The sequence below is a fragment of the Calonectris borealis genome, unplaced genomic scaffold (genome assembly GCF_964195595.1).
Source record: "Calonectris borealis unplaced genomic scaffold, bCalBor7.hap1.2 HAP1_SCAFFOLD_66, whole genome shotgun sequence".
NCBI lineage: Eukaryota > Metazoa > Chordata > Aves > Procellariiformes > Procellariidae > Calonectris > Calonectris borealis.
In genome coordinates, this window is record NW_027441471.1 from 156,786 (window position 1) to 282,767 (window position 125,982).

Below are 125,982 nucleotides of genomic sequence, written 5' to 3' on the forward strand. Positions count from 1 at the left end.
GTACTCTCTGGACACCTCTCCAATTAGCTGTGTAAGTCTTGAAGACTTGCAAAAACTAATGGGAAGAGGCATGTCTTTTTCCATTTTAATGAGTCCCATGGTGTATTCGATGCTGAGACCATGAACTAAGACACTGAGCGGAGCCTGAAGAAACCACTGAAGAAGTCAGTGCCAGAAGCAAGCCCTACAGTTTCAGGGAGTGTTAATGGGTCCCACTGGGGGCCGTTACTAACAAAGCCTCCCGAGGGGCTGGTTAGAGCAGAAAACGAGAGGCAGTGACGACAGGTAGGCAAAGGCAATCATAGAATCATAGAATCATAGAATCATTTAGGTTGGAAAAGCCCTTTAAGATCATTGAGTCCAACCGCAATGTAAAGGTGGCTCTGATGCTGAGTAACCCGTGGTATGTCACATCTACTGCGCTTTGCAGAGGAGCTGCTCCTGGGCAGAGCTGTCTCTCTGCAGTGCTGCCCGCTCGCCACGAGCTCCCTCCGTCCCAGGAGCCCGGCCCAGCTCAGCAGCAGAGGCCCAGCCCAAGGCATTTTAATGACCCCTCTGGTGGGTTTGGTGTCGAGTCCATGAAACTCAGGCACTGAGAGGAGGCTGACGAAACCTCTCAAGAAGTCAAAGTCAGCTGCAAACTCCAAAGTTGCTTGGAGCCTTAATGGGTCCCACTGAGAGACATTACTGACAAAGCAACCCTGGGCACTGGTTCGTGCAGAAAACTGCTCAGTAAACCTGGATGCGTTACATTAAGCCAGAGGGCCAAGCCCTGTCCGCCATTCCTTGGGAAGGGAGATGATGTCCCTCACACCTTGCTCACGGCTCTTGCTAGGGCCAGCGTGTTGTGGGGATGTGCGATGCCAAGTGCAGGACAGCTCCCAGGCTCCTGGGTGGGGATGAGAAGGCCATGAGGCTCTTGTGCTCTAAGGAGAAGGTGTCTCCTTAGGGTCCTCAGGTGCAGAGAGAACAGCCATAGCCCAGGAGACAAAGACCTCGGCTATGGTGGGGGCTTTCAGCCTTGCCAGAGACCTCAGCTCTCTCCACCACAGGATGTCCTCCATTTGGGAGCTTGAAAAGGAGATCCTTCAACATCAAGGCTCTCTGCCTTGTTCCCTTCTCTCAGGATCCTAAACTCTACCTTCTCACTCTTGCCTTTTACATCCCTGACCAGTTCTTCCATTTTGAAAGTATGAAGTCCCGCAGGGCACCTCACCTCATTGCCTCCTCTGTCACCCCAGTCAGGAGGATGGTGTCAATGAGCTCCAAAACCCTCCTGGATGGCTTGCACCTCGCTATGTTGTCTCTTCAGCAGAGGCGGTTGGGATAGTTCAAGTCCCCCATGTGGACCAGAGCCTGCAAACATGAGGCTTCTTCCAGTTGTTTGAAGAAGGCCTCATTTACTTCCTCTTCCATAGCAGGCTGTCCATAGCAGACATCCACCCACCACAGCGTTGCCCATCTTGTTCTGCCCTCTCATGCTGACCCTTCAGCTCTCAGCTGACTCATTGTTTGTCCCCAGGCAGAGCTCCACGCATTCCTGCTGCTCTCACATAAAGGACAACTTCCCCTCCAAGTCCAGACCGTTTCCCCGGGAGGTGGTTTGGGCCACCTTCTCACTCCAGTAGCCAACTTGCAGATCCTCTGGGCTCTCCAGTGTCCAGCCCAGACTTAGGGTCTCTAAATACGGGGCTCCCAGGCTGCTGCTTCTACTCACTGGCTGCTCTGGTTTGATGTTCGCTAGTGGTTACACCCAATGACATACACACCAACATTATATGCACGCTCTCCAATCTCTCCAGTTTCTGGGGCCCTGAAGAACATGAACTTGTATGACTTGTGGTTGCCGCTCCAGTGGCTGGCAATTGGGCCTCCATCCGTACACAAAACCAGAGATTCTCCTCAGCCCAGAAAGCTGTGGGAAATTGGAGTTTAATAAGAAGACGCAACAGTCTGGGGCAATCAGTTGCTGGGCATGGCCAGACAAGTGTACTGACCAATCACCTGTTTACACATGATCAGCCTCTCTTATCCCTTTTCCCTCCGTTCTCCCACGCTTGTTGCTCCCCAAATCACCATGAGCCCTTCCTCTTGTTGCCTTTGGTTCTTTCCTAGACATTCCACAGGAAGTCTTGCACAATCCCCAAATGCTCTTTCTTGCATCCCATCAGGAGTCTCAGACACCCAGAGGCAGAAACCCCCATCCTCAGTATGCAAGGTCATCCTGCAAGGCTCCCCTTTGACCCACATCCACATATCTTGGACCTGTCTGGGAAAGACAGGTTTTTCCATTAGGGTGTTTAATTGTTTCTCTGAGAACAGGCTGATTCATGTTGTAGAAATGGCAATTCTTTATGTTCATGGAAGTGTGGGGGACTTGGTCAGATCCAAATGCCTACATCGGGCATGTGTGAAACAGAGCAGACTGTTTGCCTCCCCCCGGCCATGACCAAGTCCTGAGGATATTGACTCTAGGAGGCATTTACTAGCACTGACCACAGACGATAAGGACCATAACAGCCACCTATCTGGATGGCCCAATAAGTCCTCTTCATTCCTCTCTGCCCATGTTTATGTGTTTCCCCCTTCAAAGGCTGTGTCATACACACAAGCTCCAAGACTTCAAAGAAATTCAAGGGACAGAAATGCAAGCCAGGCCAACAATAACTCTCTATCAAAGCTTAAGCCACAATGAACAAGCAGCAGTCGATTAAAGACATCCTAGAGCATTTGAGTGTACATCACCTTTAGCACGCCTAGGGAATTTTTCAAGGCACCCAGTCATTTGGAGGTTGTTTCCGATCCTCTCCAGTGTGTCCAGTCAACCCTAGGTATATATAAAGAGGGCTTATGAGAAAGACGGAGAGAGACTTTTGACCACGGTCTGTAGTGACAGGACAAGGGGTAATGGTTTTAAACAGAAAGAGGGTAGGTTTTGATCGAACATAGGGAAGAAATGCTGTACGGTGAGGCTGGCGAGACACTGGAACAGGTTGCCCAGAGAAGTTGTAGATGGAAGCGTTCAAAGTCAGGCTGGATGGGGTGTTGAGCAACCTGATCTAGTGAAAGATGTCCCTGCCCTTGTCAGGGAGGGCGTTGGACTGGATGACCTTTAATGGTCCCTTCCAACCCAAACCATTCTATGATTCTATGATTTCTCAGTGTCTGCAGAGTCCCTTGACTGGAGTTTAAGGTAGGCAACAGTGACCAGGCCAAAGAAGAGAGTCACCACCCCAAGGTGTTAGGAGCAAGTTGGAAAAGGCTTTGTGCCTGCTCCAAACTGAAGGCATTTTCAGAATTGCCCTGATAATTGTAGTGTAAGAAATAGCGATAAAGGAAAAGGGAAGGACTGCGAATACCAGGATGATGGTGTGCAGCGTCACTTGGTTCCAGGACGTGTCTGCAGAGACCAGTTCCAACAGAGGTGTCACAGAAGATGTGATGAAGGTCATGGGATGCTCAGAAGGGCAAAGTGAATACCTGATAGGTCTGCCCTACTTAGACCGGTATGACAGCTGCCTGTGACCCCACTACCATGTGACGCAGAACCCCCCTTTCATGATGAGGCTATAGTGCAGGAGGTCACAGGTGGCTACATAATGTTCGTAGACCAGGGAAGCCAGGAGAAGGCTTTTGGTGCCTCCCAGCAAAACCAGGAAATACAGCTGGGCAGCACATCCATGGAAGCAGATCCTGCTGGATTCCTTCAGGAAGCCCACCAGCGTTTTTGGCAGTGTGATTAATGTAGAGCAGATCTTTGGGAAGGAGAAAGTCCTCAGGAAGAAGTACACGGTGCTGTGGAGGCTTGACTCCACCACAGTGGTAAGCACGATGAAGCCATTCCCTATGAGGACCATGCAGCAGATGATCAGGAAGCCTGTGAAGCGCAAGCTCTGCAGGTTGGTGTGGACAGCAAATCCCAGAAGAAGAAATCCAGGTGCAGCAGTGTGATTCTCCAAGCCACTGCTTTCGGGCATTTTCTCTACCTAAAGTCATCCACACAACAGCTGGTAGAGGTCACTGATGGCCCATCCATCATCGCGTACCCCTCAAACATAGGGAAAGACTACAAACATCAGCATACACTATTGCAGCATCAGGAAAGCTAGCCCAAGATCTACCTGTATGTACGGAAGTCTAAGGTGGAGTGATGGGTAGACCTGCATGCAGCTAAACCTCCAAGCAGTCGCTCTCTCCCTCCCTCTCCTCAGCAAGATGGGGGAGAAAATAAGATGGACAAGCTTGTGGCTTGAGGCAGAGGCAGTTGAATGAGAAAAGCAAAGGTCCCCCACGGAAGCAAAGGAAGAAGAGATTTATTCCCTCCTTCCCATTGTCGGGCAGATGTCCAGCCAATTCCTGGGAAGCATGGCCTCAGTGTGCCTAGCGGTTGCTTCGGAAGAAAAGTGCCATTATTAAGAATGCCCCTCACCCCTCCCTTTCTCTCGTCTGTTATTGCTGATCCTGACGTCATATGGTATGGAATATCCTTTTGATCAGTTTGGGTCAGCTCTCTTGGCTATGTCCCCTCCCGACCTCTTGCCTACCCCCAGCCTCCTGGCCTTTGCGGGTGGTGGGGTTGGAGAGACAGCCTTCGTGCTGTGCGAGTACTGCTCAGTAACAGCCAAAACAGGGGTGCGTTGTCAACACCCTTCGAGCAACCACTGCAGAGCACGGCACCCGATGGGCTGCTAGGAGGAAAGTTAACTCCTCCCCAGCCAGACCCAGGACAATCTCTACCTCGTATTCCACACCACCTGTGTCATGCTCAGGTCCCGCATAATTTGATACGTTTACATATCTTCCGAAAATCCTTTTTTATGTCTTTCTCATTCCTGACATCCCCTCTTACCAACACTTAAAACTTATGCCACATGCATAAACCATCTTTACATCCAACATACAGATTTATGCGTCCTCATTAACCACTAACATTGGGGTTGAGAGCAGACTTGCAACAGGAAAACCTGCTACCAAGCACCCAAGACCTTGTGTGTGCAAAGGCTTTGCCTCAGAGCACAGCCATGCTGCAGTGGATGGCAGGTGGCAATGTGAAGAAGAGATGAGGTGCCCACAAGGAAGACAAACCCTGCTGTCCCCAAGGCCAGAGAGAAACAGAGCTGGGCTGTGCAGTCCAAGCAGGAGAGGGCTTTGCTCTCTGTGGTGTCTCTGCAGCCCTGAGCGCCTGCGGTGGAGGTGAAGCTGATCTCAGGAAGGAAGAGGTGATATTGAGAGTGTCCTTGGGAGTGGACATCCTGTGGTACTGGCACAATGAAAATCATTGGCCTGACCCGTGACTGTGACATCGAGGGGTGGTTAAACGATGGGGGAGAGAAGAACCAGCAGAGTTTGAGAGGGAATGCCCATGAGTGGAGACCCTGGTGTGATGCGCTTCGTATTCATGCGCTGCCCTGCATCTACTGGAAAGAAAAGGGCACAACCTTAGGTCAGCGCAGTGGTGCGGTTCAGTCATTGGCCCAACGGCACCGAATCTGTCTGAGATGCCGTGCGTGATGCCTGTCACACAGCTGGTTTGAATGGGGACAGGGGTCCTGGATAGGACCTGTGCTGTCCACATCAGCTGCAGAGCCCTGGCATCTCACGTAGCACTGCAGGCCTGTAGGTGGATATTAAATGAAGATTCAGCTGCCCTGAAGTAGCTTAGACAATTGGAGCGCAGGGGATGCACTCGACAAAACTGCCATTATACTCGAAGGACGTGTAGGAAATACAGTTGATGGTGAAGAGAAAGAGAGCTCTCCCTGTGCTGCATGACTCCATTTGGCCAGCTGAATACCTCTATAGGCTGCCCCGTACATAAGGAATAGCTACAGGTTCAGTTGTCCTACATATGGGCATCCGCCGTCATTCCACCTGGCCAATTTAACTTCCCATCAGCCTCCAAGAAGATGCCCCCAGATGCTGCCCTGTCTCTAGGAACTGCTCCCTTAGAGCTTGCAGTCACCTCACATAGCTTGGACCCCCTCCTGAACCCCAAAGGTCGCCAGGTGTTGGTGGCTGAGCAGCTCCCTCCTGGTAGCCACCCCCATGATTGCCATGGCAGCTGAGAGAAGGAGCTCCCATGCAGGTGCCCATTTTGTGCCCACCTGAACTGAGGCAAGAGGAACCCCACCTCCTGTGGCTTTGTGGTCTGCAGGGGAGTGAGCTGAGACCCCTTCCAGCCCCGGGACTGCACACCCAGGATGAGATGCCTCGATTGACTCTGCTGGATCATTCCCTCAGCAGGGGTAAAGGAAATGCCTCCCTGTCACTGTCTGGGTGTCCTCTCTAATGCTGAGACAAGGAGAAGTGATTAGAGGACCTACATGTGACTCTGGGAAGGGAAATGACCTTGGTGGAAAGAAGTGTCTCTGCGCAGCTGAGGGAGGGAAGATCAGGGATGACTTCAGGCTGTTTCCCAGCAGGTTCCCCTGGAGCCCCAGGGACCCCTCGAGGGAGCCGCGAGGGGCAGAGCAAGTGCTGCCTTGGGCTGGTCCTCTGCTGCTGAGCTGGGCTGGGCTCCTGGAAGGAGGGAGCTCCTGGCAAGTGGGCGGTGCTGCAGAGAGACAGCTCTGCCCAGGAGCAGCTCCTCTGCAAAGCGCAGCAGGGCTGAGGGCACTGCCTGCAGGCACCGAGGGGAGGGAGCGAGGCAGAGAGAACGAGGCAGGGTCCTTCTGCTCTTGAGAGGGTGCTGTGTGGGTCAGGGCTGCTCAGAGCTTCAGCTCACTCCCAGAATATTTCCAAGAGGAGGTTTCAAGGAGAAGGTCAACACAAGGATTACTCTAAAGATAAGGAACTTCCCTGAGTCTGTCTTTTCAATTTCCTACTCTTAGGGGATGGGAGGGGATGAATGATAAAGGAGGTCTTAATTTTGACAAGTCACTGACACTCCTGAACGGTAACTGTGAGTGATCAGTAGGTCTTCCAGGAGCCTCCTAATGAGTTTTCAGCCTCTCCTCTGCCTACGCACAGCACCAGCATTACCTCTGCTGGAGCCATCAGGCTTAGTCTGACCTGTCCTTTTTTCTGCCTGCGAACAGGAACATGCGCCCAGCCAGTGCCCTGCAAACAGGCAGGTTTCTGTAGGGCTAAGGTGAGTGCACAGAGGTTGGGATGGGCTCTGTGAGCGCTGACAGGGAAAGACCTGGCACAGGGAAAGAGCCACCAGGAGGAAAATCTCCAGGCAGCAAGGAGATGATCAGGGAATGAGAGGAAACGAAAACCAGAAATGTGGTGGGAGGGAGAATTCAGAAAACCCTGTCTCACCCCCTCCAACCAGACCCCTTCCTCTGAGCAAGCCCCCGTGCCTCCTCTCCCGCCCAGCCAAGCCTCTGCCCTCAGGGCTGTGGGGTCCAAGGCGTGAACCACCTCCTCTGCAGGCAGAGCTCCAGCAGAGCCGTGGGGCAGCTCTCCAGCCACGTGTCCATTTTCCTCTGCAGAGCACAGGGGCTGAGAGCAGCTGCCCGGCAATGGTGGTGCCTGGGAGGTGGCTGCAGAGCTGGGTCAGGGGAACGCTGTCCTGAGCGCCCGGCTGCCTCTGGCCTGGCCCCTCTCAGCCAGACCCTCGCTGGGCATTTGCTTCTTTCTCCACTTGTCTCTGTTCCTGTTGTTGTTGTTTCCTTCTGGCTGCCAGGCTCTCTGGGGAGGTGGAGTTTCAGCTGCAGAGTCACAGGCTGATCTTGGGGGTCCTTTCATGCAGGTGTGCCCATGGGAACAAGGGTCCCAGCTTTCCTCTCACCTGTGGGGCTGTGGGCAATGCAGTCTGTGGGGCTGGAGAATAAGCTGGGTTTCCCTCAATCAGATGCTCTCATCAGGACACTTGGCTGCCTCCTTGAGGTTTCCTTCCCAGCTGTGAGTTGCCCTCCAGAATGCGAGCCTGTCCCCTAGCACCCTTTTGTTATCTGAAAGCCCCATGGAGAAGCGCAGAGGTGCTGCAATGGAGGAAATGCTGTTGGGTTGGTGAAATGAGGCGTGAGTGTCCTGGGCTAGGGGTGGGGTGCTGAGACCTTGAGAAAGGGTGAGACGTTTAGCGGTCTGCACTGGATCCCTCTGGGCTCAGTAGTGCCTGCTTGTTTTTCAGGGTAACACAAGAGGGTGATCACCCTCCATCTCATGAAGAACAAGCCCACGGCAGCCCGGAACAAGTCGGAGGGACAGACCAGCTGCCCTCCCTCTGCACTAAGCCACAGGCAATCCTCTTGCCTGGCAGGACTCGTTCTCCCTGAGGGCAGCAGAAATGCTGAGGGTTTCTGACATCCAAGAACACTCCCAGGGTGAGATGGGGGAGTTTTAATAACCCCACACCTCTCAACCTGCCTTCTACTGTCCCCGTTCCTCAGCACTGGGAGTGCAGAGGCTGAGAAGCCCTTCTGCTCGGCCAGCACAGAGCTCCAGCCACGGAGCTGAAGGAAGGTCTCCTGGAAATGAATGGGGGTTGAGGGGAGTGTAGCAGGGTGAAGGTCTAGGGGAAAGGCTTTGATTTTGCTTAGAGAAGTCTCCCCTAACTCTTCATCAACTCTTTCTTTAAGAACAGGACCCCATGCCCAGAGGCAGCAGATGTCCAACACCAGCTCCATCACCCACTTCCTCCTCCTGGCCTTCGCAGACACGCGGGAGCTGCAGCTCTTGCACTTCTGGCTCTTCCTGGGCATCTACCTGGCTGCCCTGCTGGGCAACGGCCTCATCATCACCGCCATAGCCTGCGACCACCGCCTCCACACCCCCATGTACTTCTTCCTCCTCAACCTCTCTGTCCTTGACCTGGGCTGCATCTCCACCACTGTCCCCAAATCCATGGCCAGTTCCCTCTGGGACACCAGGGCCATCTCCTACTTGGGATGTGCTGCCCAGGTCTTTCTGTTTGCCTTCTTTTTAGGAGCAGAGTATTATATTCTCACCATCATGGCCTATGACCGCTATGTTGCCATCTGCCAACCCCTGCACTACGGCACCCTCCTGGGCAGCAGAGCTTGTGTCCACATGGCAGCAGCTGCCTGGGGCAATGGGTTTTTCACTGCTCTGCTGCACACTGCCAATACATTTTCACTGCCCCTCTGCAAGGGCAATGCTGTGGACCAGTTCTTCTGTGAAATCCCCCCACTCCTCAAGCTCTCCTGCTCACACACCTACCTCAGGGAAGCCGGGCTTCTTGTGGTTAGCTTTTCTTTCTCTCTTGGCTGTTTTATTTTCATTGTGGTGTCCTATGTGCAGATCTTCAGGGCTGTGCTGAGGATCCCCTCTGAGCAGGGGTGGCACAAAACCTTTTCCACCTGCCTCCCTCACCTGGCCGTGGTCTCCCTGTTTGTCAGCACTGCCATGTTTGCCTACCTGAAGCCCCCCTCCATCTCCTCCCCATCACTGGATCTGGTCGTGACAGTTCTGTACTCAGTGGTTCCTCCAGCACTGAACCCCCTCATCTACAGCATGAGGAACCAGGAGCTCAAGGACGCACTGAAGAAGCTGATTCAATCCGTGGTCTCTCAGCAGCAGTAATCTGCCCCCGTCTCTTTACAAGTGATTTCCAATGTAGCTGGGGAACCTCCTGTGCTTTGGGCATTTACCTGTGATAATTCTGTTTCTCCAGGAATGTCTGCACGCACTCCACTTCTCCACAGGCACGAACCCAGTCTGGCTTACCCAGAGGTCTTTGCACATGTGTCTGGCCTTATGGTACAGCTGGCCTCCCATGTCACATCTCTGCAATAAAAGGGAGTTTCCTCAGTGCTGGTGTCTCGAGGTTGGGCTCTTCTTCCAAAGCTGAGGTCAGGAACAGGCTGAAGAAATTGGCCCCACGAGGCCGTGCTGCTGTGCTTGGGTTCTCCATGGGCTGAGGGGAGGAGGGCATGGGGCGATGTGTTAGGGAATGGGCCTGGAGCGAGCTTTCACTGGTGGCCTCCCTATTCGGCCTCTTCCAACCCTGGCCGCTCTCCACAGGTTTATGGTTGAGTTTTGCTGCACGGCCATTTCCCTCCTCCTGCTGGGTCAGTGCCTGCCCTGGGGGAATGGCCAGCCCTGCTCGACCTCTCTCCTTCTCCAGACCCTGCCAGGCCCCGGAGCAGGGATGTCTGCAAAACCCGCCATGGGATGCGCATAGGCCTGGGTAGGTTCCAGGACCTGGGGGAGGCTGTCTCAAGTAGGAGGAACAGCAGGCGGACAGGGCACGAAGGGGTGTCATGGGCATCATGCGAGAGAAACTGTTCCTCACCCCCAATACACCCTTTCCCAGAGCTGTGCCTGCACAGTGGGGCTGTGGGACCATGTGTGGGACAGCGGGGCTGGGCTGGCACAGGACAGGGCACTGCCAGGGGCAGTGAAGCAGCTGCCAGGGGGTGACCACCTGGAGTTGGTGGCTGCAAGAAAAGTCAAGAGCAAAGACAAGAGCTTCAACTGCTGTGTTAGAGACCAAGGCTGAACAAAGGCAATGCAGGGCTGCTGCTGAACGAGGACGGTGATCTAATAAACAGCAGACACCAATGGGGCTGAGGGACTCAAGGCCTTCTTTGCCTGAGTCTCTACCGAAAAGGTCTCCCAGGCCTCTGTGCTCAGTGAAGAGGTTCAAGAAGGAGGAGAGCACGTATTGGCAGGAACCTCATGGAATCCCAGGAGGACAAATGGCAGTTTGTGCCCCTGCAGGGGACTCACTCTGGCAATGGCACAGGCTGGGGGCTGCCAGGCTGGGAGCAGCCCTCTGGGAAAGGTCTTTGTGGGCAGGGAGCTGGAGAGGAGGCAGCCGTGTGCCCTGGCTGCAAGGGAGGCCACCAGCATCCTGGGCTGGACGACCAGAGCATGGCCAGGAGATTGAGGGAAGGGATTCTCTGGAATACTCCATCGAGACTTCAGATCCCAAATTCAGGAAAGATATTCGCAAGCTGGAGTGGGGTTAGCGAAGGGCCCTCAGGACAGCCAGGGACTATAGCACTTTGCTGGTGAGGAGAGGCTGAGGGAGCTGGGCTTGCGCAGCCTGGAGAAGGGAAGGCTGAGGGGGACCTCATCCCAGCCTGCCAGTACCTACGAGGACGATATGGAGAATACAGAGCCAAACTCTTCACCATGGTGCATGGTGGGAGGACAGAAGACAGTGGGAGGAGGGTGAAAGAGGAGAGGTTCAGCCAGGAGATAAGGCAAACTGTTTTCGCCATGAGCTCAGCCAAGTGCTAGAACAGGTCACCCTGAGAGGTTGTGCAGTCTCTGTCCTTGGGGGTTTTCTATCTCGGACTCAATCAAGCCTTGAACAATGTGGTCTGACCCTGTTTCTGACAGGTTGGACTGTAGACTTCCTGAGGTCCCTTCAACCTCTGGTCTCTTATGATCCTGTGAAGTTGGGCCCTGTTTCTCACTGGAGCAGAGCAGATGTCAATGGGGCATGAATCCTCCTGTGCTGTAAGCAACCTTCTAAACCAACATGTGAACCAGTGCAGAGAGGTCGACACCTCAGTGTGACTCACTCTGTGCCAAGACTGAGGAGTCCTGGGCAGGGAAGGTTTTGGGGGGCATGGGGCTGTGTGCAAGACACCACATGACCTTGGTTTAATGCCTGTAGGCGTGTCACATGTCCGTTAATGTCAATGGAAATGAAAGTAAGAAGAAGTGAAGCTAAAGATCCAAAGCAAAGAAAGGTGTCAACACACTTTTCAGCTTTCTTCCCGTCTTTGGGGGGATTTCCTTTTTTTGAAAAGGAAAGTGTTTTCCAGAACTGGCAATGGATGTAGGACACAAATGTCTTCAGCTACGGGGACACAGACACCTGGTGCCAGTGTAGATGCCCTGAGAACCCTTGCCCAGCCTCCACCTGCAGCTTGAAGGTGCTCTGGTCTCCCACAGGTTCTCTGTGATAGATGCCAATCCCAGGCCAGCACTCAGCTACACTGGGGCCCCTGGAAGTGGCACTGCCTGTTTATGGTCAGACAACTGGTGTCTGCCTGGAAAGGTCCACAATTTCTTTTTTAACATTTTAAAAAAAATACAAGCACATTTTCATCAGCCAAATCATTGGAGTACTTTTAAGAAATGGCAACGTTTTCCCACCATGACACAACAGGAATTTCCTGGAAGTGTTGTCATGGCAGGAGAAGAAATATTGATCTTCCCCTGTTCTTGTAGTACCACTGCTCTGTCTATTATTTCATCTCCCCCGTCATTCAGGTGTTTCCACCTCTCCTGATTCAATGGCCATGTCTAAGGACATCTTGTCAGCAAACTGTCTGGATGTGCCCTTTGCTTTGCTCTCAGGTTTCCTCCTCCACCTGCTCTTTGGTCATTCAGATGCCTCTCAACTGTCTGGTGTCTGCTTTGAGCTTCAGGGAGTTAGAAACTTGCCCCATCTTTCAGGAGTCTAATTAACTCTTTAGTCAACACCTGAATTGTGTTTATGCCTGTCCTTTCTTATGTCTCTGTCTAAAACTGTTCTTGAACAGAAATCCCTTGTGAAAGGTGGACCACGTTAGATCTGCTTGGACGTAGCATACAGCTGGGGAGAGAGGTTTAAAGTTTATTAAATTGTGTCATGTTTAACTTTTGTTTGTCGGCAATGAAGAGAAACCTTTCTGTGCCTGTGGGCAGCCCAGTTCTCTAAGGAAAGCAGGGGGGAGCTGGTGCAAAGGAGCTGTAACACCCAGCTGCAGACCTCAGTGGAGAAGTCTGGTGTGAGGAAAAGTGAGTGACGGCTGTGTGGGGCTCAGATGATGGCTGGGGTTAAACCATGACGATTATTTTAAAAATTGTGGGAAGGCAATGCATGCCCTCAAGACTTCTCTGCTACTGTACGTAGAGAGGAGAAGGGAGAGTTCCAAGGCAAGAACCAGCTGTTCTGCAGGAATTTTAGCAGCATCAGTGCAATGACTGGCTTTTAAAAATAGGCATAAATCTGTACAGAAAAATGGTTCAAAGACATGAAAGGAGTATGGAATGTTTCAGTTTATGACGAATTTGTCACGAATGAGTGGTTTTAAGGCCGCATAAAGAATCACTGGCAAAGGTATTGGCAAAGGGTGATTTTAATAGAAATTTATAGAAATGTGACTTAACAGAATGCGATGGCAATGTTCACTCTCATTACATGGATTAAGTATACACAGGGAAAAATCGTTTCAGAATTGTCTTGGAGTGATTTGTACAGAGGTTGAGGATAAAAGGGTCAGGGGGACCCTCCCGTTGAGTCACGAGGTTCAGAGAAGATCAAACTGGACCCAATCTTAGTCTCAGACTTGGACAACGGTTTATGGACAGTTACAAAAGGAATAAGGAGGCCCTTCCGTTGAGTCACGAGGTTCAGAGTAGACCCCCTTGCTCTCTAAACTCCTTCTCAGAGAGGAGTCTAGGTGCGGCCTAGGATCTACCCTTAGTCTCGGACCTGGGCAACGGTTTATGACTAAGGGTTAAGGGTGTTTAGCAGCAAGTGTGTTCAGCAGTGCCTAAACATTAATCAATTTGACAGCTGTACAGTTAGACAAGTTCCTACAAATACTAAAACAACTTAACCACAGATTATACTTGTTAGCAATTGTAAACGCGAAAAAGATCTAGATCAATCAATATGTATATATATATGCAGATGAATATGGTACCAAAGCTAAATGAGTTTATAAAGGCCTAAAGGTAGCTACATTTATAAAGGTACACCTGTTAAAAATTCCCCTCGAGTCTCATGAAATACTCCCGTTAAATGTTTTGACATTTCTCAACGGGTGAAGGGCTGAGCCCAGAGGAGTGTTCCAGCCCAAATCCCAGTCTTCCTCCAAGTATTGCCAATTCGAGTTTGCGGACTCTGAGAGGAGTCCCACTCAGAAGGAGGTTCTGGATGCAGCCCACTGCAGTTCAGGAGAGCTCAAAGTGTCTCACTTGGGACCACTGTTTATAGGTTTGCAAGATGATTGGCTTTAGTCATCAGTAAATTTCCATTTTGGCTACTATGCGAGGTGGTCCAGGGCAGTAATTATGGTATTGTTTCACGGTAACAATGGTATTGTTCCACTTGAGCTATGATCTAGGTAGGGAATGCTTCAGGGCCACCAGAGATGACGAATTATCTCTTGTTCTTGTTCCTTAACTTGATCATGTAGCTAGTGTCCCTGGTAATATCAGCATCGCAAACATTTAGGAACAAACACGATTATAACCAGTACAATGCCCAAAGGACACAAGTTGCCTGAGATCACTTGGAGAAACCTTGTGAAGAGAGATGGGCAGCTTATCGCTGCTGATATACTACTTCTTGAATCAGGTTCCTCAGGGCATCCTTGAGTTCCTTGTTGCTCATGCTGTAGATGAGGGGGTTGACTGCTGGAGGTACCACTGAGTACAGAACTGTCACCACGAGATCCAGGGATGGGGAGGAGATGGAAGGGGGCTTTAGGTGAACAAACAGAACAGTGCTGACAAACAGGGAGACCACGGCCAGGTGAGGGAGGCACGTGGAAAAGCTTTTGTGCCGTCCCTGCTCAGAGGGGATCCTCAGCACAGCCCTGAAGATCTGCACATAGGACAGCACGATGAACACAAAACACCCAAAACCTAAAGAAAAAGTAACCAAGAGAAGCCCAAATTCGCTGAGGTAGGCGTGTGAGCAGGAGAGCTTGAGGAGTGGGGGGATTTCACAGAAGAACTGGTCCACAGCATTGCCCTTGCAGAGGGGAAGTGAAAATGTATTGGCAGTGTGCAGCAGAGCAGTGAGAAACCCACTGCCCCAGGCAGCTGCTGCCATGTGGACACAAGCTCTGCTGCCCAGGAGGGTGCCGTAGTGCAGGGGTTGGCAGATGGCAACATAGCGGTCATAGGCCATGATGGTGAGAATGTACTACTCTGCTACTAAAAAGACGGCAAACAGAAAGAGTTGGACAACACATCCCGAGTAGGAGATGGCCCTGGTGTCCCAGAGGGAATTGGCCATGGATTTGGGGACAGTGGTGGAGATGCAGCCCAGGTCAAGGACAGAGAGGTTGAGGAGGAAGAAGTACATGGGGGTGTGGAGGCGGTGGTCGCAGGCTATGGCGGTGATGATGAGGCCGTTGCCCAGCAGGGCAGCCAGGTAGATGCCCAGGAAGAGCCAGAAGTGCAAGAGCTGCAGCTGCCGCGTGTCTGCGAAGGCCAGGAGGAGGAAGTGGGTGATGGAGCTGGTGTTGGACATCTGCTGCCTCTGGGCATGGGGGACTGTCCAAGAGGGAAAAGACAGTGACAAGTTAGGAGAGACTTCTCTGAGCAAAAGCAAAGCCATTTCTCATAGGACCCCCCCAAAGTGTCTCTCTCCATTCAGGAAGACCTTTGGCAGGTCCCTTGCACGAGCTCTGGTTGGTGCTGGCTGAGGGTGCCCCAGGGAGCTGCAGGCTCTGCTCTGGGCTCTGCAGGAGTCAGTCCTGCCCCACAGCAATAGGGAAACAGGAACACGGGGTGATCTCAGATTAAATCCACTCGTGATATCAAAGAGCTTCTCAGCATTGTCGCTGCCAATTCACCTGCCTGCAGAGCAGAGCTGTGGGGGTTTTGGTTTGTGCCTTCTGGTCTGGTTGCCCCACCACAACTGAGCAGTGTTTCTAATGCAGAAATCCTGGGCATTTCTGCTGCACTGCAAGTGAACTCGTGTGGGTCCTGAGAGGCAAAGGGACTGTCCCTCAGTGCAGAGTGAGGACAGCCGCTCTGTCCATCAGCCCTGAGCTCAGCTGCCCTGTGCTGGCAGCTCCTTCAGCTGGAGGACTATGGCACTTGCGTGTTCCCCCCAAAAGAAACCGGACACTGCTGGGAGCAGAGGAATCCACGTTCTGAGTGCACATCTCCAAAGCCCTCACCCCATCGTACCTGAGGAGGATCTCAGCTCTCCCCTCCCAACCACGGACACAGAGGGCTCCTCACAGCTGCCCACATACAGCCACCCAGCAGCATTTCAATGGCCTTAGCACCGAGGTGTCTTCTCCATGGGGCTCCTGCATGACATAGAGATGCCCCGGGAGAGCTTTGCCCTACTGGCGGGCAGCCTGCAGCCCAGCAGGACCTCCCAAGGAAAGACTCAACTCTCCTAAATTTCCTGTGTCCTGGAAGGCGGGTGAGATGTGTGCCAGCTGCACACCCTGCAGTACCCAGAGCCCCAAACGTTAACAGGGTGCGAGTTGGATGCTTTTCCTCCACGGACAGACGGGCATGACAGTAGACGCAGCGTTGGTGTCTGAGCTGCACTTCAATCCTCACCCCCCCCAGCAGTGAGTGTCACAGTAAGAACAAGGGCGGCAGGGAGAAGAGGAGAATGTGCCAAAGTTCCCCTGCCAAGGGAGGCAGGGGAGGGAGACACAGTCAGAGGCTTGAGTTTTTCTCCTCTTTGGTGGTCAGGCTGCCGGGAAGGCAACTCATGGCCAAGTGTCCACGACATGAAGGGCAGAGGCTCTGCTGTGTGAGTGAGGAGAGCAGGGGGTTGCTCCACGGAAAGCATCTGCACTGCAGGGGATGGCAGGGAGGTGCCTGAACCCCTCCTGCCATGGCCTTTCTGGGAGCAGTTCTCTCTTCCTCGCTGCCCATGGTTCTGCTGCCTGGAGCTCTTCTGGACCAGGACCTGTTTCTCTGCCCTCATGGCTCCTCCCTCTTCATGCTCACAGAGCCCATCCACCCTGCTGCGTGCTCAGCTCTGCCCTGCAGACACCTCCTGGCAGCAGGGCACTGCCCAGGGACATCTCGGTGTGTGCAGGGGCTAAGGAGCAGCTCAGGCAAGTCCTAACGAGAACTGGGGTCTCATTGCCTACTCCAGAGCAGAGCAATCAATTCCCATCTCCCACTGCCCTCCCAGACAACCCAGGGGAGAAAACTCAAAGCACACACTGCTTCCCTTTCAGCTAATCCCCTACCTCGGCACCCATCTTTAACATGACCCTCTGCAAATGTCCTCCGGGTGATGGAGAAGCCTGAGCAGCCCTGACCCACGCTGCACCCTCTGGACAGCAGAAGGAACCTGCCCTGCCGGGGCTCACTCCTTCATAGAATCATAGAATCATAGAATCATACAGGTTGGAAAAGACCTCTAAGATCATCGTGTCCAACCGTCAACCCAACACCAACATGCCCTCTACACCATGTCCCTAAGGGCCTCATCTACACGTCTTTTAAATACCTCCAGGGATGGTGACTCCACCACTTCCCTGGGCAGCCTGTTCCAAGGCCTGACCACTCTTTCAGTAAAGAAATTTCTCCTAATGTCCAATCTAAACCTCCCCTGGTGCAACTTGAGGCCATTTCCTCTTGTCCTATCGCTAGTTACTTGGCAGAAGAGACCAACACCCACCTCGCTACAACCTCCTTTCAGGGAGTTGTAGAGTGCGATGAGGTCTCCCCTCAGCCTCCTCTTCTCCAGGCTAAACAACCCCAGTTCCCTCAGCCGCTCCTCATAAGGCTTGTGCTTCAGGCCCTTCACCAGCTTCGTTGCCCTCCTCTGGACACGCTCCAGCACCTCCATGTCCTTCTTGTAGTGAGGGGCCCAAAACTGAACACAGTATTCGAGGTGCGGCCTCACTAGTGCCAAGTACAGGGGCACGATCACCTCCCTACTCCTGCTGGCCACACTATTTCTGATACAGGCCAGGATGCCGTTGGCCTTCTTGGCCACCTGGGCACACTGCCGGCTCATGTTCAGCCGGCTGTCAATCAGCACCCCCAGGTCCTTTTCCTCCGGGCAGCTTTCCAGCCACTCTTCCCCAAGCCTGTAGCGTTGCCTGGGGTTGGTGTGGCCAAAGTGCAGGACCCGGCACTTGGCCTTGTTGAACCTCATACAGTTGGCCTCAGCCCATCGATCCAGCCTGTCCAGGTCCCTCTGCAGAGCCTTCCTACCCTCCAGCAGATCAACACTCCCGCCCAACTTGGTGTCGTCTGCAAACTTACTGAGGGAGCACTCGATCCCCTCGTCCAGATCGTTGATAAAGATATTGAGCAAGACCGGCCCCAGCACTGAGCCCTGGGGAACACCGCTCGTGACCGGCCGCCAACTGGATTTAACTCCGTTCACCACAACTCTCTGGGCTCGGCCGTCCAGCCAGTTTTTTACCCAGCGAAGAGTGTACTTGTCAAGGCCGTGATCCGCCAGCTTCTCTAGGAGAATGCTGTGGGAGACGGTGTCAAAGGCCTTACTGAAGTCCAAGTAGACCACATCCACTGCCTTTCCCTCATCCACGAGGCGGGTCACCTGGTCATAGAAGGAGATCAGGTTGGTCAAGCACGACCTGCCTTCCATGAACCCGTGCTGGCTGGGCCTGATCCCCTGGTTGTCCCGGACATGGCTCGTGAGCACCCTCAAAACCAACCGCTCCATGATCTTCCCCGGCACCAAGGTCAGGCTGACCGGTCTGTAGTTCCCCGGATCCTCCTTCCGGCCCTTCTTGTAGATGGGAGTCACATTGGCGAGCCTCCAGTCGTCCGGGACCTCCCCAGTTAACCAGGACTGATGGTAAATGATGGAGAGCGGCTCGGCAAGCTCCTCCGCCAGCTCCCTCAGTACCCTCGGGTGGATCCCATCCGGCCCCATAGACTTCCACCCACAGCTTCACCACCAGCGTCGTGGGGAGCTCCCCGGGCAGGCTGAGTGCTGATCCTGGCAGGCGGCAGAGTCCCTGCCCTGGTGCTCAGCCCCCTGGGGCGCAGGGACCCTGCTCGGAAGGACAGCCCTGGCCACCCCTGCCTGCACACACGCCTTCACCCCCTGGAGCAGTGCCTGGGAGAAGGCAGCCGTCATGCCCTCTCCTTCTGACGGTGCAGCAGGGAAGCCCTGCTCTGCAGCACGTCCTCCTCCTCTACAGCAGGGAAGCTGTGAGAGTCCTCCTGAAAGATCATAGTTGCTGTGGCATGTACCAGCTTTTGGATATCCCTCCAGGAACAGCAGCTACATTGTCCTGCACCCAGGCACTTACCATGTAGAGGGCTGTGAAGATCTCTCCGCGCAGTGAGCTCTCAGCATCCTCCCACTCCAGACGGCCTTTACGCTCTCTCTGCCTCGCTCCCTGCCCTTGCTGCCTGCAGGCAGTGCCCTCAGCCCTGCTGCGCTTTGCAGAGGAGCTGCTCCTGGGCAGAGCTGTCTCTCTGCAGCACTGCCCACTTGCCAGGAGCTCCCTCCTTCCAGGAGCCCAGCCCAGCTCAGCAGCAGAGGACCAGCCCACGGCAGCACTTGCTCTGCCCCTCGGGGCTCCCTCGAGGGGTCCCTGCGGCTCCAGGGGAACCTGCTGGGAAACAGCCTGAAGTCATCCCTGATCTTCCCTCCCTCAGCGGCGCAGAGACACTTCCTTCTCCTCTCAGGAGAAGACTTGGCCATGAGAATCCCCTTTCTTTGTCCCAGCATTAGACAGGACTCCCAGGAAGGTGACAAGCAAAGACCTAATTTCTCCAAGCTGGGGGATATCCTCACGTGAATGAAATAGGCATTTCAGTGTGGCTTTGTAGTCCTAGGGCTCGAAAGACATTCAGCTCTCTGTTGTCCACGCCATGTCTCTGCTCTGAAGCAAAGCCTTTGCACACAGGGGGTCTTGGGCGCTTGGGACCAGGTTTCCTTAGGGCAGGGACGAGCTTGCCTGCTTCCACAGCTGCAGGGCTTCAGCCCAAACGTGCAGCAATGGCCTCAGCCAGGGCCACAGGCAGGAAGAGCTGGAGCTGCTCCTGAGGAGACAGAGCTGTGACATGGTTGCAGAGCTCAGGACAGCTGCTCTTCAAGGACAGCATCCTCCAAGCTCAGCAAGGCTCCAGATCGAAACTCCCTCTGAACTTGAAAGGCCATTGAAGGGCACCAGAAGGAGCGTTCACTGCTTCAGGAACAGTTAAAGAAGAAACAAAGGTGCTGTGTGGCCACTGCTGAATGTGGTGAGAGCAGGAGCAGATAGATCTGAGGTTCTCTGTGTCCTCTTTGCCTCAGTCTTCCCCAGCAAGGTCTGCCAGGCCTCTGGGACTCAGGGCAGGACTCTGGAGAAGATCAAGCAGCGGTGCATGGGGATCAAGTCAGGGATCACTTGAGCCAACGCAATCCTTACCAGTCGAGGGGACAGGAGGGGCGGCATCCCAGGGAGCTGAGAGAGCAGCCCAAGGTCACAGTGAAGCCACTCTCCAGCATCTTTCAAAGGTGATGGTATCTGTGGGGATTCCCTGATGACTCGCAGCACCCAAACCTTGCACGCACCTTTCAAAACTGCCCAAAGGATGTGCAGAGGAGCGGAAGGCTGTGCCCCAGATCGTGTTCCCTCAGATCCCATTTCTGGGGGTCTGAAAGAGAAGGTGACTGGATTTACTGGATTTAGCTTGTCTCTCGCCATCCTCTTTGCTTTCTGTGATGAAAGGACAGGACTGCAGGACACAGGGAGACCAGTGGTTGTCTTTTCACCTGGAAGGCAGTGAAGTTTTCAACATCACCCTCCACAATATTCTTGTGCCCAAGTTCAGATATTGTGTTCTGCATGGGTGGATAAGTAGATGGGTAAATAACCAGATGGATGGTCGGGCTCAGAGGGACGTGATCAATGCGTGGTACTCTGCCTGGAGGCATCGAGCTAGTAGGGTCCTGCAGGGGTCTGTCCTGCCATGTGCCCTCTTTAACGTGTTTTTAAAGACCTGGAGGACATGAGCGAGTGCTTTTCCATAGCATTTGTAGATGGACACCATATTGAGGAGAGCACTGGAAGGCAGGCCTGCCATTCCAAAGGACAAAGACAGGCCAGAGGGATTTGCAAAAATTAACATCATGATGTCCAGTAAACACAAATTTGCAAGTCCTGCCTTGAGGTGCACTAATCTCATGTAATGACAGAGGCCAGGGGCTGTGTGGCTGGGTAACAGCTCTATGGGAAAGGCTCTGGTGGTCCTTGGATTTCTTTAGGCAAAATGGGAGCCATCAGCAAAGAAGGCCAACAGCATCCTTTGCTTCTCTCTTCATCCCTTAAAATTACAAGTGCTTCTCTTTTATTATCCTAATACCCTCCAAAAAGAACAGCCTACCCTCTGAAACCTTTCCCCATTGACGATCCATTTCTTGTTTCCTTCCCTCTTTTGGCATTTCTGAGATGGTTGCTGGTTTTCAACCTTGGGTAGCAGTTCCATTAAGCACATCATTCTCTTTCAGTCCTTGGAGTGTCCTGCAGTTCCCCATATTGTTACCCTGTTTGAGACACTGACCCACAAACCTTAACTGCTGACGTGTTGGAGTTTTACTCCAGAGGGACCTTTCAGACCAGGGGGCAAGGTCTGCACTGGGTCAGAAGAACCTCGTGCATCAGGACAGGCCGGGACCTGACTGGCTGAGGATTGTTCTGAGGAGAAGGGCATGGCAGTTCTGGTGTATGCCATAGGAGCCGATAGGTTTCCCATCTTGAAAGGAGGATGGAGAAACTGGAGAAGGTCCAGAGGAAGGCTGTTACCATGGGCTTAGGAGCCTAAAGCACATGAGCTGTGTGCAGAGGCTGAGGCAACTGGGCCTCTTTAGTCTGCTGAAGGGGAGGCACAGGGCAGTCTAAAAGCAGGCGACACCTGCCTGGAGAGGTGGTGGAGCCAAGCTCTTCTGCAATGGCAGATGGTATGGCAGAGACAACAGCCACAAGCTTCTTCCTGGGGGCTTCAGACTGGGCCTCAGGAAAAACTGGCTAGGAGGGTGATGCTGCAGTGCAGCAGGACACCCAGAGACTCTCTGTGCTCTCCATCTTTGGAGGTTTTCAGGTTTCAACTCTACAAATTCACAGCCGAACCTGATCCGTGGTTGGTGATTCCCGAGCCTTTGGTTGGAGCCTGGACCGGAGACCCCCAGTAGTCCCTTTTCCCACCATCTCTTCCATGCCCTTGTGCCTTGCAGTGTGCCCCAGCTGGAATTGAGGGTCTCTACAGCTCTGGCTCCTGGCACAATTCAGGATGGAATTGCTCTGTCCTCAGGAGGTCTCCAGTCCTACCTTTGCTTCCAAACAGGGCCAGCTCCCAAGTCCAAGCAGGTTGCTCAATTAATGTCAGCATCCCTGTGCACAGTCTGCCCATGAGCCAGGCAGTGATGCCACCAGTGCAGAAATGCAGATGAGGCATTGGACCAGCTCCTTGAACCCACCAATCGCTATGCCATGCCTCCTGAGATTCCTGGGAACACCTAAGCATTTTGTCCAGGGAAGTGTGACCTCTCTTTCGATGTCCTGTGAGAGAGAGAAAAATAGGTGAAGCTGTAGCGTCTGAACTCACAAATTCTGTGTCAGTAAAGAGGAAGTCCCACAGCCTGTGGGATGTTCTCATTCTCTGGTCCTCTGGGAAGCTGGGTTTCTTGGGTCTCTTGGCTCGAGCCTGCTGCATTCCCGTGTCCAGCAAGGGCAGAAGTTCTGCTTCAGGCATCAACCTTCTGCCCATTCTGCCTGGAGAGCCAGGAGAGTTGTGTCACACAACAGCCAGTGTCAGAGGGAAGATGGAGGTAATGTGAACTGAAATGCTTTCGACTCAAACGGAAGGTCAAGTCCTGAGCTGGCAGGACATCATTGGCTGCAGTTAGACATAAGTTACCTACACGACTGTAAGTTCAGACCTCGTTGGCAGGGTTTCTCACACAGCTCACGGAGGAGGGCAGGGTGTTGGGGAGAGGGGAGACGTTTCAGTTTCCCAAATCCCAGGACAGTGCCCAAACCATCCTACCGTTGGCCTGAGATGGCCTCTGTCAAAAATCCTTCAATAATCCTTCAGGTGTTTGTGTGATTTCTCTAAAAATATCAGTACCTAGGGGAAAAAAAATAAGCCTTAATGTGACTAAATACAAATTTCTATAACATTCGCATCCAGAAGGTAGTGGCCAACGGCTTAATGTCCAGAGGGAGATCGGTGGCAAGTGGTGTCCCACAGGGGTCCCTACTGGGACCAGTACTGTTTAATATCTTCATCAATGACATAGACAGTGGGATCGAGTGCACCCTCAGCAAGTTTGCAGATGACACCAAAGCGAGTGGTACAGTTGACACACCTGAGGGACGGGATGCCATCCAGAGGGACCTGGACAAGCTGGAGAAGTGGGCCCGTGTGAAGCTCATGAGGTTCAACAAGGCCAAGTGCAAGGTCCTGCACCTGGGTCGGGGCAACCCCCAATCCCCGGTCTCAATACAGGCTGGGGGATGAAGGGATTGAGAGCAGCCCTGCTGAGGAGGACTTGGGAGTCCCGGTGGAGGAAAAGCTGGACATGAGCCGGCAATGTGTGCTCACAGCCCAGAAGGCCAACTGTATCCTGGGCTGCATCAAAAGCAGCATGGCAGGCAAGTCGAGGGAGGGGATTCTGTCCCTCTACTCCTCTCTGGTGAGACCCCCCCTGCAGTGCGGCGTCCAGCTCTGGAGCCCTCAGCACAGGACGGACATGTAGCTGTTGGAGCGGGTCCAGAGGAGGGCCACAAAAATGATCAGAGAGATATAATGCCTCTGCTGTGAAGAAAGGCTGAGAGAGTTGGGGTTGTTCAGCCTGGAGAAGAGGCGGCTTTGGGGAGACCTGATTGCAGCCTTTCAGTACTTGAAGGGGACTTGTAAGAAAGATGGGGAGAGACTTTTTAGCAGGGCCTGTTGCGACAGGACAAGGGAGAATGGTTTTAAACTAAAAGAGGGTAGGTTTTGAGTAGATAGAAGGAAGAACTTTTTTACAATGAGTGTGGTGAAACGCTGGCACAGGTTGCCCAGAGAGGTGGTAGATGCCCCATCCCTGGAAACATTCAAGATCAGGTTGGACGGGGCTCTGAGCAACATTGACTTTCTCACTGTGGAAGTTCGAGAAAGCTGGATTTCTTGACTCACTGGAAAAGAAGGCTTTGGGGAGACCATAGAACAGCCTGCCTACACGTACCAGGAGGTAAACCGGAAGAGTCAGGCTCTTCATTGTTGCGCATGATGGGATGATGAGGGCCAATGATCAATGAGGTTTCCCAGAGAGTAGGTGCCATCTCCATCTTGGGAGGGTTTGAAGCCCAACGTGAATAAAGGCCTGTGCAACCTGGTTTGACCCCACAGATGACCCCGCTGTGAGCAGGAGGTTGGACTAGAAACCTCCTGAGGTCACTTGCAGCCTGAACGTTTCTGTGTTTCCATGCACTATGGCATTTCTCTTGATGATTTTAGGGAAAGCCCTCCAGTTCCCCATGACCATGGAAGTAGGTCAGGTGTAAATATGGTCAGATCAATCTCAGCTTTCTTGTCCCACTCCAGTCAGTCTTTTGCAGGTGAAGGGCTTCACCTTGCATTTCCTTTTGCCCTCTTTTGCCCCTCCCAAGGTCTTCCATTTGATCGTGCTCATGCCCTTCGATGCAAACAGTCCACCTCTGGTTACCCTTTCCTCATCAGACATGGTTTGTCTTGCTTTGTACCCTCATGTGGTGTTTCTGGGGTGGTCACCATGGTAACACCTATCTTGGCTTGCAAGTTCATTTAACTAGTATGTCCTCATCGAGGCAGGCTCAGACTTGACTGGCTGAAGAGCAACCTCAAAGAAAAGGGCCTGGGCATTACAAGGGATGCCATAGCAGCCGGTGGTGCTAAACAGGAATATAGCCATGTGCATATTGGGCTGCACTGGGAGGAGCGTGGCCACCCAGATGAGGGGAGTTGTCGTCCGTCTTGACTCAGCACTGGTGTGGCCACATCTGGAATAGTGTGCCCCAGTGTGGGGCTCCCCATTCTGGAGGAATGGCAAGAAACTGGGGGTGATCCAGAGGAGGTCTGCAAGGTGGGGTTAGGGGCCATGTGGGGAGAGATTGAGAGACCTGGGCTTCTTTGGCCTAGTGAATCGGAAGATCTGGGGAGTGCAGTATCATGTAGGCCATGAGAGCTTGAAAGTTGCTTTCAGAGGTGGTGGCACCTGGGAAAGAGCATGAGAAAGGAAAACCCTCAAAAACTGGAGTTTGAGAGGTGCAGACTGGCCATGAGGAAGAAAGAAACGTCACTGCAAGGGTAGTGCTGTGGTGCAACAGGTCACCCAGAGGGAGTCTGGATGAGGAACAGAGTCTGTTTCAAGGAACAGTCGCCGGTGGGGACAGAGAGACATCAGTACAGGTAGGAAGATGCTGTGGCGGGGGAAGCAGGGTGTCTACAGCGTGAAGAGAAAGAGGCATAGGCATGGGAAAGTGTAGGACAGCCTGCGGTAGAGGTGGCCAAGGGTGCTGGCAAGTCCCTGACAGAACTGAGGCCTTGGTCCCCTTGGCTATGGCTGATGCCTCTGCCACCAAGGCCTGTGAGGAGACACATTGTCCTCATGCCACTGGAGCCTCCTTGCCTTCTTGCACCCTGGCAGAGAGGCCAAGCAGTGTGATACCATTGTCCTTCACGCGGCATCGCACATCCCACATCCCACCGCCCCAGGAAGAGCCCTGAGTCACACGTGAGGGACAGGATCTCCCTTCCCAAGGGCTGGGGGTCAGGGCTTGGTGTTTGCCTTGAAAAACACATCAAGTCTTGACAAAGCATCAGAGCCACTTGCACTCTGCCTTTGCCTGCCCGTCAGCACTGCTGCCAATTTTCTGCTGTAACAAGCCCACAGGGAGGCTTTCTCAGTAATGGCCCTCAGTAGGACCCCTCAATGCTTCAAGGTACTTTGGGTTTTATTTCTGACTTTGACTTCTGGAGAGGTCATCTCCTCTCAGCATCTCAGGTTCATGGGCTCCGCACCAAAGGCACCCTGGGGCTCATTACAATGCAGAAAGCCCTAATGGGCCTTGCTGCTCCTACACTTTTGTTCAAGTCTTCATGTCTTGTACAGCTGATTGGAGATGTTTCAGTGAGGGAGGTTAAGAGGAAGAGTTCAGTGAGTACTTAATAAAAAATCAGTTCTGTTTCTTAAGGCTACTTTGTCTCATTTTTCAACCTCCTGAAGAAGGGCTATAGATCCAAGCTGTCTCCTAGGGAGGTCTGGAAAGGAAGGAAAAGCAGTCCCTTGAGGTCTGTATGGACAACCTTGCTCCTCACCTCCCCAAGCCTACCCATGCCCTCATCGGCCACCTGGGACTTGCATCACTTTTCCTCACACCAGACTTCTCCACTGCAGCTGGGTGTTACAGCTCCTTTACACCAGCTCCCCCCTGCTTTCCTTAGAGAAATGGGCTGCCCACAGGTACAGAAAGGTTTCTCTTCATTGCCAACAAACAAAAGTTAAACATGACACAATTTAATAAACTTTAAACCTCTCTCCCCAGCTGTATGCTACGTCCAAGCAGATCTAATGTGGCCGACCTTTCACAAGGGATTTCCATACAAGAACAGTTTTAGACAGAGAGATAATGGGGCCAGTAGCCTGGAATTAGAGGGGAAGGAAGCCAAACAGCTGGGATCACTTTCCAGGGAAGGGGACGTTGACAAAACGTTTGGACAAGGGGCACAAGCCCTCAGCCTCTGGAGGCGACTGCTGTCAGGCGTGAAGGAAAGGTATCCCTTCAAGGAAGATGTTATATATCGCCCAAATGGACCATTATGGAGAGAGGTATCCAGTATCCAAGAGAATAAGCTGTGCTGGAGGTTGTTTGTAGTGACCTGGACAATGAGCAAATACCCAAAGATACAGATGAAGTCCAGTGCACACGAACCATGTGGCGGAAGTTGGTACAGAGCACACCAGCGTCGTGTGCCAATTGTACTGTCCTGGAAAGAGGAAGAAGCACCAACGGTGGATGACGTGGTTGGCAGACTAGGGAAATACAAAGAAACTGTCTCCTCCTCCCTTGTCTCGGCTGTGGAGAAACTGTCCCGGGAGGTCCAGCAACTCAAAGAGGATATGTCTTGTTCTCCACCTGTACGGACCAGTATCTCAGCCATTAGGAGTCAGCGTTCTTCTGCTCGAGAGAGAGGATATAGAAGGTACGCACCCCGGAGCACCCTGTGGTTTTACATGCGTGACCATGGAGAGGACATGAGGCAGTGGGATGGAAAACCTACCTTGACCCTAGAGGCACCGGTACATGAGTTGCAAGGAAAAACAATGACACAAGGGGGTTCTCCCAGGGAAAATGCTGCTCCAGTTTTCAGGAAAAACCTGTCTCATGACGGTCCAGTTTCCAGGGAACAGTTCTCCATACACAGTAGAAAGGCTGATCTTGGATTGTAATTGTAATGAAGAAATTCTTGACTCGCATTTGCAAGAAGTGAGAAACAGATTCTATGACCAGAACTAGAGGGGCCCTGCCTCCGGCCAGGTGGAGGAAAGGGACAACCGGGATTACTGGACTATGTGGATTCGATGGCCTGGCACATCAGAGCCACAGGAGTATAAGGCTCTCGTAGACACCGGTGCACAGTGTACCCTGATGCCATCAGGCTATAAAGGGGCAGAATCCATTTGTATTTCTGGAGTGACAGGGGGATCCCAAGAGTTAACTGTATTGGAGGCTGAAGTGAGCCTAACGGGGAATGAGTGGCAGAAGCACCCCATTGTGACTGGCCCAGAGGCTCCATGCATCCTTGGCATAGACTACCTCAGGAGAGGGTATTTCAAGGACCCAAAAGGGTACTGGTGGGCTTTTGGTATAGCTGCCTTGGAGACGGAGGAAATTAAACAGCTGTCCACCTTGCCTGGTCTCTCGGAGGACCCTTCTGTTGTGGGGTTGCTGAGGGTTGAAGAACAACAAGTACCAATTGCTACCACAACAGTGCACCGGCGGCAATACCGCACCAACCGAGACTCTCTGATCCCCATCCACGAGCTGATTCGTCGACTGGAGAGCCAAGGAGTGATCAGCAAGACCCGCTCACCCTTTAACAGTCCCATATGGCCAGGGCGAAAGTCCAATGGAGAGTGGAGACTAACAGTAGACTCTAGTGGCCTGAACGAAGTCACGCCGCCACTGAGTGCTGCCGTGCCGGACGTGCTGGAACTCCAATACGAACTGGAGTCAAAGGCAGCCAAGTGGTACGCCACAAGTGACATTGCTAATGCCGTCTTCTCCATCCCTTTGGCAGCAGAGTGCAGGCCACAGTTTGCTTTCACTTGGAGGGGCGTCCAGTACCGACTGCCCCAGAGGTGGAAACACAGCCCTACCATTTGCCATGGACTGATCCACACCACACTGGAACAGGGTGAGGCTCCAGAACACCTGCAGTACATGGATGACATCATTGTAAGGGGCAACACAGCAGAAAAATTTTTTGAGAAAGGGAAGAAAATAATTCAAATCCTTCTGAAGGCTGGTTTTGCCATAAAACAAAGTAAGGTCAAGGGACCTGCACAGGAGATCCAGTTTTTAGGAATAAAATGGCAAGATGGACGTCGTCAGATCCCAACGGATGTGATCAATAAAATAACAGTCTCCACCAACTAGCAAAAAGGAAACACAAGCTTTCTTAGGCGTTGTGGACTTTTGGAGAATGCATATTCCAAATTACAGTCAGATCGTAAGCCCTCTCTATCACGTGACCAGGAAGAAGAACGACTTCAAATGGGGCCCTGAGCAACAACAAGCCTTTGAACAAATTAAACAGGAGATAGTTCAGGCAGGAGCCCTTGGGCCAGTCCGGGCAGGACAAGATGTGAAGAATGTGCTCTACACCGCAGCCGGGGAGAATGGCCCTACCTGGAGCCTCTGGCAGAAAGCCCCAGGGGAGACTCGAGGTCGACCCTTAGGGTTCTGGAGTCGGGGATAGAGAGGATCCGAGGCCCGCTACACTCCAACTGAGAAGGAGATATTGGCAGCATATGAAGGGGTTCAAGCTGCTTCGGAAGTGGTTGGCACTGAAGCACAGCTCCTCCTGGCACCCCGACTGCTGGTGCTGGGCTGGATGTTCAAAGGGAGGGTCCCCTCTACACATCATGCAACCGATGCTACGTGGAGTAAGTGGGTCGCACTGATCACACAACGGGCCCGAATAGGAAACCCCAGTCGCCCAGGAATCTTGGAGGTGATCACAAACTGGCCAGAAGGCAAAGATTTTGGAATATCCCCAGAGGAGGATGTGATGCGTGCTGAAGAGGCCCCACTGTATAACAAACTACCAGAAAACGAGAAGCAATATGCCCTGTTCACTGACGGGTCCTGTCGCCTTGTGGGAAAACATGGGAGGAGGAAAGCTGCTGTATGGAGTCCTATACGCCAAGTTGCAGAAACTGCTGAAGGAGAAGGTGAATCGAGTCAGTTTGCAGAGGTGAAAGCCATCCAGCTGGCCTTGGACATTGCTGAACAAGAAAAATGGCCAGTACTTTATCTCTATACTGACTCATGGATGGTGGCAAATGCCCTGTGGGGGTGGTTGCAGCAGTGGAAGCAGAACAACTGGCAGCGCAGAGGTAAACCCATCTGGGCTGCCACATTGTGGCAAGATATCGCTGCCCGAGTAGAGAACCTGGCTGTAAAAGTACGTCACGTAGATGCTCACGTACCCAAGAGTCGGGCCACTGAGGAACATCAAAATAACCAGCAGGTGGACCAGGCTGCTAAGATGGAAGTGGCCCAGGTGGATCTGGACTGGCAACATAAGGGTGAATTACTTATAGCCCCATGGGCCCATGACACCTCGGGCCATCATGGAAGAGAGGCAACATATAGACGGGCTCATGATCGAGGGGTGGACTTAACCATGGACGCTATTGCACAGGTTATCCACGAATGTGAAACATACTCCGCAATCAAGCAAGCCAAGTGAGTAAAGCCTCTTTGGTATGGGGGACGATGGTTGAAATACAAATATGGGGAGGCCTGGCAGATTGATTATATCACACTCCCACAAACCCGCCATGACAAGTGCTATGTGCTCACCATGGTGGAAGCAACCACCAGATGGTTAGAAACATACCCTGTGCCCCATGCCACTACCCGGAACACCACCCTGGGCCTTGAAAAACAAGTGCTATGGTGACATGGCACCCCAGAAAGAATTGAGTCAGACAACGGGACTCATTTCCAAAACACCCTCATAGACACCTGGGCCAAAGAGCACGGCATTGAGTGGGTCTATCACACCCCCTACCATGCACCAGCCTCCAGGAAAATCCAACGATACAACGGACTGCTGAAGACTACACTAAGGGCAACGGGTGGTGGGACATTCAAGCATTGGGGTACAAATTTAGCAAAAGCCACCTGGTTAGTCAACACCAGGGAACCTGTTAATTGAGCTGCCCTGCCCAACCAAAACCCTTACGTACTGTAGATGGAGATAAAGTCCCTGTCGTGCACATAAGAAATATGCTGGGGAAGACGGTCTGGGTTATTCCTGCCTCTGGCAAGGGAAACCCATCCGTGGGATTGCTTTTGCTCAAGGACCTGGGTGCACTTGGTGGGTACTGCGAAAGGATGGGGAAGTCCAGTGTGTACCTCAAGGGGATTTGATTTTGGGTGAAAATAGCCAAAGAACTTATTTGTATGATACTGTATAATACTGTATGTCATCACTTCCATGGTTGCTATATGTCATATCAATGGTATAGCAGTAAACATCACCCAGATTAATGAAGAATGAGCTCTGATGAAACCGAGCAAAGTGCCACGATGACAGGACCGGATGAGCGCAGCGATAATGGAACCAGACCTGGCTTCAGGATGCCCCAGTCCAACACCACACACCGTCTCTGTCGGAGTGACCCGGGGTCGGAATAGGAGCGCGTTCCCGGAGTAATGAGGAGTCCCAATGTGGGTATGGTCATTCTCCTTTATTTCAAGATATTGTGCTACTTTTATAAGCTAGCCACACTAACACGCGCACCTACGAATCCTCTATTGGTTTACAGTCAGCAAGCACACGAATCTTAACATACACAGATTGGTCAAAAGCAGGTGTCCACGCGAACGCTTCCTGCGCCTGCATTCCGTTACCTAATCTACTGATAGTTACATTCCTCAGCCTGTTTTTCCTACTCTACTATCACTTCAGAGACTCTAAAACTACAATTGCTCTTTAGCAACCCTTTGCCTTATACTATTGCTAACAAATCCTCAGTGCTTGGAATGTTCATAGGATGACCGTTATTTAATAAAAATCCCTCCACGAATTCCCCCTTTTTGTTTTTGAACAATCCAAGCCTGATTTACTACTTTCGATACAGCCTTTTTTATACAACTAAAAGCAATACAATAGCATACACACAATATTAAGATGACAATCAATATACGCAAGCCTTCTTTTAACAAAGCTATCAGCCATTGCGGCAACTCTCTAAAAATATTCATGAGCCATTCATCTAAAATGCCATGATTTTGTGGTATCATGCTTACATGGTTTTTTAAACAATTGTAATTGTTTATGTGTAGACTCACCATGATCGGATAGGTTCATGCAACACATAAACTCTTCTACCCAGAAACCAGGCACACCCACCAAACAGGTTCTGAAAGGCTCAGTTGCCGTAGCAAGAGACAAAACAAAACGCAGATTGATCTGTTTTGTTTGCCCAGGTAACCCCTTCTTATGAGAGTGCAGGCTTCACCGCTCGGCTAGGCACCCATATTGGTCCCTTATCTGTGGAAACACACATGTATCCCCTCCCATTAAATATTACCGAAACTGGGCCCAGCCACATGCCAGTGATTGGGTCTCGATACATTACTTTTAGTTTCGGAAGCGTTGTATGAGAGTTAAACTTAAGGTTTTGGTGATGGATTATAATCGATGGCTCTTCTCTGTCTCCCATGAGACACAAATAATTTAGGGTAAATAGGACTTTATGCAGTCTCATCTGCGGGTCCTTTTCTTCCTCCTTTTGCTTTGTTAGATAGTCCTTCAATACCTGATGCATGCGTTCTACAAGGCTCTGCCCCGTCGGTGAGTGTGGGATGCCAGTAATATGCTTGACCCCCCATCTCATCAGAAAGGTTCTCAACTTCTGACTGGTGTAAGCAGGGCCATTGTCTGTTTTCAGTTGTTCTGGCACACCCAACACCGCGAAGCAAGCAAGGAGGTGCTTACACACATGATGAGCCTTCTCACCCGATAAAGCCGTGGCCCATATTACTTTAGAGAAGGTATCTATGGTGACATGTACATATTTGAGCTGCCCAAATTCAGCGATATGAATTACATCAGTCTGCCCGAGCTCTAAAGCCTTGAGACCTTTTGAATTAACACCCAGTCCTATTCCAGGTCCATGATTTCCACACTTGGGACAGGCCTGTATGATAGAGCGAGCTTCGTTTTCTGATAACCCATATTGCCTTCTTAAACCCTTTGAGTTTTGATGAAATATTTCATGACCCTGCCTAGCTTGTAAAAATTTATCTACAGGTGGTACATGACACGCTGGACTGACAAGATTGTCCGCTATCTGATTGCCTTGTCCTAAACCCAACTCCCATTGATGGCTACGGATATGAACGACACAACACGGAGTCGCTCGCTGAGAGATAGTTGATCTTAATTGAATAAATAGTTTCCCTAGCTGAGGATTATTTGTTTCCCTAATCAGTGCGTCTTGAATTCTTGGTATAAGCCCAGCTACATATAGAGAATCAGTCACCACATTCAAAGGATGATCAAGCCAGTTCCCTAATGCCCATACCACCGCCATTAATTCTAAAGTCTGTAAGGTATCTCCAGCTTGCCCTTGCAAAATCTTTTTGCACCATTGATCTGTTTCCCACCATACGCATGCAGCTTGTCTAGAGCGTTTTCCCGCATCTGTGTATACCGTCAACCCCTCGAGTATCGGGCTAACAATCACTTTAGGTTTTTCTAGCCACTGATTTCGTTTTAGAATCTGCCACAATTTCCCTTGAGGTTGCTGAGAATGCACCTTTCCGCTAAATCCTAACAGAGATTCTTGAATGGCCAACATGTGGCGTATCCACCATTCTAAATCTACAGCGTTAACAGGAATACTGATGTCTGCTGGTTCCTGTCCTGTCAGCTCTATAATTCGCGTTCTCCCTTTTCAGATTAATTCCCCTACGGCTTCAGGCCGAGTTTGTATACTGAAACGTGGTTGTACCCGTAAGAAAACCCATTCCAAAATTTGAAAAAGGGAGGAATTTGGCAAGTTATCATTACTCTTCTTGTCAATGGCAGTCACGGAATTCATTCCCTGTTGTCCCTTCATCTCCCCCTTCTTGTTTTGCCATTGACATATAACAGCAAAAGGTGATTCTTCGGTGTTACAGATAAGCAAAGAAAGTAGCACGACAATTTCGCCTCCTATGCCCCTGTTCCCCACAACAATAGCAGATGCCTTTAAAGGGCTGGACTATTCCTGGAGAGTGTTTTTGCCTAACAACAGCTGCTAATGGTTGCACTACTTCTTTGACAGCACTTTGCAGCACAGCTGCCATCGACTCATTTTGTTTTTGAAGCCCTGCTCTTTCCACCCGAGAAAGCATTTCTTCCACTCCTGCCCCTTTGGGCAGACTGGCTAGAATGACCCTGGTAGTTTTATTGGCGTTATCAAAGGCCAAAATTCTAAACATTTGTTGTTTATTGTTCTCTCCCAAATCCGGGTGGTTCATTACTGCATCCCAAAGCCTATCAATAAAGTTGCTATACTTCTCAGTTGCACCTTGTGTCACCGAGCTGAAAGAAGGGGCTGCCGATCCTGGTAAGGAAAGAAACGCATCTAAAGCAAGCTTAGAAGATAACTGTAACATATTGACAGGAAAAGTTAGTTGGACATTTATATCAGCATAACGTCCCCCCCCAATGAGCATTTCTGCTGTGATCCCAAATAATGGATCCCCTGGCTGTTGATGTTGGGCAGCAGCATTCACTGCCCTCTGAGACCATGACGATCCCCATAACAAAAACTGTGTAGGTGTCAACAGAAGCCTCATCAGACTTTGACAATCATAAGGACACATCAAATCAGCAGAAAAAATCCAAATAATGATTTTTCGCGAGGCTTCCGATTTAACACCATACTGCGATATAGTATTTTTGGCTTGTTGTAGAATCTTCCAATCATGTGGTTCCCATTTTCCTTGACCGTTTTGCTGTACCACCGGAAAAGCCATGGGGCCAATGTTGGATGCAACCCCCCACTGTCCGTCCAAAATAGCATCCCGAACAACTCCACTCCATCGGCCGGGACGGGTAGCTGCGGTAGGTCCGGAGAAACAGGGTGGCAAGTTGTCTCTCGAACCGGCGGTTGACCAAGGTTCTCCTTTTTGCTGAGTCTGTGTAGTCACGTCCTTTAGTTGTTGCACAACATCTTTTAACAGCTGATTAATACTGTCTGTTGAATTCTTCTCTTTTCCGCTGTATGGCGGTGTGGCAGCACCGGAGGAATCACTGGAGAGTGGCAAGGGGGGGTGGAGAGGAGGGGCAGTGGGAGGAGGGTGGCACGTTTCCCCGCCTGGAATCGGGGGGGTGGGTGGAGCTGGCCACTCCTCCCCCTTCATGCCCAGCGGTTGCTCTTCCGCTTTTGCCTCACACTGCTGCTGTGCTTTAGCCCCGGCAACTTCCGGCTGCTGTGGCGTAGATGATATTGTCGGGCTAGATGGCGAACATAGACTGTCGGGCGTTTTTAAGTCCTGCTCAACTCTATCGCGCAATTCGGCAACAGTCTTACAGGTGGACCCCGTCATACCCTTCACAGCAGGCAGCCCAAAAAATCGCGCGAAAGGTCCCGCCTTGGATTCCATGCTCTGAGACTGTTCCGGCATGGGGTCCGGAGCCAGCATCTGAACAGCCGCACACGCCACCTCCCGTTCAGCTTTCATAGCTTTTAAAGTGTCTAGTACGTCTCCCCACAAGTCTGATACAGACTTAATGTCCTTCTCCAATTTCTTATTACCTTCAGTAAGCTTCTGCCACATTAGTTCTCCCAGCTCCCGCCATTCAAGCACAGAAAACAACGTGTGAGTGTTCTTAAAAAGTTGCAAACCTTGCCCTAATTTAATTAGCTTGATAAGCTGTTTCACCGTTGTCTCGATCCCTCTCTTAGAGAGTAAACCAGCGAGCAACGTAGCAGCTGCCTCACTTTCCATGATAGCAGCGCACCCTCTGGGAGGCAGTTGGCCACTCTGCACCGATATCTATTCTATCTGTTTGAGCAATAGAATAGTACAACTCCCAGTCGCTGGTTTCCCACTCCCCTTCTCTCGCTGCGCTTACCGCAGTCTCGAAGAATTGTAGTCTCTGCTACCAGACCTCTGGGTTACGAGCCCAGCATGTTTCCACATCCTCTGCTACCAGATGTCGGAGTGACCCGGGGTCGGAATAGGAGCGCGTTCCCGGAGTAATGAGGAGTCCCAATGTGGGTATGGTCATTCTCCTTTATTTCAAGATATTGTGCTACTTTTATAAGCTAGCCACACTAACACGCGCACCTACGAATCCTCTATTGGTTTACAGTCAGCAAGCACACGAATCTTAACATACACAGATTGGTCAAAAGCAGGTGTCCACGCGAACGCTTCCTGCGCCTGCATTCCGTTACCTAATCTACTGATAGTTACATTCCTCAGCCTGTTTTTCCTACTCTACTATCACTTCAGAGACTCTAAAACTGCAATTGCTCTTTAGCAGCCTTATACTATTGCTAACAAATCCTCAGTGCTTGGTATGTTCATAGGATGACCGTTATTTAATAAAAATCTCTCCACAGGGCTGGAGCTCAATTTGGGCGGTTGGCCTTAAGCCTTATCTGTCACTGTGGACAAGCTGTAAGGATTGCTTCACATGTTCTCATGGACACTGGCCATCCCTGGGACAACACTCATAACAGAGGTCTGCTTTCTCTGGGTGGCCTCGCTTAATGTGCAGCCACTCAGCCAACCGCCCCCAATCTTCTTTTTCGCTGTCTACTACCTTAATTTGGGCTAGGTGATCTACCTGTTGATTCCATTTCGCAGCAGGGGTTCCATTTCGTGCATGGCCTTTTCCCCATCCCACCTTAGGGGTCGGGATCTGCCTATTTCTAACAATCGCTGCCCGTCTCCAGCTCTCCAGACTTTTGTACGGCCTGCTTCCCACTGATTGGATTCCCACCGGCATATCCACTCTGTGGCACCCATATGGGTGTGTAGGAATCAGTGTAAATTATGGCAGCGCCCTTCTCTGCTGCCAGCAGGAGGGTGCAACTCCCCTGCCTGTGCGCTCCCTTCCCTCTCCTCTGTAATCCTTTTCCCAGCACCAATTTCCAAAGCCGCTGCTTTATGTTGCCACCTGGATCCCACTCGGCAGGCAGATGCATCTGAGAAGCACATCCCTTGTGCACCTGAGCCTGCGGTCAATTTGGGCGCCTCTTTGACTGGTGAAGGATTCTAGGGTTGGCCCAGCAAAACCGGATCCGGATTCACAGGTTGTTAGAGCGTAGAGGCTTTGACCAGGCCCTCTCTTCATGACAGTAACAGACTAACTCCCTCGCCATAGGCATACCACTTTGGCATCGTAGCCTTCTGGGCCACTCCCTCAGGAGGGGGTGATCCCCTGAGGATCGAATTTAACAGAGGAAAAGGCCCTTGTACTGTAATGTCTTCGAAGTACCTAACTCCTCTCTGCCCTGCCAAGTGAGAGGAGTCCCTTCTCCCACTCTGACTACCACCTCTCCAGGCAGGTGTCGCCTGCTTTTAGACTGCCCTGTGCCTCCCCTTCAGCAGACTAAAGAGGCCCAGTTGCCTCAGCCTCTCCACACAGATCAGGTGCTTTAGGCTCCTAAGCCCATGGTAACAGCCTTCCTCTGGACCTTCTCCAGTTTCTCCATCCTCCTTTCAAAATGGGAAACTCATGGGCTCCTATGGCATCCACCAGAACTCCCATGCCCTTCTCCTCAGAACAATCCTCAGCCAGTCAGGTACCAGCTGGTCCTGATACACGAGGTTCTTCTGACAGACCTTGCCACCTTCGCCTAAAACTTCAGGAGGTTTCTGTTGGCCAAGTAATAGAATCATAGAATCATAGAATCATACAGGTTGGAAAAGACCTCTAAGATCATCGTGTCCAACCGTCAACCCAACACACCATGCCCACTACACCATGTCCCTAAGGGCCTCATCTACACGTCTTTTAAATACCTCCAGGGATGGTGACTCCACCACTTCCCTGGGCAGCCTGTTCCAAGGCCTGACCACTCTTTCAGTAAAGAAATTTCTCCTAATGTCCAATCTAAAGCTCCCTTGGCGCAACTTGAGGCCATTTCCTCTTGTCCTATTGCTAGTTACTTGGCAGAAGAGACCAACACCCACCTCACTACAACCTCCTTTCAGGGAGTTGTAGAGTGCGATGAGGTCTCCCCTCAGCCTCCTCTTCTCCAGGCTAAACAACCCCAGTTCCCTCAGCCGCTCCTCATCAGACTTGTGCTCCAGGCCCTTCACCAGCTTCGTTGCCCTTCTCTGGACACGCTCCAGCACCTCCATGTCCTTCTTGTAGTGAGGGGCCCAAAACTGAACACAGGATTCGAGGTGCGGCCTCACCAGTGCCGAGTACAGGGGCGCAATCACTTCCCTACTCCTGCTGGCCACACTAGTTCTGATACAGGCCAGGATGCCGTTGGCCTTCTTGGCCACCTGGGCACACTGCCGGCTCATGTTCAGCTATCGACCAGCACCCCGAGGTTCTTTTCCTCCGGGCAGCTTTCCAGCCACTCTTCCCCAAGCCTGTAGCGTTGCCTGGGGTTGGTGTGGCTGAAGTGCAGGACCCGGCACTTGGCCTTTTTGAACCTCATACAGTTGGCCTCGGCCCATCGATCCAGCCTGTCCAGGTCCCTCTGCAGAGCCTTCCTACCCTCCAGCAGATCAACACTCCTGCCCAACTTGGTGTTGTCTGCAAACTTACTGAGGGAGCACTTGATCCCCTCGTCCAGATCATTGATAAAGATATTGAACAAGACCGGCCCCAGTACTGAGCCTTGGGGAACACCGCTCGTGACTGGCCGCTAACTGGATTTAACTCCGTTGACCACAACTCTCTGGGCTTGGCCGTCCAGCCAGTTTTTTACCCAGTGAAGAGTGCACCTGTCTAGGCCGTGAGCCGCCGGCTTCTCTAGGAGAATGCTGTGGGAGACAGTGTCAAAGGCTTTACTGAAGTCCCCATGTGTGTCGAGGTCCCTCTGGAGTGAAACTCCAACACATCAGCATTTAAGGTTTGTGGGCAAGTGTCTCAAAGAAGATAACGAGATGGGGAATTGCAGGACGCTACAAGGACAGAATGATTTTCCCAGTGAGGAAAGGTTTAAGAGGGTAGGCTGTTCGTTTTGGAGGGTATCAGGATAAGAAAAGAGAAGCACTTGTAATTTCAAGGAATGAAAAGAGAAGCAAAGGATGCTGTTGGCCTTCTTTGGTGATGGCTCCCATTTTGCCTAATGAAATCCAAGGACCACCAGAACCTTTCCCACAGAGCTGCTACCCAGCCACACAGCCCCTGGCCTCTGTCATTGCACGGGATTGGTGCACCTCAAGGCAGGACTTGCAAATTTGTCTTTACTGGATATCATGATGTTATTTTTTGCAAATCCCTCTGGCCTGTCTCTGTTCTTTGGGGTGGCAGGCCTGCCCTCCAGTGCAGTGTCTGCTCTCCTCAATATGGTGTCATCTACAAATGCTATGAAATAGCACTCGCTCATCTTCTCCTGGTCTTTAAAAACACGTTAAAGAGGGCAGGTGGCAGGACAGACCCCTGCAGGACCCTAGATGCCTGCAGGCAGAGTACCACGCATTGATCACGTCCCTCTGAGCCAGACCATCCATCTGGTTATTTACCCATCTACTTATCGACCCATGCAGACCATAATATCCGAACTTGGGCACAAGAATATTGTGGGTGGGCGATGTTGAAAACTTCACTGACTTCCAGGTGAAAAGACAACCACTGGTCTCCCTGTGTCCAGCAGTCCTGTCCTTTCATCACAGAAAGCAAAGAGGATGGCGAGAGACAAGCTAAATCCAGTAAATCCAGTCACCTTCTCTTTCAGACCCCCAGAAATGGGATCTGAGGGAACACGATCTGGGGCACAGCCTTCCGCTCCTCTGCACATCCTTGGGGCAGTTTTGCAAGGTGCGTGCAAAGTCTCAGATCTATCTGCTCCTGCTCTCACCACATTCAGCAGTGGCCACACAGCATCTTTGTTTTTTCTTTAACTGTTCCTGAAGCAGTGAACGCTCCTTCTGGTGCCCTGCAATGGCCTTTCAAGTTCAGAGGGAGTTTCGACCTGGAGCCTTGCTGAGCTTGGAGGATGCTGTCCTTGAAGAGCAGCTGTCCTGAGCTCTGCAACCATGTCACAGCTCTGTCTCCTCAGGAGCAGCTCCAGCTCTTCCTGCCTGTGGCCCTGGCGGAGGCCATTGCTGCACGTTTGGGCTGAAGCCCTGCAGCTGTGGAAGCAGGCAAGCTCGTCCCTGCCCTAAGGAAACCTGGTCCCAAGCGCCCAAGACCCCCTGTGTGCAAAGGCTTTGCTTCAGAGCAGAGACATGGCGTGGACAACAGAGAGCTGAATGTCTTTTGAGCCCTAGGACTACAAAGCCAGACTGAAATGCCTATTTCATTTAAGTGAGGATATCCCCCAGCTTGGAGAAATTAGGTCTTTGCTTGTCACCTTCCTGGGAGTCCTGTCTAATGCTGGGACAAAGAAAGGGGATTCTCATGGCCAAGTCTTTTCCTGAGAGGAGAAGTAAGTGTCTCTGCGCAGCTGAGGGAGGGAAGATCAGGGATGACTTCAGGCTGTTTCCCAGCAGGTTCCCCTGGAGCTGCAGGGACCCCTCGAGGGAGCCGCGAGGGGCAGAGCAAGTGCTGCCTTGGGCTGGTCCTCTGCTGCTGAGCTGGGCTGGGCTCCTGGAAGGAGGGAGCTCCTGGCAAGTGGGCAGTGCTGCAGAGAGACAGCTCTGCCCAGGAGCAGCTCCTCTTGCAAAGCGCAGCAGGGCTGAGGGCACTGCCTGCAGGCACCGAGGGGAGGGAGCGAGGCAGAGAGCGCGTAAAGGCAGTCTGGAGTGGGAGGATGCTGAGAGCTCACTGCGCGGAGAGATCTTCACAGCCCTCTACATGGTAAGTCCCTGGGTGCAGGACAATGTAGCTGCTGTTCCTGGAGGGATATTCAAAAGCTGATACATGCCACAGCAACTATGATCTTTCAGGAGGACTCTCACAGCTTCCCTGCTGTAGAGGAGGAGGAGGTGCTGCAGAGCAGAGCTTCCCTGCTGCACCGTCAGAAGGAGAGGGCATGACGGCTGCCTTCTCCCGGGCACTGCTCCAGGGTGTGAAGGCGTGTGTGCAGGCAGGGGTGGCCAGGGCTGTCCTTCCGAGCAGGGTCCCTGCGCCCCAGGGGGCTGAGCACCAGGGCAGGGACTCTGCCGCCTGCCAGGGTCAGCACTCAGCCTGCCCGGGGAGCTCCCCACGACGCTGTGGGGAGAAGCTGTGGGTGGAAGGAGTGAGCCCCACCAGGGCACAGTCCTTCTGCTGTCCAGAGGGTGCAGCGTGGGTCAGGGCTACTCAGGCTTCTCCATCACCCAGAGGACATTTGCAGAGGGTCATGTTAAAGATGGGTGTCGAGGTAGGGGATTACCTGAAAGGGAAGAAGTGTGTGCTTTGAGTTTTCTCCCCTGGGTTGTCTGGGTGGGCAGTGGGAGATGGGAATTGATTGCTCTGCTCTGGAGTAGGCAATGAGACCCCAGTTCTCGTTAGGACTTGCCTGAGCTGCTCCTTAGCCCCTGCACACACCGAGATGTCCCTGGGCAGTGCCCTGCTGCCAGGAGGTGTCTGCAGGGCAGAGCTGAGCACGCAGCAGGGCGGATGGGCTTTGTGAGCATGAAGAGGGAGGAGCCGTGAGGGCAGAGAAACAGGTCCTGGCCCAGAAGAGCTCCAGGCAGCAGAACGATGGGCAGCGAGGAAGACAGAACTGCTTCCAGAAAGACCATGGGAGGAGGGCTTCAGGCACCTCCCTGCCATCCCCTGCAGTGCAGATGCTTTCCCTGGAGCAACCCCCTGCTCTTCTCACTCACACAGCACAGCCTCTGCCCTTCATGTCATGGACACTTGGCCATGAGTTGCCTTCCCAGCAGCCTGACCACCAAAGAGGAGAAAAACTCAAGCCTCTGACTGTGTCTCCCTCCCCTGCCTCCCTTGGCAGGGGAACTTTGGCACGTTCTCCTCTTCTCCCTGCCTCCCTTGTTCTTACTGTGACACTCACTGCTGTGGGGGGTGAGGATTCAAGTGCAGCTCAGACACCAACGCTGTGTCTACTGTCATGCCCGTCTGTCCGTGGAGGAAAAGCATCCAACTCGCACCCTGTTAACCTTTGGGGCTCTGGGTACTGCAGTGTGTGCGGCTGGCACACATCTCACCCTCCCTCCAGGACACAGGAAATTTAGGAGAGTTGAGTCTTTCCCTGGGAGGTCCTGCTGGGCTGCAGGCTGCCCTCCCGTAGGGCAAAGCTCTCCCGGGGCATCTCTATGTCATGCAGGAGCCCCATGGAGAAGACACCTCGGTGCTAAGGTCATTGAAATGCTGCTGGGTGGCTGTATGTGGGCAGCTGTGAGGAGTCCTCTGTGTCCGTGGTTGGGAGGGGAGAGCTGAGATCCTCCTCAGGTACGATGGGGTGAGGGCTTTGGAGATGTGCACTCAGAACGTGGATTCCTCTGCTCCCAGCAGTGTCCGGTTTCTTTTGGGGGGAACACGCGAGTGCCAGAGTCCTCCAGCTGAAAGAGCTGCCAGCACAGTGCAGTGAGATCAGAGCTGATGGACAGAGCGACTGACTTCTCCAGAGCCCACAGCAGAGCCTGCGGCTCCCTGGGGCACCCTCAGCCAGCACCAACCAGAGCTCGTGCAAGGGACCTGCCAAAGGTCTTCCTGAAGGGCGAGAGACACTTTTGGGGGTCCTATGAGAAATGGCTTTGGTTTTGCTCAGAGAAGTTTCTCCTAACTTGTCACTGTCTTTTCCCTCTTGGACAGTCCCCCATGCCCAGAGGCAGCAGATGTCCAACACCAGCTCCATCACCCACTTCCTCCTCCTGGCCTTCGCAGACACACGGGAGCTGCAGCTCTTGCACTTCTGGCTCTTCCTGGGCATCTACCTGGCTGCCCTGCTGGGCAACGGCCTCATCATCACCACCATAGCCTGCGACCACCGCCTCCACACCCCCATGTACTTCTTCCTCCTCAACCTCTCTGTCCTTGACCTGGGCTGCATCTCCACCACTGTTCCCAAATCCATGGCCAATTCCCTCTGGGACACCAGGGCCATCTCTTACTTGGGATGTGCTGCCCAGGTCTTTCTCTTTGCCTTTTTGGTAATAGCAGAATATTCTCTTCTCACCATCATGGCCTATGACCGCTACGTTGCCATCTGCCAACCCCTGCACTATGGGACCCTCCTGGGCAGCAGAGCTTGTGTCCACATGGCAGCAGCTGCCTGGGGCACTGCTTTTCTCAATTCTCTCCTTCACACCATCAATACATTTTCACTGCCCCTCTGCAAGGGCAATGCTGTGGACCAGTTCTTCTGTGAAATCCCCCCACTCCTCAAGCTCTCCTGCTCACACGCCTACCTCAGCGAAATTGGGCTTCTTGTGGTAAGTTTTTCTTTTCATTTTGGTTGTTTTATTTTCATTGTGGTGTCCTATGTGCAGATCTTCAGGGCTGTGCTGAGGATCCCCTCTGTGCAGGGACGGCACAAAGCCTTCTCCACGTGCATCCCTCACCTGGCCGTGGTCTCCCTTTTTGTCAGCACTGGCATGTTTTCCTATCTGAAGCCCCCCTCCATCTCCTCCCCATCCCTGGATCTGGTGGTGACAGTTCTGTACTCAGTGGTACCTCCAGCAGTCAACCCCCTCATCTACAGCATGAGGAACAAGGAACTCAAGAATGCCCTCAAGAACCTGATTCTAGAAGTAGTATTTCAGCAGCAATAAGCTGTCCATCTCTCTTCACAAGGTTTCTCCAAGTGATCTCAGGCAACTTGTGTCCTTTGGGCATTGTACTGATTATAATCGTGTTTGTTCGGAAATGTTTGCTTTCATCGTCCTTCTCAACAGGCTGAAGCCAGTCTGTCTGGCCCAAAGGCCTTCTCTCCATGAGTCTATCACTGCGCTAATGCTGGCCTCCTTTGTGGCATGTCTGTAAATAAAGGGGATTGCCTGCGTGCAGCGTGTGCAGCTTGGGCTCTTCTTTCCACAGTGGAGTGCAGAATACGCTCAGGGAATTGCAGGCTAAAAGGCCCTGCTGTTGGGCTTGGGTGCTGCATTGGCTTAGGGGGACAAGGGCATGGCTTGATGTGTGAGGGAATGAGGGCTGGAGTGAGCCTTCACTTTACTGGTGCCCAATGCCATGGAGATCCTGGACGGTCAAAAGGCTTCTGCTTGAGGCTCTCTCACATATGGCAGGGCTGGTCTAAGATGCCCGACCTTCTGATGGGGGATCTGAACCCACCAGGAGAGCACAGGGCATCTCTGGGTCACTGGGTTCCTCGGGGTGGGAAGTGAATGGAGGTTTCCAAAACTTCCCCAAAAGTGGAGTCACCCAAAGGAAAAGGGCTAACCTGAAGGATGCACAGCCCAATGGGGCTCTGCAATGCCAGAGAGGCAGCGGAGACACAGCAGGGACGAGGAAGGCAGCCTGAAGAGTGATTCACATCAACTTCAGTGAGGAGCCATGGGCTGGGTCCAGTGACACACCTGAACACATCCTGAAAGAGCTGAAAGGCCCTGTGATTTCTCGGAGTATCACAGCCCCAGAGCCACGGGAGAAAGCTGTCAGGGCAGTGATGCCAGTCTGGCCAGATCTGCTTCACTCCCGCACCAGCATGGCCAGGATGGAGTCAGCCCATGGTGCCAGGGCAGCTCTGCAGAGCAGCAGCACCAGCTCCGGGCCCTGTGGGCACCTCAGGGGAGGGAGCCAGCAACAACTGGCCAGGCCAGCACGGACACACTCCCCTGGGGAAAGGCTCTCTGTGGAGCAGGGGTTTCCCTGGAGAAGAGTGGAGCACCACGCGTGGGTCAGAAAGAAGGCAAGAAGCAGGAGGAAGAGCTTTTTCTGTTCACCAGCTTGGGGCAGCTCCTGTGCCACTGGACCTGGGGGTGGGGGTGGCACCGGCTGTCTGGGGGCTCTTCTGGAAAGGACACAACAGCACACCAAGAGTGACGGAACCAATTCCTTGGGCCATTGCTGGCCTGGAGCCCTGGGAGTGATGGGGAGGATGAGAGCCCCTCCCCACCCCCAGGAGCTTCTGTGTCCTTCCGAGAGGCTGGGGCTGTGGTGGGAGTGCCCAGAGCTCTGCAGCACCCTGCAGCAGGCACTGCTGTGGGGCAAGCCCAGGCTGAGACTCACATGGAGCCTGCTGCCAACCAGCACCCCCAGACCCCTTTCTGCAGGGCTGCTCTCCAGCCACTCCCCTCCCAGTCTGTACTTGTGTCCGGAGTGTTACTTTACATTTTTACATTTAAAAAAGAAATAATAATAATAATAGTAATAGTAATAGTAATAGTAATAGTATTAGTAATAGTAATAGTAATAGTAATAGTAATAATAATAAATTGTAAGGAAAAGAAAAATAACAGAGAGAGAGAAATGTAAAACCCAAGAAAGACAAATGATGCAAATGAAAACACTTGCTCACCACCAACGGACCGAAGCCCAGGCAGTGGCCCCCCCGCCAACCTCCCGCCCAGCTTTATATGCTGAGCATGACGTCATATGCTATGGAATATCCCTTTGATCGGTTGGGGTCAGCTGTATCAGCTGTGTCCCCTCCCACCTTCTTGTGCACCCCCAGCCCTCTCCCTGGTGAGGTGGGGTGAGAAGCAGAAAACAGCCCTGTGTTATCCACACTGTTTCCAGCACAAATCCAAAACACAGCCCCATACCAGCTACTCTGAAGAAAATTAACTCTATCCCAGACAAAACCAGCACAGCAATTTATATTATGATCTTCTCCATGGTTTTTCCAGGTACTGAGGTCAGACCAAGAGGTCTGTCGTTTCCTGGGTCTTCCCTCTCGCCCTTCTTGCGTACGTTGGAATTATGTTGGCTAGCTGCCAGTCAGTGGGGACCTCCCCAGGCTCCCCAGACCTTTGGAAAGTGATCAAGAGGGGTCCTGCCGTGAGATCCCCTACCTCCTCCAGTACTCTGGGATGAATCCCAAAAGGCCCCATGGCCTTGTGAACATGCAGCTGATACAACTGGTCCCTTTCAATTTCAAGGTCTACAAAGGGACTGTGCTGCTTTTGGCTGGGATAAAGTCAATTTTCTTTATAGTAAATGGGATGGGGCTGTGTTTTGGATTTGTGCTGGAAACAGTGTGGGTAACACAGAGCTGTTTTCGTTCATGCTCAGCATATAAAGCTGGGGGAAGAAGAAGGAAGGCAGGGACGTTCAGAGTGATGGCATTTGTTTTCCCAAGGAACTGTTACACGTGATGGAGCCCTGCTTCCCTGGGGATGGCTGAACACCCACCTGCCGATGGGAACTGGTGAATGAATGCCTTCTTTTGCTTTGCTTGTGCACGGCTTTTGCTTTACCTGTTAAACTGCCTTTATCTCAACCCACGAGTTTTCTCACTTTTACTCTTCTGATTCTCTCCCCCATCCCACCGGGGGGGAGTGCACAAGCGGCTGTGTGGGGCTTAGTTGCTGGCTGGGGTTAAACCATGACATGGACACAGTCACTGTTCCTGCAGTCGTGGTCTTCCAACTGAGAAGACCGGGCAGCCCAAGGTCCATCAGTATTATTAAAGACCAAGGCAAGAGGACACTAGGAAATGGAAAGAAGCTGCATCAGGGGAAGTTCAGGCTGGACACGTGGAAAAGATTCTTCTCCAAGAGGGTAGTTGGTCACTGGAACAGGTTCCCCTGGGTAGTGGTCACAGCACCAAGCCTGTCAGAGTTCAAGGAGCATCTCGACGACACTCCTCTTAGCCATATGGTTTAATTTTAGGTAGTCCTGTGAGGCGCAGGGAGATGGGCTCAATGATCTTTATGGGTCCCTTCCACCTCGAGATATTCTATGGCTCTAAGGAAAAGCATGGAATGCCTCCACTTGCTCTTCATCCCTATTAGTTGTCAGGTGACCATCTTCATTCTTTTGACCTCCTCCTCTTGCCATTCCCATACTTGAAAAAGCCCTTCTTTTTGTCCCTGTGACACAACCCTGGCCAGTCACAACTCTTGTGGAGCTTTGATCTTTTGGGTCTTCTCCCTGCATATATGCGAACCATGGCTCTGTAATCTTCCTGCGAAGCCTGACCTTGCTAGCAGAGATTGAACTGTTTCCTTTTCCTCTCGAGCTCCACGAGGAGTTGGATGCCATTCAGAGGGCATGCCATTCAAATGCCGTTCAGAGGAACCTGGACAAGCTGGAGAAGTGGGCCTGTGTGAACGTCAGGAGATTCAAGGCCAAGTGCAAGGTCCTGCACCTGGGTCGGGGCAACCCCCAGTATCCATACAGGCTGGGGGATGAAGGGATTGAGAGCAGCCCTGCCGAGGAGGACTTGGGGGTCCTGGTGGACAAAAAGCTGGACATGAGCCAGCAATGTGTGCTCACAGCCCAGAAGGCCAACCGTATCCTGGGCTGCATCAAAAGCAGCGTGGCCGCAGGTCGAGGGAGGGGATTCTGCCCCTCCATTCTGCTCTGGTGAGACCCCACCTGGAGCACTGCGTCCAGCTCTGGAGCCCTCAGCCCAGGAAAGACATGGAGCTGTTGGAGTGGGTCAGAGAAGGGCCACAAAAATGGTCAGGGGGATGGAATGCCTCTGCTGTGAAGAAAGGCTGAGAGAGTTGGGGTTGTTCAGCCTGGAGAAGAGGTGGCTTTGAGGACACCTGAGGCAGCCTTTCAGTACTTGAAGGGGGCTTGTAAGAAAGATGGGGAGAGACTTTTTAGCAGGGCCTGTTGCAATAGGACAAGGGGGAATGGTTTTAAACTAAAAGAGTGTAGTTTCAGACTAGACAGAAGGCAGAACTTTTTTACAATGAGTGTGGTGAAACACTGGCACAGGTTGCCCAGAGAGGTGGTAGATGCCCCGTCCCTGGGAACATTCAAGGTCAGGTTGGACGGGGCTCTGAGCAACCTGCTCCAGTTGAAGATGTCCCTGCCCACGGCAGGCGGGTTGGACTAGATGACCTTTAAAGGTCCCTTCCAACCCCAACTATTCTATGATTTTATGATTCCAATCCCATTACAGATATTGATAACATTACACATACTGATACAGATGATTGTGGTTTAACCCAGCAGGCAGCCAAACACCACACAGCTGCTCGCTCACTCCCCGCCACCACAGTGGGATGGGGGAGAGAATCGGGGAAAAAAAAAGAAATATTTATGGCTGAGATAAAGACAGTTTAATAGAACAGAAAAGAAAGGGAAAATAATAATAATAATAATAATAATAATAATAATAATAATAATAATAATAATAATGATAGAATATACAAAATGAGTTATGCAGAATGCAATTGCTCACCACCCGCCGACCGATGACCAGCCAGTCCCTGAGCAGCGATCTCTGCTTCCTGGACCGCACCTCCTAGTTTATATACTGAGCATGACGTCATATGGTATGGAATACCCCGTTGACCACTTGGGTCAGCTGTCCTGGCTATGCTCCCTCCCAGCTTCTTGTGCACCAGGCAGAACACGGGAAGCTGAAAAGTCCTTGACTTTGCATAAACACTACTTAGCAACAACCACAACATCGGGGTGTTATCAACATTCTTCTCATACTAAATCCAAAACACAGCACTATACCAGCTACTGGGAAGAAAATTAACTCTATCCTAGCCGAAACCAGGACAAGGTACAATTACCATTACAAATGCCATTACCAATACCATTACAGGTCTCAATACCAGTATAGAGACAGCGATACCATTACAGGTAGTCAAACCAATACCGAGACCATCAGTGGTACAGACACCGGCAGAGATGTGGTTGCTGATACTATTTCAGCTAGAGAAAGAACTACTCATAGAACTATACATAAACCAAATACACGTACACGTACAAAAGCAATGCAAGCACATGTGCAGGTACAGGGTCTGACTGGCATGGAGTTCGCTTTCCTCATAGCAGCCTCATAGTGCTGAGCTTTGGTTTTGTATTTAGAACGGTGTTAATAACACATCAATGTTTTGGCTATGCTGAGCAGTGCTCGCACAGCACCAAGGCTGTCGCTCCAACCACCCCCTCCAAGGGCAGGAGGCTGGGGGTGGGCAAGAGGCTGGGAGGGGATATAGCCAGAACAGCTGACCCAAACTGATCCAAGGGATATTCCATACCATATGATGTCATGCTCAGCATTAAAAGCTAAGAGAAAGGGGCAGCAGGGGGGCATTAATTATTAAGGCATTTACCTACTGAAAAAACAGCTATGTGTACTGAGGTCCTGCTTCCCAGGAAGTGCTGGACATCACCTGCTCATGGGAAGTAGAGAATAATCTTTTTGTTTCCTTGGCTTTTCTTTATTAAACTGCCTTCATCTCATCCCGCAAGTTTGCCATCTTAATTTCTACCCCTTGTCCTGCTGAAGAGGGGGAGTGATAGAACAGCTTGGGGGTGGCACTTGGCGGCCAGGCAAGATCAACCCTCCACACTGATGAATGATAGCTAGTTTCTTTAGCAACTGTAGAGTTTTTAACAGTTCAGTACTTACTCTAACTAGGACCTATAAACCCGTGCTGCTTCCGTAACTGTCCAGTGGTGTGGCATACTCCAAATGCATACCAAGAGTCAGTATAAATATTTACAGTCTTTTCTCTGGACAGCTGGAAAGTCTTTGCTAATGCAATCAGTTCTGCTGCTTGGGCACTCAGCTTCAGACTGAGTGCTGAAGCCTCTGCTACTTCATTTTCAGGAGTTTCTGAATAACCTCTAACCCAGTTACTGTTCAGATAATATGAGGACCTGTCTACACATAGTTCAAGATCAGGATCTGGAAATGGTACGTCTGTTAAGTATTTTCAAGTCTTTCTGGCTTCGCAGCCTGTTACCACACAATCAGGATGTGGATTTCCTTCCTCAGGAGGAGGGAGCAGAGTAGCAGGGTTCAGCGTGTTACATCGCTTCATTGTTATGTTTTCCACCGTTAAGAGCATCAGCTCATAATGATGTACCCAGTGCCTGGGTAAGGCGCTGTGACAGCAGCATTTCAATTTCATGTGGCCTTTGTACGACTAGAGGGGATCCAGCACCACATTGTCACTCTGTTCAACCAGGAGTGCTGCGGCAGCTGTCCTAGGGACACAAGCAAAGGGTCCTTGAGCTACCAGACTGGTCTGGTTTTGGCTGGGATAGTTACATTTCTTCACGTACAAACATGAAGTCTGGCAATCCCAGAGCAGGTGCAGTCGTTAATGTGTCTTCAAAAGCTCAGACGCCTTTCCCTTGTCTGTTGTCCAGTGAAGGGGTTCTCCAGCATCTCGAGCAGGAGTCTGTGTCAGTGGTTTTGCCATTTCCCCAGAAGCAGCTTGTGGCAGGGGGGGCATCAGGACCGCTGCGTCCTTACTTTTTGCACCCTTACAGTGGCGAGTGCCAACCACCACGTACGCACTTTCGGTCAGTAATTATGGTCATGTATACACCTTGGGTGAGGAGTAAGAAAGTTAAGGCTCTCAGCCACTCAGAGTTGACCACAGGTCAGATTCAACTAGGGTATAAATGGAGCCCCACCAGAGGGCAAGTTGAGTTGGTCCTCCTCGGAGCAGCAGGTCTGCAGTCAGGGACTCTGTTAGGTCGTGCAGAGAGAAAATTAGAAAGGCAAAAGCCCTGCTAGAGCACAATCTGGCCACTGTCATGAGAGACAACAAAAAGTGCTTTTAGAAGTATATTAATGACAAAAAAAGAGCCAAGGAGAATCTCCATCCTTTATTGGATGTGGGGGTGAACAGTGCCACCGAGGACGAGGAGGAGGCTGAGGTACTCAATGCCTTCTTTGCCTCAGTCTTTAATAGTCAGAGCAGTTATCGTCAGGGTATTCAGGTCCCTGAGCTGGAAGTAAGGGACCGTGAGCAGAATAAACCCCCCATAATCCAAGAGAAAGCAGTTAACGACCTGCTCTGCTGCCTGGATGCTCACAAGTCTATGGGGCTGGATGGGATCCACCTGAGGGTACTGAGGGAGCTGGCAGAGGAGCTTGCCAAGCCACTCTCCATCATTTACCAGCAGTCCTGGTTAACAGGGGAGGTCCCAGATGACTGGAGGCTTGCCAACGTGATGCCCATCTACAAGAAGGGCTGGAAGGAGGATCTGGGGAACTACAAGGCTGGTCAGCCTGACCTTGGTGCCAGGGAAGATTATGGAGCGGTTCATCTTGAGGGTGCTCACGAGACATGTGCGGGACAACCAGGGGATCGGGCCCAGCCAGCACGGGTTCATGAAATGCAGGTCCTGCTTGACCAACCTGATCTCCTTCTATGACCAGGTGACCCGCCTACTGGATGAGGGAAAGGCTGTGGATGTGGTCTACCTGGACTTCAGTAAAGCCTTTGACACCGTCTCCCACAGCATTCTCCTAGAGAAGCTGGCGGCTCACGGCCTAGGCAGGTACACTCTTCACTGGGTAAAAAACTGGCTGGACGGCCGGGCCGAGTTGTGGTGAACGGAGTTAAATCCAGTTGGTGGCCGGTCACGAGCGGTGTTCCCCAGGGCTCAGTACTGGGGCCGGTCTTGTTCAATATCTTTATCAACGATCTGGACGAGGGGATTGAGTGCTCCCTCAGTAAGTTTGCAGACAACACCAAGTTGCACAGGAGTGTTGATCTGCTGGAGGGCAGGAAGGCTCTGCAGAGGGACCTGGATCGATGGGCTGAGGCCAACTGTATGAGGTTTAACAATGCTAAGTGCCGGGTCCTGCACTTGGGCCACAACAACCCCAGGCAACGCTACAGGCTTGGGGAAGAGTGGCTGGAAAGCTGCCCAGAGGAAAAGGACCTGGGGGTGCCGAACGTCAACTACTGTGTTCAGTTTTGGGCACCTCGCTACAAGAAGGACATTGAGGTGCTTGAGCGTGTCCAGAGAAGGGCAACAAAGCTGGTGAAGGGTCTGGAGCACAAGTCTGATGAGGAGCGGCTGACGGAACAGGAGTTGTTGTGCATGGAGAAGAGGAGGCTCAGGGGGGACCTTATCGCTCTCTACAAATACCTGAAAGGAGGTTGTAGCGAGGTGGGTGTTGGTCTCTCCTGCCAAATCACTAGTGATAGGACGAGAGGAAATGGCCTCAAGTTGTGCAAGGGGAGGTTTCGATTGGATATTAGGAAAAATTTCTTTACTGAAAGAGTGGTCAGGCCTTGGAACAGGCTGCCCAGGGAAGTGGTGGAGTCACCATCCCTGGAAGTATTTAAAAGATGTCTACATGAGGCTCTTAGGGACATGGTGTAGTGGGCATGGTGGTGTTGAGGTGACGGTTGGACTCAATGATCTTAGAAGTCTTTTCCAACTTTAATGATTTTATGATTCTATGATTCAAAGGTCGGGCATCTTTGACCAGCCCTGCCATATGTGAGAGAGCCTCAAGCAGATGCCTTTTGACCGTCCAGGATCTCCATGGCATTGGGCACCAGTAAAGTGAGGACTCACTCCAGCCCTCATTCCCTCACACATCAAGCCATGCCCTTGTCCCCCTAAGCCAATGCAGCACCCAAGCCCAACAGCAGGGCCTTTTAGCCTGCAATTCCCTGAGCGTCTTCTGAACTCCTCTGTGGAAAGAAGAGCCGAAGCTGCACACGCTGCACGCAGGCAATCCCCTTTATTTACAGACATGCCACAAAGGAGGCCAGCATTAGCGCAGTGATAGACTCATTGAGAGAAGGCCTTTGGGCCAGACAGACTGGCTTCAGCCTCTTGAGAAGGAGGGTGAAAGCAAACATTTCTGAGCACGATTATAACCAGTACAATGCCCAAAGGACACAAGTTGCCTGAGATCACTTGGAGAAACCTTGTGAAGAGAGATGGGCAGCTTATTGCTGCTGAAATACTATGGATTGAATCAGGTTCTTGAGGGCATTCTTGAGTTCCTGGTTCCTCATGCTGTAGATGAGGGGGTTCACTGCTGGAGGTACCAACGAGTACAGAACTGTCACCACCAGATCCAAGGATGGGGAGGAGATGGAGGGGGGCTTCAGGTAGGCAAATATGACAGTGCTGACAAACAGGGAGACAACAGCCAGGTGAGGGAGGCACGTGGAAAAGGCTTTGTGCCGCCCCTGCTCAGAGGGGATCCTCAGCACAGCCCTGAAGATCTGCACGTAGGACACCACAATGAAAATAAAAAACCCAAATCCTAATGAAAGACTAACCACAAGAAGCCCAACTTCCCTGACGTAGGTGTGTGAGCAGGAGAGCTTGAGCAGTGGGGGGATTTCACAGAAGAACTGGTCCACAGCATTGCCCTTGCAGAGTGGTAGTGAAAATGTATTGGCAGTGTGCAGCAGAGCAGTGAGAAACCCACTGCTCCAGACAGCTGCTGCCATGTGGACACAAGCTCTGCTGCCCAGGAGGGTCCCGTAGTGCAGGGGTTGGCAGATGGCAACATAGCGGTCATAGGCCATGATGGTGAGAATATAGTACTCTGCTACAACTAAAAAGAGAAACCAAAAGACTTGAGTAGCACATCCCAAGTAAGAGATGGCCCTGGTGTTCCAGAGGGAATTGGCCATGGATTTGGGAACAGTGGTGGAGATGGAGCCCAGGTCGAGGAGGGAGAGGTTGAGGAGGAAGAAGTACATGGGGGTGTGGAGGCGGTGGTCGCAGGCTATGGCGGTGATGATGAGGCCGTTGCCCAGCAGGGCAGCCAGGTAGATGCCCAGGAAGAGCCAGAAGTGCAAGAGCTGCAGCTCCCGCGTGTCTGCGAAGGCCAGGAGGAGGAAGTGGGTGATGGAGCTGGTGTTGGACATCTGCTGCCTCTGGGCATGGGGGACTGTCCAAGAGGGAAAAGACAGTGACAAGTTAGGAGAGACTTCTCTGAGCAAAATCAAAGCCATTTCTCATAGGACCCCCCCCCAAAGTGTCTCTCTCCATTCAGGAAGACCTTTGGCAGGTCCCTTGCACGAGCTCTGGTTGGTGCTGGCTGAGGGTGCCCCAGGGAGCTGGAGGCTCTGCTCTGGGCTCTGGAGGAGTCAGTCCTGCCCCACAGCAATAGGTAAACAGGAACACGGGTGATCTCAGATTAAATCCACTTGTGATATCAAAGAGCTTCTCAGCATTGTCGCTGCCAATTCACCTGCCTGCAGAGCAGAGCTGTGGGGATTTTGGTTTGTGTCTTCTGGTCTGGTTGCCCCACCACAGCTGAGCAGTGTTTCTAATGCAGAAATCCCGGGCATTTCTGCTGCACTGCAAGTGAAATCGTGTGGGTCCTGAGAGGCAAAGCGACTGTCCCTCAGTGCAGAGTGAGGACAGCCGCTCTGTCCATCAGCCCTGAGCTCAGCTGCCCTGTGCTGGCAGCTCTTTCAGCTGGAGGACTAGGGCACTCGCGTGTTCCCCCGAAAGAAACGGGACAGTGCTGGGAGCAGAGGAATCCACGTTCTGAGTGCATATCTCCAAAGCCCTCACCCCATCGTACCTGAGGAGGATCTCAGCTCTCCCCTCCCAACCACGGACACAGAGGGCTCCTTACAGCTGCCCACATACAGCCACCCAGCAGCATTTCAATGGCCTTAGCACCGAGGTGTCTTCTCCATGGGGCTCCTGCATGACATAGAGATGCCCCGGGAGAGCTTTGCCCTACTGGCGGGCAGCCTGCAGCCCAGCAGGACCTCCCAAGGAAAGACTCTACTCTCCTACATTTGTTGTGTCCTGGAAGGAGGGTGAGATGTGTGCCAGCCGCACACCCTGCAGTACCCAGAGCCCCAAAGGTTAACAGGGTGCGAGTTGGATGCTTTTCCTCCACGGACATACGGGCATGACAGTAGACACAGCGTTGGTGTCTGAGCTGCACTTGAATCCTCACCCCCCCACAGCAGTGAGTGTCACAGTAAGAACAAGGGCGTCAGGGAGAAGAGGAGAACGTGCCAGAGTTCCCCTGCCAAGGGAGGCAGGGGAGGGAGACACAGTCAGAGGCTTGAGTTTTTCTCCTCTTTGGTGGTCAGGCTGCTGGGAAGGCAACTCATGGCCAAGTGTCCATGACATGAAGGGCAGAGGCTCTGCTGTGTGAGTGAGGAGAGCAGGGGGTTGCTCCAGGGAAAGCATCTGCACTGCAGGGGATGGCAGGGAGGTGCCTGAACCCCTCCTGCCAAGGACTTTCTGGGAGCAGTTCTCTCTTCCTCGCTGCCCATGGCTCTGCTGCCTGGAGCTCTTCTGGGCCAGGACCTGTTTCTCTGCCCTCACCTCTCCTCCCTCTTCATGCTCACAGAGCCCATCCGCCCTGCTGCGTGCTCAGCTCTGCCCTGCAGACACCTCCTGGCAGCAGGGCACTGCCCAGGGACATCTCGGTGTGTGCAGGGGCTAAGGAGCAGCTCAGGCAAGTCCTAACGAGAACTGGGGTCTCATTGCCTACTCCAGAGCAGAGCAATCAATTCCCATCTCCCACTGCCCACCCAGACAACCCAGGGGAGAAAACTCAAAGCACACACTTCTTCCCTTTCAGGTAATCCCCTACCTCGACACCCATCTTTAACATGACCCTCTGCAAAAGTCCTCCGGCTGATGGAGAAGCCTGAGCAGCCCTGACCCACGCTGCACCCTCTGGACAGCAGAGGGACCGTGCCCTGCCGGGGCTCACTCCTTCCACCCACAGCTTCTCCCCACAGTGTCATGGGGAGCTCCCCGGGCAGGCTGAGTGCTGAGCCTGGCAGGCGGCAGAGTCCCTGCCCTAGTGCTCAGCCCCCTGGGGCGCAGGGACCCTGCTCGGAAGGACAGCCCTGGCCACCCCTGCCTGCACACACGCCTTCACACCCTGGAGCAGTGCCCGGGAGAAGGCAGCCGTCATGCCCTCTCCTTCTGATGGCGCAGCAGGGAAGCCCTGCTCTGCAGCACCTCCTCCTCCTCTACAGCAGGGAAGCTGTGAGAGTCCTCCTGAAAGATCATAGTTGCTGAGGGATGTACCAGCTTTTGGATATCCCTCCAGGAACAGCAGCTACATTGTCCTGCACCCAGGGACTTACCATGTAGAGGGCTGTGAAGATCTCTCCGCGCAGTGAGCTCTCAGCATCCTCCCACTCCAGGCTGCCTTTACGCTCTCTCTGCCTCGCTCCCTCCCCTCGCTGCCTGCAGGCAGTGCCCTCAGCCCTGCTGCGCTTTGCAGAGGAGCTGCTCCTGGGCAGAGCTGTCTCTCTGCAGCACTGCCCACTTGCCAGGAGCTCCCTCCTTCCAGGAGCCCAGCCCAGCTCAGCAGCAGAGGACCAGCACAAGGCAGCACTTGCTCTGCCCCTCAGGGCTCCCTCGAGGGGTCCCTGGAGCTCCAGGGGAACCTGCTGGGAAACAGCCTGAAGTCATCCCTGATCTTCCCTCCCTCAGCTGCGCAGAGACACTTCCTTCTCCTCTCAGGAAAAGACTTGGCCATGAGAATCCCCTTTCTTTGTCCCAGCATTAGACAGGACTCCCAGGAAGGTGACAAGCAAAGACCTAATTTCTCCAAGCTGGGGGATATCCTCACGTGAATGAAATAGGCATTTCAGTGTGGCTTTGTAGTCCTAGGGCTCGAAAGACATTCAGCTCTCTGTTGTCCACGCCACGTCTCTGCTCTGAAGCAAAGCCTTTGCACACAGGGGGTCTTGGGCGCTTGGGACCAGGTTTCCTTAGGGCAGGGACGAGCTTGCCTGCTTCCACAGCTGCAGGGCTTCAGCCCAAACGTGCAGCAATGGCCTCAGCCAGGGCCACAGGCAGGAAGAGCTGGAGCTGCTCCTGAGGAGACAGAGCTGTGACATGGTTGCAGAGCTCAGGACAGCTGCTCTTCAAGGACAGCATCCTCCAAGCTCAGCAAGGCTCCAGATCAAAACTCCCTCTGAACTTGAAAGGCCATTGAAGGGCACCAGAAGGAGCGTTCACTGCTTCAGGCACAGTTAAAGAAGAACCAAAGATGCTGTGTGGCCACTGCTGAATGTGGTGAGAGCAGGAGCAGATAGATCTGAGGTTCTCTGTGTCCTCTTTGCCTCAGTCTTCCCCAGCAAGGTCTGCCAGGCCTCTGGGACTCAGGGCAGGACTCTGGAGGAGATCAAGCAGCTGTGCATGGGGATCAAGTCAGGGATCACTTGAGCCAACGCGATCCTTACCAGTCAAGGGGACAGGAGGAGTGGCATCCCAGGGAGCTGAGAGAGCAGCCCAAGGTCACAGTGAAGCCACTCTCCAGCATCTTTCAAAGGTGGTGGTGTCTGTGGGGATTCGCTGGTGACACACAGCACCCAAACCTTGCACGCACCTTTCAAAACTGCCCCAAGGATGTGCAGAGGAGCGGAAGGCTGTGCCCCAGATCGTGTTCCCTCAGATCCCATTTCTGGGGGTCTGAAAGAGAAGGTGACTGGATTTACTGGATTTAGCTTGTCTCTCGCCATCTTCTTTGCTTTTGGTGATGAAAGGACAGGACTGCTGGACACAGGGAGACCAGTGGTTATCTTTTAACCTGGAAGTCAGTGAAGTTCTCAACATCACCCCACAGAACATTCTTGTGCCCAAATTCAGATATTATAGTCTGCATGGGTGGATAAGTAGATGGGTAAATAACCAGATGGATGGTCGGGCTCAGAGGGACGTGATCAATGCGTGGTACTCTGCCTGCAGGCATCGAGCTAGTAGGGTCCTGCAGGGGTCTGTCCTGCCACTTGCCCTCTTTACCAGTTTTTAATGACCTGGAGAATATGAGCGAGTAGCATTTGTAGATGGACACCATATTGAGGAGAGCAGACACCGCACTGGAGGGCAGGCCTGCCATCCCAAAGGACAAAGACAGGCCAGAGGGATTCACAAAAAGTAACATCTCGATGTCCAGTAAAGACAAATCTGAAGTCCTGCCTTGAGGTGCACCAATCCCGTGCAATGACAGAGGCCAGGGGCTGTGTGTCTTCGTAGCAGCTCTGCGGGAAAGGCTCTGGTGATCCTTGATTTCATTAGGCAAAACGGGAGCCATCACTAACGAAGGCCAATGGCATCATTTGCTTCTCTCTTCATTCCTTGAAATTACAAGTGCTTCTCTTTTATTACCCTAATACCCTCCAAAAAGAACAGCCTACCCTCTGAAACCTTTCCCCATTGGCCGTGCATTTCTTGTTTCGTTCCCTCTTTTGATATTTCTGAGGTGGTTGCTGTGGGAGTTTTCAACCTTGGGTAGCAGCTCCATTAAGCACATCATTCTCTTTCAGTCCTTGGAGTGTCCTGCGGTTCCCCATCTTGTTATCTTGTTTGAGACACTGACCCACAAACCTTAACTGCTGACGTGTTGGAGTTTCAGTCCAGAGGGACCTTGACACACATGGGGACATGGCCAACAGAAACCTCCTGAAGTTTTAAAGGCGAAGGGGGCAAAGTCTGCACTGGGTCAGAAGAACCTCGTGCATCAGGACAGGCTGTGACCTGACTGGCTGAGGATTGTTCTGAGGAGAAGGGCATGGGAGTTCTGATGGATGCCCTAGGAGCCGATGGGTTTCCCTCTTGAAAGGAGGATGGAGAAACTGGAGAAGGTCCAGCGGAAGTGTGTTACCATGGGCTTAGGAGCCTAAAGCACATGAGCTGTGTGGAGAGGCTGAGGCAACTGGGCCTCTTTAGTCTGCTGAAGGGGAGGCACAGGGCAGTCTAAAAGTAGGCGACACCTGCCTGGAGCGGTGGTGGAGCCAAGCTCTTCTGCAATGGCAGATGGTATGGCAGAGACAACAGCCACAAGGCTTCTTCCTGGGGGCTTCAAACTTGGCTTCAGGAAAGACTGGCTAGGAGGGTGATGCTGCAGTGCAGCAGGACACCCAGAGACTCTCTGTGCTCTCCATCTTTGGAGGTTTTCAGGTTTCAACTCTACAAATTCACAGCCGAACCTGACCCGCGGTTGGTGATTCCCGAGCCTTTGGTTGGAGCCTGGACCGGAGACCCCCAGTAGTCCCTTTTCCCACCATCTCTTCCATGCCCTTGTGCCTTGCAGTGTGCACCAGCTGGAATTGAGGGTCTCTACAGCTCTGGCTCCTGGCACAATTCAGGGTGGAATTGCTCTGTCCTCAGGAGGTCTCCAGTCCTACCTTTGCTTCCAAGCAGGGCCAGCTCCCAAGTCCGAGCAGGTTGCTCAATTGATGTCAGCATCGCTGTGCACAGTCTGCCCATGAGCCAGGCAGTGATGCCACCAGTGCAGAAATGCAGATGAGGCATTGGACCAGCTCCTTGAACCCACCAATCGCTATGCCATGCCTCCTGAGATTCCTGGGAACACCTAAGCATTTTGTCCACGGAAGTGTGACCTCTCTTTCGATGTCCTGTGAGAGAGAGAAAAATAGGTGAAGCTGTAGCATCTGAACTCACAAATTCTGTGTCAGTAAAGAGAAAGTCCCACAGCCTGTGGGATGTTCTCCTTCTCTGGTCCTCTGGGAAGCTGGGTTTCTTGGGTCTCTTGGCTCGAGCCTGCTGCATTCCCGTGTCCAGCAAGGGTAAAAGTTCTGGTTCAGGCATCAACCTTCTGCCCATTCTGCCTGGAGAGCCAGGAGAGTTGTGTCACACAACAGCCAGTGTCAGAGGGAAGATGGAGGTAATGTGAACTGAAATGCTTTTGACTCAAACGGAAGGTCAAGTCCTGAGCTGGCAGGACATCATTGGCTGCAGTTAGACATAAGTTACCTACACGACTGTAAGTTCAGACCTCGTTGGCAGGGTTTCTCACACAGCTCACGGAGGAGGGCAGGGTGTTGGGGAGAGGGGAGACGTTTCAGCTTCCCAAATCCCAGGACAGTGCCCAAACCATCCTTCCCGTAGCCTGAGATGGCCTCTGTCAAAAATCCTTCAATAATCCTTCAGGTGTTTGTGTGATTTCTCTAAAAATATCAGTATCTAGGGGAAAAAAAAAAAGCCTTAATGTGACGAAATACAAATTTCTATAACATTCGCATCCAGAGGGTAGTGGCCAACGGCTTACTGTCCAGAGGGAGATCGGTGGCAAGTGGTGTCCCATAGGGGTCCCTACTGGGACCAGTACTTTTTAATATCTTCATCAATGACATAGACAGTGGGATCGAGTGCACCCTCAGCAAGTTTGCAGATGACACCAAAGCGAGTGGTACAGTTGACACACCTGAGGGACAGGATGCCATCCAGAGGGACCTGGACAAGCTGGAGAAGTGGGCCTGTGTGAAGTTCATGAGGTTCAACAAGGCCAAGTGCAAGGTCCTGCACCTTGGTCGGGGCAACCCCCAATCCCCGATATCAATACAGGCTGGGGGATGAAGGGATTGAGAGCAGCCCTGCTGAGGAGGACTTGGGGGTCCCGGTGGAGGAAAAGCTGGACATGAGCCAGCAATGTGTGCTCACAGCCCAGAAGGCCAACTGTATCCTGGGCTGCATCAAAAGCAGCATGGCAGGCAAGTCGAGGGAGGGGATTCTGTCCCTCTACTCCTCTCTGGTGAGACCCCCCCTGCAGTGCGGCGTCCAGCTCTGGAGCCCTCAGCACAGGACGGACATGGAGCTGTTGGAGCGGGTCCAGAGGAGGGCCACAAAAATGATCAGAGAGATGTAATGCCTCTGCTGTGAAGAAAGGCTGAGAGAGTTGGGGTTGTTCAGCCTGGAGAAGAGGCGGCTTTGGGGAGACCTGATTGCAGCCTTTCAGTACTTGAAGGGGACTTGTAAGAAAGATGGGGAGAGACTTTTTAGCAGGGCCTGTTGCAACAGGACAAGGGAGAATGGTTTTAAACTAAAAGAGGGTAGGTTTTGAGTAGATAGAAGGAAGAACTTTTTTACAATAAGTGTGGTGAAACACTGGCACAGGTTGCCCAGAGAGGTGGTAGATGCCCCATCCCTGGAAACATTCAAGATCAGGTTGGACGGGGCTCTGAGCAACATTGACTTTCTCACTGTGGAAGTTCGAGAAAGCTGGATTTCTTGACTCACTGGAAAAGAAGGCTTTGGGGAGACCGTAGAACAGCCTGCCTACACGTACCAGGAGGTAAACCGGAAGAGTCAGGCTCTTCATTGTTGCGCATGATGGGATGATGAGGGCCAATGATCAATGAGGTTTCCCAGAGAGTAGGTGCCATCTCCATCTTGGGAGGGTTTGAAGCCCAACGTGAATAAAGGCCTGTGCAACCTGGTTTGACCCCACAGATGACCCCGCTGTGAGCAGGAGGTTGGACTAGAAAGCTCCTGAGGTCACTTGCAGCCTGAACGTTTCTGTGTTTCCATGCACTATGGCATTTCTCTTGATGATTTTAGGGAAAGCCCTCCAGTTCCCCATGACCATGGAAGTAGGTCAGGTGTAAATATGGTCAGATCAATCTCAGCTTTCTTGTCCCACTCCAGTCAGTCTTTTGCAGGTGAAGGGCTTCACCTTGCATTTCCTTTTGCCCTCTTTTGCCCCTCCCAAGGTCTTCCATTTGATCGTGCTCATGCCCTTCCATGCAAACAGTCCACCTCTGGTTACCCTTTCCTCATCAGACATGGTTTGTCTCGCTTTGTACCCTCATGTGGTGTTTCTGGGGTGGTCACCATGGTAACACCTATCTTGGCTTGCAATTTCATTTAACTAGTATGTCCTCATCGAGGCAGGCTCAGACTTGACTGGCTGAAGAGCAACCTCAAAGAAAAGGGCCTGGGCATTACAAGGGATGCCATAGCAGCCGGTGGTGCTAAACAGGAATAGAGCCATGTGCATATGGGGCTGCACTGGGAGGAGTGTGGCCACCCAGATGAGGGGAGTTGTCGTCCGTCTTGACTCAGCACTGGTGTGGCCACATCTGGAATAGTGTGCCCCAGTGTGGGGCTCCCCATTCTGGAGGAATGGCAAGAAACTGGGGGTGATCCAGAGGAGGTCTGCAAGGTGGGGTTAGGGGCCATGTGGGGAGAGATTGAGAGACCTGGGCTTCTTTGGCCTAGTGAATCGGAAGATCTGGGGAGTGCAGTATCATGTAGGCCATGATAGCTTGAAAGTTGCTTTCAGAGGAGGTGGCACCTGGGAAAGAGCATGAGAAAGGAAACCCATCAAAAACTGGAGTTTGAGAGGTGCAGACTGGCCATGAGGAAGAAAGAAACGTCGCTGCAAGGGTAGTGCTGTGGTGCAACAGGTCACCCAGAGGGAGTCTGGATGAGGAACAGAGTCTGTTTCAAGGAACAGTCGCCAGTGAGGACAGAGAGACATCAGTACAGGTAGGAAGATGCTGTGGCGGGGGAAGCAGGGTATCTACAGCGTGAAGAGAAAGAGGCATAGGCATGGGAAAGTGTAGGACAGCCTGCGGTAGAGGTGGCCAAGGGTGCTGGCAAGTTCCTGACACAACTGAGGCCTTGGTCCCCTTCGCTATGGCTGCCAAGGCCTGTGAGGAGACACATTGTCCTCATGCCACCGGAGCCTCCTTGCCTCCTTGCACCCTGGCAGAGAGGCCAAGCAGTGTGATACCATTGTCCTTCACTCGGCATTGCACATCCCACATCCCACCGCCCCAGGAAGAGCCCTGAGTCACACGTGAGGGACACGATCTCCCTTCCCAAGGGCTGGGGGTCAGGGCTTGGTGTTTGCCTTGAAAAACACCTCAAGTCTTGACAAAGCATCAGAGCCACTTGCACTCTGCCTTTGCCTGCCCGTCAGCACTGCTGCCAGTTTTCTGCTGTAACGAGCCCACGAGGAGGCTTTCTCAGTAATGGCCCTCAGTAGGACCCCTCAATGCTTCAAGGTACTTTGGGTTTTGCTTCTGACTTTGACTTCTGGAGAGGTCATCTCCTCTCAGCATCTCAGGTTCATGGGCTCAGCACCAAAGGCACCCTGGGGCTCATTACAATGCAGAAAGCCCTAATGTGCCTTGCTGCTCCTACACTTTTGGTCAAGTCTTCATGTCTTGTACAGCTGATTGGAGATGTTTCAGTGAGGGAGGTTAAGAGGAAGAGTTCAGTGAGTACTTAATAAAAAATCAGTTCTGCTTCTTAAGGCTACTTTGTCTCATTTTTCAACCTCCTGAAGAAGGGCTATAGATCCAAGCTGTCTCCTAGGGAGGTCTGGAAAGGAAGGAAAAGCAGCCCCTTGAGGTCTGTATGGACAACCTTGCTCCTCACCTCCCCAAGCCCACCCATGCCCTCATCGGCCACCTGGGACTTGCATCACTTTTCTTCACACAAGACTTCTCCACTGCAGCTGGGTGTTACAGCTCCTTTACCCCAGCTCCCCCCGTTTTCCTTAGAGAACTGGGCTGCCCACAGGCACAGAAAGGTTTCTCTTCATTACCAACAAACAAAAGTTAAACATGACACAATTTAATAAACTTTAAAACTTTCTCCCCAGCTGTATGCTACGTCCAAGCAGATCTAATGTGGTCCACCTTTCACAAGGGATTTCCATACAAGAACAGTTTTAGACAGAGAGATAATGGGGCCAGTAGCCTGGAATTAGAGGGGAAGGAAGCCAAACAGCTGGGATCACTTTCCAGGGAAGGGGGCATTGACAAAGCGATTGGAAAAGGGGCACAAGCCCTCAGCCTCTGGAGGCGACTGCTGTCAGGCATGAAGGAAAGGTATCCCTTCAAGGAAGATGTTCTATATCGCCTAGGCAAATGGACCACTATGGAGAGAGGTATCCAGTACCCGAGAGAATTAGGTGTGCTGGAGGTGGTTTATAGTGACCTGGAAAATGACCAAACGCCCAAAGATCCAGATGAAGTCCAGTGCGCGCGACCCATGTGGCGCAAGTTGGTACGGAGCGCACCAGCATCGTGTGCCAATTGTACTGTCCTGGAAAGAGGAAGAAGCACCAACGGTGGATGACGTGGTTGGCAGACTCCGGGAATACGAAGAAACTGTCTCCTCCTCCCTTGTCTCGGCTGCGGAGAAACTGTCCCGGGAGGTCCAGCAACTCAAAGAGGATATGTCTTATTCTCCACCTGTACGGACCAGTATCTCAGCCATTTGGAGTCAGCGTTCTTCTGCTCAAGAGAGAGGATATAGAAAGTACACATGACGGGGCTCCCTGTGGTTTTACCTGCTTGACCATGGAGAGGACATGAGGAAGTGGGATGGAAAACCTACCTTGACCCTAGAGGCACGGGTATGTGAGTTGCAAGGAAAAACAATGACACAAGTGGGTTCTCCCAGGAAAAATGCTGCTCTGGTTTTCAGGAAAAACCTGTCTCACGATGGTCCAGTTTCCAGTGAACAGTTCCCCAGAAACAGTAGAAAGGCTGATCTTACTTTGGATTGTAATTGTAATGAAGAAATTCTTGACTCGCGTTTGCAAGAACTGAGAAACAGATATTATGGCCAGGATTAGAGGGGCCCTGCCTCCGGCCAGGTGGAGGAAAGGGACAACCGGGTTTACTGGACTGTGTGGATTCGATGGCCTGGCACATCAGACCCACAGGAGTATAAGGCTCTTGTAGACACCGGTGCACAGTGTACCCTGATGCCATCAAGCTCTAAAGGGGCAGAACCCATTTGTATTTCTGGAGTGACAGGGGGATCCCAAGAGTTAACTGTGTTGGAGGCCGAAGTGAGCCTAACCGGGAATGAGTGGCAGAAGCACCCCATTGTGACTGGCCCAGAGGCTCCATGCATCCTTGGCATAGACTACCTCAGGAGAGGGTATTTCAAGGACCCAAAAGGGTACTGGTGGGCTGTCTCTCCGAGGACCCTTCTGTTGTGGGGTTGCTGAGGGTTAAAGAACAGCAGGTACCAATCACTACCACAGTGATGCACCAGTGGCAATATTGCACCAACCGAGACTCCCTGCTTCCCATCCATAAGCTGATTCATCGACTGGAGAGCCAAGGAGTGATCAGCAAGACCCGCTCACACTTATAACAGCCCCATACGGCCAGTGCGAAAGTCCAATGGAGAGTGGAGACTAACAGTAGACTACCGTGGCCTGAACGAAGTCACGCCGCCACTGAGTGCTGCCGTGCCGGACATGCTGAAACTCCAATAGGAACTGGAGTCAAAGGCAGCCAAGTGGTACGCCACAACTGACATTGATAATGTGTTCTTCTCCATCCCTTTGGCAGCAGAGTGCAGGCCACAGTTTGCTTTTACTTGGAGGGGCGTCCAGTACACCTGGAACCAACTGCCCCAGGGGTGGAAACACAGCCCTACCATTTGCCATGGACTGATCCACACCGCACTGGAACAGGCTCCAGGACACCTGCAATACATGGATGACATCATTAAATGGGGCAACACAGCAGAAGAAGTTTTTGAGAAAGGGGAGAAAATAATTTAAATCCTTCTGAAGGGTGGTTTTGCCATAAAACAAAGTAAGGTCAAGAGACCTGCACAGGACATCCAGTTTTTAGGAATAAAATGGCACGATGGACGTCATCAGAGTCCAATGGACATGATTAATAAAATAACAGCCATGTCTCCACCAACTAGCAAAAAGGAAACACAAGCTTTCTTAGGCGTTGTGGGCTTTCGGAGAATGCATATTCCAAATTACAGTCAGATCGTAAGCCCTCTCTATCACATGACCCGGAAAAAGAACGACTTCAAATGGGGCCCTGAGCAACAACAAGCCTTTGAACAAATTAAATGGGAGATAGTTGATGCAGGAGCCCTTGGGCCAGTCCGGGCAGGACAAGATGTGAAGAATGTGCTCTACACCGCAGCCGGGGAGAATGGCCCTACCTGGAGCCTCTGGCAGAAAGCACCCGGGGAGAGTCGAGGTCGACCCTTAGGGTTCTGGAGTCAGGGATACAGAGGATCCGAGGCCCGCTACACTCCAACTGAGAAGGAGATATTGGCAGCATATGAAGGAGTTCGAGCTGCTTCGTAAGTGGTTGGTACTGAAGCACAGCTCCTCCTGGCACCCCGACTGCCGGTGCTGGGCTGGATGTTCAAAGGGAGGGTCCCCTCTACACATCATGCAATCGATGCTACGTGGAGTAAGTGGGTCGCACTGATCACACAACGGGCCCGAATAGGAAACCCCAGTCGCCCAGGAATCTTGGAGGTGATCACGAACTGGCCAGAAGGCAAAGATTTTGGAATATCCCCAGAGGAGGAGGTGACGCGTGCTGAAGAGGCCCCACTGTATAACAAACTACCAGAAAACGAGAAGCAATATGCCCGGTTCACTGATGGGTCCTGTTGCCTTGTGGGAAAACATGGGAGGAGGACAGCTGCTGTATGGACTCCAAATGACAAGTCAAAGAAACTGCTGAAGGAGAAGGTGAGTCAAATCAGTTTGCAGAGGTGAAAGCCATCCAGCTGGCCTTGGACATTGCTGAACGAGAAAAATGGCCAGTACTTTACCTCTATACTGACTCATGGATGGTGGCAAATGCCCTGTGGGGGTGGCTGCAGCAGTGGAAGCAGAACAACTGGCAGCGCAGAGGTAAACCCATCTGGGCTGCCGCGTTGTGCCAAGATATTGCTGCCCGAGTAGAGAACCTGGCTGTAAAAGTACGTCACGTAGATGCTCACGTACCCAAGAGTCGGGCCACTGAGGAACATCAAAACAAGCAGCAGGTGGATCAGGCTGCTAAGATGGAAGTGTCTGAGGTGGATCTGGACTGGCAACATAAGGGTGAATTACTTATAGCCCCATGGGCCCATGACACTTCGAGCCATCATGGAAGAGAGGTAACATATAGATGGGCTCATGACCGAGGAGTGGACTTGACCATGGACGCTATTGCACAGGTTATCCATGAACGTGAAACATGTGCTGCAATCAAGCAAGCCAAGCGAGTAAAGCCTCTTTGGTATGGGGGACGATGGTTGAAATACAAATATGGGGAGGCCTGGCAGATTGATTCTATCACACTCCCACAAACCCGCCATGACAAGCGCTATGTGCTCACCACGGTGGAAGCAAACACCGGATGATTAGAAACATACCCTGTGCCCCATGCCACCACCCAGAACACCACCCTGGGCCTTGAAAAACAAGTCCTATGGCGACATGGCACCCCAGAAAGAACTGAGTCAGACCATGGGACTCACTTCCGAAACACCCTCATAGACACCTGGGCCAAAGAGCATGGCATTGAGTGGGTCTATCACATCCCCTACCATGCACCAGCCTCTGGGAAAATCAAACGATACAACAGGCTGCTAAAGACTACACTGAGAGCAATGGGTGGTGGGACATTCAAGCATTGGGACACACATTTAGCAAAAGCCACCTGGTTAGTCAAGACCAGGGAACCTGTTAATCGAGCTGCCCTGCCCAACCAAAACCCTTACGTACTGTAGATGGAGATAAAGTCCCTGTCGTGCACATAAGAAATATGCTGGGGAAGACGGTCTGGGTTACTCCTGCCTCTGGCAAGGGAAAACCCATCCCTGGGATTGCTTTTGCTTAAGGACCTGGGTGCACTTGGTGGGTACTGCGAAAGGATGGGGAAGTCCGGTGTGTACCTCAAGGGGATTTGATTTTGGGTGAAAATAGCCAAGGAACTGAATTGTATGATACTGTATAATACTGTATGTCATCACTTCCATAGTTGCTATATGTCATATCAATGGTATAGCAGTAAACATCACCCAGATTAATGAAGAATGAACTCTGATGAAACCGAGCAAAGTGCCACCATGACAGGACCGGATGAGTGCAGCGATAATGGAGCCAGACCTGGCTTCAGGATGCCCCAGTCCAACACCACACACCGTCTCTCCTGCCCTGAAAGACTGTTATGACAGATGGAGCCCAAAGTCATGGATTAAATGGACTGAATGGACATTTTAGGGGGATGGCCCATGGACTCAGGGAATGATATCTGTGTGTATATATCAAAAGGCAGGAAAAGTGGTGATGGTTAATTGGAAAGTATTGGAAAATGTGAGACCCGAGCATGACGTAGATAGTATAGAATAAGGGGTGGATACTGTCTTGGTTTCAGCTGGGACAGAGTTAACTTTCTTCCCAGTAGCTTGGTGGGGCTGTGCTGTGTTTTGGGTTTGGTATGAGAGGAGTGTTGATGGCCAATTGATGCGTTGGTTGTTGCTGGGTGGTGCTGCACTGTGGACTTTTCAGCCTCCCTTGCTCTGCCAAGTGCAGGGGAAGCTGGGGCATGGGGCATAGCCAGGGCGGTTGACCCAGGTCGCAAATGGGGTATTCTATACCATGTGACATCATGGTCAGTATAAAAATTGGGGGGGAAGGGGGTGGCTCGCTACCTGTTTGCGACACGTTGTCAGCGAGTGGTGAGCAGTTGCATAGTGCATCGCCTGCTTTGTATATATTCCGTTATTGTTGTTGTTATCGTTGTTATTATTACTGTTCTACTTTGTTTTATTGCCATTATTAAACTGTTTTTATCTCAACCTGTGAGTTTTCCTACTTGTGCCCTCCCGATTCTCTCCCCCATCCAACCAGAGGTGGGGGTTGAGCAAGCGGCTGCATGGTATTTATTTGGTCGCTGTGGTTAAACTACGACACCTGCAATGGCCCAAGGAATTGGGTCAGTCACTCTTGGTGTTCTATTGTCTCACCCTCACCCCCCAGGTCCAGTGGTACAGGAGCTGCCCCAAGCTGGTGAACAGAAAACCTGTTTATCCCCATTCTTGCCTTCTTTCTTGGCGATATGTTAATGTCCTGCACAAAACTTGGTAAAGGGTCTTCTGCTGACTTGGGTGTGGGCAGGCAAACCGTTACAGAGGTTAAGTTCATCATTCTAGCAAATCCTACGATGATTTTTGCTACCATATTGCTGCCCAGGTCCTGGTTGTTTCTGTTGGTCACTGTCACCATTGCCAGTAGGAGTACCAAGGCAGTCCGCTTTTCCATTGTCCTCTAAGAAAACACAGAGCTGGGCCTCGGGCTTGAACGCAGGCTTCAGGGTTAGAAGTCAGGGCTTATCCACTGAGCATTAATACGGTGGGTTTTCCCGTTCCCGTCCAGAGCGTCCCAGGCATATAAGGCTTTGGGCTTTGCCAGGGTCATGGGTACAATGCGAAGGAGGGTAGCTTCACCATTACAGGTTGACCCATGTACGCCTGTAGTGGGAACTGGTCCCTTTTTTGCCCAGTATAGGGTCGTCTCCCATTAATGGTCCCGTAGAATTTTTTGGGTTTCCATAATTTCCCCAGCAGTTGTTAAAAATAAAGACTGCCTGTGGTAATCGTATGTCCCAGTTGTGGCGTGAGACATTGGCATGTCTTTTAATCAAAGCATTAGTTATTTCAACTATACCATTAGCCTGAGGATAATATGGTGTATGGAACACCCATTTGATGCCTTCCCCTCAAGCCCAGTCTTGCACCACTGTGCAAGAATGCTCTTTGAATGCTCTCGGGAGTGGGTAAAATACTAAACCACTTTCTTAAAGCTTGGACCGTCTGATCTCCGGTGGTGGTGCTAACAGCTGTAGCCATAGTCAGTCCTGATACCACCTCTACTCCTACCAAGATCTATTTCTTCCCATGGGATGGCTGCAAAGGACTATACCCTTTCCCAGCCAAAAGCAGCACAGTCCCTTTGTGCACCTTGAAATTGAAAGGGACCAGTTGTACCAGCTGCATGTTCACAAGGCCACGGGGCCTTTTGGGATTCATCCCAGAGTACTGGAGGAGCTAGGGGATGTCACGGCAGGACCCCTCTCGATCACCTACCAAAGGTCTGGGGAGCCTTGGGAGGTCCCCACTGACTGGCAGCTAGCCAACATAATTCCAACGTACGCAAGAAGGGCGAGAGGGAAGACCCAGGAAACGACAGACCTGTTGGTCTGACCTCAGTACCTGGAAAAACCGTGGAGAAGATCATAATATAAATTGCTGTGCTGGTTTTGGCTGGGATAGAGTTAATTTTTTTCAGAGTAGCTGGTGTGGGGCTGTGTTTTGGATTTGTGCTGGAAACAGTGTGGATAACACAGGGCTGTTTTCTGCTTCTCACCCCACCTCACCAGGGAGTGGGCTGGGGGTGCACAAGAAGGTGGGAAGGGACATAGCCAGGACAGATGATCCCAACTGACCAAAGGGATATTCCATACCATATGACGTCATGCTCAGCAATAAAACTAGGGGGGAGGTTGGCGGAGGACCACTGGGATTGCTGGGGGGTAATTGTTTTCATTTGGATAATTTGTCCTTCTTGGGTTTTATTTTTTGCTCTCTTTGTATTTTTTTTTTCCTTACAATTTTTTATTATTGTTTTTTTAGTTGTTATAATATTATTATGTCTTTTTAAAAATTATTAAATTGTTTTTATCTCAACCCACGGGTTTTCTCACTTTTACACTTTCGATTCTCTCCCCTATCCCACCACGGGTAGTGAGTGGCTGTGTGGGGCTCAGTTGCTGACTGGGGTTAAACCATGACAATTGATTATTTTAAAAATTGTGGGAATTGAATGAATGACCTCAAGAATTTTCTGCTACTGTACGTAGAAAAAGAGAGTCCCAAGGCAAGAACCTACTGTTCTGCAGGAATTTTAGCAGCATCTGTGCGACGACTGGCTTTTAAAAATAAGCACAAGCCTGTACAGAAAAATGGTTCAATGACAAGAAAGGAGTATGGAATGGTTTAGTTTATTGTGTATTAGCACTGAGTATGACCAGTGGCTCAGCAAGAGCTCTGCACTGTTGAGAGAGAGGGCAGTTCTTGAAGTGCTGATCTCTTCTGATGCACAACGTGCCAGTTGCAATGGTGTACGTTAGGTACAAAGAGAGGAAACCTGCTCCGAAGGAGATGACGTAACTTACTGAAGGAGAGGTGTTTATTCCAGATAAAGCAATACAGAGTTTTAGAGATGGCTGTTACAAAATTTTCCATAAGCAACATCCGATTCTGACCTGCCCTGCAGCAAGATTTTAAAGGTTGTTTCTGTTTTCTGAGTGCCACTAGAAAAGAGTGACAGATATAGTTCAGTGCCATGAAGGGAATCTTCATAGCACTGGGGGTGTTTTTGTATAAAAATTGATATTTGCCAATTTGTTCGGATTTATGAAAGTCATATGGTTTGGTTTTCAGCAGTGCTGTGAGAAGCAGGGAGTTGGACTCGATGATCCTTTTGGATGACTTCCAACTTGAGATATTGTAGGATTCTAGGATTGTGGGAGCTCTGGAAAGGCATTTAAAGGACAATGCAATCATCAGGCACAGTCAGCATGGGTTCACAAAGGGAAGGTCCTGTTTAACCAATCTGATATCCTTCTAAGATAAGGTCACCTGCCTTGTGGATGAAGGGAAGGCGGTGGATGTCGTTTTTCTGGATGTCGGAAAGGCTTTTGATACCGTCCCTCACAGCATCCTTCTGGGCAAGTTGTCCAGCCGTGAGATGAGGGGGTTCCCGGAGCACTCACGGGTGAAGAACTGGCTGGACGGCAGGGCTCAAAGTGTCGCAGTGAACGGGGCTGCATCTGGCTGGCAGCTGGTCACCAGTGGTGTTCCTCACGGCTCCATCCTGGGGCCAGTCCTATACATTTATCAATGTTCAAGGTATTTCTCAATGATCTGGAGGCAGGAGTGGAATCCGTTGTTAGCAAGTTTGCTGATGATCCCAAACTGGGAGGTGCTGTTGACTCTCTCGAGGGACGAGAGGCCTTGCCGAGGGATCCGGCTCGGTTGGAGCATTGAGCAGTCATCATGAAGGGCATGACATTCAACGAGTCCAAATGCCGGGTTCTGCACCCGGGACGGAGTAACGCTCTGGACACAAGTACAGACTGGGAGGGGAGTGGCTGGAGAGCAGCCGTGCAGAAAGGGGTCTGGGGGTGCTGGTTGGCAGCAGGCTCCATGTGAGTCTCAGCCTGGGCTTGCCCCACAGCAGTGCCTGCTGCAGGGTGCTGCAGAGCTCTGGGCACTCCCACCACAGCTCCAGCCTCTCAGAAGGACTCAGAAGCTCCTGGGGGTGGGGAGGGGCTCTCATCCTCCCCATCACTCCCAGGGCTCGAGGCCAGCAATGTCCCAAGGAATTGGTTCCGTCACACTTGGTGTATTGTTGTGTCCTTTCCAGAAGAGCCCCCAGACAGCCTGTGCCACCCCAACCCCCAGGTCCAGTGGCACAGGAGCTGCCCCAAGCTGCTGAACAGAAAAAGCTCTTTCTCCTGCTTCTTGCCTTCTTTCTGACCCACGCGTGGTGCTCCACTCTTCTCCAGGGAAACCCCTGCTCCACAGAGAGCCTTTCCCCAGGGGAGTGTGTCCGTGCTGGCCTGGCCAGTTGTTGCTGGCTCCCTCCCTGAGGTGCTCACAGGGCCCAGAGCTGGTGCTGCTGCTCTGCAGAGCTGCCCTGGCACCATGGGCTGACTCCATCCTGGCCATGCTGGTGCGGGAATGAAGCAGATCTGGCCAGACTGGCATCACTGCCCTGACAGGTTTCTCCCATGGCCTGGGGCTGTGATACTCCGAGAAATCACAGGCCCTATCCACGCTTTCAGGATGTGTTCAGGTGTGTCACTGGATCCAGCCCATTGCTCCTCACTGAAGATGATGTGAAGCACTCTTCAGGCTGCCTTCCTCGTGCCTGCTGTGTCTCAGCTGCCTCTCTGGCATTGCAGAGCCCCATTGGGCTGTGCATCCTTCAGGTTAGCCCTTTTCCTTTGGGTGACTCCACTTTTGGGGGAAGTTTTGGAAACCTCCATTCACTTTCCAACCCAAGGCACCCAGTGACCCAGAGATGCCCTGTGCTCTCCTGGTGGGTTCAGATCCCCTGTCAGAAGGCCAGGAATCTTTGACCAGCCCTGTCATATGTGAGAGCGCCTCAAGCAGATGCCTTTTGACCGTCCAGGATCTCCATGGCATTGGGCACCAGTAAAGTGAGGACTCACTCCAGCCCTCATTCCCTCACACATCAAGCCATGCCCTTGTCCCCCTAAGCCAATGCAGCACCCAAGCCCAACAGCAGGGCCTTTTAGCCTGCAATTCCCTGAGCGTATTCTGCACTCCACTGTGGAAAGAAGAGCCCAAGCTTCACACGCTGCACGCAGGCAATCCCCTTTATTTACAGACATGCCACAAAGGAGGCCAGCAGTAGTGCAGTGATAGACTCATTGAGAGAAGGTCTTTGGGCCAGACAGACTGGCTTCAGCCTCTTGAGAAGGAGGGTGAAAGCAAACATTTCTGAGCAAACACGATTATAACCAGTACAATGCCCAAAGGACACAAGTTGCCCGGGATCAATTGCAGAAACCTTGTGAAGAGAGATGGGCAGCTTATTTCTCCTGAAATACTACTTCTCGAATCAAGTTCCTCAGGGCATTCTTGAGTTCCTTGTTCCTCATGCTGTAGATGAGGGGGTTCAGTGCTGGAGGTACCACTGAGTACAGAACTGTCACCACCACATTCAGGGATGGGGAGGAAATGGAGGGGGGCTTCAGGTGAGCAAACACAACAGTGCTGACAAAAAGGGAGACCACGGCCAGGTGAGGGAGGCACGTGGAAAATGTTTTGTGCTGCCCCTGCTCAGAGGGGATCCTCAGCACAGCCCTGAAGATCTGCACATATGACACCACGATGAAAATAAAAAACCCCAAACCTAAGGAAAGGGTAAGCACAATAAGCCCAACTTCCCTGAGGTATGCATGTGAGCAGGAGAGCTTGAGGAGTGGGGGGATTTCACAGAAGAACTGGTCCACAGCATTGCCCTTGCAGAGGGGAAGTGAAAATGTATTGGCAGTGTGCAGCAGAGCAGTGACAAACCCATTCCCCCAGGCAGCTGCTGCCATGTGGACACAAGCTCTGCTGCCCAGGAGGGTCCCATAGTGCAGGGGTTGGCAGATGGCAACATAGCGGTCATAGGCCATGACGGTGAGAAGATAATACTCTGCCACTAACAAGGAGGCAAACAGAAAGAGCTGGGCAGCACATCCTGAGTAGGAGATGGCTCTGGTGTCCCAGAGGGAATTGGCCATGGATTTGGGGACAGTGGTGGAGATGCAGCCCAAGTCGAGGATGGAGAGGTTGAGGAGGAAGAAGTACATGGGGGTGTGGAGGCGGTGGTCACTGGCTATGGCGGTGATGATGAGACCGTTGCCCAGCAGGGCAGCCAGGTAGATGCCCAGGAAGAGCCAGAAGTGCAAGAGCTGCAGCTCCCGTGTGTCTGCGAAGGCCAGGAGGAGGAACTGGGTGATGGAGCTGGTGTTAGACATCTGCTGCCTCTGGGCATGGGGGACTGTCCAAGAGGGAAAAGACAGTGACAAGTTAGGAGAGACTTCTCTGAGCAAAAGCAAAGCCATTTCTCATAGGACCCCCCCAAAGTGTCTCTCTCCATTCAGGAAGACCTTTGGCAGGTCCCTTGCACGAGCTCTGGTTGGTGCTGGCTGAGGGTGCCCCAGGGAGCCGCAGGCTCTGCTCTGGGCTCTGGAGGAGCCAGTCCTGCCCCACAGCAATAGGTAAACAGGAACACGGGGTGATCTGAGATTAAATCCACTCGTGATATCAAAGAGCTTCTCAGCATTGTCGCTGCCAATTCACCTGCCTGCAGAGCAGAGCTGTGGGGGTTTTGGTTTGTGCCTTCTGGTCTGGTTGCCCCACCACAGCTGAGCAGTGTTTCTAATGCAGAAATCCTGGGCATTTCTGCTGCACTGCAAGTGAAATTGTGTGGGTCCTGAGAGGCAAAGGGACTGTCCCTCAGTGCAGAGTGAGGACAGCCGCTCTGTCCATCAGCCCTGAGCTCAGCTGCCCTATGCTGGCAGCTCCTTCAGCTGGAGGACTATGGCACTCGCGTGTTCCCCCCAAAAGAAACCGGACACTGCTGGGAGCAGAGGAATCCACGTTCTGAGTGCACATCTCCAAAGCCCTCACCCCATCGTACCTGAGGAGGATCTCAGCTATCCCCTCCCAACCACGGACACAGAGGGCTCCTTACAGCTGCCCACATACAGCCACCCAGCAGCATTTCAATGGCCTTAGCACCGAGGTGTCTTCTCCATGGGGCTCCTGCATGACACAGAGATGCCCCGGGAGAGCTTTGCCCTACTGGCGGGCAGCCTGCAGCCCAGCAGGACCTCCCAAGGAAAGACTCAACTCTCCTAAATTTCCTGTGTCCTGGAAGAAGGGTGAGATGTGTGCCAGCTGCACACCCTGCAGTACCCAGAGCCCCAAAGGTTAACAGGGTGCGAGTTGGATGCTTTTCCTCCACGGACATACGGGCATGACAGTAGACACAGCGTTGGTGTCTGAGCTGCACTTGAATCCTCACCCCCCACAGCAGTGAGTGTCACAGTAAGAACAAGGGCATCAGGGAGAAGAGGAGAATGTGCCAAAGCTCCCCTGCCAAGGGAGGCAGGGGAGGGAGACACAGTCAGAGACTTGAGTTTTTCTCCTCTTTGGTGGTCAGGCTGCTGGGAAGGGAACTCATGGCCAAGCCTCCATGACATGAAGGGCAGAGGCTCTGCTGTGTGAGTGAGGAGAGCAGGGGGTTGCTCCAGGGAAAGCATCTGCACTGCAGGGGATGGCAGGGAGGTGCCTGAGCCCCTCCTCCCATGGCCTTTCTGGGAGCAGTTCTCTCTTCCTCGCTGCCCATGGCTCTGCTGCCTGGAGCTCTTCTGGGCCAGGACCTGTTTCTCTGCCCTCATGGCTCCTCCCTCTTCATGCTCACAGAGCCCATCCGCCCTGCTGCGTGCTCAGCTCTGCCCTGCAGACACCTCCTGGCAGCAGGGCACTGCCCAGGGACATCTCGGTGTGTGCAGGGGCTAAGGAGCAGCTCAGGCAAGTCCTAACGAGAACTGGGGTCTCATTGCCTACTCCAGAGCAGAGCAATCAATTCCCATCTCCCACTGCCCACCCAGCCAAGCCAGGGGAGAAAACTCAAAGCACACACTGCTTCCCTTTCAGGTAATCCCCTACCTCGACACCCATCTTTAACATGACCCTCTGCAAATGTCCTCTGGGTGATGGAGAAGCCTGAGCAGCCCTGACCCACGCTGCACCCTCTGGACAGCAGAAGGACCCTGCCCTGCCGGGGATCACTCCTTCCACCCACAGCTTCTCCCCACAGCGTCGTGGGGAGCTCCCTGGGCAGGCTGAGTGCTGACCCTGGCAGGCGGCAGAGTCCCTGCCCTGGTGCTCAGCCCCCTGGGACGCAGGGACCCTGCTCGGAAGGACAGCCCTGGCCACCCCTGCCTGCACACACGCCTTCACACCCTGGAGCAGTGCCCGGGAGAAGGCAGCCGTCATGCCCTGTCCTTCTGACGGTGCAGCAGGGAAGCCCTGCTCTGCAGCACGTCCTCCTCCTCTACAGCAGGGAAGCTGTGAGAGTCCTCCTGAAAGATCATAGTTGCTGTGGCATGTACCAGCTTTTGGATATCCCTCCAGGAACAGCAGCTACATTGTCCTGCACCCAGGCACTTACCATGTAGAGGGCTGTGAAGATCTCTCCGCGCAGTGAGCTCTCAGCATCCTCCCACTCCAGACTGCCTTTACGCTCTCTCTGCCTCGCTCCCTCCCCTCGCTGCCTGCAGGCAGTGCCCTCAGCCCTGCTGCGCTTTGCAGAGGAGCTGCTCCTGGGCAGAGCTGTCTCTCTGCAGCACTGCCCACTTGCCAGGAGCTCCCTCCTTCCAGGAGCCCAGCGCAGCTCAGCAGCAGAGGACCAGCCCAAGGCAGCACTTGCTCTGCCCCTCACGGCTCCCTCGAGGGGTCCCTGGAGCTCCAGGGGAACCTGCTGGGAAACAGCCTGAAGTCATCCCTGATCTTCCCTCCCTCAGCTGCGCAGAGACACTTCCTTCTCCTCTCAGGAAAAGACTTGGCCATGAGAATCCCCTTTCTTTGTCCCAGCATTAGACAGGACTCCCAGGAAGGTGACAAGCAAAGACCTAATTTCTCCAAGCTGGGGGATATCCTCACGTGAATGAAATAGGCATTTCAGTGTGGCTTTGTAGTCCTAGGGCTCAAAAGACATTCAGCTCTCTGTTGTCCACGCCACGTCTCTGCTCTGAAGCAAAGCCTTTGCACACAGGGGGTCTTGGGCGCTTGGGACCAGGTTTCCTTAGGGCAGGGACGAGCTTGCCTGCTTCCACAGCTGCAGGGCTTCAGCCCAAACGTGCAGCAATGGCCTCAGCCAGGGCCACAGGCAGGAAGAGCTGGAGCTGCTCCTGAGGAGACAGAGCTGTGACATGGTTGCAGAGCTCAGGACAGCTGCTCTTCAAGGACAGCATCCTCCAAGCTCAGCAAGGCTCCAGATCGAAACTCCCTCTGAACTTGAAAGGCCATTGCAGGGCACCATCAGGAGCGTTCACTGCTTCAGGAACAGTTAAAGAAGAAACAAAGGTGCTGTGTGGCCACTGCTGAATGTGGTGAGAGCAGGAGCAGATAGATCTGAGACCTTGCACGCACCTTGCAAAACTGCCCCAAGGGTTTGCAGAGGAGCGGAAGGCTGTGCCCCAGATCGTGTTCCCTCAGATCCCATTTCTGGGGGTCTGAAAGAGAAGGTGACTGGATTTACTGCATTTAGCTTGTCTCTCTCCACACTCTTTGCTTTCTGTGATGAAAGGACAGGACTGCTGGACACAGGGAGACCAGTGGTTGTCTTTTAACCTGGAAGTCAGTGAAGTTTTCCACATCGCCCACCCACAATATTCTTGTGCCCAAGTTCGGATATTATGGTCTGCATGGGTTGATAAGTAGATGGGTAAATAACCAGATGGATGGTCGGGCTCAGAGGGACGTGATCAATGCGTGGTACTCTGCCTGGAGGCATCTAGGGTCCTGCAGGGGTCTGTCCTGCCACCTGCCCTCTTTAACGTGTTTTTAAACACCAGGAGAAGATGAGCGAGTGCTATTTCATAGCATTTGTAGATGACACCATATTGAGGAGAGCAGACGCTGCACTGGAGGGCAGGCCTGCCACCCCAAAGAACAGAGACAGGCCAGAGGGATTTGCAAAAAGTAACATCATGATATCCAGTAAAGACAAATTTGCAAGTCCTGCCTTGAGGTGCACCAATCCCGTGCAATGACAGAGGCCAGGGGCTGTGTGGCTGGGTAGCAGCTCTGTGGGAAAGGTTCTGGTGGTCCTTGGATTTCATTAGGCAAAATGGGAGCCATCACCAAAGAAGGCCAACAGCATCCTTTGCTTCTCTTTTCATTCCTTGAAATTACAAGTGCTTCTCTTTTCTTATCCTAATACCCTCCAAAACGAACAGCCTACCCTCTTAAACTTTTCCTCACTGGGAAAATTATTCTGTCCTTGTAGCGTCCTGCAATTCCCCATCTCGTTATCTTCTTTGAGACACTTGCCCACAAACCTTAAATGTTGATGTGTTGGAGTTTCACTCCAGAGGGACCTCGACACACATGGGGACTTCAGTAAAGCCATTGACACTGTCTCCCACAGCATTCTCCTAGAGAAGCCGGCGGCTCACGGCCTAGACAGATGCACTCTTCGCTGGGTAAAAAACTGGCTGGACGGCCGAGCCCAGAGAGTTGTGGTCAACGGAGTTAAATCCAGTTGGCGGCCGGTCACGAGCGGTGTTCCCCAAGGCTCAGTACTGGGGCCGGTCCTGTTCAATATCTTTATCAATGATCTGGACGAGGGGATCGAGTGCTCCCTCAGTAAGTTTGCAGACAACACCAAGTTGGGCGGGAGTGTTGATCTGCTCGAGGGTAGGAAGGCTCTGCAGAGGGACCTGGACAGGCTGGATCGATGGCCGAGGCCAATGTATGAGGTTCAACAAGGCCAAGTGCCGGGTCCTGCACTTCGGCCACAACAACCCCAGGCAACGCTACAGGCTTGGGGAAGAGTGGCTGGAAAGTGCCCGGAGGAAAAGGACGTGGGGGTGCTGGTTGACAGCCGGCTGAACATGAGCCGGCAGTGTGCCCAGGTGGCCAAGAAGGCCAACGGCATCCTGGCCTGTATCAGAACTAGTGTGGCCAGCAGGAGTAGGGAAGTGATCGCGCCCCTGTACTCGGCACTGGTGAGGCCGCACCTCGAATCCTGTGTTCAGTTTTGGGCCCCTCACTACAAGAAGGACATGGAGGTGCTGGAGCGTGTCCAGAGAAGGGCAACGAAGCTCGTGAAGGGCCTGGAGCACAAGTCTGATGGGGAGCGGCTGAGGGAACTGGGGTTGTTTAGCCTGGAGAAGAGGAGGCTGAGGGGAGACCTCATCGCACTCTACAACTCCCTGAAAGGAGGTTGTAGTGAGGTGGGTGTTGGTCTCTTCTCCCAAGTAACTAGCGATAGGACAAGAGGAAATGCCCTCAAGTTGCACCAAGGGAGGTTTAGATTGGACATTAGGAGAAATTTCTTTACTGAAAGAGTGGTCAGGCTTTGGAACAGGCTGCCCAGTGAAGTGGTGGAGTCACCATCCCTGGAGGTATTTAAAAGACGTGTAGATGAGGCCCTTAGGGACATGGTGTAGTGGGCATGGTGTGTTGGGTTGACGGTTGGACACGATGATCTTAGAGGTCTTTTCCAACCTGTATGATTCTATGATTCTATGATTCTATGACTTGGCCAACAGAAACCTCCTGAAGTTTTAGGCGAAGGTGGCAAGGTCTGTCAGAAGAACCTCGTGTATCAGGACCAGCTGGTACCTGACTGGCTGAGGATTGTTCTGAGGAGAAGGGCATGGGAGTTCTGGTGGATGCCATAGGAGCCCATGAGTTTCCCATTTTGAAAGGAGGATGGAGAAACTGGAGAAGGTCCAGAGGAAGGCTGTCACCATGGGCTTAGGAGCCTAAAGCACATGAGCTGTGTGGAGAGGCTGAGGCAACTGGGCCTCTTTAGTCTGCTGAAGGGGAGGCACAGGGCAGTCTAAAAGCAGGCGACACCTGCCTGGAGAGGTGGTAGTCAGAGTGGGAGAAGGGACTCCTCTCACTTGCCAATGCAGAGACGAGTTACGTACTTCGAAGACATTACAGTACAAGGGCCTTTTCCTCTGTTAAATTCGATCCTCAGGGGATCACCCCCTCCTGAGGGAGTGGCCCAGAAGGCTACGATGCCAAAGTGGTATGCCTATGGCGAGGGAGTTAGTCTGTTACTGTCATGAAGAGAGGGCCTGGTCAAAGCCTCTACGCTCTAACAACCTGCGAATCCGGATCCGGTTTTGCTGGGCCAACCCTAGAATCCTTCACCAATCAAAGAGGCGCCCAAACTGACCGCAGGCTCAGGTGCACAAGGGATGTGCTTCTCAGATGCATCTGCCTGCCTAGTGGGATCCAGGTGGCAACATAAAGCAGCGGCTTTGGAAGTTGGTGCTGGGAAAAGGATTACAGAGGAGAGGGAAGGGAGCGCACAGGCAGGGGAGTTGCACCCTCCTGCTGGCAGCAGAGAAGGGCGCTGCCATAATTTACACTGATTCCTACACACCCATATGGGTGCCACAGAGTGGATATGCCGGTGGGAATCCAATCAGTGGGAAGCAGGCCGTACAAAAGTCTGGAGAGCTGGAGATGGGCAGCGATTGTTAGAAATAGGCAGATCCCGACCCCTAAGGTGGGATGGGGAAAAGGCCATGCACGAAATGGAACCCCTGCTGCGAAATGGAATCAACAGGTAGATCACCTAGCCCAAATTAAGGTAGTAGACAGCGAAAAAGAAGATTGGGGGCGGTTGGCTGAGTGGCTGCACGTTAAGCGAGGCCACCCAGAGAAAGCAGACCTCTGTTATGAGTGTTGTCCCAGGGATGGCCAGTGTCCATGAGAACATGTGAAGCAATCCTTACAGCTTGTCCACAGTGACAGATAAGGCTTAAGGCCAACCGCCCAAATTGAGCTCCAGCCCTGTGGAGAGATTTTTATTAAATAACGGTCATCCTATGAACATACCAAGCACTGAGGATTTGTTAGCAATAGTATAAGGCTGCTAAAGAGCAATTGCAGTTTTAGAGTCTCTGAAGTGATAGTAGAGTAGGAAAAACAGGCTGAGGAATGTAACTATCAGTAGATTAGGTAACGGAATGCAGGCGCAGGAAGCGTTCGCGTGGACACCTGCTTTTGACCAATCTGTGTATGTTAAGATTCGTGTGCTTGCTGACTGTAAACCAATAGAGGATTCGTAGGTGCGCGTGTTAGTGTGGCTAGCTTATAAAAGTAGCACAATATCTTGAAATAAAGGAGAATGACCATACCCACATTGGGACTCCTCATTACTCCGGGAACGCGCTCCTATTCCGACCCCGGGTCACTCCGACATCTGGTAGCAGAGGATGTGGAAACATGCTGGGCTCGTAACCCAGAGGTCTGGTAGCAGAGACTACAATTCTTCGAGACTGCGGTAAGCGCAGCGAGAGAAGGGGAGTGGGAAACCAGCGACTGGGAGTTGTACTATTCTATTGCTCAAACAGATAGAATAGATATCGGTGCAGAGTGGCCAACTGCCTCCCAGAGGGTGCGCTGCTATCATGGAAAGTGAGGCAGCTGCTACGTTGCTCGCTGGTTTACTCTCTAAGAGAGGGATCGAGACAACGGTGAAACAGCTTATCAAGCTAATTAAATTAGGGCAAGGTTTGCAACTTTTTAAGAACACTCACACGTTGTTTTCTGTGCTTGAATGGCGGGAGCTGGGAGAACTAATGTGGCAGAAGCTTACTGAAGGTAATAAGAAATTGGAGAAGGACATTAAGTCTGTATCAGACTTGTGGGGAGACGTACTAGACACTTTAAAAGCTATGAAAGCTGAACGGGAGGTGGCGTGTGCGGCTGTTCAGATGCTGGCTCCGGACCCCATGCCGGAACAGTCTCAGAGCATGGAATCCAAGGCGGGACCTTTCGCGCGATTTTTTGGGCTGCCTGCTGTGAAGGGTATGATGGGGTCCACCTGTAAGACTGTTGCCGAATTGCGCGATAGAGTTGAGCAGGACTTAAAAACGCCCGACAGTCTATGTTCGCCATCTTGCCCGACAATATCATCTACGCCACAGCAGCCGGAAGTTGCCGGGGCTAAAGCACAGCAGCAGTGTGAGGCAAAAGCGGAAGAGCAACCGCTGGGCATGAAGGGGGAGGAGTGGCCAGCTCCACCCACCCCCCCGATTCCAGGCAGGGAAACGTGCCACCCTCCTCCCACTGCCCCTCCTCTCCACCCCCCCTTGCCACTCTCCAATGATTCCTCCGGTGCTGCCACACCGCCATCCAGCGGAAAAGAGAAGAATTCAACAGACAGTATTAATCAGCTGTTAAAAGACGTTGTGCAACAACTAAAGGACGTGACTACACAGACTCAGCAAAAAGGAGAACCTTGGTCAACCGCCGATTCGAGAGACAACTTGCCACCCTGTTTCTCCGGACCTACCGCAGCTACCCGTCCCGGCCGATGGAGTGGAGTTGTTCGGGATGCTATTTTGGACGGACAGTGGGGGGTTGCATCCAACATTGGCCCCATGGCTTTTCCGGTGGTACAGCAAAACGGTCAAGGAAAATGGGAACCACATGATTGGAAGATTCTACAACAAGCCAAAAATACTATATCGCAGTATGGTGTTAAATCGGAAGCCTCGCGAAAAATCATTATTTGGATTTTTTCTGCTGATTTGATGTGTCCTTATGATTGTCAAAGTCTGATGAGGCTTCTGTTGACACCTACACAGTTTTTGTTATGGGGATCGTCATGGTCTCAGAGGGCAGTGAATGCTGCTGCCCAACATCAACAGCCAGGGGATCCATTATTTGGGATCACAGCAGAAATGCTCATTGCGGGGGGACGTTATGCTGATATAAATGTCCAACTAACTTTTCCTGTCAATATGTTACAGTTATCTTCTAAGCTTGCTTTAGATGCGTTTCTTTCCTTACCAGGATCGGCAGCCCCTTCTTTCAGCTCGGTGACACAAGGTGCAACTGAGAAGTATAGCAACTTTATTGATAGGCTTTGGGATGCAGTAATGAACCACCCAGATTTGGGAGAGAACAATAAACAACAAATGTTTAGAATTTTGGCCTTTGATAACGCCAATAAAACTACCAGGGTCATTCTAGCCAGTCTGCCCAAAGGGGCAGGAGTGGAAGAAATGCTTTCTCGGGTGGAAAGAGCAGGGCTTCAAAAACAAAATGAGTCGATGGCAGCTGTGCTGCAAAGTGCTGTCAAAGAAGTAGTGCAACCATTAGCAGCTGTTGTTAGGCAAAAACACTCTCCAGGAATAGTCCAGCCCTTTAAAGGCATTTGCTATTGTTGTGGGGAACAGGGGCATAGGAGGCGAAATTGTCGTGCTACTTTCTTTGCTTATCTGTAACACCGAAGAATCACCTTTTGCTGTTATATGTCAATGGCAAAACAAGAAGGGGGAGATGAAGGGACAACAGGGAATGAATTCCGTGACTGCCATTGACAAGAAGAGTAATGATAACTTGCCAAATTCCTCCCTTTTTCAAATTTTGGAATGGGTTTTCTTACGGGTACAACCACGTTTCAGTATACAAACTCGTCCTGAAGCCGTAGGGGAATTAATCTGAAAAGGGAGAACGCGAATTATAGAGCTGACAGGACAGGAACCAGCAGACATCAGTATTCCTGTTAACGCTGTAGATTTAGAATGGTGGATACGCCACATGTTGGCCATTCAAGAATCTCTGTTAGGATTTAGCGGAAAGGTGCATTCTCAGCAACCTCAAGGGAAATTGTGGCAGATTCTAAAACGAAATCAGTGGCTAGAAAAACCTAAAGTGATTGTTAGCCCGATACTCGAGGGGTTGACGGTATACACAGATGCGGGAAAACGCTCTAGACAAGCTGCATGCGTATGGTGGGAAACAGATCAATCGTGCAAAAAGATTTTGCAAGGGCAAGCTGGAGATACCTTACAGACTTTAGAATTAATGGCGGTGGTATGGGCGTTAGGGAACTGGCCTGATCATCCTTTGAATGTGGTGACTGATTCTCTATATGTAGCTGGGCTTATACCAAGAATTCAAGACGCACTGATTAGGGAAACAAATAATCCTCAGCTAGGGAAACTATTTATTCAATTAAGATCAACTATCTCTCAGCGAGCGACTCCGTGTTGTGTCATTCATATCCGTAGCCATCAATGGGAGTTGGGTTTAGGACAAGGCAATCAGATAGCGGACAATCTTGTCAGTCCAGCGTGTCATGTACCACCTGTAGATAAATTTTTACAAGCTAGGCAGGGTCATGAAATATTTCATCAAAACTCAAAGGGTTTAAGAAGGCAATATGGGTTATCAGAAAACGAAGCTCGCTCTATCATACAGGCCTGTCCCAAGTGTGGAAATCATGGACCTGGAATAGGGCTGGGTGTTAATTCAAAAGGTCTCAAGGCTTTAGAGCTCTGGCAGACTGATGTAATTCATATCGCTGAATTTGGGCAGCTCAAATATGTACATGTCACCATAGATACCTTCTCTAAAGTAATATGGGCCACGGCTTTATCGGGTGAGGCGGCTCATCATGTGTGTAAGCACCTCCTTGCTTGCTTCGCGGTGTTGGGTGTGCCAGAACAACTGAAAACAGACAATGGCCCTGCTTACACCAGTCAGAAGTTGAGAACCTTTCTGATGAGATGGGGGGTCAAGCATATTACTGGCATCCCACACTCACCGACGGGGCAGAGCCTTGTAGAACGCACGCATCAGGTATTGAAGGACTATCTAGCAAAGCAAAAGGAGGAAGAAAAGGACCCGCAGATGAGACTGCATAAGGTCCTATTTACCCTAAATTATTTGTGTCTGATGGGAGACAGAGAAGAGCCATCGATTATAATCCATCACCAAAACCTTAAGTTTAACTCTCATACAACGCTTCCGAAACTAAAAGTAATGTATCGAGACCCAATCACTGGCATGTGGCTGGGCCCAGTTTCGGTAATATTTAATGGGAGGGGATACATGTGTGTTTCCACAGATAAGGGACCAATATGGGTGCCTAGCCGAGCGGTGAAGCCTGCACTCTCATAAGAAGGGGTTACCTGGGCAAACAAAACAGATCAATCTGCGTTTTGTTTTGTCTCTTGCTACGGCAACTGAGCCTTTCAGAACCTGTTTGGTGGGTGTGCCTGGTTTCTGGGTAGAAGAGTTTATGTGTTGCATGAACCTATCCAATCATGGTGAGTCTACACATAAACAATTACAATTGTTTAAAAAACCATGTAAGCATGATACCACAAAATCATGGCATTTTAGATGAATGGCTCATGAATATTTTTAGAGAGTTGCCGCAATGGCTAATAGCTTTGTTAAAAGAAGGCTTGCGTATATTGATTGTCATCTTAATACTGTGTGTATGCTATTGTATTGCTTTTAGTTGTATAAAAAAGGCTGTATTGAAAGTAGTAAATCAGGCTTGGATTGTTCAAAAACAAAAAGGGGGAATTCGTGGAGGGATTTTTATTAAATAACGGTCATCCTATGAACATTCCAAGCACTGAGGATTTGTTAGCAATAGTATAAGGCTGCTAAAGAGCAATTGTAGTTTTAGAGTCTCTGAAGTGATAGTAGAGTAGGAAAAACAGGCTGAGGAATGTAAATATCAGTAGATTAGGTAACGGAATGCAGGCGCAGGAAGCGTTCGCGTGGACACCTGCTTTTGACCAATCTGTGTATGTTAAGATTCGTGTGCTTGCTGACTGTAAACCAATAGAGGATTCGTAGGTGCGCGTGTTAGTGTGGCTAGCTTATAAAAGTAGCACAATATCTTGAAGTAAAGGAGAATGACCATACCCACATTGGGACTCCTCATTACTCCGGGAACGCGCTCCTATTCCGACCCATGGTCACTCCAACAGATCCCCTCATCCAGATCATTGATAAAGATATTGAACAAGACCGGCCCCAGTACTGAGCCTTGGGGAACACCGCTCGTGACCGGCCACCAAAAGGATTTAACTCCGTTCACCACAACTCTCTGGGCTCGGCCGTCCAGCCAGTTTTTTACCCAGTGAAGAGTGCACCTGTCTGAGCCGTGAGCCGCCAGCTTCTCTAGGAGAATGCTGTGGGAGACGGTGTCAAAGGCTTTACTGACGTCCACAGTCTTTCCCTCATGCACTGGGCGGGTCACCTGGTCATAGAAGGAGATCAGGTTGGTGAAGCAGGACCTGCCTTCCATGAACCTGTGCTGGCTGGGCCTGATCCCCTGGCTGTCCCACACATGGCTCATGAGCACCCTCAAGATGAACCGCTCCATAATCTTCCCCGGTACCGAGGTCAGGCTGACCAGCCGCAGTACTCTCGGGTGGATCCCATCCAGCCCCATAGACTTTTGAGCGTCCACGTGGCATAGCAGGTCGTTAACTGCTTGCTCTTGGATTATGCGGGGTTTATCCTGCTCGCCGTCCCTGTCTTCCAGCTCAGGGGGCTGAGTACCCTGAGGATAACTGCTCTGACTATTACAGACTGAGGCAAAGAAGGCATTGAGTACCTCAGCCTTATCCTCATCGTCGGTGGCAATGTTCTCTCCCACATCCAATAAAGGATGGAGATTCTCCTTGGCTCTTCTTTTGTCATTAATATATTTGTAAAAACATTTTTTGTTGTCTCTTACGACAGTGGCCAGATTGTGTTCTAGCAGGTCTTTTGCCTTTCTAATTTTCTCTCTGCACGACCTAACGCGAGTCCCCTACTGCAGACGCACTGCTCCGAGGAGGACCAACTCAACTTGCCCTCTGGTGGGGCTCCATTTATCCCCTAGTTGAATCTGACCTGTGGTCAACTCTGACTGGCTGAGAGCCTTAACTTTCTTACTCCTCACCCGAGGTGTATACATGACCATAATTACTGACCCAAAGTGCGTACGTGATGGTGGGCACTCGCCACCATAAGGGCGCGAAAAGTAAGGATGCTGCGGTCCTGATGCCCCCGGTCTTTTATCGGGGTGGGTGCACCTGCCACAAGCTGCTTCTGGGGAAAGGGGAAAACCACTGATACAGACTCCTGCTCGAGATGCTGGAGAACCCCTTCACTGGACAACAGACAAGGGAAAGACATTTGAGCTTTTGAAGCGCGCATTAACGACTGCACCTGCTCTGGGATTGCCAGACTTCATGTTTGTACGTGAAGAAATGTAACTATCCCAGCCAAAACCAGACCAGTCTGGTAGCTCAAGGACCCTTTGCTTGTGTCCCTAGGACAGCTGCCGCAGCACACCTGGTTGAACAGAGTGACAATGTGGTACTGGATCCCCTCTAGTCGTACAAAGGCCACATGAAATTGAAATGCTGCTGTCACAGCACCTTACCCAGGCACTGGGTACATCATTATGAGCTGATTCTCTTAACGGTGGAAAACATAACAATGAAGCGATGTAACACGCTGAACCCTGCTACTCTGCTCCCCACTCCTGAGGAAGGAAATCCACATCCTTATTGTGTGATAACAGCCTGCAAAGCCAGAAAGACTTGAAAATACTTAACAGACGTACACTTTCCAGATCCTGATCTTGAGCTATGTGTAGACAGGTCCTTATATTATCTGAACAGTAACTGAATTAGAGGTGTCGTGGTTTAACCTGGCAGGCAGCCAAATACCACGCAGCCGCTCACTCACTCCCCCCACCCCCAGCGGGACGGGGAGAGAATCGGAAGGGTAAGAGTGAGAAAAACTCATGGGTTGAGATAAAGACAGTTTAATAGAACAGGGAAAAAAAAAGGGAAAATAATAATGATAATGATAAAATATACAAAATGAGTGATGCACAATGCAATTGCTCACCACCCGCGCTGACCGATAACCAAGTAGTGATCGATACTTCCTGGATCACGCCTACCGTTCATATACTGAGCATGACGTCACATGGTATGGAATACCCCATTGGCCAGCTGGGCTGGCTGTCCTGATTATGTTCCCTCCCATCTTGTGTACCTAGCTCAGTCAGTAGGCACGGGAGCTGTCCTTGGACTAGGAGGGCACTTAGCAACAACTGAAAACATCCGTGTGTTATCAACATTCTCCTCATACTAAATCCAAAACACAGCACTAGGAAGAAATTTAACCCTATCCCAGCCGAAACCAGGACAAGAGGTTATTCAGAAACTACTGAAAATGAAGTAGCAGAGGCTTCAGCACTCAGTCTGAAGCTGAGTGCCCAAGCAGCAGAATTCATTGCATTAGCAAAGACTTTCCAGCTGTCCAAAGAAAAGACCGTAAATATATGTATATTCTATCACCATTATTATTATTATTTTCCCGTTCTTTTCTGTACTATTAAACTGTCTTTATCTCAATCCACAAATTTTACTTTTTTTTTTCCGATTCTCTCCCCCATCCCACTGTGGTGGGGGGCAGTGAGTGAGCAGCTGTGTGGTGTTTGGCTGCCTGCCGGGTTAAACCACAATCATCTGTATCAGTATGTGTAATGATATCAATATCTGCAATGGGATCAGTATCATAGAATCATAGAATAGTTTGGGTTGGAAGAGACCTTTAAAGGTCATCTAGTCCAAACCCCCTGCCGTGAGCAGGGACATCTTCAGCTAGAGCAGGTTGCTCAGAGCCCCGTCCAACCTGACCTTGAATGTCTCCAGGGATGGGGCATCTACCACCTCTCTGGGAAACCTGTGCCAGTGTTTCACCACACTCATTGTAAAAAACTTCTTCCTTCAATCGAATCTGAAACTACCCTCTTTTAGTTTAAAACCCTTCCCCCTTGTCCTGTCGCAACAGGCCCTGCTAAAAAGTCTCTCCCCATCATTCTTATAAGCCCCCTTCAAGTACTGAAAGGCTGCAATCAGGTCTCCCCAAAGCCGCCTCTTCTCCAGGCTGAACAACCCCAACTCTTTCAGCCTTTCTTCACAGCAGAGGCGTTCCATCCCCCTGACCATTTTTGTGGCCCTCCTCTGACCCACTCCAACAGCTCCATGTTTTTCCTGTGCTGAGGGCTCCAGAGCTGGACGCAGTGCTCCAGGTGGGGTCTCACCAGAGCAGAATGGAGGGGCAGAATCCCCTCCCTCGACCTGCTGGCCACGCTGCTTTTGATGCAGCCCAGGATACGGTTGGCCTTCTGGGCTGCGAGCACACTTTGCCAGCTTGTCCAGCTTTTCCTCCACCAGGACTCCCAAGTCCTCCTCAGCAGGGCTGCTCTCAATCCCTTCATCCCCCAGCCTGTATTGAGACCAGGGCTTGACCCAACCCAGGTGCAGGACCTTGCACTTGGCCTTGTTGAACCTCCTGAGGTTCACATGGGCCCACTTCTCCAGCTTGTCCAGGTCCCTCTGGATGGCATCCCATCCCTCAGGTGTGTCAACCGTACCACTCAGTTTGGTGTCATCTGCAAACTTGCTGATGGTGCACTCGATCCCACTGTCTATGTCATTGATGAAGATATTAAACAGTAACGGTCCCAATACAGACCCCTGCGGGACACCACTGGTCACCGATCTCCATCTGGACATTGAGCCATTGGCCACTACCCTCTGGATGCAAACATCCAACCAATTCCTCACCCACTGGACTGTCTACCCATCGAAGCCATACCTCTCCAAATTAGAGAGAAGGGTGTTGTGGGGGACCGTGTCAAAGGCCTTACAGAGGTCCAGATAGACGACAGCTGTAGCCCTTCCCATGTCCACTGATGTAGTCACTCCATCATAGAAGGCCACTAGGTTGGTGAGGAAGGACTCGCCCTGGGTGAAGCCATGCTGGCTGTCTCGACTCACCTCCCTGTCTTCCATGTGCCTTAGCATAGCTTCCAGGAGGATCTGTTCCATGATCTTCCCAGGCACAGAGGTGAGACTGCCTGGCCTGTAGTCCCCCGGGTCTTCCTTTCTTCCCGTTTCAAAAATGGGGGTTATGTTTCCCCTTTTCCAGTCAGCAGGAACTTTACCGGACTGCCACAGCATCTCAACTATCATGGATCGTGGCTTAGCAATGTCATCTGTCAGTTCCTTCAGGACCCATGGATGGATCTCATCAGGTCTCATGGACTTGTGCACCTTCAAGTTCCTTAGTCTCAAACCTGATCTTCTCCTACAGTGGGTGGCTCTTCATTCTCCCAGTCCCTGCCTTTGCCTTCTGTGGTTTTGGGCGGTGAGGCTTGAGCACTTGCTGGTGAAGGCTGAGGCAAAAAAGCCATTGAGTACCTCAGCCTTCTCCGTATCTCGGGTAACCAGGTCTCCCGTTTCATTCCAGAGAGGGCCCACATTCTCCCTACTCTTCCTTTTATCCCTGATGTACTATAGAAGCTTTTCTTGTTGCCCTTGACGTCCCTGGCCAGATTTAATTCTCTCAGGGCTTTAGCTTTGCTAACTGATCCCTGGCGACTTAGAAAATTTCTCTGTGTTCCTCCCAGACTACCTCTCCTTGCTCCCACCCTCTTCCTTTTTGTGTTTGAGTTTGTCCAGGAGCTCCTTGTTCATCCATGCAGGCCTCCTGGTGGTTTTCATAGAATCATAGAATCATAGAATCATACAGGTTGGAAAAGACCTCTAAGATCATCGTGTCCAACCGTCAACCCAACACACGATGCCCACTACACCATGTCCCTAAGGGCCTCATCTACACGTCTTTTAAATACCTCCAGGGATGGTGACTCCACCACTTCCCTGGGCAGCCTGTTCCAAGGCCTGACCACTCTTTCAGTAAAGAAATTTCTCCTAATGTTCAATCTAAACCTCCCTTGGCGCAACTTGAGGCCATTTCCTCTCGTCCTATCACTACTTTCAGGTAGTTGTAGAGCGCGATGAGGTCTCCCCTCAACCTCCTCTTCTCCAGGCTAAACAACCCCAGTTCCCTCAGTCGCTCCTCATAAGGCTTGTGCTCCAGGCCCTTCACCAGCTTCGTTGCCCTCCTCTGGACACGCTCCAGCACCTCCATGTCCTTCTTGTAGTGAGGGGCCCAAAACTGAACACAGTATTCGATGTGCGGCCTCATCAGTGCCGAGTACAGGGGCACGATCACCTCTGCTGGCCACACTATTTCTGATACAGGCCAGGATGCCTGTTTTGCCTGACTTCCTCTTTGTTGACGTGCATCACTCCTGATCTTGGAGGCGGTGATCCTTGAGTATTAACCATCTTTCTTGGGCCCCTCTTCCCTCCAGGGCTTTATCCCATGGCACTCTACCAAGCAGATCCCTCAAGAGGCCAATGTCTGCTCTCCTCAAGTCCAGGGTACTGAGCTTGCTGTGCGCCCTCCTCGGTGCCCTAAGGATCTTGAACTCCACCATTTCATGGTCACTGCAGCCAAGGCTGCCCTTGAGCTTCACATTCCCCATCAGCCCCTCCTTGTTGGTGAGAAAAACATAGCACCTCTCCTCGTTGGCTCCTCTATCACTTGGAGAAGGAAGTTATCATCGACGCATTCCAGAAACATCCCTGATTGCTTATACCCTGCCATGTTGTCCCTGCAACGGATATCGAGGTGGTTGAAGTCCCCCATGAGGACCAGGGCTTGTGAACGTGAGGCTGTTTCTATCTGTCTATAGAGGGCCTCATCTGCTCGGTCTTCTGGTCGGGTGACCTGTAGCAGACCCCCACCATAATGTCACCTGTCCCTGACCTCCCTTTAATCCTGACCCATAAGCTCTCATCGGCTCCTCATCCATCGCCAGGCGGAGCTCCATGCTGGTCATTGACATAGAGGGCGACACCCCCTCCTCATCTCCTCTGCCTGTCCTTCCTAAAAAGCCTGTATCCCTCCATCCCAACACTCCAATCACAGGAGCCATCCCACCACATTTCCCTTATGCCAATAAGATTGTAGTCCTGCAGGCGTGTGCACGTCTCTAACTCCTCTTGTTTATTCCCCATGCTACGTGCGTTTGCATAGAGGCATTTAAGTTGGGCCCCCGATGAAGCTGTCTTACTGGCTGGAGTTCCTCTGTGCTGCTCTTCAGGTGCAGAGTCCCTTCCCATCGCTCCCAGGGCTCTGTAATCCTTCTTGATAGCCCTCAGACTACTCCTGGCTGAGGCACTGGTGCCCACGTGAAACAACAGCAGTGGATAATAGTGGATTGTAGGAGGCTTGGAAACCTCTTGGTGACATCCCTTATATGAGTCCCTGGTAAGCAGCAAACCTCTCTAGAGGTGGGGAATCATCAACTGCGGATCAGGTCAGCTGTGACTTTGTAGAGCTGAAACCTGAAAACCTCCAAAGATGGAGAGCACAGAGAGTCTCTGGGTGTCCTGCTGCACTGCAGCATCACCCTCCTAGCCAGTCTTTCCTGAGGCCCAGTCTGAAGCCCCCAGGAAGAAGCCTTGTGGCTGTTGTTTCTGCCATAGCATCTACCATTGCAGAAGAGCTTGGCTCCACCACCTCTCCAGGCAGGTGTCACCTGCTTTTAGACTGCCCTGTGCCTCCCCTTCAGCAGACTAAAGAGGCCCAGTTGCCTCAGCCTCTGCACACAGCTCATGTGCTTTAGGCTCCTAAGCCCATGGTAACGGACTTCCTCTGGACCTTCTCCAGTTTCTCCATCCTCCTTTCAAGATGGGAAACCCATGGGCTCCTATGGCGTCCACCAGAACACCCATGCCCTTCTCCTCAGAACAATCCTCAGCCAGTCAGGTCCAGATGGTCCAGATGCACGAGGTTCTTCTGACCAGGTGCAGACCTTGCCCCCTTCACCTTCAGGAGGTTTCTGTTGGCCAAGTCCCCATGTGTGTCGAGGTCCCTCTGGACTGAAACTCCAGCATGTCAGCAGTTAAGGTTTGTGGGTCAGTGTCTCAAACAGGGTAACAATATGGGGAATTGCAGGACACTACAAGGACTGAAAGAGAATGATGTGTTCAATGTAGCTGCTACCCAAGGTTGAAAACGTCCACAGCAACCATCTCAGAAATGCCAAAACAGGGAACGAAACAAGAAATGCACGGCCAATGGGGAAATGTTTAAGAGGGTAGGCTGTTCGTTTTGGAGGGTATTAGAATAAGAAAAGAGAAGCACTTGTAATTTCAAGGAATGAAAAGAGAAGCAAAGGATGCTGTTGGCCGCCTTTGGTGATGGCTTCCGTTTTGCCTAATAAAACCCAAGGACCACCAGAGCCTTTCCCGCAGAGCTGCTACCCAGCCACACAGCCCCTGGCCTCGGTCATTGCACGGGATTGGTGCACCTCAAGGTAGGACTTCAGATTTGTGTTTATTGGACATCATGATGTTACTTTTTGTGAATCCCTCTGGCCTGTCTTTGTCCTTCGGGATGGCAGGCCTGCCCTCCAGTGCAGTGTCTGCTCTCCTCAATATGGTGTCCATCTGCAAATGCGATGAAAAAGCACTCGCTCATCTCCTCCAGGTCATTAAAAGCACGTTAAAGAGGGCAAGTGGCAGGACAGACCCCTGCAGGACCCTACGAGCTCGATGCCTCCAGGCAGAGTACTACGCATTGATCACGTCCCTCTGAGCCAGACCATCCATCTGGTTATTTACCCATCTACTTATCCACCCATGAAGACCATAATGTCCAAACTTAGGCACACGAATATTGTGGGGGGTAATGTTGAAAACTTCACTGACTTCCAGGTTAAAAGACAACCACTGGTCTCCCTGTGTCCAGCAGTCCTGTCCTTTCATCACAGAAAGCAAAGAGGATGGCGAGAGACAAGCTAAATCCAGTAAATCCAGTCACCTTCTCTTTCAGACCCCCAGAAATGGGATCTGAGGGAACACGATCTGGGGCACAGCCTTCCGCTCCTCTGCACATCCTTGGGGCAGTTTTGAAAGGTGCGTGCAAGGTTTGGGTGCTGCGAGTCACCAGGGAATCCCCACAGACACCACCACCTTTGAAAGATGATGGAGAGTGGCTTCACTGTGACCTTGGGCTGCTCTCTCAGCTCCCTGGGATGCCGCCCCTCCTGTCCCCTCGACTGGTAAGGATTGCGTTGGCTCAAGTGATCCCTGACTTGATCCCCATGCACCGCTGCTTGATCTCCTCCAGAGTCCTGCCCCGAGTCCCAGAGGCCTGGCAGACCTTGCTGGGGAAGACTGAGGCAAAGAGGACACAGAGAACCTCAGATCTATCTGCTCCTGCTCTCACCACATTCAGCAGTGGCCACACAGCATCTTTGTTTCTTCTTTAACTGTGCCTGAAGCAGTGAGCGCTCCTGATGGTGCCCTGCAATGGCCTTTCAAGTTCAGAGGGAGTTTTGATCTGGAGCCTTGCTGAGCTTGGAGGATGCTGTCCTTGAAGAGCAGCTGTCCTGAGCTCTGCAACCATGTCACAGCTCTGTCTCCTCAGGAGCAGCTCCAGCTCTTCCTGCCTGTGGCCCTGGCTGAGGCCATTGCTGCACATTTGGGCTGAAGCCCTGCAGCTGTGGAAGCAGGCAAGCTCGTCCCTGCCCTAAGGAAACCTGGTCCCAAGCGCCCAAGACCCCCTGTGTGCAAAGGCTTTGCTTCAGAGCAGAGACGTGGCGTGGACAACAGAGAGCTGAATGTCTGTCGAGTCCTAGGACTACAAAGCCACACTGAAATGCCTATTTCATTCACGTGAGGATATCCCCCAGCTTGGAGAAATTAGGTCCTTGCTTGTCACCTTCCTGGGAGTCCTGTCTAATGCTGGGACAAAGAAAGGGGATTCTCATGGCCAAGTCTTTTCCTGAGAGGAGAAGGAAGTGCCTCTGCGCAGCTGAGGGAGGGAAGATCAGGGATGACTTCAGGCTGTTTCCCAGCAGGTTCCCCTGGAGCCGCAGGGACCCCTCGAGGGAGCCGCGAGGGGCAGAGCAAGTGCTGCCTTGGGCTGGTCCTCTGCTGCTGAGCTGGGCCGGGCTCCTGGAAGGAGGGAGCTCCTGGCAAGTGGGCAGTGCTGCAGAGAGACAGCTCTGCCCAGGAGCAGCTCCTCTGCAAAGCGCAGCAGGGCTGAGGGCACTGCCTGCAGGCACCGAGGGGAGGGAGCGAGGCAGAGAGAGCGTAAAGGCAGTCTGGAGTGGGAGGATGCTGAGAGCTCACTGCGGGGAGAGATCTTCACAGCCCTCTACATGGTAAGTGCCTGGGTGCAGGACAATGTAGCTGCTGTTCCTGGAGGGATATCCAAAAGCTGGTACATGCCACAGCAACTATGATCTTTCAGGAGGACTCTCTCAGCTTCCCTGCTGTAGAGGAGGAGGAGGTGCTGCAGAGCAGGGCTTCCCTGCTGCACCGTCAGAAGGAGAGGGCATGACGGCTGCCTTCTCCCGGGCACTGCTCCAGGGGGTGAAGGCGTGTGTGCAGGCAGGGGTGGCCAGGGCTGTCCTTCCGAGCAGGGTCCCTGCACCCCAGGGGGCTGTGCACCAGGGCAGGGACTCTGCCGCCTGCCAGGCTCAGCACTCAGCCTGCCCGGGGAGCTCCCCACGATGCTGTGGGGAGAAGCTGTGGGTGGAAGGAGTGAGCCCCGGCAGGGCACGGTCCTTCTGCTGTCCAGAGAGTGCAGCGTGGGTCAGGGCTGCTCAGGCTTCTCCATCACCCGGAGGACATTTGCAGAGGGTCATGTTAAAGATGGGTGTCGAGGTAGGGGATTACCTGAAAGGGAAGAAGTGTGTGCTTTGAGTTTTCTCCCCTGGCTTGGCTGGGTGGGCAGTGGGAGATGGGAATTGATTGCTCTGCTCTGGAGTAGGCAATGAGACCCCAGTTCTCGTTAGGACTTGCCTGAGCTGCTCCTTAGCCCCTGCACACACCGAGATGTCCCTGGGCAGTGCCCTGCTGCCAGGAGGTGTCTGCAGGGCAGAGCTGAGCACGCAGCAAGGCGGATGGGCTCTGTGAGCATGAAGAGGGAGGAGCCGTGAGGGCAGAGAAACAGGTCCTGGCCCAGAAGAGCTCCAGGCAGCAGAGCCAAGGGCAGCGAGGAAGAGAGAACTGCTCCCAGAAAGGCCATGGGAGGAGGGGTTCAGGCACCTCCCTGCCATCCCCTGCAGTGCAGATGCTTTCCCTGGAGCAACCCCCTGCTCTCCTCACTCACACAGCAGAGCCTCTGCCCTTCATGTCATGGAGACTTGGCCATGAGTTGCCTTCCCAGCAGCCTGACCACCAAAGAGGAGAAAAACTCAAGTCTCTGACTGTGTCTCCTTCCCCTGCCTCCCTTGGCAGGGGAACTTTGGCACGTTCTCCTCTTCTCCTTGCCACCCTTGTTCTTACCGTGGCACTCAATGCTGTGGGGGGGTGAGGATTCAAGTGCAGCTCAGACACCAACGCTGTGTCTACTGTCATGCCCGTCTGTCCGTGGAGGAAAAGCATCCAACTCGCACCCTGTTAACCTTTGGGGCTCTGGGTACTGCAGGGTGTGCGGCTGGCACACATCTCACCCTCCTTCCAGGACACATGAAATTTAGACAGTTGAGTCTTTCCTTGGGAGGTCCTGCTGGGCTGCAGGCTGCCCGCCAGTAGGGCAAAGCTCTCCTGGGGCATCTCTATGTCATGCAGGAGACCCATGGAGAAGATACCTCGGTGCTAAGGCCATTGAAATGCTGCTGGGTGGCTGTATGTGGGCAGCTGTAAGGAGCCCTCTGTGTCCGTGGTTGGGAGGGGAGAGCTGAGATCCTCCTCAGGTACGATGGGGTGAGGGCTTTGGAGATGTGCACTCAGAACGTAGATTCCTCTGCTCCCAGCAGTGTCCGGTTTCTTTTGGGGGGAACACGCCAGTGCCAGAATCCTCCAGCTGAAAGAGCTGCCAGCACAGGGCAGCTGAGATCAGGGCTGATGGACAGAGCGGCTGTCCTCACTCTGCACTGAGGGACAGTCCCTTTGCCTCTCAGGACCCACACGATTTCACTTGCAGTGCAGCAGAAATGCCCAGGATCTCTGCATTAGAAACACTGCTCAGCTGTGGTGGGGCAACCAGACCAGAAGGCACAAACCAAAACCCCCACAGCTCTGCTCTGCAGGCAGGTGAATTGGCAGCGACAATGCTGAGAAGCTCTTTGGTATCACGAGTGGATTTAATCTGAGATCACCCCATGTTCCTGTTTACCTATTGCTGTGAGGCAGGACTGACTCCTCCAGAGCCCAGAGCAGAGCCTGCGGCTCCCTGGGGCACCCTCAGCCAGCACCAACCAGAGCTCGTGCAAGGGACCTGCCAAAGGTCTTCCTGAATGGAGAGAGATGTTTTTGGGGAGGTCCTATGAGAAATGGCTTTGATTTTGCTCAGAGAAGTCTCTCCTAACTTGTCACTGTTTTTCCCTCTTGGACAGTCCCCCATGCCCAGAGGCAGCAGATGTCCAACACCAGCTCCATCACCCAGTTCCTCCTCCTGGAGTTCACTGACACGCGGGAGCTGCAGCTCTTGCACTTCTGGCTCTTCCTGGGCATCTACCTGGCTGCCCTGCTGGGCAACGGCCTCATCATCACCGCCATAGCCTGCGACCACCGCCTCCACACCCCCATGTACTTCTTCCTCCTCAACCTCTCTGTCCTTGATCTGGGCTCCATCTCCACCACTGTCCCTAAATCCATGGTCAATTCCCTCTGGAACACCAGGGCCATCTCCTACTTGGGATGTACTACTCAAGTCTTTTGGTTTCTCTTTTTAGTTGTAGCATAGTATTATATTCTCACCATCATGGCCTATGACCGCTATGTTGCCATCTGCCAACCCCTGCACTATGGGACCCTCCTGGGCAGCAGAGCTTGTGTCCACATGGCAGCAGCTGCCTGGGGCAGCGGGTTTCTCACTGGTCTGCTGCACACTGCCAATACATTTTCACTGCCCCTCTGCAAGGGCAATGCTGTGGACCAGTTCTTCTGTGAAATCCCCCAGATCCTCAAGCTCTCCTGCTCACACACCTACCTCAGGGAAGTTGGGCTTCTTGTGGTTACCCTTTCATTAGGATTTGGGTTTTTTATTTTCATTGTGCTGTCCTACGTGCAGATCTTCAGGGCTGTGCTGAGGATCCCCCATGAGCAGGGACGGCACAAAGCTTTTTCCACGTGCCTCCCTCACCTGGCCGTGGTCTCCCTGTTTTCCAGCACTGCTGTGTTCGCTAACCTTAAGCCCCCCTCCATCTCCTCCCCATCACTGGATCTGGTGGTGACAGTTCTGTACTCAGTGGTACCTCCAGCAGTCAACCCCCTCATCTACAGCATGAGGAACTAGGAGCTCAAGGACGCACTGAAGAAGCTGATTCAATCCGTGGTCTCTCAGCAGCAGTAATCTGCCCACGTCTCTTTGCAGGTGATTTCCAATGTAGCTGGGGAACCTCCTGTGCTTTGGGCATTTACCTGTGATAATTCTGTTTCTCCAGGAATGTCTGCATGCACTCCACTTCTCCACAGGCACAAAGCCAATCTGACTGACCTAGAGCTCTTTACACATGTGTCTGGCCCAAAGGTACAGCTGGCCTCCCGTGTCACATCTCTGTAATAATAGGGGGTTTCCTCAGTGCCGGTGTCTGGAGGTTGGGCTCTTCTTCCAAAGCTGAGGTCAGGAACAGGCTGAAGAAATTGGCCCCACGAGGCCGTGCTGCTGTGCTTGGGTTCTCCATGGGCTGACGGGAGGAGGGCATGGGGCGATGTGTTAGGGAATGGGCCTGGAGCGAGCTTTCACTGGTGGCCTCCCTATTCGGCCTCTTCCAACCCTGGCCGCTCTCCACAGGTTTATGGGTGAGTTTTGCTGCATGGCCATTTCCCTCCTCCTGCTGGGCTCAGTGCCTGCCCTGGGGGAATGGCCAGCCCTGCTCGACCTCTCTCCTCCTCCAGACCCTGCCAGGCCCCGGAGCAGGGATGTCTGCGAAACCCCCCATGGGATGCGCATAGGCCTGGGTAGGTTCCAGGACCTGGGGGAGGCTGTCTCAAGTAGGAGGAACAGCAGGGGGACAGGGCACAAAGGGATGTCATGGGCATCATGCGAGAGAAACTGTTCCTCACCCTCAATACACCCTTTCTCATGCTGTGCCTGCACAGTGGGACCGTGGGACCATGTGTGGGACAGCGGGGCTGGGCCAGCACAGGACAGGGCACTGCCAGGGGCAGTGAAGCAGCTGCCGGGGGGTGACCACCTGGAGTTGGTGGCTGCAAGAAAAGTCAAGAGCAAAGAGAAGAGCTTCAACTGCTGTGTTAGAGACCAAGGCTGAACAAGAGCAATGCAGGGCTGCTGCTGAACGAGGACGGTGACCTAATAAACAGCAGACACCAATGGGGCTGAGGGACTCAATGCCTTCTTTGCCTGAGTCTCTACTGAAAAGGTCTCCCAGGCCTCTGTGCTCAGTGAAGAGGTTCAAGGAGGAGGAGAGCACGTATTGGCAGGAACTTCATGGAATCCCAGGAGGACAAATGGCAGTTTGTGCCCCTGCAGAGGACTCACCCTGGCAATGGCACAAGCTGGGGGCTGCCAGGCCGGGAGCAGCCCTGTGGGAAAGGTCTTTGTGGGCAGGGAGCTGGAGAGGAGGCAGCCGTGTGCCCTGGCTGCAAGGGAGGCCACCAGCATCCTGGGCTGGACGACTAGAGCATGGCCAGGAGGTTGAGGGAAGGGATTCTCTGGAATACTCCATCCAGACTTCAGATCCCCAATTCAGGAAAGATATTGGCAAGCTGGAGTGGGGTTAGCGAAGGGTCCTCAGGACAGCTGGGGACTGGAGCCCTTTGGTGGTGAGGAGAGGCTGAGGGAGCTGGGCTTGTGCAGCCTGGAGAAGGGAAGGCTGAGGGGGACCTCATCCCAGCCTGCCAGTACCTACGAGGACGATATGGAGAATACAGAGCCAGGCTCTTCAGCATCATGTGAGGACAAAAGACAATGGGAGGGAAATGAGAGAGGAGAGGTTCAGCGAGGAGATAAGGAAAACTCTGTTCCCTATGAGCTCAGCCAAGTGCTGGAACAGGTCACCCTGAGAGGTTGTGCATTCTCTGTCCTTGGGGTTTTCAATCTCAATCAAGCCTTGAACAACGTGGTCTGACCCTGTTTCTGACAGGTTGGCCTGCAGACTTCCTGAGGTCCCTTCAACCTCCGTTCTCTTATGATCCTGTGAAGTTGGGCCCTGTTTGTAACTGGAGCAGAGCAGATGTTGTCCTCCACCCAAACCTCCACTGTTTGGGTGGTTCCTGCTACAGTAATTCCTATAACATGCAACTCAAATCATGGGTTACAACAATTTAAAGGTAGATCCATTACAGTCTCCATCCCTGATCTCCTTGGGCCACGTTATAGGCTTTGATATTGCAATGAACACCTCCCCTTGCTCCTAGCCTAGCTAACAACAGGGGGTTCCTGCTCTAGTAATTCCCTTAACATGCAACTCAAATCCCAGGTTACAACAATTTGAAGGCATTTCCATTACAGTCTCCACCCCTGGACCCTTTGGACTAGACCATCGGGTTCAACATTGCAATGACCTCCTCCCCTTGCCCCTGCTCCGGCTTGGACTTATCCACAGACTGCAGTCCCTTAGGGGTGTACCTGCTCCAAGGGGAGCCTTATCTATGAGCCACAGTCCCAGCTGTGTCGCCTCCTAACTTCTTGTGCAAACCCAGCCTACTCGCTGGTGGGGTGGGGTGAGAAGAAGAAAAGGCCATGACTCTGTGTAAGCACCGCTCAGCAATAATGAACACAGCTCTGTGTTTCCAGCACAAATCCAAAACATAGCCCCATACCAGCTACTCTGAAGAAAATTGACTTTATCCCAGCCAAAACCAGCACAGTCCATTTGTGGACCTTAAAATTGAAAGGGACCAGTTGTATCAGTTGCATGTTCACAAGGCCATGGGGCCTTTTGGCATTCATCTCAGAGTAATGAAGGATCTAGCAGATGTTCGGAATAAATTTTTTAAGATGTGGGTGGTGAGACACCGGAACAGGTTATCCAGAGAGGTGGTAGACGCCCCTTCCCTGGAAACATCCAAGGTCAGGTTGGGCAGGGATCTGAGCATCCTGATCTAGTTGAAGTTCTCCCTGCTCACAGCAGGGGGGTTGCACTAGATGACCTTTAAAGGTCACTTCCAACCCAAACCATGCTATAATCCTATGACAAGTCCATGGGGCCAGAAGGGTTTAATCCCAGAGTACTGAATGAGCCAGTGGATGTCACGGCAGGACCCCTCTCGATCACCTACCAAAGGTCTGGGGAGCCTGGGGAGGTCCCCACTGACTGGCAGCTACCCAACATAATTCCAACGTACGCAAGAAGGGCGAGAGGGAAGACCCAGGAAACGACAGACCTCTTGGTCTGACCTCAGTACCTGGAAAAACCATGGAGAAGATCATAATATAAATTGCTGTGCTGGTTTTGGCTGGGATAGAGTTAATTTTCTTCAGAGTAGCTGGTATGGGGCTGTGTTTTGGATTTGTGCTGGAAACGGTGTGGATAACACAGGGCTGTTTTCGTTCCTGCTGAGCAGTGCTTACACAGCGTCAAGGCCTTTTCTGCTCCTCACCCCACCCCACCAGGGAGTGGGCTGGGGGTGCACAAGAAGGTGGGAGGGGACACAGGCGGGACAGCTGACCCCAACTGACCAAAGGGATATCCCATGCCGTATGATGTCATGCTCAGCAATAAACCTAGGGGGGAGGTTGGCGGGGAGTCCACTGCCTGGGCGCTGGTCGGTTGGTGGTGAGCAATTGAATCATAGAATCATAGAATCATAGAATCATAGAATCATACAGGTTGGAAAAGACCTCTAAGATCATCGTGTCCAACCGTCAACCCAACACCACCATGCCCACTACACCATGTCCCTAAGGGCCTCATCTATACGTCTTTTAAATACTTCCAGGGATGGTGACTCCACCACTTCCCTGGGCAGCCTGTTCCAAGGCCTGACCACTCTTTCAGTAAAGAAATTTCTCCTAATGTTCAATCTAAACCTCCCTTGGCGCAACTTGAGACCATTTCCTCTTGTCCTATCGCTAGTTACTTGGCAGAAGAGACCAACACCCACCTCGCTACAACCTCCTTTCAGGTAGTTGTAGAGTGCGATGAGGTCTCCCCTCAGCCTCCTCTTCTCCAGGCTAAACAACCCCAGTTCCCTCAGCTGCTCCTCATAAGGCTTGTGCTCCGGGCCCTTCACCAGCTTCGTTGCCCTTCTCTGGACACGCTCCAGCACCTCCATGTCCTTCTTGTAGTGAGGGGCCCAGAACTGAACACAGTATTCGAGGTGCGGCCTCACCAGTGCCAAGTACAGGGGCACGATCACCTCCCTACTCCTGCTGGCCACACTATTTCTGATACAGGCCAGGATGCCGTTGGCCTTCTTGGCCACCTGGGCACACTGCCGGCTCATGTTCAGCCGGCTGTCAATCAGCACCCCTAGGTCCTTTTTCTCTGGGCAGCTTTCCAGCCACTCTTCCCCAAGCCTGTAGCGTTGCCTGGGGTTGTTGTGGCCAAAGTGCAGGACCCGGCACTTGGCCTTGTTGAATCTCATACAGTTGGCCTCAGCCCATCGATCCAGCCTGTCCAGGTCCCTCTGCAGAGCCTTCCTACCCTCGAGTAGATCAACACTCCCGCCCAGCTTGGTGTCGTCTGCAAACTTACTGAGGGAGCACTCGATCCCCTCGTCCAGATCGTTGATAAAGATATTGAACAGGACCGGCCCCAGTGCTGAGCCCTGGGGAACACCGCTCGTGACCGGCCGCCAACTGGATTTAACTCCGTTCACCACAACTCTCTGGGCTCGGCTGTCCAGCCAGTTTTTTACCCAGCGAAGAGTGCACCTGTCTAGGCCATGAGCCACCAGCTTCTCTAGGAGAATGCTGTGGGAGACAGTGTCAAAGGCTTTACTGAAGTCCAAGTAGACCACATCCACTGCCTTTCCCTCATCCACTAGGCGGGTCACCTGGTCATAGAAGGAGATCAGGTTGGTCAAGCAGGACCTGCCTTCCATGAACCCGTGCTGGCTGGGCCTGATCCCCTGGTTGTCCCGCACATGGCTCGTGAGCACCCTCAAAACCAACCGCTCCATGATCTTCCCCGGCACCGAGGTCAGGCTGACCGGTCTGTAGTTTCCCGGATCCTCCCTCCGGCCCTTCTTGTAGATGGGAGTCACATTGGCGAGCCTCCAGTCGTCCGGGACCTCCCCAGTTAACCAGGTCTGCTGGTAAATGATGGAGAGCAGCTCGGCAAGCTCCTCTGCCAGCTCCCTCAGTACCCTCGGGTGGATCCCATTCGGCCCCATAGACTTGTGAACGTCCAGGTGGCGTAGCAGGTCATTAACTTCATCCTCTTGAATTATGGGGGGTTTATCCTGCTCATCGTCCATGTCTTCCAGCTCAGGGGGCTGAGTACCTTGAGGATAACTGCTCTGACTACTAAAGACTGAGGCAAAGAAGGTGTTGAGTACCTCAGCCTTTTCCTCGTCCTTGGTGGCAACGTTCCCCCCCGTTTTGGCCCCGTGGTGGCAACGTTCCCCCCCCGTTGATGCAAGTTTTCATTTGCATCACTTGTCTTTTCTGGGTTTTATTTTACTCTCTCTTTATTGTTTTATTGTTTTCCTTAAAAATTTATTTTTATTACTATTGTTATTATTTCTTTCTTTTAATGATTAAACTGCTTTTACCTCAACCCACGAGTTTTCTCACTTTTACACTTCCCATTCTCTCCCCCATCCCACCACAGGGACTTAGTGAGTGGCTGTGTGGGGCTCAGTTGCCGACTGGGGTTAAACCATGACAAGTGATTATTTTAAAAATTGTGGGAAGGCAATGCGTGCCCTCAAGACTTCTCTGCTACTGAACGTAGAGAGGAGAAGGGAGAGATCCAAGGCAAGAACCAGCTGTTCTGCAGGAATTTTAGCAGCATCAGTGCAATGACAGGCTTTTAAAAATAAGCATAAATCTGTACAGAAAAATGGTTCAATGACATGAAAGGAGTATGGAATGGTTTAGTTTATTGTGTATTAGCACTGAGTATGACCAGTGGCTCAGCAAGAGCTCTGCACTGTTGAGAGAGAGGGCAGTTCTTGAAGTGCTGATCTCTTCTGATGCACAACATGCCAGTTGCAATGGTGTACGTTAGGTAGAAAGAGAGGAAACCTGCTCCGAAGGAGATGACGTAACTTACTGAAGGAGGAGAGGTGTTTATTCCAGATAAAGCACTACAGAGTTTTAGATAGGGCTGTTACAAAATTTTCCATAAGCAACATCCGATTCTGACGTCCCCTGCAGCAAGATTTTAGAGGTTGTTTCTGTTTTCTTAGTGCCACTAGAAAAGAGTGACAGATATAGTTCAGTGCCATGAAGGGAATCTTCATAGCACTGGGGGTGTTTTTCTATAAAAATGGATATTTATCAATTTGTTTTGATGTATGAAAGTCATATGGTTTAGTTTTTGGTAGTGCTGTGAGGAGCAGGGAGTTGGATGATCCTTATGGGTGCCTTCCAACTTGAGATATTCTAGGATTCTAGGATTGTGGGTGCCATGGAAAGGCATTTAAAGGACAATGCAATCATCAGGCACAGTCAGCATGGGTTCACAAAGGGAAGGTCCTGTTTAACCAATCCGATATCCTTCTATGATAAGGTCACCTGCCTCGTGGATGAAGGACAGGCGGTGGATGTCGTTTTTCTGGATGTCGGAAAGGCTTTTGATACCGTCCCTCACAGCATCCTTCTGGGCAAGTTGTCCAGCCGTGAGATGAGGGGGTTCCCGGAACACTCACGGGTGAAGAACCGGCTGGACGGCAGGGCTCAAAGTGTCGCAGTGAATGGGGCTGCATCTGGCTGGCAGCTGGTCACCAGTGGTGTTCCTCAGGGCTCCATCCTGGGACCAGATCTATACGTTTATCAATGTTCAATGTATTTCTCAATGATCTGGAGGCAGGAGTGGAATCCGTTGTTAGCAAGTTTGCTGATGATCCCACAATGGGAGGTGCTGTTGACTCTCTCGAGGGACGAGAGGCCTTGCCGAGGGATCCGGCTCCATTGGAGCATTGAGCAGTCATCCTGAAGGGCATGACATTCAACGAGTCCAATTGCCGGGATCTGCACCCGGGACGGAGTAACGCTCCGGACACAAGTACAGATTGGGAGGGGAGTGGCTGGAGAGCAGCCCTGCAGAAAGGGGCCTGGGGGTGCTGGTTGGCAGCAGGCTCCATGTGAGTCTCAGCCTGGGCTTGCCCCACAGCAGTGCCTGCTGCAGGGTGCTGCAGAGCTCTGGGCACTCCCACCACAGCCCCAGCCTCTCGGAAGGACCCAGAAGCTCCTGGGGGTGGGGAGGGGCTCTCATCCTCCCCATCAGTCCCAGGGCTCGAGGCCAGCAATGGCCCAAGGAATTGGTTCCGTCACTCTTGGGGTGCTGTTGTGTCCTTTCCAGAAGAGCCCCCACACAGCCGGTGCCACCCCCACCCCCAGGTCCAGTGGCACAGGAGCTGCCCCAAGTTGGTGAACAGAAAAACCTCTTTCTCCTGCTTCTTGCCTTCTTTCTGACCCACGCGTGGTGCTCCACTCTTCTCCAGGGAAACCCCTGCTCCACAGAGAGCCTTTCCCCAGGGGAGAGTGTCTGTGCTGGCCTGGCCAGTTGTTGCTGGCTCCCTCCCCTGAGGTGCCCACAGGGCCCGGAGCTGGTGCTGCTGCTCTGCAGAGCTGCCCTGGCACCATGGGCTGACTCCATCCTGGCCATGCTGGTGCGGGAGTGAAGCAGATCTGGCCAGACTGGCATCACTGCCCCTGACAGGTTTCTCCCATGGCTCTGGGCTGTGATACTCCGAGAAATCACAGGGCCTTTCAGCTCTTTCAGGATGTGTTCAGGTGTGTCACTGGATCCAGCCCATGGCTCCTCACTGAAGATGATGTGAATCACTCTTCAGGCTGCCTTCCTCGTACCTTATGTGTCTCCACTGCCTCTCTGGCATTGCAGAGCCCCATTGGGCTGTGCATCCTGCAGGATAGCCCTTTTCCTTTGGGTGACTCCACTTTTGGGGAAGTTTTGGAAACCTCCATTCACTTTCTACCCCGAGGCACCCAGTGACCCAGAGATGCCCTGTGCTCTCCTGGTGGGTTCAGATCTCCCTGTGCTCTCCTGCTGGGTTCAGGCTCACTCCAGCCCTCATTCCCTCACACATCAAGCCATGCCCTTGTCCCCCTAAGCCAATGCAGCACCCAACAGCAGGGCCTTTTCGCCTGCAATTCCCTGAGTGTATTCTGCACTCCACTGTGGAAAGAAGAGCCCAAGCTGCACACGCTGCACGCAGGCAATCCCCTTTATTTACAGACATGCCACAAAGGAGGCCAGCATTAGCGCAGTGATAGACTCATGGAGAGAAGGCCTTTGGGCCAGACAGACTGGCTTCAGCCTCTTGAGAAGGAGGATGAAAGCAAACATTTCTGAACAAACACGATTATAACCAGTACAATGCCCAAAGGACACAAGTTGCCTGAGATCACTTGGAGAAACCTTGTGAAGAGAGATGGGCAGCTTATTTCTGCTGAAATACTACTTCTCGAATCAGGTTCTTCAGGGCATCCTTGAGTTCCTTGTTCCTCATGCTGTAGATGATGGGGTTCACTGCTGGAGGTACCAAGGAGTACAGAACTGTCACCACCAGATCTAGGGATGGGGAACAGATGGAGGGAGGCTTCAGGTAGGCAAATATGCCAGTGCTGACAAACAGGGACACCACAGCCAGGTGAGGGATGCACGTGGAAAAGGCTTTGTGTCGTCCCTGCTCAGAGGGGATCCTCAGCACAGCCCTGAAGATCTGCACGTAGGACAGCACAATGAAAATAAAAAACCCAAATCCTAATGAAAGGGTAACCACAAGAAGCCCAACTTCCCTGAGGTAGGTGTGTGAGCAGGAGAGCTTGAGGATCTGGGGGATTTCACAGAAGAACTGGTCCACAGCATTGCCCTTGCAGAGGGGCAGTGAAAATGTATTGGCAGTGTGCAGCAGAGCAGTGAGAAACCCACTGCCCCAGGCAGCTGCTGCCATGTGGACACAAGCTCTGCTGCCCAGGAGGGTCCCGTAGTGCAGGGGTTGGCAGATGGCAACATAACGGTCATAGGCCATGATGGTGAGAGTATAATACTCTGCCACTAACAAGAAGGCAAACATAAAGACCTGGGCAGCACATCCCGAGTAGGAGATGGCCCTGGTGTCCCAGAGGGAATTGGCCATGGATTTGGGAACAGTGGTGGAGATGCAGCCCAGATCAAGGATAGAGAGGTTGAGGAGGAAGAAGTACATGGGGGTGTGGAGGCGGTGGTCGCAGGCTATGGCGGTGATGATGAGGCCGTTGCCCAGCAGGGCAGCCAGGTAGATGCCCAGGAAGAGCCAGAAGTGCAAGAGCTGCAGCTCCCGCGTGTCTGCGAAGGCCAGGAGGAGGAAGTGGGTGATGGAGCTGGTGTTGGACATCTGCTGCCTCTGGGCATGGGGGACTGTCCAAGAGGGAAAAGACAGTGACAAGTTAGGAGAGACTTCTCTGAGCAAAATCAAAGCCATTTCTCATAGGACACCCCCAAACTGTCTCTCTCCGTTCAGGAAGACCTTTGGCAGGTCCCTTGCACGAGCTCTGGTTGGTGCTGGCTGAGGGTGCCCCAGGGAGCCGCAGGCTCTGCTGTGGGCTCTGGAGGAGTCAGTCCTGCCCCGCAGCAATAGGGAAACAGGAACACGGGGTGATCTGAGATTAAATCCACTCGTGATATCAAAGAGTTTCTCAGCATTGTTGCTGCCAATTCACCTGCCTGCAGAGCAGAGCTGTGGGGGTTTTGGTTTGTGTCTTCTGGTCTGGTTGCCCCACCACAGCTGAGCAGTGTTTCTAATACAGAAATCCTGGGCATTTCTGCTGCACTGCAAGTGAAATCGTGTGGGTCCTGAGAGGCAAAGGGACTGTCCCTCAGTGCAGAGTGAGGACAGCCGCTCTGTCCATCAGCCCTGAGCTCAGCTGCCCTGTGCTGGCCGCTCTTTCAGCTGGAGGACTATGGCACTCGCGTGTTCCCCCCAAAAGAAACCGGACACTGCTGGGAGCAGAGGAATCCACGTTCTGAGTACACATCTCCAAAGTCCTCACCCCATCGTACCTGAGGAGGATTTCAGCTCTCCCCTCCCAACCACGGACACAGAGGGCTCCTCACAGCTGCCCACATACAGCCACCCAGCAGCATTTCAATGGCCTTAGCACCGAGGTGTCTTCTCCATGGGGCTCCTGCATGACATAGAGATGCCCCGGGAGAGCTTTGTCCTACTGGAGGGCAGCCTGCAGCCCAGCAGGACCTCCCAAGGAAAGACTCAACTGTCCTAAATTTGGCGTGTCCTGGAAGGAGGGAGAGATGTGTGCCAGCCACACATGAAGGGCAGAGGCTCTGCTGTGTGAGTGAGGAGAGCAGGGGGTTGCTCCAGGGAAAGCATCTGCACTGCAGGGGATGGCAGGGAGGTGCCTGAACCCCTCCTCCCATGGCCTTTCTGGGAGCAGTTCTCTCTTCCTCGCTGCCCATGGCTCTGCTGCCTGGAGCTCTTCTGGGCCAGGACCTGTTTCTCTGCCCTCACCTCTCCTCCCTCTTCATGCTCACAGAGCCCATCCGCCCTGCTGCGTGCTCAGCTCTGCCCTGCAGACACCTCCTGGCAGCAGGGCACTGCCCAGGGACATCTCGGTGTGTGCAGGGGCTAAGGAGCAGCTCAGGCAAGTCCTAACGAGAACTGGGGTCTCATTGCCTTCTCCAGAGCAGAGCAATCAATTCCCATCTCCCACTGCGCACCCGGCCAACCCAGGGGAGAAAACTCAAAGCACACACTTCTTCCCTTTCAGGTAATCCCCTACCTCGACACCCATCTTTAACATGACCCTCTGCAAATGTCCTCCGGGTGATGGAGAAGCCTGAGCAGCCCTGACCCACGCTGCACCCTCTGGACAGCAGAAGGACCGTGCCCTGGTGGGGCTCACTCCTTCCACCCACAGCTTCTCCCCACAGCATCGTGGAGAGCTCCCCGGGCAGGCTGAGTGCTGACCCTGGCAGGCAGCAGAGTCCCTGCCCTGGTGCTCAGCCCCCTGGGGTGCAGGGACCCTGCTCGGAAGGACAGCCCTGGCCCCCCCTGCCTGCACACACGCCTTCACACCCTGGAGCAGTGCCCGGGAGAAGGCAGTCGTCATGCCCTCTCCTTCTGACGGTGCAGCAGGGAAGCCCTGCTCTGCAGCACCTCCTCCTCCTCTACAGCAGGGAAGCTGTGAGAGTCCTCCTGAAAGATCATAGTTGCTGTGGTATGTACCAGCTTTTGGATATCCCTCCAGGAACACCAGCTACATTGTCCTGCACCCAGGGACTTACCATGTAGAGGGCTGTGAAGATCTCTCCGCGCAGTGAGCTCTCAGCATCCTCCCACTCCAGACTGCCTTTACGCTCTCTCTGCCTCGCTCCCTCCCCTCGGTGCCTGCAGGCAGTGCCCTCAGCCCTGCTGCGCTTTGCAGAGGAGCTGCTCCTGGGCAGAGCTGTCTCTCTGCAGCACTGCCCACTTGCCAGGAGCTCCCTCCTTCCAGGAGCCCGGCCCAGCTCAGCAGCAGAGGACCAGCCCAAGGCAGCACTTGCTCTGCCCCTCGGGGCTCCCTCGAGGGGTCCCTGCGGCTCCAGGGGAACCTGCTGGGAAACAGCCTGAAGTCATCCCTGATCTTCCCTCCCTCAGCTGTGCAGAGACACTTACTTCTCCTCTCAGGAAAAGACTTGGCCATGAGAATCCCCTTTCTTTGTCTCAGCATCAGACAGGACTCCCAGGAAGGTGACAAGCAAAGACCTAATTTCTCCAAGCTGGGAGATATCCTTACTTGAATGAAATAGGCATTTCAGTGTGGCTTTGTAGTCCTAGGGCTCGAAAGACATTCAGCTCTCTGTTGTCCACGCCATGTCTCTGCTCTGAAGCAAAGCCTTTGCACACAGGGGGTCTTGGGCGCTTGGGACCAGGTTTCCTTAGGGCAGGGACGAGCTTGCCTGCTTCCACAGCTGCAGGGCTTCAGCCCAAACGTGCAGCAATGGCCTCAGCCAGGGCCACAGGCAGGAAGAGCTGGAGCTGTTCCTGAGGAGACAGAGCTGTGACATGGTTGCAGAGCTCAGGACAGCTGCTCTTCAAGGACAGCATCCTCCAAGCTCAGCAAGGCTCCAGATCAAAACTCCCTCTGAACTTGAAAGGCCATTGCAGGGCACCAGAAGGAGCGTTCACTACTTCAGAAACAGTTAAAGAAGAAACAAAGGTGCTGTGTGACCACTGCTGAATGTGGTGAGAGCAGGAGTACATAGATCTATAGTTTAACAGAAACTCAAAAGAAATGGAACAGGCACTTATAGCCTTCACTTTCTGGTATTGGCTTTTTGTGGAGACTACAGTTACTGAACTGTGCACTACAGTTTGTATCCCTATCATCATTAGAGTCCAGGTTTCAAATGCTTTTATTTCAGCTATTGAAACAAATATTACCTTAAAGGGCAGGACATCAACAAAATACCTTAATTTATAAGGCTGAGGGAGGAAGGAAGATTTGATCTAGCTTTTGCAACAAGATTTACAGCTAAGTGAGATCCTCCTTACACCAATGAGAGTACCAAACATTGAAATAAATAGAACTATTTCATTTAGAGGAAAGTTTAGATTTCAAACTTGCCAAACTGTTAGCAGAGTCAGAAAAATGAATGATATATTAATTTTGAGGACAATCTCTTCTTTATTATGAAGTATCTTAGAATCATAGAATCATTAACGTTGGAAAAGACCTGTAAGATCGAGTCGAACCGTCAGCCCAACACCACCATGCCCACTGCACCATGTCCCTAAGCGCCTCATCTACACGTCTTTTAAATACCTCCAGGGATGGTGACTCCACCACTTCCCTGGGCAGCCTGTTCCAAGGCCTGACCACTCTTTCAGTAAAGAAATTTCTCCTAATGTCCAATCTAAAGCTCCCTTGGCGCAACTTGAGGCCATTTCCTCTTATCCCATCGCTGTTACTTGGGAGAAGAGACCAACACCCACCTCACTACAATCTCCTTTCAGGGAGTTGTAGAACGCGATGAGGTCTCCCCTCAGCCTCCTCTTCTCCAGGCTAAACAACCCCAATTCCCTCAGCCGCTCCTCATAAGACTTGTGCTCCAGGCCCTTCACCACCTTCATTGCCCTCCTCTGGACACGCTCCAGCACCTCAATGTCCTTCTTGTAGTGAGGGGCCCAAAACTGAACACAGTAGTCGAGGTGCGGCCTCACCAGTGCCCAGTACAGGGGCACGATCACCTCCCTACTCCTGCTGGCCACACTAGTTCTGATACAGGCCAGGATGCCGTTGGCCTTCTTGGCCACCTGGGCACACTGCCGACTCATGTTCAGCTGTTTACCAGCACCCCCAGGTCCTTTTCCTCTGGGCAGCTTTCCAGCCACTCTTCCCCAAGCCTGTAGCGTTGCCTGGGGTTGTTGTGACCCAAGTGCAGGACCCGGCACTTGTTAAACCTCATACAGTTGACCTCAGCCCATCGATCCAGCCTGTCCAGGTCCCTCTGCAGAGCCTTCCTACCCTCCAGCAGATCAACTCCCCCCACCCAATTTGGTCTCCTCTGTAAACTTACTGAGGGAGCACTCGATCCCCTCATCCAGATCATTGATAAAGATATTGAACAGGACCGGCCCCAGCACTGAGCCTTGGGGAACACCGCTCGTGACCGGCCGCCAACTAGATTTAACTCCGTTCACCACAACTCTCTGGGCTCGGCCGCCCAGCCAGTTTTTTACCCAGCAAAGAGTGCACCTGTCTAAGCTGTGAGCCGCCAGCTTCTCTAGGAGAATGCTGTGGGAGACAGTGTCAAAGGCTTTACTGAAGTCCAGGTAGACCACATCCACAGCCTTTCCCTCCTCCACAAGGCGGGTCACCTGGTCATAGAAGGAGATCAGGTTGGTCAAGCAGGACCTGCCTTCCATGAACCCGTGCTGGCTGGGCCTGATCCCCTGGTTGTCCCACACATGGCTCGTGAGCACCCTCAAGATGAACCGCTCCATAATTTTCCCCGGCACCGAGGTCAGACTGACCGGCCTGTAGTTCCCCGGATCCTCCTTCCAGCCCTTCTTATAGATGGGCGTCACATTGGCGAGCCTCCAGTCATCCGGGACCTCCCCAGTTAACCAGGACTGCTGGTAAATGATGGAGAGTGGCTCGGCAAGCTCCTCCGCCAGTTCCCTCAGTACCCTCGGGTGGATCCCATCCGGCCCCATAGACTTGTGAACGTCCAGGTGGCATAGCAGGTCATGAACTTCATCCTCTTGAATTATGGGGGGTTTATCCTGCTCATCGTCCTTGTCTTCCATCTCAGGGGGCTGAGTACCCTGAGGATAACTGCTCTGACTATTAAAGAGTGAGGCAAAGAAGGCAGTCAGTACCTCAGTCTTATCCTAGTCCTTGGTGGCAACGTTCCCCCCCACATCCAATAGAGGATGGAGATTCTCCTTGGCTCTCCTTTTGTCATTAATATACTTGTAAAAGCATTTTTTGTTGTCTCTCACGACAGTGGCCGGGTTGAGTTCTAGCCGGGCTTTTGCCTTTCTAATTTCCACTCTGCACGACCTAACGCGATCCCTGTACTCTTCCTGAGTTGCCTGCCCCTTTTTCCACAAGTGATAAACTCTCCTTTTTTTCCTGAGTCCCACCCAGAGCTCCCCATTCAGCCAGGCCGGTCGTCTTCCCCGCCCGTTCTTCTTGCGGCACATGGGGACAGCCCGCTCCTGCGCCTTTAAGACTTCTTTCTTGAAGAACGTCCAGCCTTCTTGGACTCCTTTGCCCTTCAGGACTGTCTCCCAAGGGACCCTCTCGACCAGCGTCCTGAGCAGGCCCAAGTCCACCCTCCGGAAGTCCATGGGAGCGGTTTTGCTGGCCCCCCTCCTTACTTCACCAAGTATTGAGAATTTCATGGTCGCTACGCCCAAGCCGGCCTCTGACCACCACATCTCCCACCAGTCCTTCTCTGTTTGTGAACAGCAGGTCAAGCGAGGCACCTCCCCTAGTGGGCTCGCTTACCAGCTGCGTCAGGAAGTTATCATCTTCCACACACTCCAGAACCTCCTCGACTGTTTCCTCTCTGCCGTGCGGTATTTCCAGCAGACGTCTGGAAAGTTGAAGTCCCCCACGAGAACAAGGGCTAGCGACTGGGAGACTTCTGCGAGCCTCTGGTAGAATTTTTCGTCTGCCTCCTCGTCCTGGCTAGGTGGTCTATAACAGACTCCCAGCAGGATATCTGCCTTGTTGGCCTTCCCCCTCATCCTTACCCACAAGCACTCGAACTCGTCATCACTACCATTGAGCTCTAGACAGTCGAAGCACTCCCTAACATACAGGGCTACCCCACCGCCTCTCCTTCCTCGCCTGTCCCTTCTGAAGAGCTTATAGCCATCCATTGCAGCACTCCAATCGTGAGACTCATCCCACCATGTTTCTGTGATGGCGACTAAGTCATAGCTACCCCGCTGCACAATGGCTTCCAGCTCCTCCTCATGTTTGCCGCCCATGCTGCGTGCATTGGTGTAGATGCACTTGAGCTGGGCTGCCGATTTCTCCCCCGACATTGGTGTGCCGCCCCTAGGCTCTTCTCTAGTGAGCCTGGTTTTATCCCCTTCCCCCTTCGAACCTCCTTTAAAGCCCTCTCGATGAGCTCCGCCAACTCACACGTGAGAATCCTTTTCCCCCTGTGAGACAGCTGAACTCCGTCCGTCGCCAGCAGCCCCGGTGCCGTGTAAACCTCCCCGTGGTCAAATTCTGCTGATGGCACCAGCCCCTGAGCCACGTGTTGATCCGATGAGTTTTCTGTTCCCTTCAGTATTCCTTCCTGCCACTGAAGGGATCGAGGAAAACACCACCTGTGCTCCCGATCCTCCCACCAGTCGCCCCAGCGCCCTGAAGTCCCTTTTGATCGCTTCGGGACTTCTCTCTGCACCCTCCTCACTGCCAGCCTGTATAACCAGTAGCGGGTAGTGATCGGAGGGCTGTACCAGACTGGGGAGCTTCCTAGTAATGTCCTTAACCCGGGCCCCAGGGAGGCAGCAGTCTTCCCTTTGGGATGGGTCTGGCCGACAAATTGGGCCCTCCGTCTCCCTCAGAAGGGAATCACCTAGGACAATTACCCTCCTTTTTTTCTTAGCGGAGGCAGTCGTCATGCGTGGGGCTGACTGCCTCACCTTGGGCAACCCCCTGGATGGGCCTTCATCTGCGTCCTCGTTTGTCTGGCCCTCAAGTTCCAGGGCCCCATATCTGTTCTGTAAGGGCAACTGGGAAGGTTGGGGTGAGGGAGGCCGGGAGGGCCTCCCTGATACTGCTTAAGCTCTCCACCTCCTCCTTCAGCTCTGCCACCAGGCTGAGCAGATCATCCACCTGGTCGCAGCGCACACAGGTGTCGTCTCTGCTGCCCTCCTGTACCAGAGACAGGCTCAGGCACTCCCTGCAGCCGGAGACCTGGACAGATGTGTCTTTGCGTAGGGGCTCCGTCTGGGTCGCCACGTTTCTCCTGGCGATGGCTTTCGGCCGAGTGGAAACCATGGCCAGGTCCTCTTCTGGGAGGGCGACGACCACGACTTGAGCTCGCCTCTAGAGCCTGGAGGGGGGCTGCGCCCTGTTCGCATGAACTGCCGCGCCAACTGCCACGCCACGCCCTTCTGACGCTCCACGCCCTGTTTGCCCGCCCTGTTTCACTGCGCTCCAGGTCGCTCGTGCTCCCTGGGGGCTGCTCTTGTACCTGAGGGGGTTTGGCCGCCGTCCTGCCTGTCCCCGCCCGCGCTGAGTCAGAGCCGCCGCTCGTCAGGAGCTCGGTCCTCCGGCTCGGGGGAGGGGGGCTGGGGCACCCTCTCGCTCCTGCGCTTTTGCCTTGGCGGATTTTGCAGCGATTTTGCCACTTTACGAAGGGTCCCCGGCGCGATCCTCCTCTCCGGAGCCCTTCGCCTTGGTGGGATGAGGTTCTCTGTGTCCTCTTTGCCTCAGTCTTCCCCTGCAAGGTCTGCCAGGCCTCTGGGACTCAGGGCAGGACTCTGGAGGAGATCAAGCAGCGGTGCATGGGGATCAAGTCAGGGATCACTTGAGCCAACGCAATCCTTACCAGTCGAGGGGACAGGAGGGGTGGCATCCCAGGGAGCTGAGAGAGCAGCCCAAGGTCACAGTGAAGCCACTCTCCATCATCTTTCAAAGGTGGTGGTGTCTGTGGGGATTCCCTGATGACTCGCAGCACCCAAACCTTGCACGCACCTTTCAAAACTGCCCCAAGGATGTGCAGAGGAGCGGAAGGCTGTGCCCCACATCGTGTTCCCTCAGATCCCATTTCTGGGGGTCTGAAAGAGAAGGTGACTGGATTTACTGCATTTAGCTTGTCTCTCGCCTTCCTCTTTGCTTTCTGTGATGAAAGGACAGGACTGCTGGACACAGGGAGACCAGTGGTTGTCTTTTCACCTGGAAGTCAGTGAAAGTTTCAACATCACCCCCCACAATATTCTTGTCCCAAGTTCGGATATTAAGGTCTGCATAGGTGGATAAGTAGATGGGTAAATAACCAGATGGATGGTTGGGCTCAGAGGGACGTGATCAATGCGTGGTACTCTGCCTGCAGGCATCGAGCTAGTAGGGTCCTGCAGGGGTCTGTCCTGCCACCTGCCCTCTTTAACGTGCTTTCAATGACCTGGAGGAGATGAGCGAGTGCTTTTTCATCGCATTTGCAGATGGACACCATATTGAGGAGAGCAGACACTGCACTGGAGGGCAGGCCTGCCATCCCAAAGAACAGAGACAGGCCACAGGGATTCGCAAAAAGTAACATCATGATGTCCAGTAAACACAAATTTGCAAGTCCTGCCTGAGGTGCACCAATCCCGTGCAGTGACAGAGGCCAGGGGTTGTGTGGCTGGGTAGCAGCTCTGCAGGAAAGGCTCTGCTGGTCCTTGGATTTCATTAGGCAAAACAGGAGCCATCAGCAAAGAAGGCCAACAGCATCCTTTGCTTCTCTCTTCATTCCTTGAAATTACAAGTGCTTCTCTTTTCTTATCCTAATACCCTCCAAAAAGAACAGCCTACCCTCTGAAACCTTTCCCCATTGGCCGTGCATTTCTTTTTTTCGTTCCCTCTTTTGGCATTTCTGAGATGGTTGCTGTGGAAGTTTTCAACCTTGGGTAGCAATTCCATTAAGCACATCATTCTCTTTCAGTCCTTGGAGTGTCCTGCTATTCCCCATATTGTTACCCTGTTTGAGACACTGACCCACAAACCTTAACTGCTGACGTGTTGGAGTTTCAGTCGAGAGGGACCTCGACACACATGGGGACTTGGCCAACAGAAACCTCCTGAAGTTTTAAAGGCAAAGGGGCCAAGGTCTGCACCGGGTCAGAAGAACCTCGTGCATCAGGACAGGCTGGGACCTGACTGGCTGAGGATTGTTCTGAGGAGAAGGGCATGGGAGTTCTGGTGGATGCCGTAGGAGCCCATGGGTTTCCCATTTTGAAAGGAGGATGGAGAAACTGGAGAAGGTCCAGAGGAAGGCTGTTACCATGGGCTTAGGAGCCTAAAGCACATGAGCTGTGTGGAGAGGCTGAGGCAACTGGGCCTCTTTAGTCTGCTGAAGGGGAGGCACAGGGCAGTCTAAAAGCAGGCAACACCTGCCTGGAGAGGTGGTAGAGCCAAGCTCTTCTGCAATGGCAGATGGTATGGCAGAGACAACAGCCACAAGCTTCTTCCTGGGGGCTTCAGACTTGGCCTCAGGAAAGACTGGCTAGGAGGGTGATGCTGCAGTGCAGCAGGACACCCAGAGACTCTCTGTGCTCTCCATCTTTGGAGGTTTTCAGGTTTCAACTCTACAAAGTCACAGCCGACCTGACCCGCGGTTGGTGATTCCCCAGCCTTTGGTTGGAGCGTGGACTGGAGACCCCCAGTAGTCCCTTTTCCCACCATCTCTTCCATGCCCTTGTGCCTTAGTGTCCCCATGTTGTGGAGGATCACAAAATCAAACTAGGCAGGTGATAGGTTCAAAACTAAACTTGATTTAAGCAAAAATTGTTTAGCAGCAAAGTAACTGAAAATGAGGCTCAAAAAAATCATTCAACACTCTGACGGTATCAGTAAACCATAGGTTCAGGATGGTTTATGAGGAATTAATACTACATGGCCGGCTTTCGAAATGAGCATCTAAAATATGTACAGTCACTGACCTATAAGATGAGGGCTCTCAACCTCGTTAACTGCTTCCTCTTGGATTATGGGGGGTTTATCCTGCTCGCCGTCCCTGTCTTCCAGCTCAGGGGGCTGAGTACCCTGAGGATAACTGCTCTGACTATTAAAGACTGAGGCAAAGAAGGCATTGAGTACCTCAGCCTTCTCCTCGTCCTCGGTGGCACTGTTCCCCACCCCCTCCAATAAAGGATGGAGATTCTCCTTGGCTCTTTTTTTGTCATTAATATATTTGTAAAAACATTTTTTGTTGTCTCTTATGACAGTGGCCAGATTGTGTTCTCGCTGGGCTTTTCCCTTTCTAATCTTCTCTCTGCATGACCTAACGCGAGTCCCCCATTGGAGACCTGCTGCTCTGAGGAGACCAACTCAACTTGCCCTCAGTGGGGCTCCATTTATACCTTAGATGAATCTGACCTGTGGTCAACTCTGAGTGGCTGAGAGCCTTAATTTTCTTACTCCTCGCCCAAGGTGTATACGTGACCATAATTACTGACCGAAAGTGCGTTCGTGACGGTTGGCACTCGCCACCGTAAGGGCGCGAAAAGTAAGGACGCAGCGGTCCTGATGCCCCTGGTCTTTTATCGGGGTGGGTGCACCTGCCACAAGCTGCTTCTGGGGAAATGGCAAAACCACTGACACAGACTCCTGCTCGAGATGCTGGAGAACCCCATCACTGGACAACAGACAAGGGAAAGGCATCTGAGCTTTTGAAGACGCATTAATGACTGCACCTGCTCTGGGATTGCCAGACTTCATGTTTGTACGTGAAGAAATGTAACTATCCCAGCCAAAACCAGAACAGTCTGGTAGCTCAAGGACCCTTTGCTTGTGTCCCTAGGACAGCTGCCGCAGCACTCCTGGTTGAACAGAGTGACAATGTGGTGCTTGGATCCCCTCTAGTGGTACAAAGGCCACATGAAGTTGAAATGCTGCTGTCACAGCACCTTACCCAGGCACTGGGTACATCATTATGAGCTGATTCTCTTAACAGTGGAAAACATAACAATGAAGTGATGTAACACGCTGAACCCTGCTACTCTGCTCTCTCCTCCTGGGGAAGAAAATCCACATCCTGATTGTGTGGTAAGAGCCTGTGAAGCCAGAAAGACTTGAAAATATTTAACAGATGTACCATTTCCAGATCCTGATCTTGAGCTATGTGTAGACAGGTCCTCATATTTTCTGAACAGTAATTGGGTTAGAGGTTATTCAGAAACTCCTGAAAATGAAGTAGCAGAGACTTCAGCACTCAGTCTGAAGCTGAGTGCCCAAGCAGCAGAATTGATTGCATTAACAAAGACTTTCCAGCTGTCTAAAGAAAAGACCGTAAATATATGTATATTCTATCACCATTATTATTATTATTATTTTCCCTTTCTTTTCTGTTCTATTAAACTCTCTTTATCTCAATCCACAAATTTTACTTTTTTTTTTTTTCTGATTCTCTCCCCCATCCCACTGTGGTGAGGGGCAGTGAGCGAGCAGCTGTGTGGTGTTTGGCTGCCTGCCGGGTTAAACCACAATCATCTCTACCAGTATGTGTAATGATATCAATATCTGCAATGGGATCAGTATCATAGAATCATAGAATAGTTTGGGTTGGAAGGGACCTTTAAAGGTCATCTAGTCCAACCCGCCTGCCATGGGCAGGGACATCTTCAGCTAGATCAGGTTCTCAGAGCCCTGTCCAACCTGACCTTGAATGTTTCCAGGGATGGGGCATCTACCACCTCTCTGGGCAACCTGTGCCAGTGTTTCACCACCCTCATTGTAAAAAAGTTCTTCCTTCTATCTAGTCTGAATCTACTCTCTTTTAGTTTAAAACCATTCCCCCTTGACCTGTCGCAACAGGCCCTGCTAAAAAGTCTCTTCCCATCATTCTTATAAGCCCCCTTTAAGTACTGAAAGGCTGCAATCAGGTCTCCCCAAAGCCGCCTCTTTTCCAGGCTGAACAACCCCAACTCTCTCAGCCTTTCTTCACAGCAGAGGTGTTCCATCCCCCTGACCATTTTTGTGGCCCTCCTCTGGACCCGCTCCAACAGCTCCATGTCTTTCCTGGGCTGGGGGCTCCAGAGCTGGATGCAGTGCTCCAGGTGGGGTCTCACCAGAGCAGAATGGAGGGGCAGAATCCCCTCCCTCGACCTGCTGGCCACGCTGCTTTTGATGCAGCCCAGGATACAGTTGGCCTTCGTGGTTGTGAGCGCACATTGCCGGCTCATGTCCAGCTTTTCCTCCACCAGGACACCCAAGTCCTCCTCGGCAGGGCTGCTCTCAATCCCTTCATCCCCCAGCCTGTATTGAGACCGGGGGTTGACCCAACCCAGGTGCAGGACCTTGCACTTGGCCTTGTTGAACCTCCTGAGGTTCACACGGGCCCACTTCTCCAGCTTGTCCAGGTCCCTCTGGATGGCATCCCATCCCTCAGGTGTGTCAACCGTACCACTCGCTTTGGTGTCATCTGCAAACTTGCTGAGGGTGCACTCGATCCCACTGTCTATGTCATTGATGAAGATATTAAACAGTAACGGTCCCAATACAGACCCCTGTGGGACACCACTGGTCACCGATCTCCGTCTGGCCGTTGAGCCATTGGCCACTACCCTCTGGATGCAAACATCCAACCAATTCCTCACCCACTGGACACTCCACCCATCGAATCCATACTTCTCCAGATTAGAGAGAAGGGTGTTGTGGGGGACCGTGTCAAAGGCCTTACAGAGGTCCAGATAGACGACATCTGTAGCCCTTCCCATGTCCACTGATGTAGTCACTCCATCATAGAAGGCCACTAGGTTGATCAGGAAGGACTCGCCCTGGGTGAAACCATGCTGGCTGTCTCAACTCACCTCCCTGTCTTCCATGTGCCTTAGCATAGCTTCCAGGAGGATCTGTTCCATGATCTTCCCAGGCACAGAGGTGAGACTGCCTGGCCTGTAGTCCCCCGGGTCTTCCTTTTTTCCCATTTCAAAAATGGGGGTTATGTTTCCCCTTTTCCAGTCAGCGGGAACTTCACTGGACTTCCACGGCTTCTCAACTATCATGGATCGTGGCTTAGCAATGTCATCCACCAGTTCCTTCAGAACCCATGGATGGATCTCATCAGGTCCCATGGACTTGTGCACCTTCAAGTTCCTTAGACGGTCTCAAACCTGATCTTCTCCTACAGTGGGCGGCTCTTCATTCTCCCAATCCCTGCCTTTGCTTTCTGCAGCCTGGGCACTGAGGCTTGAGCACTTGCTGGTGAAGGCTGAGGCAAAAAAGTCATTGAGTACCTCAGCCTTCTCTGTATCTCGGGTAACCAGGTCTCCCGTTTCATTCCAGAGAGGGCCCACATTTTCCCTAGTCTTCCTTTTATCCCTGACGCACCTATAGAAGCTTTTCTTGTTGCCCTTGATGTCCCTGGCCAGATTTAATTCTCTTAGGGCTTTAGCTTTGCTAACCTGATCCCTGGCCGATTGGACAATTTCTCTGTATTCCTCCCAGGCTACCTGTCCTTGCTCCCACCCTCTTCCTTTTTGTGTTTGAGTTTGTCCAGGAGCTCCTTGTTCATCCATGCAGGCTTCCTGGTGGTTTTGATTGACTTCCTCTTTGTTGGGATGCATCGCTCCTGATCTTGGAGGTGGTGATCCTTAAGTATTAACCATCTTTCTTGGGCCCCTCTTCCCTCCAGGGCTTTATCCCGTGGCACTCTACCAAGCAGATCCCTGAAGAGGCCAATGTCTGCTCTCCTCAAGTCCAGGGTACTGAGCTTGCTGTACGGCCCCCTCGGTGCCCCAACGATCTTGAACTCCACCACTTCATGGTCACTGCAGCCAAGGCTGCCCTTGAGCTTCACATTCCCCACCAGCCCCTCCTTGTTGGTGAGAACAACATAGCACCTCTCCTCGTTGGCTCCTCTATCACTTGGAGAAGGAAGTCATCATCGATGCATTCCAGGAACACCCCGGATTGCTTATACTCTGCCGTGTTGTCCCTCCAATGGATATCAAGGTGGTTGAAGTCCCCCATGAGGACCAGGGCTTGTGAACGTGAGGCTGCTTCTGTCTGTCTATAGAGGGTCTCATCTGCTCGGTCTTCCTGGTCGGGGTGACCTGTATCAGACCCCCACCATAATGTCACCTGTCCCTGCCCTCCCTTTAATCCTGACCCATAAGCTCTCATTGGCTCCTCATCCATCGCCAGGCGGAGCTCCATGCTGGTCATTGACATAGAGGGCGACACCCCCTCCTCGTCTCCCCTGCCTGTCCTTCCTAAAGAGCCTGTATCCCTCCATCCCAACACTCCACTCACAGGAGCCATCCCACCACGTCTCCCTGATGCCAATAAGATCGTGGCCCTGCAGGCGTGTGCACGTCTCTAACTCCTCTTGTTTATTCCCCATGCTACGTGCGTTTGCATAGAGGCATTTAAGTTGGGCCCCCGACGAAGCAGTCTTACTGGCTGGAGTTCCTCTGTGCTGCTCTTCAGGTGCAGAGTCCCTTCCCATCGCTCCCTGGGCTCTGTAATCCTTCTTGATAGCCCTCAGACTGCTCCTGGCTGAGGCACTGCTGCCCACGTGAAACAACAGCAGCGGATAATAGTGGATTGTAGGAGGCTTGGAAGCCTCTTGGTGACATCCCTTATATGAGTCCCTGGTAAGCAGCACACCTCTCTAGAGGTGGGGAATCACAAACGGCGGGTCAGGTCCACTGTGACTTTGTAGAGCTGAAACCTGAAAACCTCCAAAGATGGAGAGCACAGAGAGTCTCTGGGTGTCCTGCTGCACTGCAGCATCACCCTCCTAGCCAGTTTTTCCTGAGGCCCAGTCTGAAGCCCCCGGGAAGAAGCTTGTGGCTGTTGTCTCTGCCATACCATCTGCCATTGCAGAAGAGCTTGGCTCCACCACCTCTCCAGGCAGGTGTCGCCTGCTTTTAGACTGCCCTGTGCCTCCCCTTCAGCAAAGAGGCCCAGTTGCCTCAGCCTCTCCACACACCTCATGTGCTTTAGGCTCCTAAGCCCATGGAAACAGCCTTCCTCTGGATCTTCTCCAGTTTCTCCATCCTCCTTTCAAAAGGGGAAAACCATGGTCTCCTATGGCGTCCACGAGAACACCCATGCCCTTCTCCTCAGAACAATCCTCAGCCAGTCAGGTCCCAGCCTGTCCTGATGCACGAGGTTCTTCTGACCCAGTGCAGACCTTGCCCCATTCACCTTTAAATCTTCAGGAGGTTTCTGTTGGCCAAGTCTCCATGTGTGTCGAGGTCCCTCTCGACTGAAACTCCAACACGTCAGCAGTTAAGGTTTGTGGGTCAGTGTCTCAAACAAGATAACAATATGGGGAATTGCAGGACACTCCAAGGACTGAAAGAGAATGATGTGCTTAAAGGAATTGCTACCCAAGGTTGAAAACTTCCACAGCAACCATCTCAGAAATGCCAAAAGAGGGAATGAAACAAGAAATGTACGGCCAATGGGGAAAGGTTTCAGAGGGTAGGCTGTTCTTTTTGGAGGGTATTAGGATAAGAAAAGAGAAGCACTTGTAATTTCAAGGAATGAAGAGAGAAGCAAAGGATGCTGTTGGCCGCCTTTGCTGATGGCTCACGTTTTACCTGATGAAATCCAAGGACCAGCAGAGCCTTTCCCGCAGAGCTGCTACCCAGCCACACAGCCCCTGGCCTCTCTCATTGCATGGGATTGGTGCACCTCAAGGCAGGATTTGCAAATTTGTGTTTACTGGACATCATGATGTTACTTTTTGCGAATCCCTGTGGCCTGTCTCTGTTCTTTGGGATGGCAGGCCTGCCCTCCAGTGCAGTGTCTGCTCTCCTCAATATGGTGTCCATCTGCAAATGCGATGAAAAAGCACTCGCTCATCTCCTCCAGGTCATTAAAAGCACGTTAAAGAGGGCAGGCGGCAGGACAGATCCCTGCAGGACCCTACTAGCTTGATGCCTGCAGGCAGAGTACCACGCATTGATCACGTCCCTCTGAGCCCAACCATCCATCTGGTTATTTACCCATCTACTTATCCACCCATGCAGACCATAATGTCCGAACTTGGGCACAAGAATATTGTGGGGGGGTGATGTTGAAAACTTCACTGACCTCCAGGTGAAAAGACAACCACTGGTCTCCCTGTGTCCAGCAGTCCTGTCCTTTCACCACAGAAAGCAAAGAGGATGACGAGAGACAAGCTAAATCCAGTAAATCCAGTCACCTTCTCTTTCAGACCCCCAGAAATGGGACCTGAGGGAACACGATGTGGGGCACAGCCTTCCGCTCCTCTGCACATCCTTGGGGCAGTTTTGAAAGGTGCGTGCAAGGTTTGGGTGCTGCGAGTCATCAGAGAATCCCCACAGACACCACCACCTTTGAAAGATGATGGAGAGTGGCTTCACTGTGACCTTGGGCTGCTCTCTCAGCTCCCTGGGATGCTGCCCCTCCTGTCCCCTAGACTGGTAAGGATTGCGTTGGCTCAAGTGATCCCTGACTTGATCCCCATGCACCGCTGCTTGATCTCCTCCAGAGTCCTGCCCTGAGTCCCAGAGGCCTGGCAGACCTTGCTGGGGAAGCCTGAGGCAAAGAGGACACAGAGAACCTCATCCCACCAAGGCGAAGGGCTCCGGAGAGGAGGATCGCGCCGGGGACCCTTCGTAAAGTGGCAAAACCGCGGCAAAAACCGCCAAGGCAAAAGCGCAGGAGCGAGAGGGTGCCCCAGCCTCCCCCCCGCCATCCGGAGGAGCGAGCTCGTGACGAGCGGCGCCTCTGACTCAGCGCGGGCAGGGACAGGCAGGACAGCGGCCAAACCCCCTCAGGTACAAGAGCAGCCCCCAGGGAGCACGAGCGACCCGGAGTGCGGTGAACAGGGCGGGCAAACAGGGCGTGGAGCGGCAGTTCAGATGGCAGTTCATGCGAACAGGGCGCAGCCCCCCTCCAGGCTCCAGAGGCGAGCTCAACTCATGGTCATCGCCCTCCCAGAAGGGGACCTGGCCATGGTTTCCACTCGGCCGAAAGCCATTGCCAGGAGAAACGTGGCGACCCAGACCGAGCCCCCACGCAAACACACATCTGTCCAGGTCTCCGGCTGCAGGGAGTGCCTGAGCCTGTCCCTTGTACAGGAGGGCAGCAGAGACGACGCCTGTGTGCGCTGTGACCAGGTGGATGATCTGCTCAGCCTGGTGGCAGAGCTGAAGGAGGAAGTGGAGAGCTTAAGGAGTATAAGGGAGTGCGAGAGGGAGATAGATTGGTGGAGCCGCACCCTGCTGTCCCTGAGGCAAGGGCAGCAGATGGAGGCTCCACAAGAAGCGGAGGATCCCCCGCCCTCTTGCCACCAGGCAGAAGGAGGGCACCCAGGTGAGGTGGGGAATGGTCACAGGTCCCTGCTCGGGGCGCCAGGCGAACCCCCGCCCGGCCTCCCTCACCCCAACCTTCCCAGTTGCCCTTACAGAACAGATATGGGGCCCTGGAACTTGAGGGCCAGACAAACGAGGACGCAGATGAAGGCCCATCCAGGGGGTTGCCCGAGGCGAGGCAGTCAGCCCCACGCATGATGACTGCCTCCGGGAAGGAAAAAAGGAGGGTAATTGTCCTAGGTGATTCCCTTCTGAGGGGGACGGAGGGCCCAATTTGCCGGCCAGACCCATCCCACAGGGAAGTCTGCTGCCTCCCTGGGGCCCGGGTTAAGGACATCACTAGGAAGCTCCCCAGTCTGGTACAGCCCTCCGATCACTACCCGCTACTGGTTACACAGGCTGGCAGTGAGGAGGGTGCAGAGAGAAGTCCTGAAGGGATCAAAAGGGACTTCAGGGCGCTGGGGCGACTGGTGGGAGGATCGGGAGCACAGGTGGTGTTTTCCTCGATCCCTTTAGAGGCAGGGAGGAATACTGAAGGGAACAGGAAAACTCATCGGATCAACACGTGGCTCAGGGGCTGGTGCCATCGACAGAATTTTGGCTGATTTGACCACGGGGAGGTTTACACGGCACCGGGGCTGCTGGCGACGGACGGAGTTCAGCTGTCTCACAGGGGGAAAAGGATTCTCGCGTGTGAGTTGGCCGGGCTCATCAAGAGGGCTTTAAACTCGGTTCGAAGGGGGAAGGGGATAAAACCAGGCTCACTAGAGAAGAGCCTAGGGACCGCACGCCAATGTCGGGGGAGAAATCGGCAGCCCAGCTCAAGTGCATCTACACCAATGCACGCAGCATGGGCGGCAAACAGGAGGAGGAACTGGAAGCCATTGTGCAGCGGGGTAGCTATGACTTAGTCGCCATCACGGAAACGTGGTGGGATGAGTCTTACGACTGGAGTGCTTGTGGGTAAGGATGAGGGGGAAGGCCAACAAGGCAGATATCCTGCTGGGAGTCTGTTATAGACCACCTAGCCAGGACGAGGAGGCAGACGAAATATTCTACCAGAGGCTCGCAGAAGTCTCACAGTCGCTAGCCCTTGTTCTCGTGGGGGACTTCAACTTTCCGGATGTCTGCTGGAAATACCACACGGCAGAGAGGAAACAGTCGAGGAGGTTCTGGAGTGTGTGGAGGATAACTTCCTGACGCAGCTGGTAAGCGAGCCCACTAGGGGAGGTGCCTCGCTTGATCTGCTATTCACAAACCCAGAAGGACTGGTGGGAGATGTGGTGGTCGGAGGCTGGCTTGGGCTTAGCGACCTTGAAATGGTAGAATTCTCGATACTTGGTGAAGTAAGGAGGGGGGCCAGCAAAACCGCTCCCATGGACTTCCGGAGAGCGGACTTTGGCCTGCTCAGGACACTGGTCGAGAGGGTCCCTTGGGAGACAGTCCTGAAGGGCAAAGGGGTCCAGGAAGGCTGGACTTTCTTCAAGAAGGAAGTCTTAAAGGCGCAGGAGCAGGCTGTCCCCATGTGCTGTAAGAAGAACGAGCAGGGAAGATGACCGGCCTGGGTGAATGGGGAGCTCTGGCTGGGACTCAGGGAAAAAAGGAGAGTTTATCAGCTTTGGAAGAAGGGACAGGCAACTCAAGAAGAGTACAGGGATCTCGTTAGGTCATGCAGAGAGGAAATTAGAAAGGCAAAAGCCCAGCTAGAACTCAACCTGGCCACTGTCGTGAGAGACAACAAAAAATGCTTTTACAAGTATGTTAATGACAAAAGGAGAGCCAAGGAGAATCTCCATCCTCTATTGGATGTGGGGGGGAACGTTGCCACCAAGGACGAGGAGAAGGCTGAAGTACTCAATGCCTTCTTTGCCTCAATATTTAAAAGTCAGAGCAGTTATCCTCAGGGTACTCAGCCCCCTGAGATGGAAGACAGGGGCGGCGAGCAGGATAAAACCCCCATAATCCAAGAGGAAGAAGTTAATGACCTGCTACGCCACCTGGACGTTCACAAGTCTATGGGGCCGGATGGGATCCACCCGAGGGTACTGAGGGAGCTGGCGGAGGAGCTTGCCGAGCCACTCTCCATCATTTACCAGCAGACCTGGTTAACTGGGGAGGTCCCGGATGACTGGAGGCTCGCCAGTGTGACTCCCATCTACAAGAAGGGCCGGAGGGAGGATCCGGGGAACTACAGGCCGGTCAGCCTGACCTCGGTGCTGGGGAAGATCATGGAGCGGTTGGTTTTGAGGGCGCTCACGAGCCATGTGCGGGACAACCAGGGGATCAGGCCCAGCCAGCACGGATTCATGGAAGGCAGGTCCTGCTTGACCAACCTGATCTCCTTCTATGACCAGGTGACCCTCCTAGTGGATGAGGGAAAGGCAGTGGATGTGGTCTACCTGGACTTCAGTAAAGCCTTTGACACCGTCTCCCACAGCATTCTCCCAGAGAAGCTGGCGGCTCACGGCCTAGACAGGTACACTCTTCGCTGGGTAAAAAACTGGCTGGACAGCCGAGCCCAGAGAGTTGTGGTCAACGGAGTTAAATCCAGTTGGCGGCCGGTCACGAGCGGTGTTCCCCAGGGCTCAGTACTGGGGCCGGTCCTGTTCAATATCTTTATCAATGATCTGGATGAGGGGATCGAGTGCTCCCTCAGTCAGTTTGCAGATGACACCAAGTTGGGCAGGAGTGTTGATCTGCTGGAGGGCAGGAAGTCTCTGCAGAGGGACCTGGACAGGTTGGATCGATGGGCTGAGGCCAACTGTATGAGGTTCAACAAGGCCAAGTGCCAGGTCCTGCACTTGGGTCACAACAACCCCATGCAACACTACAGCTTGGGGAAGAGTGGCTGGAAAGCTGCCCAGACGAAAAGGACCTGGGGGTGCTGGTCGACAGCTGAACATGAGCCGGCAGTGTGCCCAGGTGGCCAAGAAGGCCAACGGCATCCTGGCCTGTATCAGAAACAGTGTGGCCAGCAGGAGCAGGGAGGTGATTGTGCCCCTGTACTCGGCACTGGTGAGGCCACACCTCGAATCCTGTGTTCAGTTCTGGGCCCCTCACTACAAGAAGGACATGGAGGTGCTGGAACATATCCAGAGGAGGGCAACGAAGCTGG

At 52.5% G+C, this 125,982-nt stretch overlaps 5 protein-coding genes and 2 pseudogenes across 5 annotated transcripts; 3 read left to right on the forward strand and 4 right to left on the reverse strand.

Annotated features, from left to right (window-relative positions):
- Nucleotides 1-3,363: 3,363 nt before the first annotated feature.
- Nucleotides 3,364-9,489, forward strand: LOC142076573 (olfactory receptor 14J1-like). The gene is made up of 3 exons (XM_075138866.1): nucleotides 3,364-3,506; nucleotides 6,831-6,895; nucleotides 8,873-9,489. Exons 1-3 carry the CDS (start codon nucleotides 3,364-3,366, stop codon nucleotides 9,487-9,489), a joined length of 825 nt encoding a protein of 274 aa, XP_074994967.1.
- A 4,693-nt stretch (nucleotides 9,490-14,182) lies between these two features.
- On the reverse strand, nucleotides 14,183-15,118 carry LOC142076574 (olfactory receptor 14J1-like; annotated as a pseudogene).
- An 11,381-nt stretch (nucleotides 15,119-26,499) lies between these two features.
- Nucleotides 26,500-42,656, forward strand: LOC142076576 (olfactory receptor 14J1-like). Its single transcript, XM_075138867.1, has 2 exons — nucleotides 26,500-26,545; nucleotides 41,770-42,656. The coding sequence occupies exons 1-2, from the start codon at nucleotides 26,500-26,502 to the stop codon at nucleotides 42,654-42,656; spliced, it is 933 nt and encodes a 310-aa protein (XP_074994968.1).
- Nucleotides 42,657-51,689: 9,033 nt separating this feature from the next.
- LOC142076577 (olfactory receptor 14J1-like) lies at nucleotides 51,690-52,625 on the reverse strand. Its single transcript, XM_075138868.1, has one exon. It carries the CDS (start codon nucleotides 52,623-52,625, stop codon nucleotides 51,690-51,692), a length of 936 nt encoding a protein of 311 aa, XP_074994969.1.
- A 19,278-nt stretch (nucleotides 52,626-71,903) lies between these two features.
- Nucleotides 71,904-88,421, reverse strand: LOC142076578 (olfactory receptor 14J1-like). Its single transcript, XM_075138869.1, has 2 exons — nucleotides 88,394-88,421; nucleotides 71,904-72,790 (listed from the first exon to the last, which is right to left on the reverse strand). The coding sequence occupies exons 1-2, from the start codon at nucleotides 88,419-88,421 to the stop codon at nucleotides 71,904-71,906; spliced, it is 915 nt and encodes a 304-aa protein (XP_074994970.1).
- Nucleotides 88,422-96,024: 7,603 nt separating this feature from the next.
- On the forward strand, nucleotides 96,025-96,558 carry LOC142076579 (olfactory receptor 14J1-like). Its single transcript, XM_075138872.1, has one exon. The coding sequence runs from the start codon at nucleotides 96,025-96,027 to the stop codon at nucleotides 96,556-96,558; it is 534 nt and encodes a 177-aa protein (XP_074994973.1).
- An 8,243-nt stretch (nucleotides 96,559-104,801) lies between these two features.
- Nucleotides 104,802-105,831, reverse strand: LOC142076555 (olfactory receptor 14C36-like; annotated as a pseudogene).
- Between the last annotated feature and the right edge of the window lie 20,151 nt (nucleotides 105,832-125,982).

Bases quoted from the DNA above. Each gene is read 5' to 3' on its own strand.
- LOC142076573 (XM_075138866.1), top strand. From the start codon at position 3,364: ATGATGGTGTGCAGCGTCACTTGGTTCCAGGACGTGTCTGCAGAGACC. The intron at 3,507-6,830 runs GTATGACAGCTG...TCCTACTCTTAG, and splicing joins GGTCTGCCCTACTTAGACCG to GGGATGGGAGGGGATGAATG. The intron at 6,896-8,872 runs GTAACTGTGAGT...CCTTCTTTTTAG, and splicing joins GTCACTGACACTCCTGAACG to GAGCAGAGTATTATATTCTC.
- LOC142076576 (XM_075138867.1), top strand. From the start codon at position 26,500: ATGTGGCGGAAGTTGGTACAGAGCACACCAGCGTCGTGTGCCAATT. The intron at 26,546-41,769 runs GTACTGTCCTGG...TGGCCTTCGCAG, and splicing joins ACCAGCGTCGTGTGCCAATT to ACACACGGGAGCTGCAGCTC.
- LOC142076577 (XM_075138868.1), bottom strand. From the start codon at position 52,625: ATGTCCAACACCAGCTCCATCACCCACTTCCTCCTCCTGGCCTTCGCA.
- LOC142076578 (XM_075138869.1), bottom strand. From the start codon at position 88,421: ATGATAGTTGAGATGCTGTGGCAGTCCG. The intron at 72,791-88,393 runs GTAAAGTTCCTG...TGGCCTTCGCAG, and splicing joins TGAGATGCTGTGGCAGTCCG to ACACACGGGAGCTGCAGCTC.
- LOC142076579 (XM_075138872.1), top strand. From the start codon at position 96,025: ATGGCCTATGACCGCTATGTTGCCATCTGCCAACCCCTGCACTATGGG.